General features: G+C 39.4%; 4 protein-coding genes across 4 annotated transcripts; 3 read left to right on the top strand and 1 right to left on the bottom strand.

The window, feature by feature from the left end:
• Positions 1-7499: 7499 nt before the first annotated feature.
• LOC146328574 (mRNA decay activator protein ZFP36L1) lies at positions 7500-10911 on the top strand. Its single transcript, XM_084717610.1, has 2 exons — positions 7500-7696; positions 8522-10911. Exons 1-2 carry the CDS (start codon positions 7643-7645, stop codon positions 9743-9745), a joined length of 1278 nt encoding a protein of 425 aa, XP_084573736.1. The 5' UTR covers positions 7500-7642; the 3' UTR covers positions 9746-10911.
• An 18126-nt stretch (positions 10912-29037) lies between these two features.
• Positions 29038-40256, top strand: LOC146328573 (uncharacterized). The gene is made up of 9 exons (XM_084717609.1): positions 29038-29238; positions 33810-33916; positions 34587-34681; positions 35192-35408; positions 35827-35855; positions 36254-36365; positions 37302-37503; positions 38398-38712; positions 40020-40256. Exons 1-9 carry the CDS (start codon positions 29105-29107, stop codon positions 40138-40140), a joined length of 1332 nt encoding a protein of 443 aa, XP_084573735.1. The 5' UTR covers positions 29038-29104; the 3' UTR covers positions 40141-40256.
• A 22544-nt stretch (positions 40257-62800) lies between these two features.
• myo7aa (myosin VIIAa) lies at positions 62801-101676 on the top strand. Its single transcript, XM_084717608.1, has 49 exons — positions 62801-63214; positions 64805-64918; positions 66038-66190; positions 68603-68787; positions 69163-69284; positions 69816-69958; positions 70198-70311; positions 70828-70896; positions 71008-71092; positions 71326-71402; positions 72044-72163; positions 72519-72661; positions 72803-73013; positions 73209-73344; positions 73438-73544; positions 77023-77160; positions 79102-79260; positions 80606-80698; positions 82503-82597; positions 82694-82778; positions 82880-83098; positions 84036-84143; positions 84567-84776; positions 85001-85207; positions 85437-85613; positions 86717-86806; positions 86908-87035; positions 87165-87291; positions 87504-87623; positions 88320-88493; positions 88758-88985; positions 89112-89279; positions 90526-90643; positions 92415-92541; positions 93092-93261; positions 93427-93617; positions 94397-94521; positions 95882-96039; positions 96167-96320; positions 96874-97029; positions 97307-97412; positions 97520-97633; positions 97915-98002; positions 98616-98722; positions 98861-99046; positions 99330-99446; positions 100439-100522; positions 100740-100859; positions 101302-101676. The coding sequence occupies exons 1-49, from the start codon at positions 63110-63112 to the stop codon at positions 101392-101394; spliced, it is 6624 nt and encodes a 2207-aa protein (XP_084573734.1). The 5' UTR covers positions 62801-63109; the 3' UTR covers positions 101395-101676.
• An 8657-nt stretch (positions 101677-110333) lies between these two features.
• gdpd4a (glycerophosphodiester phosphodiesterase domain containing 4a) lies at positions 110334-137301 on the bottom strand. Its single transcript, XM_084717607.1, has 17 exons — positions 137161-137301; positions 132207-132430; positions 130203-130308; positions 129663-129766; positions 129368-129461; positions 128244-128303; positions 128022-128120; positions 127769-127862; positions 124782-124927; positions 124437-124519; positions 122117-122267; positions 121554-121772; positions 120572-120729; positions 115887-116034; positions 114827-114909; positions 113581-113660; positions 110334-111750 (listed from the first exon to the last, which is right to left on the bottom strand). Exons 2-17 carry the CDS (start codon positions 132266-132268, stop codon positions 111644-111646), a joined length of 1794 nt encoding a protein of 597 aa, XP_084573733.1. The 5' UTR covers positions 132269-132430; positions 137161-137301; the 3' UTR covers positions 110334-111643.
• Positions 137302-144179: the final 6878 nt, after the last annotated feature.

The raw sequence follows: 144179 nt of genomic DNA, 5'->3' as shown, positions 1-144179 counted from the left end.
AACTGCAAATATATGATGATGACAGCAGCAGAATCGGATCAAATTCATACAGCATACAAAAATGTGAACCTTTGTTTAAATCTGCAGGTGTGAAAAGGTGCTGAGTCACCTCTGATGGTGCATCTCAGGAAGAAATATTCCATCACCAGACTAGAAGTTCTGTTGCACTACTACTCCAAGTTGAATATCATGTTTTGTAGAAGCCCCAAAATATATTCTGTTATATTTAAAACTTTTAAATAAAACACAGCACCATAACTGCTGAATTTATGTTGCCAAGGCAAAAAATAATAATAATCACGCAACTGTGGTTTAGGCTCATGGGTAATGTAGCATTTAGCAAATTGATTTTTTTTACTTTTGGCCCTAACATAAACCTATAGGACTGTCTAATTATCACATTTAAATGATAAATTGTTCAAATACAGTTTAGTGCAGTGCAGCCGTGTGAGTGTCGGTGTCCTTCACTGAGCCACAGAGGACAGTTAGATCAGATCTGAGTGCTGGTATTGTCCATAATGCCTCTCTGTGCTGTATATGGGAACATATGGAGGAGCCTCTGGACAATGGAGCTCTTGTCATGCTGGCCTCAACAAAGAGGCCAAGACAGGCTCAGACAGGGGGCCGACAACCATGCTGGGCTCGCTGTGTGTGTGTGTGTGTGTGTGTGTGAGAGAGAGAGAGCGAGAGAGAGAGAGAGAGAGAGAGAGAGAGAGAGAGAGAGAGAGACATTGGTTTTCAGAATGTGTGTGAATGTGACAAAGCAGAGTGAATTCTACAGAAATTTATAATATATTACACAGCAGCTACTTTTTATTGTTACTCAATAACTTCAACACCGAAATGTTTTTTGTTGTTGGGTTTTTTTTGTATGGTTTAGTTCGTGGTTTCACTTCCCTTCCCTGCCTTTCTGTCCAAAAGGATTTGGTGGGAAATTTTGTTCAGACGATGAACAAAATGAGAGTTTACTCCAACAAAGTGGTTCACTCTTATCCTCTGCATGACTAAAGGGAATAGTTTAGTGTTTTAATGTCAGTCTTGTTGACTGACAGACATCCTATATTTGTCTCTGCTGCCATGCAAACGTACCCAGCAGTGTGTTACTGTGCTGTAGCGACCTCTGTTACCCCCGCTCCTCCCTCGTCTCCACCCCAACCACTGTTAACTGACAGAGCCAGTGACATTTCCCAGCCAAAGGTAAAATAAACCACCACCATGATAGGACAACTTTATGCAGACATAAAACGATGGTGGTGATAAAAATGTACCATCTGACCAAAACTGACAAATGCCTCCATATAACAGCTGTGATACAGTTGGTGGTTTGTCTCAGCTGAAGCATGCCAATATATTTTAACATGTTTTTTACTCCTCTCTGTAACTAATTAAAGGCTTTTTCTCACACAGTGTTGCACAAGGAAGGAAGATAATGTGCCATAATGCAGGTCTGGCTTTATTTAGTGGAGCCCATCCAAAGAACATTCAAATACAAAACTTCCTGTGTATTTTATGGGGTTACACATCAGAATTCAAGTTAACAGAGAAATAGTTTGCACCAAAGGTTTGGTCATATTCTTTACCTTGTATACTCATAGAGTGCTACAGGGACAAGCCTCAAAACCCAGATATAAATCACCACATTTGCACCTCTAGCTCTTCATCTCAAAGTCAGTGGATTTTTCTGAATGTGGTTTTGGTTAAATGTCTGAAGTAAGGTCTGTGATTAACACAAGCTGAAGAGATTTTCATGTTTTGTTTTAGAATATAAGATACATCAGTAAATCATCAGTAAATACCCCACTGATGAATTCTGAAGCTTTTACATGTCTACACTTAACTGAGTGTTCACCTGCCATTCCTCCACTCTCTCTCTCCCTTTCCTGTCATATCTTCAGCTGTCCTGTACATGAAAGGCATAAAAGGCCCCCAGAAAATATTTTTAAAAAATGGCAGTTGCCTTCAAGTGGCTAAATGAAACTACAGAGTTTGTCAGACACACTTGTCATGTAGTGGTGTTGACATGAAGTCCTGCAACAGGGGTGTATTTGTTTATAGCCTAATGTTAGCAGTATTAATGCTTCAAAAGACTGAAGAGTGGCGAAGATTATGTTGCTGAACAAAATGTGTCAGTATCAATAAACTTTTTTTTTTCCACAGAGCTTATTTTCTGCACTAATCCAAAAACCAACGGAAAAAATCCCATCCGGATTTTGGCTTGGCCTCTGGTTTGCTCATTTTAAACTGGATTAAGCACTCTCCTATTCAAAATGTTTAGCTTATGTTGTGAATGAGAGGGTAGGATTTAATTAAAGTAGGAAATACAAATAAAGAAATATTTTTATAGAAATATTCTCAAAGTAAGGTGTCATAAAGTTTTTAAATAACCCATATACAGTTTTACTGGCAACTAATTGAACAAGTGTGTCCAACAAGCCTTTTGAATACTTTGTGGATTTCAGTCAGTGAAAATAAAGACAAAATAATAATGACACTACATTACACCAACACACTGTACATATTAAACAAGTACAAAACTACTACACAAGGAAACACCCACATATTCTGCAACCCACCCACCCACTAACACACACACACACACACACACACACATACACACCCCATAGCCACAGACAGTTACACTGGTTATGTAAGAACAGATTCAGTTGCTGTTTTACTCGACCACCAGATCACAGCACAACAACACAGAGAGGGCAGGGGAAGTGAGGGGGGTAACTTATTAATTTGCCTGATCAATCAGTAAAAGTATGACAACACGAGAACAGGGAATGGAGGGGACTGATGGACAAATTTGTCTCGTGCGTTGTTGAGTGGGAAACAGAAAACAAAAGAATGACAGAAAGAAATATAGACAATACAAAAACTGAGTGAAACAAGGAAAGAAAAAAGGAGACAACAAAAGTCTGTTAGCAAACCAACCGACCACAGAGAGGAAACCACACTGGATTACAGTTATTTAACCCTGAACACACACACACACACACACACACCACAGTAACGTATCAGTGAGACGTTGTGATAAGAAATGTTTTACAGTTTGTCTTTGCAGCCTCTTTAAAGTTAACTGTCACTCACGTCTTACAGCCACAAACAAAACAACACATCAACATATACAATATTTTGTAGTTCTACAGCATCTCCTCTCCTCCTCCGCATTGTGATCGGCTGCTTTTATATTAAAATGAGTGATTGCAGACAGAGTTAGGGCAAAGTTTTCTTTTTCATCTACAAGCACCTGACCACGTCTGAGCAGGCTTTCATCATCTCTCGGTTTAGTTTAGGGCCTAAATGGGAGGATAGTGGACAGATTCTTCATCTTGTTCTCTCTCTAAACAAACTTTCTCATTGTACCATTTTGTTGTATTGTTCCAGTATTACCAGCTGAATCCCTGACACAGTAAACACACCGCGGTGTTTACACTTCCTCCTGAACTCCTCCTCTCAACACCACACACCACAACACGAACACTGTCTGAGCTGTCCCCGCAGTGTCCACACAGAGACACAACACAAACAACACATCAATGAAATGCACCGCTGCTCCCACTGTAAATAGTGTCAAATGGTCCAATACACAACAACAGGCTCACACAACATGAGAGTTTCAGTGAGAGTTGGAACTTGAACATAACACAGTTTTTAACAAACAGGCTCTGAATTCTCTGGACAGAGTAAATACACATCCCGGTTTCATTTGAATTTCAAAGTATTTGAGAGACTACACACGCCTCAGTTGCCATGCCTCCACCACCGCTGCACAATTCTTTCAGTTTTATTTATTTCTTTTTTGTCCAAACCTTTTTGGGCAAGTCTAAAACGTACCATACAAGATTTAGGGCACATGAAACAGCTGCACTGATCATTTTTTAAACTTAGAACATATGTTTTGTTATTGTTCATTTCCCTTCCAGGTCTTTCTGTCTAAAAGGATCTGGGAGAAATTGCAAATACAAAGTTCAGACTACAGGAGTGTAGCCCTGGTTTCCAGCTTGCAGACAGTTTTTGGAGCTCGCCGACAGAAACCCCCACATCAGAGGGAAATTGACGGCCCCAGATCAACGCTTGATCACATACATACATACTTTTACCTGGCATTAGACCTGTGACAATTAGAATAATCAATCAGCTAATTTTGAAAAAACATAATCACCATCTATTTTGCAAATTGATTCATCATTTCAGCAGTTTTTCAAGCAAAGATTTGCTGGTTCAAGCTTCGTAAATACTGCCTTCATTTGGGTTTGATGGACTCGTCACTTTGGATTCTAAGAAATTCTGAGGAAAATCTTTCACATTTTTTTGACATTGTAAGACTAAACAATTAATCGATAAGTCGTGAAAATAATCAGGGTTATTTTAAGTTTAATTAAGGTTGTTTGACAGTGGACATCAAACATGACACTGAGGATGATGTGATCTTTATTTGAGAAATCCCCAGCCTTTGCATATCTTTTACAAACTTAAATCCCTCTTTGACTGACTCAAACCAATACCAATATTTGTTTTCTTTTTTTGATCTAAACTTACATTTATTGGAATTTTGCTGTTCATAAATCACAAAATCAACATGTGAACTAAGAATTCCAGTATAATCCCTGTCCTTCCTCTGCTCTTCCCAAGATGACCAAAACAATGACATCAAGCACAAATAAATACATAACAGACACACAAGTGTCTCATATGGAGGAACAGAAATGAGAATGAGCAAAATTTTAAATCTTAATTAATTAAAAACAAAAAACTTTCTCACTCATCCACAAATGAGTTTGTTATTTGGGTTAGGTTGTCGTAGCAGCTCAGAAAAAACCTCCAGACTCATTCACATTTATTTGTGTTTCCATTCGATGTAAATTTTATTTCTTGAAGCTTCATGTAAAACAGTATCTGTCTAAGCCACCTTGTTTGAGTCGGTGGCAGCATGATGTTGTGGTTAACAGTCAGCAGTTGACACGTTTCCACTGTGCCCGCCTTGAACCATCTTCATTAGCCTGAATTTGCATTTCAACACAACAACGAGCTTTGAAATGACAAACCATGACGATGATGGGACATCACTGCTGAGGGAGTGGCTGGATCACTACTGACCCACATGTCAGGACTCGTTCTTATCTCTCATAAATGTGAGGCCATGAATATCAAATATAAACTGAGACGACGGTGAAGTTTTATGTAAAAAAAGTTACAGCAGATAGGAACTAAAGATTTGCGCTTGGAGGGCGTGTTAGCTACTGTAGACAACTTGTGTGTACTGACGACACATTATGACAGTTAATGACAACAGGCCTCGTGATAATAGCCGTCCTTTGCCTCATCATTTATTCAGAGGAATTTAGTTTTCCCAGAGAGCCAATATTGTCTTTATTTCAACCAATGACATCATTTCTGCCTCCAAGGCAACTCTGACTCTGACAAATGATCAAGAAATAAAACTCCACTGAACTGAAGCTGGGTGGGGTCAGACACACCACACACACCATTTACACCTGGGGGCATTTGGGGAGTTTCCAGTCAGCACAAGTTTGGAGATTTTGGTGCTAATGTTAATCAAAAAACATTCTTTCTACTTTGCAGCTGACATGAAAGTGAGTTAAGTGCAGAAACCTTGATTGTGTCCAGTTTTATTTCTCTTAAATGTTTATGAGTTCCTAAAATGTCAGGAATCACCACAACAAGAGATTATTTTATCAATATTGGAGAAACAGTATGGAGAAAACGGCTATAGTGAAAAGTTCCATAGTTAAATAATAGTTTAATTTGATGACGGAAAAAAATGGCATAGCCATTTTCAAAGGGGTTTGGGCAAAAAACATGCAATGCAATTTTAGATGCAAGATAAATGTGTTATTTTTGCCTGTTCTTTTTGAATATTCCTGCATACTTGGGGCCTGAAACAGTATTGGAGTTGCATAAATTGGTATGACAGGAAAGCTGAGACTGAGCCCAATTGTATTCATGTGTGATAGCAGACATTTCATTGAAACCTCACTGTATAAAATGACCTGTTGTGACCTCCGGGATAATCACCCGGATATCAACCGAAAACCTTTTTGCAGCAACTTATGAGACATGATAGAGCACAGGGATGGCCATCCTAAACTTCCATCACAATGTTCAAAGTCCTTAAACACTCTAAACTTTCTAAATTTGAATAGGAGCCTAACTTAACACAATATTTATTACAGATTTTTGACTATAAAAATATGTTGTTCCCCAGCTTTCAGATGATGTATTCCACTTCTGTGAGGCGTGTACTGTTGACCTGATATCTCCCTCTAAGAATGACAAAAGTGGGTTTATGGTAAAGGGAGGGGTGACGAGGTTAGTAATCCAGTTAAAGTCATAGTGGATATCGTGTTAGAATTCAACTCAAATCACTGAATGAAGTGCACTACTGTTAACAGTATGGCTGAACACAATCTTAAAACTGTCAAAAACCCCAAAACCTGTCAAAAAACATTCTTTGTTATTCGCATCTGGTGTGAAAGTAGTCTAACAACAGTTAAAGAAATTGCAACTCAAAAACTTTTAAGGGCAATAAAACATTTCCGCAATAAACCTGAGTTATAATTAATTATGTTTAAGTTAATCCACATGACAAAACATTATCTTAATGGATACTGGAGAAATGATACACCTATAATGGAGAAATTTCAAGAACTGGCAAAAGTACACACATTATTTACTCAAGTAAAAGTACAGATACTAGTGTAGCAAAAGATTCAAAGTACTGATTTAACTTATTTATCAAGTAAAATGAAAAAGTAAAGTATAAACGTGTGTATAAACGTCCTCTAGAAAGTATAGATATTTGTCTTAAAACGTAGGGAGTAAAAGTAAAAAGTTGCCAGAAAAATAAATACTCAACTACAGATACCTGAAAACCTCTCTTTGCAGTACTTAAACTGCACTAATGACAGTAAATGTGTTTGCTGTTTGTGACACTTGTTATTATCTGCTTAGCTGTATCGATGGTGAACAAAGTGAGGGGACAGCCTGTTAAAAAAAAAAGAAGAATGCATCTTTAAGGATTTGGTAATGAATGGGTAGAAAAGTAGCTTCATTCAGTTCCCTCCCCTCTTCTTTCTGTGCCCACCCTGCCCCCCAGCACACCATTACAATGCAAGACCCCCCCCCCCCCCAGCCCTCCTCCCCTCCCTACCCCCAACACACGCACACACATTAACACACATTAACACACACACACACACCCTGCCCTGCCCCCTCAGGAACACAGGCAGGGGGTGGGTGTATATGGGTGGGTTTCCCCAACTATTTAAGCAGATTCCAACAGATGGTCGAGGAACTTTCCTCCTGGGGTCACGTTGCTCTTTCTCAAAATCCCTGTCTCCCACACAACGGACCTGACTTCTCCTTCACTTTTCTCCCCGTCCCTCCTCACAGAACTCCTGGAACAGGCAGTTTCTCTTCCCCCGACCGGCTAAAAACGACCCTCAAAGGCCCCAGACCCTGAAATCTTTTTTTTTTCTGTTGTCTCAGCTCCCCAAAGACCAGACTTTCTCCATCTCTCCTCCTTCTCTCCGGACCAAGAAACTTTTTTGTCCTCCCCAGCCGTCCTCCACTGTGGGATCAGACATCCAGCTCCTTCACTCAGCGGGGACGAATCATGCCCTCCGACTTCCTAACACCTTTCCTGGAACTGGATGAGGAATTCTGCAAGGTGAGAGCAACCAAGGACAAACTTACAAACTTTTATGTGCCACATTAAACTGTCTTCTCTGTGAGCAGCTTGTCTAGAATGCCTGTGACAGACAATACTAGAATAAAGATTTGACAACATTTCTTCATGTGGAAAAACATAATTAGGTGGTGAACAGTTTTAAAACTATAATACACTACCAGATAAAGTGTTTTTCTGTGGATGCATCTCAAATTCATTTCGGGATATGACCTCAATAGTGATGTAATAATTCATTTAAGTGATTTTGGGGGTTGAAACAGTATGTAAATTTCTGCAGCTTTGAGTGTAGAGCTCAAACATTCAGCTTGAAACTTCATAAAATATCAAATCAAGTTTTGCATAGGTTTGTTTTAAAAAGTTTAACATTCAAACATTTAGGTTTTTGCTCATTATACTTATGGAAATGTATACAGAATATTTATGTGATTGCCTCTTTCATAAACTGTTAAGTTAATGAAAGATAAAAAAGTTGTTCTACATATAAAAGTACTTGGTGCAATTTGACTTTAAGTGTAGTTTGACTTTGCGTGCTTATACGACTTTGCGATCCAGTTAAACCCATATTCAATGCAACAATTTTATTCCATTAACCTGAAACTGAAATGGATATGTTACAGTCCAAGGCCCAGTTTAGTATTTTCAAGATAAAATATAGTCCAGCTGATCTAATTGATCAGCCTTGTTGTTTTAGCTGCAGCTTTAAAATCTCCTTTCAGCTTGACTCGCCCTGCCAGTCTCACTCCAGCGCTCCAGGAATGCAGAAAGCTCACATCTATTCTTCTCCTCTCTCCTTTTGTGTGACAGAATTTCCGCGGCCTCGAGGCGACAGATGGCTTGCTCGCCGGCTCGCAGCAGCAGCAGCAACGGCAGCAGCAGAGCCTGAGGGTCCTGGGCTTCCAGCGCCGTCACTCTCTCTGCCCCGTCACCCTCCCCAACTCCAAGTTCAACAGCAGTAGCGGCAGCTCTGAGGTGACCGACTCGTCCTGCTGGGGGCTCAACATGGCCTCCACCCAGCAGTGGAGCCGGGAGGGTCAGCTGCCCCGCTCCTCGCTCAGCCACATCCCCTTCAGGGTCGACCGCTCCGTCAGCATGATCGAGGGCAACGTCAGCAGCCTGGGAGGCCGAGAGGACAAGATGGCGAACGTGTCCCCGCCACTGCTGCTCCCTCCACCAGGCCTCTGCATCAGCAACACCTCCCTCTCCTCTGCTGCCTCCCCCTCTGCCTCCAGACCCCTGGCTCCTTCACCTCACATCTCCACCCGCTACAAGACTGAACTCTGTCGCACCTACGAGGAGAGCGGGACCTGCAAGTACGGCACCAAGTGCCAGTTCGCCCACGGCCTGGACGAGCTGCGTGGCCTCAGCAGGCACCCCAAGTACAAGACGGAGCCCTGCCGCACTTTCCACACCATCGGCTTCTGCCCGTATGGCGCCCGCTGCCACTTCATCCACAACGCCGATGAGCTCAACACCGGCGCCGCTGCACCTCCTCAGAAACAGAAGCTGAGGCCTCCTCTGCTGCGTCACAGCCTCAGCTTTGCTGGCTTCTCCTCGCCGCAGACTTTCCAACCAGTTGAGGAGTCGCAACCTTCCCCTCACCTCTTCACTCGGGCCTCCTCCGTCTCCCCTTCTCCATCCTCCACAGGGAGCCCAGAGCTCCTCTCCCCTCTCTTCCCTGAACCGGGGGCACTCAAGCACTGCCCCTACCCCTTCTCTGGCATCTCCGACCTGACGGGAGATGGCGGCGATTCGGCCCTGCACTTCTATGCGGTGACCGATTCTGTCAGCTCCAGGTGTCCCACCTCCTCTTTCACCTCCAAAAACCTCCCCTACAAACTCCCCCAGCAGCTGCCCGGCTCCCTCAATGCTCCCCCTGGCCTTCAGCGCTGTTCCTCGGCTGATTCCCTCTCTGAGGAGGGCTACACCTCCTCCTGCTCCATCAGCTCTTCCTCCAGTGGCACGGAGTCTCCGAGCTTCGAAGGCCGGCGTCTGCCCATCTTCAGCCGCCTGTCTGTGTCAGACGAGTAGGGAGGGTTTTACCACAGAGCTGAATTTAATCAGGGAGAGACAGTCTAATAGTTTTAAGTCCATGTGACCAAGTTCTGATGTCAGGTTTTTGTGTCCACTCCAGAAACTAAAGAGCAGCTTTGATGCATTTAATTTCCACATAATTCCATTATTAAACTAGACATTTTAAGTTCAGATACGAGTCACAAAGGATTCAAACGTTAGGTCTACAGTTCCTCCCTGAGTCCAGCCGGGTAAACGTACCTAACTTTGTGCATATTGCATTTCTCATCCAAGCAGTTGTAGCACTGCTCAGTGTTCGTCCAGTTTTAGCTGACTTCTCTTTTTGTTTTATTGTTATTTTTGTAAGGTTGTTCTTTTACTGCTGTATACTGTTGTATACCCATTTTTAGAAAATACCTGGAGGGTACTTCACTTAGCTGTTCCTGCTCAGTGGGAAGTTCTGTGTGAGAATTTCCTGTACCCCGGTTTAAGAAGGATTTTTGCCCGACGTGTGACTGGTGTGCTTTTTTTATTTCTTATTTTCCTCCTTTGCAAATAGTTCCAGTGATGCCACCCTGCAGCACTTCTCCAGTCATAGTCAGGGCTCTCCGACTGTATGAAAGCAACCTCTTGTCCATGAGTAAGAGGGTTTTATAACTGTATGCTGTCACCGATTTATTGATTCATTGATTGGTTGTATGGCTGTGGCCACTTGATTGTATTTGTCAGCCAATTTAACTGCCTGGCAAGGATTCAGCTAAAAAAAATAGCACAAGTGTAGACTACCCACTGACTCTCTAGTTACCAAAGTTGATGTTAGATTTGCCCTAACCTCCTAGTACTGTTAACACCTAGCCTAGCCTTTAGCAATGACAGGTAATATACAGTGTTATGATTATTGTTATTATAGCTTAACACTTTTCTAGACTTTTATTTATTGCTTTTTGTATCATTTTTTTGTTGTTTCTGTCAGTTTGATTTGTGACTGTTTGCATTTTTTTAATAATACCAGAGAAATTATGCTTTACTTATGCATCCATGATGTCCATCTGCTTTTATGCTATCCGGTAGCTTTAAGAAGGCTGGTGGAGAGGAGAGGGAAGGAGGAAGAAACACATTTTGGCATTCTACATGTATGTTGCCTTATTGGCTAAAAGGCCTGGCAGAAATCAAGACTCGCTGTGCTTTTCACAACAAAAGCAGATTTGGAATGTCCTCGATCAGTAGCAGGAGCTCCATCCTCTGCTGATGGTGTGAGCAGACAGTGAGTCTACTCTCCTCTCCGCTGAGCCTCACACCTCTGACTGTAATAACCATCTTTCATTGCCTTAGCGTTGTGATCTAAATACAAAGCAAAACTGTGGTGAAAGAGGCGTTCAGCGCTCATTCATGGCCTCAGTGTGAGTCAGCAGCGGTAAATGCAAGTGTGGGTACATTATGACCATCATTTTGGGAGCAACACAACCATCAAAAATGTTTTAATGACAGAAAAGAGTGTTAATATGTGTGACTAATCTGAGTGTCTATATTAGGACTGCTGTATTACTGCATTGTGGTCTTAGTGTGTGGAAAATCCTGCCTGTGTGTTATCTTCTTCTTTTGTGACGTAAGCAAACAGGTGAAAAGGTGACCTTCATTTATAGTTGATTTTTATCTATCAGAGTTGCCTTGATGACAATGTGTTTGTAGGTCGACCTCTGTTGCACGCTAGCTAGCTAGCTAACTCTCTGAGCGGTGGGTGAAATCAAGCGAGTTTGAATTAATTCGGGCAGTTTTTGTTTTGTTTTGTTTTTAATTATTGTTTGTTTTTGTCCTGAAATCGATTCGACCTGCCCTCATGAGCCCAGAGACGCTCGTCATTGCTTGTTGCTGTAGCTTACTGTTAGCTCGACTTGACAGCAAGCCAGTTTTTGTAACTTTTGTTAACTTAAAGTCTTATTTATTTTGTTTTTCAAAGCAAAACCTATATTGTGTTGTTTGATATTGTGTTTTTTGTTTTACATAATTTAAGTGCATTTATTGTTTACATTCCAAGGGGTTATGTTGATATCCTAGCTCTTTATCTTAATATATTTGTCCACCTTTATTTCAAAATAAAAGTCTTCAAAAATAAGAGCTCACATGTCCTGTATCTCTTTACACTTTTGTACCATTTTCCAAGGAGTAATGTTGATATCCTAGTTCAATTTTCTTAATATATTTGTCCATCTTTATTTCAACATAAAAGTCTTTGAAACATCAGAACTCAGATCTCATTACACCTTCGTATCTTTTTTGTTATATCAGACAGGAAATCTGAAGTGATTTTTCCTTGAATTAGGTCATGAATAACTCATGAGTAAACAGACCAAATCTAAGCAAAACCCCATGCAGCATAAACAAAATAATGAATCCAATACCTTACTTTGCAACATAATACTCCAACCTTTTCACTCTTTTTTTCCACATAAACAGCTTTAATTTTGTAGTGGAGTCAGTAGTCCTCACATCCCTGTGTACCCTATGTTTAAGCATATTCTGCCCCTCTGCTCACTCGTCCCTACAAAATCACGTTCCTTAGCTCTTACATTTTTGTTTGGTTTTGTGCTAGATCGTATCTCATGACTCAGGGAAATGATCAGGCCGATAAGCATGAAGACACTTTTACTTTGTGCAGACAAGTTAAATATCTCTGCATTGCATAGTTAGAAGAATATCCAGAATAAGATAGGATGCATGAACATGAGAGGTGTTTTAGCGCTGAATTAAACTCAACTGATTTCAGTGGAAACTTAATTTGTCTTTGTACTTGTTCAGTTCACACTTTTATAAGTAATAACCGGCTCAAACGGATTAAATCAACAGTGTTTTTTGTTTTTCAGTGTAAAAAAAAATAAGTCTTGACTCTTAAATTTCCAATAAAAAGTTAAAGGAAATCTTTGATGGAACAACACAAATGTTCCTTTTTGGCAAATCTTTCCCACGAGCATCACTTTAAAATGCTGCCAGTGCTTCTTTTGCCTTTACGATCATCTGTGTCTCATTGACGCACAAAAGGAACAAAGATTAACTCTTTCTCTTACTTGCGTTTGGGGAATCTCCCGGCCCTCCCCTCCGTGTGTGTGTTTACGTGTGTGTGTGTGTGTTGTGTGTTGTGTGGGAAGAGGAGTGAGTTTTGTTGCAACTCGTCTGAACAGACCAATTTAGAGTGAGTGACACTGAGGAGAATGTTTGGGCAACAGATGCTCGAACAAAGACTCCCCAGCACACAATGGGACACAGAGATACTTGTGACTGATTTCCATCTATTCACACAAAGTGGAGCAGAAGTTGAGTCCTCCCCTCTGTGTGTGTGTGTGTGTGTGTGTGTGTGTGTGTGTGTGTGTGTGTGTGTGTCCTGCATTCAAAATACTACAAATACAAAATACTTTAATACTAAATATATTAAAGTACTCCTGATTAGGATGCTAAAGTGAGGAAATTTTCCCATTGGAATAAACTTGTAAAAACACCAGTGTAAAAGATATTGGGTGATGACATTTAATATCTGTAACATTTAAAGGGCTGACTGTGATCTGTATTATTATTAGATCATGAGCTCTTCCTCTTACTTTGAGCCAAACAAAAGCTTAGATCAGTGTTTCTCAAATGGGAGTACTAGTACCTCTAGGGGTACTTAAAAGTACTGCAGACAAGTGTGATTTTACTTTTTAAAGTCATGCATAATTCCTAAAATAATTCTACAATAATGAGTACAAAGTTTTTCCTTTGTAAGCACTAACTTCTAACAGTGTAGAAGGTTTTCTTGTTTTGTCGAGCCAAAATAGTTGCAGGCAGATCATTGGATCATTGGATTTTGCAGCTTTATATCAGGTTATTCTTTCTACATATTTATCCTGACCTCTGATTTGACCTTTGACCTTATTTTAATGTTTCTGTCTTCTGCTTTTGCATAACATATCAAAAAAATATTCGGTCATACCAAAAGCAAAAGGCCGTAAGTTCCATTTTATCTCACCATTTTAGCTTGAAAAAGCTCTGTAATGACAAATATGATGAAATCCTCAGTCTGATAATGATGTAAAATGAAATTGCACCTTTTACTGTTATTCCTTAGCCTTAGTTTTGACAAATTGGCACCAGTGTTTCTTCTTCTTTGAGATTAATGCCAGCTTGCATCCAATATGCTGCATTACTGCCACCTTGAGTTTTTATACCCCTTAAATATCAATTTAATCCAGTTCAGTCTTCCTTAAAAACCTAAACAACAGTTTCCTCCCTTGAACTCTGTCCCCACACTCCAATATGTTTTCCTGTGTAAACTTCCTGCATGATATGAGCATGTGTTCTACTGTTTCGGCTTCATGCCAACAATCCCAAAAAAACACTTGGGTGTTTTCTCTACTGCCTGCCTTTTATTGTATTATCTAAATGCTGCTGCCAATGCTGATTTACCAAATGAACAATAAACACTTCCAGTTTATAATAGAGTGCTGCAGGAATAAGTCCTACAACATGTGAGTTCTGGTTCTCAAAGTCCATGTTTTTTTTGTTTTTTTCTTTTGTTTGTTTTTTGTTTTTTTGAAATGAGTCTTCATTATTTGCCAGAATTAAGGTCTGAGGTTAACACAAGCTTAAATGATTTTCATGTTTTGTTCTATAACATGAAATATGTCAGTAAATTCACAACTTGTAAGCTTTGTAAAGACATGTAAAAGCTTCAATATTCACTGGTAGCTAAATGAGACTGTAGAGGTTGTTGGGGTCATGAAACAACATCATGCCAGCCTCTTAGCTTTAGCTTTTGGCCTCTGGGGAACCAGAGTGATGCTAACTTCCTGACTGGTCTTTAAAAACTCCTCATCGATGCAGCACTCCAGTGTAACGTCCTCTGTCTGACTGAGTATTGATAAGAAATTAGATTAAGTAATGTAGCCATGTACGCCCAAACACGAGTAACACCAGTGACATCAACAGCAAATCTGCTCCCAATGAAGAACACCCAGTTCTGATTGTTATTATATTACACATCATTATTCTTATTATTATTACTGATGCATCAACATGTAAACAGTATTTCAGTGTTTTAGGTGGCGCTGATTTTGTATTCTGTTAGGCAGTTTAATACACAAAATGAAAAAAGAAATTCCAACATTTCCAACTCTTCATTTATAGGCATATATTTGAATATACCAGTAATGTACTGTATAATGTAAAAAGTACTCTCATGCAGAACATACTGCAACTTCTAAAGTTGTTTGTGTTTATATTAAAAATACATGCACATGTAAAAAAAAAAAAAAAACACTTTTGTGTTTGAGGAATTTGTTCATTTATGTGTGCATCTGTCTCGGTGCACAGGCACAAGAGGCAGTTGGGGTCCTGTGTGTGACAGTGTGTGTGTGCGCATGTGCGTGCAAGCATGCGTGCATGTGTGGGTGCGTGCGTGTGTGTGTGTGTGTGTGCTGGCATTCAGCTGAGGGCCGGCTGAGGATTTCCCCCTGGTGAATGAATAACAGTAGAGTGAAGCAGGCGCAGACTCCCACAACCCCCATTGCTACTTACCATTCAATAACCGTGGTTGTGTGTGTCTGCCTGCCTGTGTGTGTGTGTGCGTGTGTGTGTGTGTGCATGTCTGTAAGACCTTAAAAAGGCCAAGGGCCATCCCTGTGCAGCCCCTCGACCCCTCCCTCCCCTCCTGGTCATGCAGGCCTTTTGTGTGCCCCTGCTTTCCCTTTTCAGTCTAACATCTGTATGCTAATGCTGTTCAGTGGGAATGGACTGGAATCATCCTGGGAGAGAGGGTGAGGGGCGGCTCCCCCATGTGAGTGTGTGGATAGAGAGGGTGAATGAAGTGATTCGGGAGAATTCAGCAGCAGGAAAGGGTTTATGCCGGGCTTAGTGAGAGAGGAGTGAAAAAGAAGAATTATTGATTAACGGGTCGCTCGGGAGGGAACAAACGGGTTTGGGGCGAAGTTTAATGGAGGTGTGTGTATAAGTGGCTGTTTGAGGGTGTGTGTGTGTGTGTGTGTGTGTGTGTGTGTGTGTGTGTGTGTGTGTGGACAGCTCCCTCTGAAATACAAATGTCCCCACAAATAAAACAGCACAGTTGTGTTGAAGCTGAAGTTGAGGGAGAAACTGAAATCAAAATATTCCCTGTCCCATTTCAGCATCCTGCTCAATTACAGCCATGAAACTTACAATACAGTTCATAAACAGACAACATAAAACTATAATAACTTTAGAAGAAGTACTGAGTCTTTTAATACTATATTATATCACTACATGCTCACCAAAAAATGGCAAATGGTCTGCATGTTCAACAACTGTGCAATATTAGTACTTATTTTCAGGTGTAACGTCACTTCATACTGAGCAATACTGCACGCAGGTGAATTTTTAATTCTCAGTGTGCAATATTCAGTACTTCAATTGGTTCTATTATCATCATTTTATGAGCGATATGAGTATGCTGTCTGTGTAACGGTGTAAATTAAACTGCTAAGTCTCCTTATATTGTATATTCTGTTCCTGTTTTTATATTTCCTCTTTCTAGTCTACTGTAAAGGAATATGTTATCGTATCCTGTCTTACCTTAGCTTATGTTGAAAAACTGTGTCCTGAAACTGATTAATGGCAAATATTCAACTTCTGCTACATTAGCATTCTCATTTTGTAACACTCAATATTTTCACACCAGTATATAGTGTATACCAGGTGGAAATGTTGTGCTTAACTGTCTCTTTTCTTACAGATATACTGAATCGGCAAACTTTTCACACACTGTCAAGCTATAAGAAAACAATCCCATGGCCCTTGTTGAAGTGTAAATTCACTGAACTTTTATCAGAATTTGTAACAGTTTTGTAGACAGAAGAAAACAAGTTGAATTCCTGCTGACTTTCATTTAAAATGTATTTTGCTGACTATTTCATTTGGATGATGGAGCTTTTTAAACATTTAGTCTCCCTCCATTCAGAACTGTTCCACTGCTGCCTCGATCAGTTAGTTTCTTTGTTTTATCAGGTGAGGCAGTGAGGTAAAATTATTATTATGTACTATTATATATATAATAACCATTTACGGTCGGTAAAGGCTGTCTGACAGCATTCTAAATACAGTGTACACTTAAACTGATATTGATTTTTAGCAGCACATTGTTTACCTTCCTGCACTGGTACTCTACTGCTTGTCCATACTGCTGCTAATACACTGTCTATGGGTAAGTGCCTGATACAACCCCACTTCAAACAGTATGAACTATCCCTTTAGTAAAGGTTGTTGAGATATTTCAGTCTGGCTCAAAACTTTGGACTAACACAAAAAAAACAAAAGAAGAATGGGTGTGTTGCTATGGAGTTACTAGCTTAGAAAGGTACCTGAATAAAAAAACACCACAATAAAAGCATAATCAAATATTTGGTATATTATCAGGTGTCATCTCAAGTTGGTTACGTCTCAAACAAACTACTGGTAGAGTTAAAGACGAAGAAGTGCTGATTGCGTCCTCTGATATCAACTTAAAACCCACTAAAAGTGCAGTTAACCTTTGTCAAAAGTTGAAATATATTTTTAACTCCCAACCAAAAGAAATGCTGAAGTTGCAGGTGCTGTGACGAACACAGAACTATGTGTCCTCTCCATTGAAAATAACAAGAAAAATATGTCAGTGTACATGCAGCTTCATAACCCCCAGAGTGTCAACAAAGACGTTCACACAGTCAGACAGTCTCCGACTGGGAGCAGAAGCAGTGGAGTCGATTCACTTGTGTTCCTGTTTGCTGTTTGGTTACTGGTGTATTTTGACAGCCCTCCCGTCCTTCACTCCAAACGTCTAGCAGGAGGGATATTTGTGTATTTGGGCAGCTCTTTTAGCCTGTCGCAGATCCTGAAGCTGAGCATCTGCCATGTAGAGATGCAGAGAGGTGACGACATCTAGTGGAGGGTTCAGTGAAGTACACGGGTCTCGGTCTGTCTCAGTCTCTCCGTGTGTGTGTGTGTGTGTGTGTGTGTGTGTGTGTGTGTGTTTACATGGCATTGCAGCAGCACGTTCAAACCCACACAATGTTCTCAGTTCTCTTCTGATTCCTTACAAAAAACAGCCTGTTGTCATGTTTCAGATGTCTGTTATCAGCAGTTCCACCAAAGAGACATTTCTCCTCTAACTTCTCAGATGGTTTCATTTAAATATCTGACCAAACAATCGATATTAAAAAAAATACACACATTTATCATAGCAGTGTGTATGCGCCAACTGTGCATGCAGCCCGTTGCAGTTGCACCTGCTCGTTTTCTTATCTTACAAATTGTGTACATACATACATTACATTTCATATTCATTATTTCTACTTTGTCTCATACTTTCCATTTATTGTTGTTTCTATATTTATATATTTCTGGTATATACTGTAGAATAAGGCATATACTTCTTTTTAATGTATCAATAATAAATACATTAAGAAGTGTGAACGAAATTTTTATATTAGATATATATTGTTAAAAGTGTTGAACTATCACCTGTAATGTGACCAATTTCCCCCTGGGGATCAATAAAGAACTTCTGATACTGATTCTGATCTCAGGACCCCTCAGGTTTGTCTTGTGACCCTTTGGAAGGGTCCAAACCATAGGTTGAGAACCACTGGACTAAACAGGTCACTGTAAATAAAGTAACTAAAACTGACTCCCTGAGCAGCAACAATGGTGAAACACCACTGATCATCATCATCAGCATCATTATTAAAAGCCCACTGCTCCAAAAACACACACTCTGGATTTTGAGCTGAGTGACTGTCTGTCTCACTGTCTGCCAAACTCCATTAAAATATTGTTAGATTTAACCGTTACAAACATCTCCTCCTTCTACAAGGTTATCAGTGATTTCTTATGGCTCATGAACAGACACTTACACATTCAGCAAACATTTGGCATTAATTTTAACTCTAATTTAATAATAATTAACTAATTAATGTGAAAACTGCAAACAATAATGCAATTTATGGGCCAGAATTGAAATTCCAATGGAAGACACCGCAGCTGTACTGTTGCTGTCAGAGAAGCAGGTATTTCAACTTAACATGTTTAAATATTATTATATTTATATATTACAGATTTCTCCTTTAACTATATAAAAATTTAATATCCTTGGATAATAATTTATCAGTCACAGGAGAAGATTTTCTACAGAATCATTACTTTTAATAGTGTTTGCAATAGATTTTGGTACTTTAAATTAATTTACCTGATCATTCTTTTGTATGACTTTTATTTGTTACAGCATTTTAGTCTTATTCTGTGGTACTGGTACACTGTGGTTATTCTGTTAACTTTATTATTCAGTAATCCTGGCTATTATTGGAATGTTTTCTAATGTTTTATTAGTCCAGATGTTTTAGTCAACGTGTAAATTATATTAATACTCAGATAAGACTTTGGACTCACCTGTTGTGAACAGTTGTGTACGTCTCACATCACGTCACGTGACTGAAAAACTGCAATAAAATAAAGTTCTTCAACAAAGGCGAGGGGAAATCTGTTTTTTATGACAAGAAGAAAATGTTAGATGAAACGACTATCTCGGGAGGAATAACTGCTACATCCCTGACGCACACAAAGTAATTATACTCTTCCATCTGATGTGTGTGAGCCCTCCCACTTCTTCCTGCTTCACGACAAAAGTCCAAACCACTGGGGAGCCATTGACTTTCACCGGTGATTTAGGAAGGGGCAGAGGAGCCAACCATTCACCAACAGAAACTGATGTAGTGCCAAACAAACTGAGGTGGTTAGTCTGGAATTCTTACATGAATCTTTATTAAATAAAAGGAAATTTGTGGAAGGGGTGTACTCTTCCTCTCTATGCTTCCTTCTCTAACATTTGTAAAGCTCAATTTTTCATATTTGGAAAGCTGCAGAGGACATCGCGTCATGCACTTCACAGAGCAGAACAGTGAGCAGGGACTCAGCAGGAGGAAGTGGAGGACCTGTTGCCACCATGACCTAAATCTGAGGGCAAACAGACGGATAGAAGAACGTTCACAACACAAAAACATCTCCAATCCAATATATTTTTTTATTACATTTGTTCTCCAAACCGACTCACAACAAGTACATTCAGCCATGTGGATACAACACACAAAAAAACAAAAGAATCATGCAGGTTCATGTTCTTAATCAGACGTGCTGAACTTCTTCAAGTAGCCCTCAAATGTTACACAAATCTGATTTTTCTGATTGGTGTAATCATGACAATCTGATCATTATGTATCGGATTTAGGCTTCATTTACACCATCTGGCGAGAGTGACAGTTTTATGTTGTGCTCACATCAGCCACAGATAAAGAAAGCATTTTAGTAACACAATAAAAACACATTTTCTATTTTTATTGGGGATTCATGATGGAATTCAATACTGATTAGAATTTGCCTCGGTGAGCTCTAAGGCTGGGTATGCTTCACATTTAATACAATACCTGGACTTTGACCCATTGGTACCTTTTTCCAGTACTTTATTCCCTCTCTCTAATAACAAAAATGTAATTTCTGTTGTAAACAAAATATGCCCAAAACTCTTAATTTTAATATAGTTAATTATTCTGAATATTTCATCACTTATTTAGAGCATTTTACACACCACACGAAATAAAATCCCCCCTGCCTTTCTCTTCCTTCTTAAACCTGCAGCCTGTCACCATGGCAACGCTGCTGTTTATGTTGTGAAGGAAACACATGGGATATTCTTCTTGTTATGTTGTTGTCATTAATACTGTAATATTTCTCCTCTAGTAGTCTGCAGCTCATGAATACTAAGGTTTCAGACATACTAATAAATATTACATCCTGTTGCACCAAATATCATGTATCACCTGTATTTGCAGCGTTTTCCTTTTGCATTTGTTTTCTTATATGCATATATATGTACGTAACTTGTTTTTTGTATATGCAGCACGTTTGCCCTTGACGGCCACCGTACCCAACCTTAGTGAGCTCACTTTAAGACACTAAAAGGCAAAATAAAAGTATCCAAACTATCCAACCCATACAACTAATATGAAAGCATAAACCCTTACATACAACACATAGGATCACCATGAATAAAAAACAAATGTCTTAAATACATCTGCTGTAGCCCAAGATTTTTATTACAATATGAAATAAACATGGATATTTAAGTAATTAAGTAACATGGCCATACAGACTAAACAGACTTCACAGTGGGCAGACTGTCAAAATAAATTTCCTCCATAGACAATAAAGAAGGAATCTGAAAACTCAGCTGGTGTCGGCAGAAGAAAGAGACAGAGACGAGCCTTATGGACAGGAAAACCCTCATCTGCCACATCTGACCTTTCCACCTGAGCATGATTTTGTTTACAAATAAAGCATCCGTTATTGTGGCAGAACTTGACCCCTCTTTGTCCCGAGAGGTGAAATGTGACCCTGAAGTTTTCCTCCTGTCCCTCAATAACAGACGGACACGCCCCCCCCCCCACACACATACACACACAGGATGTTGATGTACAGAGGAGGGAGGATATCTATGACGAACATGAACACACAAAACACGAGCTTCCTTCAGATCGGTCACACACTCACGTGTCCCATACCCTATTAAAACAGAATTGGCAGTGATATTGCCAATCACTGTATTTCTTCACATCTGGTGTCCAGGTTGAACTCATCAGACGTCCGCCCCTCATCTCATCGAGATTTTCAGCCATTCCTTCACCAGCACCGCCTGTGTCTAGACTTCTAAGATTCTGCACATTTCTCATCTTGTCAATTAACTGTTATTCTTTCACTGAAAGTGAAGTCTCTCCTGATTGAAATTAAACAAACTGACCAACAGAGTGGACGTGCACCTCTCTTGTTCTGTGACGATAAAATGACTGATTTCGTCTTTTTGAGCAAGGGGTTCGATGTGTATAACCGCAGGTTACTGGAAAAGGTCCTCTGACAGCAAAGTAAAGTGGTAAAAATATTCTAAATATAGAGTACAAAAGATATTGATGTTTTTATACGGGCCTTCTTTTAAATCTTTAAATTAAAAATGAAAATTCAGTCATTATCTACTCACCTTCAGGCTGATTGAAGGATTTTCTTTAGCACAGAGGACTTTAAAGGGATAGTTCACACAAAAGTTAAAATCAAGTCATTATCCACTCACATCTGATTGATGGTCAGTTTTAGTTTTTTAGTCCACAAAACACTGCTGGAGCTTCACAGAAAAACAATGTTGCATCTCCCAAACAAAGTGAATGATGACCAGTTTGTAAATGTAAAAAACAACCGAAAAAAAAACAAGAAAAAGCCTTGACGCTGCTCGTTCAGTGTAATACAAGTCTCCTAAAGGCCCAACATGCCAAGTTGACTTGAAAGACATAATTTACATCATATTTTTAGCCTGAATCTTCACTGTAGGTCCTTAGCTTGGAGCCACATTCACGCATGCGTGCACACCATCTGAACTGGGTGTGTGTGGTGTGACGGTGTGTGCACACAAGTGAACAGCATGTCAAGGCTATAGGAAACTATGGGGATTTTTTCAGTTGTTTTTTTCCTTTGGTCACCATTCACTTCTTCACATACATCAAAAGGCTTCGATGTTGATTACAGCCTGGGTGTCAGAATTATAGTACCAGGGTTAATGTTAGCACAGAAAAAGATTCATGCTTTTGCACAAATTAAGTGCACACAATCACATGAACACACCACCACTCCAGACAATTACTATTTCACCATGGAGAAACTCACCATACAACTCCCATCCACGGCAACATAACTTTCATCAACTAACTAAAACAATTTGCTCATATAAAAAGCATTAATTTACAACTTGAGAATGTAGATGATAGATGGAATTGCTTTGTTCTCTGCGTTCTGCAGCTGTCATTGCTGTGCTGTCTGTCACTTACTTTTTTCCAAGAGGGGGACTACACACTGGGACTGGCACCTAGAACTGTTTGCATAATGAACACGAGGGATGTTTTGCATAACAAGAGATACATGGAATCATATAGGTCACAGGTGCAGCCACAGGTTGGATGCTGTGGTCACCTACAGGCTGCAGCTGCTGCGGCAACTTGTGCTGTCTGCAAGAGGTGCAAACTGTGCTGGAAACAGAGCTGTTGTCTTTTAAATCACAACAGAAAACTCATATTTTTAAAGGAAGGAAGAAGAAGCTTTATTAATCCCTTATTGCATTGCATAATTTCAATCTGTTGTAAATTTGTATGCACACACAGGCCCAAAACACACACATATGCACAAACAGGACCTATAGACATGCACAATAGCGAGGGAGCTGAACACTTACACACGTATACATATAGTCAGGCACCCGGCACAGTTAAGCAGCACCCAGGAGGTGAACTGGCACATCTCCAGCTACCAGTCCAGTCCAGACTCTGTACTTTAGTTTGTGCTGGTCTTCAACCGCTGACCCTTCAGTTCCCAAGCCAAGTTCTTACAGACTGAGCTGCTGCCCCCCTCCAACTAGCTTTTTCTGGAGCTTCTTCATGTGTCTGCAGTGAATGTGCTCTACGTACCTGTATTGTCACTCTTTGTTATCATCATTATTGTATCGTTTTCTTTCTTATGTGTCGACAGTCTCTCTGTAAAGTGTCATTTGGTGTCCTGAAAGGTGCATATAAATAAAATGTATTATTATTATTATTATTGTTTAATTCTTATTCTTTTTCACTGTTTGGTTATTGTCCTTTTTGTATATCAAAGTACAATGGGGCTTCAAGGGGTTGAGCCTTGGTCATGATACCTAAATCTCAAAAGTGTTTAAGTACGACAGATGCATTATGCATGAATATTGCTTCCCATATGTTTGTGCTCACTTCCTCTTTTTCTAATTTCTTATTTGATTTACCCTGCAGCCTCATCTGCATTCTATCTGGTCAAAGCAGGCTTCATCAATATCTCATCTCTCCTGCACAGGCCATCTCACTTCTGCATCTAGACTGGAAATTATACTGAAACAGGAGGGGCCACAACCATTTGCACCTGGTAAATGTTCCATCATTCTGGACACATCTCAGTAGTTCTCTTTTTAAGACATAAGCATCAACGCCAGCATCTCAAGACTTCCTGAGAGGTTTTGCCAAGTGCCACATCAGCCAACAGCTACTGCAGTGTTGATGGGCTGAATTAAAAAATGATCCAGCAGGGTGACATTGTATTCATGATGGGGGGTTTGAAAACAGCTTTTAATTTTGATACTCACCTCTTGGGTCTTTAAAATTTTACTTTTTAGTCATAGTAACTTCGTAGCTTCCTTTTTTTTCCCTACTTCAGTCTCACGGTTTAAAGTCAGACAGTATTTTGCATTCACAGCAGAATGAAGCAGAACTGAAAAACTATGTTTAACACCAGAGGCTGCACATCATACTGTACACTAATGCTTAGTTAACCTCTTTGCATCTGGAACTACTTCGTCATAAAGGAGACAAGTAGCTGTGACTCATATAATTCAATAATAATATTTTTTAAATATTGTTCTATAATTTCTAAAGCCATAGGCTACACGCCAGTAACAAGCTCATAATTATAAATTTTAAATAATAAAAATGAAGATTTGCAGACTTGTGTTCATGCATTAGTTAATTTAAATTCTGATTCTACCTTGGAGCAGATGTTTTGCTTACAAAAAGCATGCAGCCGTCTTACTGTAGGCTATATTTCACTCACAGTTTTAGATCAGACTTCCTCCTCCTCCTCTTCCTCCTCGACTGCCTACATCCTGTTCATCAGTGTGGTCAGCTGCTCGCAGAGTTCAGGCAGATACGCACAGTGACTTTTAGCCTAATGAACGAAAGTTGTGTTAATTTTAAACAGATTTGGTGCAACGCAGCGCTCTGGGTCAGTTTGACGTCCTAACTCTACTTCAGGAAATAATTCATCCTTTTGCAGGGATGGGAAAATCCAGACATCTGATTTTAACATGCACCCCTGCATGAGAATGGTAAGTCACGTCCTCATTCTTACAGCATGAATTACTTTAAATCATGTTAACAAGTTCAGTAAAATCAAGTTGTCAAATATTTTATACAATGTGTTAATGATGTGTTACTATGATGATCCAGTTTTGGGGAAGTTACTTTGAAAGCTTTGCAAACTACCACGACCACCATTACTGCTGTTACTGTTAGTTCCTGTCATTAAGGACAAGCTGGTGAAGTGAATACCATGGATAATTATAGATCTATTGTCCTTGTCTGTATTCTTTCTAAAGCGCTGGAATTCTGTTAACAAGGTTATAAATATTCATTCTCACCACTGATAATCAGTTTGGCTTTAAAAAAAAAAAAAAACATGTAACCGACGTTTATTTATACCCTTCAAGCAATAGTTCACCCAAAAATGAAATTTCTATTCCCCCCTGTGCTAATGTGAGGATGGGTGAAGATCTCCAGTTCACAAAACACTCCCGGAATCCATATCAGTGCTGGGCTGCAGCAATTATTAAAGGCAAAGATTATGACACTAAATATAATGCCAAACAGAGTTAAGACATGATTGTCAGAATCACAATGAGTCTCATTTACATTTGTACTCTGCAAACAAACTTAGAACTGCTTCAGAGCATGCATGCGCACAATGATGACACAATGATGACACAGCTTTTAACTAAATGTAAAGAATATCAAAACTGCATTTATTAAAAAAGCTTTAATAAAAGTCTTGGAGATGTTTTTTTGAATGGTTGATTTACGGTCTAAACTATAATGGTCTTTCTTTATATACACTCCGCTTCGGTGCCTTCTCAGGCTTCCCTTTCAGGTACGGGCAGTGCAGCGGTGTGTCTGTAGTACGGCACTCAGCACTGGACAGAAGCTGGTAAACCAGAGAAATATAACTGATTTCCTGATTAATTGGCAGTGGTTAAGCTCTAAACACAAATTAACTCCCTACACACTACAGCGACACCCGATCAGCCTAAATATGAAGTTACAACAACTTGACCACTTCATGTATGATACTTTTCTATGCAAAAATATCTCCTTATATAGAGAAAATAGGATGGCTCAGTATGCAGATTGCAGAACCAACTTGTCTGGTGCATGGGTCATGACAGTGACTTTGCATGGGAACTTTATTTTGTGTGCACACTTGTGTTTCACTTGTGTTAACTTCCTCTCATGACATACAAGTAAATGAAATACCATGGCCAGTTTCACGCTGAATATTTGAATTACTAATGTAGTACCCGTTCAGAGCATGCCTGTTTCAAACAGATCAATTGTTTTGGCTTCTGGTGTTGCTGCTTGCAGCTTTCTGGAGAACTGCTCATCGAAACCAGACACATAGATGAATTTAATCACTGCACGTCAGATCAGCCCTTTCCCTGAACTGAAGAAACAGCAGCCGTTGACTCAAAGACTTAAAAATGTTATGACCTGAATTTAGTAATTCACTGGAGTGATATGGAGACAGATGCACTGGCAAATGCATTTTTGCATGTGTGGGGAAAGGAAAATAAAGTATTTGTAGTCTGTAATATCGGTCTGTAATATTAGTTTAAGCTGTTTTCTCTCTCATACATGGCCTTTACAGTAAACAGAAAATATAAAATAACCAAATTGATGTTAAACGATGCATGGTGTTAAATTTTGTTAACAGCACCAGTGCAGAAATTATTTTCAACAGGCGGTGAAGAAATTATAAGTGACTACAGCTAACAGAAACATGTTCAGCGTGTCAATAATCCTGATATTTCATGCTTGAACTGTAGTTTGTTCTCTGGAGGAGACAAGTATGTTTTGACTGGATGCAGCTATGCTGGCAATGTGTCGGTGTCGTAATCAATGAAGTCAGTATGTCAATTCATCGCATTACTGAATGTGTCACATCTCCGACTTGCACCAGATTCAACACTGCATCAGAAACACATGAGCCAAATTTGAAGTAGATCAGATGAGTAGTTCTCAAGATAGGTGAGTTACATCCATACACACATACACACACTGCCTGGGCAAAAGAAAAGCCACCACCGGGACTTAACTAAGCAAATAGTTAAGATCTTTCCATTGGATAATTACTGCAATGATTAATATGTTTCAGCTGCAACAAGTTCTTTAACCCTGACTGATGCAGTGAGGAGCTTCTCATTTCTTAAACCCTTTTACAACTGTACTTACTTGTTTTGCAACGAAAGAACAAACAGTGAAGTCTCTACTGTGAAGTGACGCCTGTCCCACACATGACATGCACTATACATGAAGTGGCTTCCTCTGGCCTCCAGCAATGATATATTTGATATATTTAGAGTTTCATTCAGTTTCGTTCTTATCAACCTCATTTCCTGCAACATTCAGCTTTTAAACCCACTGCACGCTGCTGCACCACACAGCAGATGGTGGTTGGGTCTCAAAACAGAGTTAAAAGCAGAGTGAATATGAGCAGAAGCACCACTCCAAATTAGTAACAATGACAAACCCTTTCTGTCTGCTGTAAGCAGGCACGTGCAGAGGGGGGGGCAGAGGATGCTGGAGCACCTGCCCTTTTGACCCTTGATGCCCAAAGTGCCCTTTTATCAAAGTGTTTTTTTATTTGTTTGTTTTTTGTAAGTGTGTGCGTAAAAGCCTGTCTGTGTGGCCCAAAATAATAAATAAAACAAAATAATAATAATTCAGATCTACCCTCGGTTGGTCACATGATCCACGTAGATGTGCCCTCACTGCCCAGATGTGCCCTGTAGCTAAGCGCTGCTAAGCAACGCATCGTCCTCTACAGTTCGGCACGTGTGTGATCCGCGGACCACATGTGAGCATCATAGTTTTACTGTCACTGTTACTTTTGTATAAGTTATAATATGCGAAATCTCAATGCAGAGTTGGAGTGAACAGACAGGACAGACACTGCTGTGTGCAGCTTATCTGTGTGAAGAGCGACGTCACATCGCCTTGAGTGAAATCCAAACCATAACTTTTTTCACTGATGTAACTCTGCTATCACCAAAGAAACAGATCATAAAACTGTGATGTTCATTGACACTTTGATGATATCAGCTGTCTTAACTTCTACACAGCTCCTCTCTGCTCAGCGCTGCAGCTCTGTCTCGCCCCGTCTGTGACACAGTGTGTCTGCTGATTGATCATGACTTCTAACCAATCCGATGTGCTGCTGTAGGCAGGACATTGAGCCAGACTACAGAGCGTAGTTGTGTATTATACTGTACAGTGTATAATGATCTAATATATGTGTAGTATATACATAGTACAGCACTGTATAAGTTTGAAGTTTTTAATATTATTACCATTATCATTACTATTATCATTATTATTACATTACATAACTATGGTGATAATTACAGACAGGCAAAGATCAAAGACAAGTGCATTTTTAAAATAATTTAACCCTAATCCCACTTTTTTATTTTTTGCTGATCCGAAAAATTATCCGATCCGTGACTCAAAACCGTGATACGATCCATGAGCATCCTGTGTGTGTGTGTGTGTGTGTGTGTGTGTGTGTGTGTGTGTGTGTGTGTGTGTGTGTGTGTGTGTGTGTGTGTGTGTGTGTCTCACTCTGCACACACCTCTCATAAGTTATAGCCGCTAGTTAACCACACACAGTGTGCTGAGAGGAAAAAGTATGTCAGGCCTCTTTTTGTTTCTATATGTTTCTTTTGTGGTGGGCAAAGTGCATTAGAGAGATGTATCATTTTACTGTCAAGTTAGTTTCAGTGTTTTTCCTCTGTTTCTAGAGGCAATGAGGCATTATTTCACTAAAACTATGCAATGTACATGCATAGTCACATAATTTTGGACTATTACAGTATAAATACAACAACAATAACAATAATAATTAGAAGAATTTGAATTGTGATTTTCTCAACCTCTCATTTAAACATATCAGTACTTGTTTATAGCATTTGTATATATACACACAAATTCAATATAATATGCATAAATATAAAATATATAACTTTTATAACCTTGCTGTCTTGTGCAAAGTGGATAGTCAAACTGAATAAAAGCACAAATACATTTAAATACATGATTTCTATATCATATTTATTTATTATTAGCACTACGAATAATAAAGGGCAGATTATGAACCAGCACCATGGAGCAAATTCGTGGCCCCCTTTTAACTTTGAGCACCTGCCCCTCTAAAGGTCTCTGCACGGCCCTGGCTGTAAGGTGTTGGTTCTGTCCATCACTTTGAAGGCACTGAATGCTGGAGTCTCTGCAGGCCATGAGCAAGACTTCAGCATCAGGGTTTTGGAGACGATGCATGCTTTGATTGTCTAATTATTTCTCTATCCAGTGAGTCTTCAGCTTCATGTAACTGAGTCGCTGGAGTTGAAGCTTCTTACCCCTTACCTTTGCTTGTCCAGGTTCAGGCAGACGTATGTGAGCCGACATCAGTGAAAACTGAAGCAAAATGTTTGTGAAGGGTCACAAACATCGCCATCATCATCGGTATCAGCTTCATCTTCTGAAGAAGTTCAGATGGTTGATGTATGTCAGTCCTGCCCTGACCATCTTCTCTCTCACCCTGCTGATCTGGACCTACAGGTGGGTGAAATCAGTCTGGTAAAACCTTTTTGTCCCTTTAAAAACAGTTGACAGTTCCAGTGAAGAATGGAAAAGGCTTTTTCTATTTTAATAGCATGTTCTCACTCCCAACTCATCAAATATGGAGGACTTCTCCTGACTTTCCTACATTTTCCTAGTTGAGTAAGTGGTTGTCAGTTTGATGGTCTGTAGTTTTATTTCCCAGTATGATTATCTAAATGGTGTTCTGCCAGAATGAAAATAATATTTTGGAAGGAAATGCTCAAATCATGTACGTGCAGTTATGTCACGTATATGTTGGTGTGTTCTGCGTGAGCCGTTCGGGTTTGAAAGTGATACTCCCTCATCATTTTTAAAAAGTGAGCAAAACTGAAACAGAGTTATGGCATCCTGTGAAAAGGACATTTTTTTTCTTTCTATTTCTAAGACTGTGTCACTATTTCCTTTATTCATGCTGGAATACACATGAAAATGAAAACTTTTCATTGACATTCTGATACCATTGACACCATCATGGTCCACTGCTCCGAGATAAACCTTAGAGGCTGGAAACCAGATGAATATTACTGCATTGTCTATTTCTTCAGCTCAAGTGTTTTCACATGTTTTAGTGCACTCTTTAGCTGTAATTTTGTGAAAGTTTGACACCAGGCTGCTATTTTATTCCTGGTTGAAAATCGACCAAGCACTGCCCGAACTTGCACGTGTCACTCAGTGCATAGAGGTATGTTGGTCCATGCCTGCCGATAACAACCCTTAGAGATTCCAAACTAATTGTGGTTAGTTTTAGGAAAAGATCAGGGCTTAGGTTAAAATATGTATGCTAGTTACGGAAGTTAACATATGTAACGTAATTTATGTAAGCTATGTAATGTAATGTACATCACGTGAGTTAAAAAGAAGTCAACAATGACTTTTGGTTTCACGCGGGACAAAATTTCAGTCTCCTGGGAGAAAGTCAACCAACCATCCACCCACCCTCCTGCATACCTGGACTTTCTCGCTCTTTACGTCACCTGACTTTGATGGAACATAAAAACATAACACCTGAGGTTTGCCTCCAGAAATTATGCTAGAGTTGTACCTACAGCATCATAGTTTGAACTGCAGGGGCACTGACCAAGCTGCCATATTTGATGAGTTGGGTTGGCTATCACTCCTCGCAAGAAAATCTGGTGCAACTAATGAAGTTTGATTTTAAACAAAGACCTGTGTTCATTCTAATTTTCTGATTCATTTATATCCAATAGATTGAGCGGTAATGGTTTTTAGCAAAATGCATTACCTGTGACCAGTTTTAACACATTCAAATGATGCTATTCTGCTAACCAGACGATTACTGATGCAGTGGCAGGAAAGGAGAAACTGTCAAATGCAAAATCATTTGGGTGTGTTGACTTTGTGGTTTGAGCCACAGAAGCATTTTGTCACATTTGATCAACTTTAAGTGATGTTTTTTTTATCAGATGTTGTGCTCCACTTCATTCGGACTTATTTAGGCCCCCATGTGCACTGTAGGCCTGTTGAGTAACCCTGATTTTTCAAACTTAGAATGATTGATAGCTGTTTCACATTTGCTTTTTTGGCTGGGTTTTATCAGCACACACCAGCTGAAGATAAGCAGTCATTGCAAGCTGTGTTCATGTATTTGTCTCCTCAGTGTCCTTTATTTGACTGAAACATAAAATGCAATGTACAGATTTCAGTGTTTCTGTTCCATATTGAGCAAGTTTGTAATACATTTATGTGTCATTTCTGTATTTGTAATATACAGAACTGCTTACACGAACTAAAAGGTTACTTTATGGTCAGCTTTACATGTGCATTTATTATGATTACATTACATATGATCACAAACTATCAGCTCATACAGCTCATCTTATTGACAAGTCCAACAGTAAGAAGCCCAGGTCAGCATCTGTCTGTCCATCAACCGCTAATTTCGCAAAGCTCTCATAAATGACTAAAGGACATTTGCTCTCATCCGGTGGCCTCTTGCTCAATCATTCTCTGTTCTTCTCTTCTTAGCTTCCTCCATCAGCATTGTCTTTTACCACAATGCCTGTTAAGGTTGCTGAGATCATTTACACTGTCTGCTCACCTGGTCCCGGTGCCTATTTCAGCTGCTTTTCACATTCAGTCCATTAGCTGGTGGTGTGCAACCAGCTCCTAATATTTATGTGATAGTAGTGGACAAATATGTAAATTTGCTTTTTTTTTTTTTTTTTTTTTTTGCAGATTTTGTGGAAATTAATTTCAAATCTAACTAATTAAATGTCACACTGCTTCCTCTTTCATACAAAAGTCATAAGTCACAATTAATTAATTAGTTAATTAATTAATAAAATGTTTTCACAAGACGCCCCCCTCGTCAACTGGACATTCACTTGTTGTCTACACAATTTCCATGTCACAATTATGAGTTCTGTTTGAAGGCAGCAAATTTTTATTGTTGCTCAAGCTTGTACCAGTGTTTTTTTTTTTTTTTAATAAACCGGTTGAAGAAGGTACAGGGATGCAACATCATCAGCACACTTTGATTCTGCACCAGCCCACATCCTCCTCCTAAGCCCACCACATAACAAATGCAGATGCAGAGAAATTCAAAGGTTGAAAGGCCTGCAGCAGTCTAGTTACAGCTGCTAACTATGACTTAAGACGGGGCTTAACAAAGAGTCAACTGTTTATATGTTTATGACAGAACAGCATTTTTATCCAAACAGTTGCTGACCTTGGCTTTCACAGTACACACATCACTGATGAGCTGATATTGAGCCTCTCTCTCCATCCACACATTGTCAAACCTTTGCAACATTTTAGGTTTGTTAGCCTTCTATGGGCTTGGTGAAAAAAGATCGGAAATAGAAGGCATAATTGTTGGGTTGTCATTCCAAGATGACAGAGCGAGCTCGTACAAATCTTAACCATCTGTTAATCTTAGTTTCTCAAAATCTTGCACAATTTTCTGCTGACCAAGTCCTTCTCTGAATTTTAGCAGCTGAAAACATCAGCACCACGGCATGACTTTCCAGGAGCTATGCACCTTTTGCAATCGTGTGTAGAAGGGAACTCTTGAATTGCAAAACTTTTGCAAAATTGGTATCTGTTGTTTCTGGTAAAATAATCAAACTTGCGTCATCTTTCATGGGTCTAAGGTGCCTTGCCTTGGTCTTGACACTGCCTTCTCTCTTATAGTTTCAACACATTCAAATGATTCTGTTGCACTGATTCAGTGGCAGGAAATGAGAAGCTGCCTTATGCAAATTAATTTGTGTGTGTTGACTTTGTGGTTTGAGCCACAGAAGCATCATTGTTAATCAAGTCACTTTTTGAACTACTTTTATAGATTCTTCTTCTCAGATTTTGCGCTGCACAGACTCAGAGAGGAGAGACGCTGCAGCCATGTGATAATAAATTACATTAAACCTTAAATGAGTTAAACAGTGTGCTGTATAGTTGTACGGATTTAAATGAGGCCTTTTAGTATTTTAGTCATTTTAGTAATCAAATTACTCGAGGAATCGTTTCAGCTGTACTACTCAGTGTGGAATTCATTCTGTTGTTTACATCCGAGTGCCTCCAAAATGACTGTATATCTGGGTTACTGACCAAACAATGACATGGTGCAAACACTCCATAGGCTTCATAATCAGCCTCCTTCTCTCTTAACTCTGGAATTCTTCTTTAAACTTCAGTTTAAAATTCTTCTTCTGTCAAGTTAAAACCACTATAAGGCACTTGTATTAGTTCCTGTAGAAAATAGTAGTGTAAGCTATTTTATAAAGTTATGTGAGTGAAAGTGGATGAAAATTCAAATTTTAAAATTAAGTTACCCTTTGATAAGCAATGCATAGCCTTAATCTGTGGCTCTTATTATGAAAGGCCACCAGAAGTGGTTGTTCTTTATGTGCTGCAGTTGACGCTGCAAAAGTTAAGCCGTCAACTCCACTCTATGGAGCCACCATGTTTCTTTTTTTATAGCTTCATAAGCGCAGCATAAACCCTTTGTTAAATTGGCGGCAGCGGTGGGGTCTCTCCCGTGCTGTCTCTCTGGTCGCAGAGGTCCCCCTAGTTGAGTCTCACTCCTGGTGCACATGGACACGTTTCTCCTGGGCCGTGACAAATGCAACATACATGACCATTGGCTAATAGGCCTGGCCCTTCAGCTGAATGGATACTGCAGCTGACTGTCTTACGAGAAGACCCCGGTTTCAATTTCAATCTTGAAGTTTCGTCCTTTGGCTCTTTGGGGTTGGCTCTAACCAAGCTCAGATGTTACAGTAATGTTTCCACCATAATAACCACAAAATATAACATCAAAACTTATCTAAATAAATCTCTCTTCCTGCTTCTGTCTAACTGTAACTCTCCCTGGTCAAATTTAAACACAGGCTTGTTTCATCTGATTTCTGACCTGGTGGCAGACATTAAGAATAATTACTCAGAAATGCCTTATGTAGGTCATATAGAGGCATCAGTAATAAGCTGAGACTGTTTCACGACCATTTAAAAACTGCTCATGGTAGCTTTAAATACTGACATGAATTAAATCACTTGCTGTGAATGTGCAGGTCTGAACCGGCCCTCCAGTTCTGGACCCAGTACCACAGAGCAACCAGTGAGCCTGAGATCACGGTGGAACAAATAGTGCCTCCACACTGTGGTCCAGGACGAGTAGGTAATCTAACTGTTACTGAACGCTGCTGATTGTTTAAGGTTTTTGGAAATGTTAAATATCTGCTGACATTTTTCCTCTTTCCTCTTGCTGTTCTCCTCAGCTGATGTTTCTTATCTAACTTCCTATTTCCTGTTCCTGAACAGTCTCATTATCATTGTTGAGTCACCATAATGGCATTCACTGTATGATGTGAGAAATAACATTGTTTGCATTTACTTCAAAGTTTACCTGAATGTAGGATTTACACTGTGATAACAGAATATTACATGAATCTGAGTCAGAATGAAAAAAGTGGGCAAACTTCTGGCATTAAAAAAACGGCATGGTGAATTTCCAGGTTGTGTTATATAGACAGCTATAAATCACAATACAAAATAAATACAAAAGTTGGGTGAACGTCCTGTGGAAGCCCAGTATTCATGCTGAATAATGTTTTGACATAACTGTTAACACTGTAGATCAGCAAAAAAAGACTTTCAGGGGGTGTCTACTAGTTCCTTTTAAATGTATGGATCTGCCAAGTTGCAAAATTTCCATTATCTGCAGAAAAGTCATTGACTTCAGTGGACAATATCTACTCACAGCAACAATTGTTTTTATCATTAACTATTTTTTGATAATGTCAAGCACGTTGGCACAGGTTGGTTTAACATTTTTTCCACTCATGCAGCTCCTCAGGGACAAAAGGTCTCTCTAGAGGTGGTCGACAGGACAAAGACTGTGCTGGTATCAGCCTATCAGGAGCACCGTTCAGAACGAAAGAAGGTCAGTGAAGAGAGCAGGACAGCAACTCTGCCAAGTTTTACCCCTTCTGCTGCTCAGTGATTGCAACATGGTTGATACAAGTGTGTTCAGTGTCCGCAGACGGCACTGAACATTCATTTAAAGCAAGATCATGATGACCTAAAACAGTGAGCCTCATGCAAGACCCGCCCATACAAACAGATTTGTTCTTAAGTGGTGTATATGAGTGATTTAGGAGAATTTTCTAATATTTTGAACTTTCTTTTACATACAAACACAATTCATGAGTGGCTCAGACCCGCCATAGGAGTCATTTTCAGTTAGTCTGCTGTTATCCAAACCAAAGTTTTTCACTAACGACTGTAGCTTTCATCACTCTGGGAACATTTTGAGTTTGAAAAATAAATTGCACGTCATAATTACTTAATTAAAGAGCTACTTCAATAATTTCAAGACAAAAAGCTAGATTTAAAGTTTACATACCTCCCATTATCTTATAATACCGTCCTTGTTTTTGTCTCCTGGTGGCAGGTTCGTGTTATTGCAGTGGTGCTCAGGAATGAGACAGTTGCCTACCGCTGCCTCCTCTGTTGTCAGGGGCAGCTGAGGATCTCTGAAGGCGTCAGCAGCATCCACGACGATCACTTTGGCTTCGCATATGGGACAGCAGATATCATGTGTCCGCTCCCCTCATCCTGTGAGGCCCCATCTCATATCGCTGTGACCTCTGCTGCAGTCGACTCTGGAGGTACTGAAGGCTTCTGCATGTAACATGTAATTGGATACATTTCAAAGAAGCAATATGTAAGAATTGTGAGATTTTGGTCACCTGTCAAATTCATACTCCAAACAAATAGGGGCCAGCACATCACCAGAGAAACCCCTAACTTCTGTTAACTGTAGCTGCCGTTAGCTCAGTTAGGTACGAAGTGGTCTTACAAGGCAGGAGGGGTTGGGGCTAGCTGCTTAGCATGCTAAAGTAAAATTATTTGCTGTATTTCAGTGAATGTCTGCAGTGTTTGATCATCAGACACATTCGGGATCTTCCCTGGTAGTGACTCTGTTCAGGTGTTCTCCTCTGATCTCTGATTTGATGGAACCGCACTTTATACAGTAAAGAAATACGACTGTCAAAATGTTTTTGTTTTTTTTCTGTGATCACTTAGATAAACTTGACAACTTGATGTTTTTGGAGGTGAGAAACCAGAGGGTAAAATTTGACCCCTTTCCTTACAACTTCACAGTCTGCATCTCCACCATGTTTGATTTCACCAATGTGCTGCAGGTAACGTCAAGTAACGCTGATTTTATTTTACTTAATTTATGAAAACCCAGATTGAGAAATAAGACTTGTTTTCTAAAGTATCTTGACCAAGACAGAGATACTTGAGAAAACAGAAATTACACAAACCAAAATATACACTTATTATTTTCAGACCCAGCAACTTCCCATCATACTGTACATTACAGTTTCTCTAATGCTTCTTACCACTATTTGCCTTTAATAATGGAGAGACCCAGGGTTTTTTCTGACAGTCATCCAGTTTTTATGCCTCTGGAGTGTGTCAGCTAACTACCTGTGTCTTATGGTAGCTAGTCCAGAGTTTGGAGATGCTGCAGTTACTGGGGGTGAACAGAGTTGTCATCTATAAGACCAGCTGCAGTCCTGATACACAGCGCGTACTGGACTACTACACACACAAAGGTGGAGTATGAACATCATGAACAGACAAATATGCATTGACTTCCTTCCTTCCATCAGCTCCCAGGAGGAGTTGGAGGAAGTTTATAGATTATCTGTGTTGGGGCGAAAACCTGTTCCAATGTTCCATGGGACAAAAATAAGTATATGGTGCTTTCCAAACCCAGGACGGCGGTGTGTTTCCTCAACAGCTGGAAACTACTTCATGACGCTCTGCATGCCTCTGGAGCACCACCTTTCCATGTGCAGGGCTCCGCAGTTGAGTTAGCAATAATAAATATGCAACATCCGGTTAAAGTTCAAAAATAAAGCTTCCTGAGACGTGGTTGATGTTGTGCAACAGTCATAAAATAAGTATGTTAGTTACGCAAGTTTGGTCTTGTAGGGGACTGCCTAAAAACATGGTGCCTTATGTCCTGCATCACACAGAGGGTTGTGTTCCTGATGCATGCTCTCGTCAACTCACTTTGTTACCTAAAAAGTTGCTTATAACCTAATCTTTGCCTTTTGCCCAAGATTAAACAAAGAAGAGACCTCACACCTAACAGTAACTGTAAACAGAGATTTTTTTTTTTTTAGTTTTTGTGATCCTCAGTTTTTGAAGATATACTAACATTAGACTGACCTGCAGATTTTCAAATGACTTGTGACTATGTGACTGTAGATGAATTCTTTACTATACTGAGAAATCTAACTGAATAATACAAAAAAATATTGCCTAGGTGGACCAAATTGTGCCCCCCCCCCCCCCCCCCCCCCCCCAAAAAAAAAAAAAAGAAAAAAGCCAAGAACTTTCTCCTGCAGCTCTTCACCCAGCAGCTCACTGTGGCTGCTTCAGTCAAAAGTCAAATCATTTCCCAGAACATAACTGCAAAATTAAAGCCTCTTGGCTGCTAATGAAACCCTTTTAATGTGATTTTTCCAATGTCTCCTTCTCAGGTTTAGTGGAGGTGATTTCCTGGTCTCTGTCCAGATTTCTGAATGTATCTCGAGGCTGGCTGCCTGAACACGGTCCGGGTGACCTCCACTACTTCGGACAGATTCCTGCTCTCAATGACTGTCTTTACAGATACATGTACCAGTCCAGATACATAGCGCTGCACGATATAGACGAGCTTATACTGCCACAGTCGGTCAACAGGTAGCATTTTCTTCATGAAATGAGGCATATGTCTTTTGATAAATTTACCTTTAGCCCTGGGAAATGACGCTTGGTGTCAAATTAAGTTCCTTATTGAGTTGTTACAGTACACTGTCTGAAATCACACACTGCTAGTGCAGCTACTATTGTGGATCATTGTAGATTTAGTTTGGCATTAGCGCTGAATGTGCATTATGGCCTCCTTTCTATGCAGCTATCGTGGTTCACAGATGTATTACGAAAGACGGTCCTGTTAGCTGACTCCTCCCAGACAGCAAACACGGCCACACAAGAACTTAGCACAGCCTCCACAACTAACAGAGACCAGTTTGACGAAGGGGGATCCAGGGGAGCTGTGTTTAGTCCTGGTCTGGCCGTCTTCCTGGGACACTGTTGTTCCCGGTTCTGTTGCTTGCTAACAGCAGGTTACAGTTAGCAGCAGTTGGCAGTTAGCTACTTTAGCAGCAAGTAAAGTTACCTGTCAATCAGGAAACCGTAAATCACTGAGAGTTGAAGATTTTGCAGCCAGGGGACATCAGAGACATAATTTTCCAGGAAATTACAAACTCTAGAATTCATTCAGAATACCTGAGAAACCTAAGACTAATACAGAATTATTTTTTTGTCATTGCTGGGCCAGATACTCGTTTAAAGGTGACATAAGCGTGTTTAAAATGGTTACTTTAATACTACTTAAAATATAGTGTATGGTAATTATCTTATAGTTATTTATCATGTTTATACAACAGTTATTGTTGCTTTACATATAGTCATAAAGTGTCCTATTGTGTTGTAAAGCAGTTATTAATTGTTTATATGCTGCATATCAGTGTAAATGGCTGGTCTTTGAAAATGTTACCAAACATTTTTTTTTTTTGATTATTCTGTTACCAGTTGGTTGGAGCTGTTGCCGCTGCTGGAAGAAACGTATGGTGCTGACCAGTGTTACATGTTTGAGAACAACGTGTTCCCCAACACAGCCACTCTCTCCCCGCAGAGCCCACGCTGCCCCGGGTGGCGGCGTGTGCCCGGGGTGAACATCCTCGATCACCTGTACCATGAGCCCATCATCACAGAGACTCTTTACAGCAACTTCAAGATCATCGTCAACCCCCGAGCTGTGTTCATCGTGACCGTCCATGGACTGCTGGACTCACTGTATGAGTGCTCCTGGGTTGACCGGGACATAGCACGGATGTACCACACGAGGTAGACTGTCCTAATCAAATCATATGTGTGAGAGAATGTGAATGTCATTGGTTAAGGTAGAAAAAAACAAGTTAACATTCTCTTTTAAGAGTAACTGTGTTTATTAAACACTATTTTATTTTAGATTATATATTTTAGTGTCTTCAAGGTGCTCTCCTTATTTCTTATGCATTTAAGTGAGGACCATGCAAAAACAGGAAGACAAATTTTAACTGAAGGTTTATCATTTGAATTCACTAAGGTGTCACAAGCTGAAACGGTCCGTGCAAATTGGATTTTCACAGCCAGAGGAGATGCAATTTATCTTTACCACCAAAATATCCAGAGCTGCACCCCAAATGTTCTCTTCAGAGAAGTTCTGATTTATCCCTTCCTTCTTTACCCAGGAGGCTGCTCTGTTTCTATGAGGATTAATATTAAAGGAAGTGTCTCAAATTCAAATTTAATACATTTTATTTTTCAATTGCTAACAAGCACCAGTCAATACTGGGGCCACTTTTTCAAAACTTTACCAACATGCATCTTAGCCAAACAAGTAAACTTGCCACCAAAACACTTCATGAAGGTCTCAAAATAAGCTTGTAGACCAAAACACTGATAACTATTCTCACTCAGAAAGCAGACACTCATAATGCACTGACTAAACACACTAAGAACGGGAAGAATTTCATAAATGATGAACTTTAATCTTTGAAGTTTGAATGATTTATCACATAAATTAGTTTTTAATTATAGAGCAAGAACAACCTTTATCAACTGTAATAAAGTATTTGTAACAAGATATTCGATAGCCTCTGTTTTTCTATATCATCACTAATAGTTTCTGCACGTAATTTACTTGTGAAAAAATAGAAAGTTGACAAAAACAATCAACAAATCCTGAAATTCCAGGGCTGTACAGTACTGTGTATTGTCCCTGCACACTACAACAAATAGGACATCTGAGTGGGTTTTCAGCTGAGGTTGCAATCACATGTGTTTGAATTATTATTATTATTTAATATTTTTGTAAATATTCTGCTAAGGTTTTGTATCTGTTTAAATATGGTTGCTCCAGATATGCATGCAATTTGCCATAATCCTGTGTTGAATGTGTTATTTTGAGAACAGTGTGTTAGCAGTTCAAAAAATGTGCTGCCAATATACAGGGTTTTGCAGTTGGTGGGGTACGAATGAGAAAACTGAATGCATGTTGTGTGAAAACAATGAAAAATGATTCCCAGTTTGATCCACACAGACCGCTGTGAAACCAGCAGCTCTCACTTCAGTTTGGATATAAATGTCACGCCCCTTCTTTCTGTCTGCAGAGCTCCGAAACAAACCGAGCTGACACCGGACCAGCTGGTTTATGATGGCCGACTGCTGAACTACAACGCCTCCCTCACTCGGACTGTCAATACTGTGCTCGCAGAGAGTGGACTTCTATGAGAGGACAGCATGCAGTAGTGTGTATGTCATACAGGACAGACCTTTTTCAAGTATTTGGTGCAGTCTGCAGTTATGTCAAACAGCAATATTTGGCAAACCTGGCTCTATTGTTGAGCGCATGTCTGTGGGATAAAACAATATAATCAGGGTCCAACAGGCATCCAGGAATTGAATGAATGGAAATTCTTTTCAAGCTTTGTCTGGGGGGAGGCTCCTAGTCTCAAACCGCCTTATTGACACAGATTTGAGACATATGAAGGATCATGTGTCATATGTTTGCTGACAATAAAACAAATAATAATAAAAATAAAGAGACAGGAGGCAGAAATATAAAGTTTGACTTGAAACTGTTGCTGCATTTTTGAACATTAGTTGAACTTCTGTTCATTAAGTTATTGTATAATTTCACTGCCTGAAGCAAATCCTTCTGTATTTGTAATAAAAGTTTTTGACTGAAAGCCAGGTACACTTTAGCTCTCTTTTTTAATAAACGGATATCAGTTTGACAGACATTAAACTCATTTATCTGTTTTCACGGAGAGAGAGATGGACACAAGGGTTGTAGGAAACATGACAACCAGACAGCACTTAAAGTGTCGTGTTCACATCAGTCATCGCTTGAGGTGTCCATTCACCACTGACCACAGGACAGTAATGTGCTGCTGAGGAAACATGGTGGCTGAGAGAGGAAAACAATGTACTGACACATGGAAATTGTGGAGGTAAAAGCATCCTCCATGTTGCAGATTATTTCCTTGCCTTTCCATCTCAAAACATCTTGTAAGCACACAGATCTCTTCACATGCACATCAAAATAAAAATGGCTGATTCACAACAATGTTCTTTTTCAGTGCAGGGTCGTCCTTATGAGCCATCATGACAATTTTGGCAATGTATTTTTTGTGCCTGCCTGCTGCATATGCATTCCAGGTTGGTATTTGTACAGATACTAATACCTACTTACCTGTACCTACATATAATAAAAAGAGGAATCACGAAATAATTTCATCAGTATTTATCTTCATTTGTTTTTATCTTACATTGTTTCAGTTTGTTCAGTTTGACTTAAAATTGACTTAAAAGTATCAGGTGGACGTATTAGCAACTGAAACCACTCCTGCCTACCTGAACTCCCTCATCCAGGTCTACGCTCCACTCCGATCACTACATTCTGCCAGTGAAAGACATCTGATTCAACCATCACAACAGGCCCAAAGTCGCAAGCTAGACTCTTCCATTTTGTGGCTTCCCAGTGGTGGAGTTAGCTACCAAACCATGTTCGAGTCCCTCTCAGTCTTTAAGAGAAGACTGAGGACCCAGTTCTTTTGTGAACACCTTTGCAGTCGATTAACTGCACAACAAAAATCCAGTGCATCTTATGCACCCTCTGCACATTGCCACTGGCACTGCCTGTAGGCACCTACAGCCGATCAGACTTGAACTTTGCTCCATGGCACTGACTGTTCCTGACTAGATCCTGTGTTGTGTTGTATCAGCTAGTATCAGATGTACGTATGTGTATTAGTTTTATCATGTCTAACTTGAAATGTTACTGATGTAGTTTCTTGTTCTGACCACTAGATGGCAGCAAACACTCAGGATTCTACATGAAACCATGAGCTCTTGAAGCAGACATGGTCTCATATCTCCAGACCAAAAAACTGCACTTAAAATGTTTTTTTAAACTTACAGATTTAGTTATGTTATTTATAAAAACCATATTAGTAAAGAGTAAGGAACTGTATATAAATAAGAATAATAATTATGACAATTACAGTGACATTTATACTGTAGATCATAAATATATTGCAGTGTTGCAGTACCACAATCTGACCACTGGATGGCAGTGAACGCTCATGTTTTTAAGTGTCAGCCCCACTGGTTACATGACAGAAACAATACCATACCACCATACTGCATGAAATGTCAAAGTAAAACAATCAAAAGTGACAGGGGGTTTTGTAGTTTGTTTCAAAAGTTCTGTCCACTGTCAAATATATAAATAATGGTTAAAAAAAAAACTTTCTATTTACTGCAGGAATTGTTTTTAATATATTGGACAGTGCAGGAGACTAACAAATGGAAGTTTAATTTCTCAAATGTTAAACTATTTTCTGTAATAGAAGAGTAAAATGAAATGAGCGAGGTCGTCAAAGGTTGGCATGAGCTGTGGAAAAAAGAGAGCTGAATACTGTTTTAACCTACCCGCATTGAATACTGGTGCCAATCCAACTAAAAATATCTTTAGAGCAAGCTGATATCTGCCAAAAAGCTTGAACACATTGCAATGGAAGAGTGATTGAAATCACCAGCACACTGCTACAACAAACATTTTGTTGCCCTGAGGGGGTGCAACCAGATATTAGGGAAGAGTACCTTTAATGCTTTCAGGTAATATTTTATATTTATTCTTTGAAATTGCTACATCTAAATTGAAAAGGAATGTCCTTTTAGACATCAGTCTGATGATACAAAGTTGGTAACTTTCCATTTACTTCTGAAAATACTGTACAAGTTACACACAAAAATCCAAGGATGCAAACGCTGAACTGTATGAATGAGAGTTTATCTCCTGAAACCAACTTTTGTGATACCAGTGTGAAAGTCAGTGTTCTGCCCACTATAGTTCAAATGTGTTACACCTGTGAGCGCAACCAGACTCTGTCACCATCAGTAGATTTTCAGAATATGGATTTTTTTTTTTCAATATAAAATGTTTTTTGTTTTTTGTTGTTTTGTTTTTTTGGACAGTATATTTGGACTGGTTGTTGATTGATCAACATTCCCTAATTTGTACTTCTGTCGTTGATAAATTCTTACATTGTGTTCAAATTCAACATTTTAAATTTTCAGTGTGCAGAAGTTCTCACTCTCCTTTGGCATTGCTTCATTCTCCTGCACCTGTCTGCCAGATGTGTGTTACACAACATTCACTTCAAGCCTTTCCACTTCCATTTGAATGGTTACATGAAGATTTAAGCATAAACGTGTTGACACTGACATGATATCCTCAGCGGGGCAGTCTAGTGGCTGGCATTTATCAGGATAATCGGCTGGTGGTTCCTCTGCAAGCTCTTTTTTATTATTTATCCAGGGTCTTACCTTCTGGTTGCACAGGATTCTTTTGCCTTTCAAATCAGCAAAGTAGGTCCTCTTAGGTCTTTTTTTTCCCCTTTCGCGACTCTTCAACCTTTTTATTGAGTCATTCTATCTACATATTCAGCTATTCTCTGCAACTGCTTCTCCATCTTTTTATAAATTTCAAGATTTGTATCTTCCAAAAATTCCTGGAATAATTGCAGAACCAATATTACTTAAATTATGTTGTGATGGTGCAGAAGTTCTCTCTCCCATCCAGTGGAGAAAACTTGATTCAGTGCCATATAGGCTGCACAACATGCTAGAAAATTAGTTGGCCTCTAAACATTTAAATAGTCAATGGTCCCCTGTGTGTTTTTATTACAGAGGTGTAGTAGCTGTTGTTCTTTAATTCACGTAATAATACAATTTTAATGTAAACCAGGGAATGGAACGGTTTTACCACAAATGCATCACAACATGTAGCATGCTTGTGCCCCAACACATACAGCTGGTGCCTTTTACCCATGTTTACATCCAAACATGGATGTAAACATGGGTCCAGTTAAATGATAATGTTGCTCTGTGACTGCTGGACGTGTAAAAAGGCAACTAGTTGCTGACAAGGTCTCCATATCAACATAAAGGTGATCATATATCAGTGTATATCTGCTGCCCTGCAGGTCAATGATGTCTCTCAACTTGTAATGTTTCAGGATGTATGTTGTTTTGCTGTGAACCTAAGAAAGTGTGTGTGTGTGTGTGTGTGTGTGTGTGTGTGTGTGTGTGTGTGTGTGTGTGTGTGTGTGTGTGTGTCTGTGTGTGTGTGTGTGTGTGTGTGTGTGTGTGTGTGTGTGTGTCTAATTACAACCTTCTCTGTACCTCATCACCCCCCACTGACTCTCTCTCTCTGGCTGTAACAGGGATCAGTGGCGGTGAATGAGCAGTTTGCCGTGTCACCGTTAATACCAACAAGAAAGAGGGAGGGAGGAGGAGGAGGGAGTCATTCACTTCCTATACCTCCTGTATACCTTCACATGAAAGAGAGCAGAGAAGAGGGAGGTTGGGGAGAAAGGAGGCAGAAAAAGGAGAAAAGGTCTGTGGTGAAAATGAAGAGTTCAGTCTTTGTCTTCCAGCTTTTTCTGCTGTGGGATTAACAGGTTTCTCTACAACTTTTCTCTTGAAAAGAGACTTCACCGTCCCATACTCATCTCCTGTTCTTCATCCCTCTGTCCACCAAAGAGGACATCTGTGGCAGGACCAAACCTGGAAGAAAGGAGGGAGAAACAGGAGAGAGAGAAACAGAAGAACATACAGAGGACGAGAAGAGTTCAGATCACGCAAAAGGGTAAGGACAAACAGTCAGTAGGCTTATAGAGGCATGCCGGCTTTATGCTTAATCTCCTTACACTGTGTGTAAGTGTGTGTGTGTGTGTGTGTGTGTGTGTGTGTCCATGGTGTGCTTTGTGATCCAGTCTTTCTTAATTCTTCAAATATCAGTTGAATATAAGAAGTTGCATGTTTCTCAACGTATAGAAATATGTCACCAATTACAGAACACACAGACAAAACACACATTAAACTGTTTACTGTTGGTGATTCAACATTTCAGCTTTTTGTCAATGCAGCATTTATAGCGTAGTATAGTGTTAGTGGTAGAAGTTACCATTATTGGGACAAGTGTCTCTCCACATAATGTAAACACCTGTCATCAGTCTGTAGCTTTAAGATTATGACTGGGTTTTTCGATGGGTATCATATTCTACAGGGCTAATAATTCATGCATCAACTGCTACCAGTTTGTCATAAGGTAGACAACAGGTAATGTTGTTATTATACGTACTGTAGAGCTTTGGTTTCCACCTGAGGATCATCAGTATGAGCGATTGTGAAGTGATTAAAGCAATAGTTCAGATTTTTTAAAGTATGGTTGTATGAGGTACTCATAGTCAATTTATTTTCCACAGTGGATGCACGAAAATATACTGACATGTTGAGAGTCTTCAGCATTTCATTTTAGATATTAAAAACTGCCTGATGCTCTTAACTAAAACTATTTAGAAAGACTGACCAGTTTATGTGGGAATTAAATTTGTATCCCTCACTGTAACGGTGTTATTATACTGTCGTGAAACTGTGTTGTTCATCCTGATCTTGGACACAAATCTTTGTCATGAGTTTGCATGCATGCAGATGGTGGTCAGCACACCCCTGTTTTGGAGAAGCAGCAGGAGTACTGGTGAAGGAAGATAACCAATGTACTGCTGTGGACAGAGTCAGCAGCAACATGCATTTTAGCCACATAAAAAAATCTGTATCTGTTTAACAAGCACATAGTACATTGCGTAGCTTCCTACACTGGTACTCCTGCTGCTTCTCCAAAATGGGGGCTTCTCAACCGCCATTATACAACCCCACAAACCCAAACTATCCCTTTAAATTACTCACCAAAATCTGATTTTATTTGCAAGCTCTGAATTTGATTCGATTGTGCACAAGGTTGAGTTTGACTCCTGGTCCCTCCCTCTGTACTCACAAAGCTTTTATACTCTTATCTTGATGTTATACATTACGATATCATTTTCTGACCTGGGTGTAGCTGAGGTCATGTCAACATTCCTTTTTCATCAGTCAGCTGATGCAGCCACACAAACCACAAATACCCGCACGCAGACGCAGTAACATCAGCATAGAATCTAACAGACACTATACCCAATAAACCACAATATTGAAAAAAGCAAGAGGCTGTGACAGTCTGAAAGTACTGTTGATGATTACAGCAGGAGGGGCTTGGTGTTGAACACTGAAATTATTTCATTAGTCTATCAGTCAGTTGTCTTTCAGAGGAGATCAGGGACAAAGCGTTCAGTCTGTGTGTCATCAGTGATACCGTCATGTTACATAGGTCTGGTAAGCTCACTTGTTTCTAACTTCACACCCACAGATTATTTTTCATTTTCAAACTTGTCTTCAGACCCAACTGACATTTAAACTTTTCTTCAAATATGCAGCAACAGCTAGTATAAACCCACCGCGACATCACCCACTGTTTTGTGGACTGTTGTCTTGAAGCCTTGAGTTTGGCATCAGGAGCACCACTGTCTTGTCTGGAGGACCTTGGAGCCAGAAGTGACCATATTTTGATGAGAGTGTAGAGCTGGAGAGGATATGCATTGCTACATCTCTGTCCTGAGTGGACCTGACTGAGACACACTTTGGTAGAGACTTGTCAATCACAAGGTAGCCCTGCCTGAAAGCATACCCTGCTTTATTGTCTGTTTTAATCTAAATGGGGCCATAATTTACAAAATGAACATAATGCTGTGTAGAGGATTTGAAACTAGCAATTGAGGCCATAATTTCCTTAGGAAACTGTTTAGAGAGGTTATAAATCAAGTGAGAAGTAGGGTTGTTTTCCCATAGGTGTACATACAATTGGACTTATTTTTGCAACCAGTGGAGTCGTCCCTTACTGGCCATTAAAAGAAAATGCAGGTTTAGGGCACTTCTGCATTAGCTTTACTTTTCTAACCCAGAAGCTCTGTCCACTATTTATACTATCTATGAATAATAACTGTTGTTGTGATGTCTCTCTTCAGTGCATAAAAAGTTGCTTTTTGCATTTGCCGCTATTCCAGAAACACAACAAAACAGCTTAACTCTTACCTCTTTCTATATGTTTCATACATCCAAACCTCCTTTGCACATTGAAAGCCCTTCATCCCATCATTGCCCCAGAAAGTTACCCACGATCAATTGTCTTTTGGGTTCCATATCAGTCCACAGTGTCCCATTAAAGGGTTTTACTCTGCCAGTCTGCCTCTCTCAGTGGGGAGTCGGTCGTCTGTCCCTCAGGCCCATCAGTAGGCAGTGAAGGGTGGACGGGAGTTAGATTTGTGCACACAGATTGCAACATGCAGTACGGAACAGATTGTTCAGGCTGAGTAGACGACATTGGCTTTGCTCTTAAAGGCACCCAGGACTCTCAGATGAGGCCTCTGGAGCTGCCAGTATGCTTCAACAGAACTTTCACACCCAGTTCAGGCTGCAGTTGGCCAGGTGTGCAGAGACCTGATCTGCCACCTCTGAAATGTGCAGCACTACAGACGCCTTCCAGCAAAGAGCTTCTGAAAATGTGTGCCATGGTCCTCTTAGTTAAAGTGGGTATAATCGATATATTACTTGTAATCATGTGGCACTCAGGAGTCATTGTAATGAGATGACAGAAAATCATCTAAATCTGCAGATCCTCTTGAGTTTTTTGAGCTTTATAGTTTCAGCTCATTATTGAGCTGTCTGGCCTACAACTTTACTGTTGTTTTGCTGTAAAAAAAAAAAAAAAAAAAAAAGCTCTAAAAATCCACCGTACACAACTTGCTGGACACCAAACAGCACACAGGGACAGTTAGAGACTCGCTGGTGAACACAGTGGAGCATTTAGCAGCTAAAGAACCAGATATTTCCCTCAGGAGCTGGTAGAGTTCTCGGTTTTTCGTCTATTCCTGCTTTGTCTTTTCACCTTGTTGTTCCTCTGTTCTTGCTTTTCTTCTGTTCTAACTTTTAACCATCCATTTCTCTGTTTTATTCCTTCCCTTCTCCTCTCATGTTTCATCTCTAAATATTCTCTCTGCTGGAGGATGTTTTACTTTCGCTGTGTTGCTCACCTTTTGCTAATGTGTCTTAATATACAGGTATAAAATCTGATACGTTCAGACAGCACACACACACACACACTAACAGGCCACGGCTGCACACAACCTTTGTTCCAGACCTCAGCTGGGGTAATTAGTACTGAAATATTGATAGGGAGTGTGTGTTTGTGTGTGAGTGTGTGTGAGACAAGGAGAGAGAGAGAGAGAGAGAGAGAGAGAGAGAGAGAGAGAGAGAGAGAGAGAGAGAGAGAGAGGCACACTTTTTCATTTCATGCATGAACTTCATGTTTATATTCGTGTGCATGTGGTGGTGTAACAACTCATTACATTGGACCACTTTTATGACATTTGTGTCATTAGAGTCAGCAAAGGTCAGTCAGGGAGAGAGACAAAGAGACAGAGAGAGAAGGTTAAATGCAGCAGGAGGTTTCAAGATGAAATTAAACTCTTCTTGATTTACACACTGTCTGTTTGTTGTGGTCTGTCTATAGCTGCTTGGGAGTTCCCGCAAACCAGGTCTGCATGGCTTCTCTGAACATTAGTTCAGTTCAGCTGACTTCTTTTGCCCTTCTCTAACCTTGACCAAATTATCAAGACTCTGCAGTCCATTTCATATATTAGCGACATAAGAAGTCGGGTAAAGCAACGGGAAAGAGTCTTTGTTTGTCTCTTATTAGCTAGCAAGTGGGTAACATGATACAGGAAATGCAAAAACTTGAGCAGTTAACTCCAATAAACAGCTAGGCTATGCAATCTAATCTCATGGGATGACTTAAATAGTCACTTTTAAGGACATTTTGCATGTGATGCCTGCGCATTTAAATTGTTTTGCAGGTCATTTAATGCCGTTTAGTCTGATTTATCTTATTAATTTTGGACATGATACCAACAGTCTAAAGAAGACTATGTCGTCTGCGTAAAATGACTTGCCATTTCTGCATAAGTCAGTCCAGACTATATGGTGTGAAATGACACTCAAAAAGTTATGAAGGCAATGTGGTAACATGCAAAATGACTGAAGACATTGGCGTGTTATTCATACACCACTGGATGAGACCAGGCTGAATAAACAGCAGGGCTGTCGCTGTATGCTGACACGCACACCAGGAGAGTCTCTCGTAATACAGCTGCAAGCTCAGCTACAGTTCAGGTACCCACACATTAAACAGAACAGTCTCCTGTGTCTTGAAACCATTTTGACCTAAAAAAAATAAAATAAAATTGGGGAATCTGCACTTCTTCTCATTTGCATCCACTGATTACAACAAAGCAGAGAAAGTTTGAATAAAACCTTCTGTCACAGAGACGATCAAACCAAACCTGATATTTAAATAGAAGCGCTGCCATTTGTATGGTGATTGAGTAGTGAGGAAAAAGTTCCAGCGTCTGTCTGAACAAGAAAACTTTTGAAAGTGAGCAAGACGACCCCACCACCCACCCCACCACCCCCTGAAAGGCAGCTGTCACTGCTGTCTGGTGTCAAAGGTCAAATGATCCAAATAAAGCTGGATAATGACAGAATGAATAATTTACTGTGGTTAATTCTCATGAACGCACAGGTTTGCAACACAAGTGTTCATTAGAGAGATGCTTCCATCTAAACATCAGAGAAGGTTTTGGGATTCAGTCCTTAAGAATCAAAGACCAATGGCTTCTTCTAGAGCCACCATTGTTTTGGAGTAACTCAACTCATTTTCAACCAAAGTTAACTTTCCCTACAGAAGTAATATAGTTGAAGAGTACTGTAAACTGTCTGATCTGATGGCATAAAAGTAGTCTCTCAGCAGACCAACATTATTTGTCTGAGCCTTCCAAAACACCTTCTGATTTCCCTTGATTTTTGTCCCACACTCAATATTCCTTCTAAACTTAAATTTGACTAATTTCACCCGTATAAGAAATACTGTACACCAATAAAGTAAATTCCATACTTTTGTCACAAAACTACTTGCAGAATATCACAGATGAAATGTCATGGTAGAGGAGATCAAAAGGAGGATTTCAGCTTTAAACCTTGACCGACTCTGTTTCATTCCTCAGGTGTAACTCTGACTCACTCCTCAAAGAGAGGCCAAACAAAATGTCTAATGAGGTCGACGTGTCACGGCTGCCATGTGTCAATAAGTCAAAGGATCAAACTAAAGCTTCATTAAGGGACGCTGAATAATTTACTAGGACTAATACACATCCACACACACACACACACAAATATAGCAGCAATTACTCTGTCGAGCTTATGCACACATTCAAGCAAGTCTAAGTCTGTTCTTAATGAATAACACATGATGCACATCTACCTGCAAACACACACACACACACAAACACACACACACAACAACAACTACACACCAATATTCTACAACAACAAAAGAGGTAATTGGGTTTGTTAAGTGTCATGTGACACAGTCAGTGAGGTGGAGTCAGTCACAGGTCACATGTGAGTGTGATCAGTTTGACCTATAAAGTGTCTCCTTTAATCAGTCCTGGATCTCAAATGAAAAGTATCAAAAGAGGAAGTGAGAAAGAGACGAGCGGCCCTTGTGAAGAAAACTAATAAATACACAAAACAGCATTGCTCGTGTTGCTTTGTTTCTCTTCTACGTGTAAAAAGTCAGTTTTGCTGACAAAATTGCGTTACTGACTTTAAAAGTCACTGTTGTGCTTACAGCTTGTTTCTGCTGCCCCATGTTGGCTTACTTTTGGTCAATGATTACTTTATAACATTCATATTATAACAGGACTTGCCTCCTCAGCTGGTCCTGTTTTGTCAGCAGGCTACCATTCAGATTTATAGACGGAGGACAACAATTTTGAAATCGGGTAACTCATCTCCACCCTCTCCAGCACCTGCAGGTTGCATTATCATAGCTTTATAAGGGCAGTGCAGCAGTGTTTTTTAAAGGTTAAGCTACCCAAAGTGTAATTTGCCAGTCTGCCTTTATTTGCACGTCTGCTTTTTCCACATTCGGCTTCTTCACACTTTCTTTGGCCAGAATTGTTGCCATTTCTTTTCTGCTCCTTTAATTTTTTTAAGTTTATTATCTCCGTGTACCATAGATTTTAAAATAATGCAAACATATGATGATCTTATATAATATGATGCCTATCTGTACTGTAACTACCTAACAGTATATAAAGTAGCACCACCATAAACCATCTGCAGCAGTAAAGTGTAACATAAACATTAACGCAGCAGTAATATTAATCCACCAACAGTAAAACACTGACAGTAGAGCTTTGGCAACATGAACAAAATTGAATATTCCAATATTTTTGACCAAATACCTCAATATTGCAACAATATTGTAGTGTGTAGTGTAGTGATATTACTGCATATCATTACATAGTTTGGGCTGCTGTTCACATACATACAGTTAGTAGCTCTCTGTGTCTCATTGCAACGGTTTTCTTCTACTTTTTCTCTCTTTCACTCTCTCATTCTGTTACTGTTGTGTATGTCTTCTGTGTGTGTGTGTGTGTGTGTGTGGGTGTGGGTGTGTGTGTGTGTGTGGGTGTGCGTGTGTGTGTGTGTGTGTGTGTGTGTGTGTGTGTGTGTGTGTGTGTGCGTATGTGTGTTACCTGTAGCATTTTTATGGATCCCATTAGCAGACTCGTCTCTGCTGTTTCATTTAACAGAGTTAAAACCCAAGAGAATTTTAACAAGCATGTTTTTATGTGTCTGCTGCTCCTTTGATCGTGTTAATAGGTGAAACAATACGTGTGTGTGTGTGTGTGTGTGTGTGTGTGTGTGTGTGTGTGTGTGTGTGTGTGTGTGTGTGTGTGTGTGTGTGGAGCTGATCTGCACACTGAGGACTGATCATCCCTACTTTTTTCTTTTCTTTTGTTATTGTTGTATTCTTTTTCACTGGTTATGTAAGAGACTCACTTTGATAATTTACTCTATGAAGTTATTCTTAATGCCTACCACTTGGTCAGGTTCTCTGTGAAATCAGATGAAACAAGCCTGTGGTTACATTTTCCCAGGTAAAGTTACAGCAAGTAGTGTGTTACTCAGTTAAAAAGAAGCAGTTAACGTTATATTTTGTAGATTATTATGGCGGCAACACCACCACTTCTGTCTACAACATTATTTATATATTTTTTGCACATGTGATATCTTACTATATGTATTTTACATAATGTAAACCACAGTTTACTTTTAATGAAATGAGCTCTATATAATGGCCGTACTTTCTGTAGGAACAGACAGTAAATAATTAATGTCTGTTTTTCTCAGGGACTACAGGTGACTGCTGATGTCCAGTCATCAGGACAACAACCAGAGCCATGGTCATTCTACAGCAGGTAAATACTCTCACACACACAGAGGGACTTACACACACACACAACTGAGCTTTTGCAGTAAAATAGATTTTTTTCTGCTTTGTGTGTGTGTGTGCATCTGCAGCTTGTTGCAGTGAAGGTACAGCAACACTCATTAAGGATCAGCGACTCATTACGCTGCATTGTTTCCACTGAAAACTCTTCGTAGTCAAACACACACATCAGACAAGATGCTGGAGGCATTTGTGTGTCTGTGTGTGTGTCTGTGTTCATGCCTCAGTGTCGGTGTGTTTGATACTCAGTTAATGCATTGCTGAACTCGTCAGCCTTTCTGATCGACTAATCAGCTCTGACAGTGTCCCCCGCCATGGAGGCCCAAATGGGATGAGCCAATAAAACACACACACACACACACACACACACACACAGATCAGCCTTCACCCCTCTCTGTGGATGTTTGTCTCTTCACACACAAACTGACCTCCATTCAAACTGTACAGGTATAATCAAACTGTGCAGGACAGGAAGTGTGTGTGACTTAAAACTCTGCTGCCGCTGGATCACACACACGACTCTTTTTTTTTTACATGGGAGAAGAAAAACGGTGGATGATATTTAATATTTCATCACCAGTTTGAAGGAACTTTTGGATATCACTGCTGAATTTGTAAGAGGAGAAAAATTTTATTAAATTTTCAGAAAAACTTTTTTTTGGGGGGGAAAAAAATTCTTGTGATGACATTTTTGTAAATATTTGCCGCTCACATGGAATTTGCTTTGAAATGTGAATAATTTTTTACAGCCTAAAAAAATTTTATAGTTTGCTTTTCATTTAGATTCTTTACCACCAAACCAAAGACATCTTGCATTGGAAGTCTGATATAATTTGGGATGTCTCTGGATCTTTTTTTTTTTAAACATAAATAACAACTGTGCAACTGTGGCTTTTGTCACCGGTTTATAAAATAATATCAACCAATCGACACATCAGAACAAGAAGGAGGCATTTTTGCGGCCCCTTTCACGCTCAGAATGGCATACAGATCTTAACAAAACGTGGTAACCATGGAAATGAAAATGGACAGGAGGGGATCTGATTGTTCGACAGAGGGCTGGAACGTGACTGTACGGCGTCTCAGCTACAGATGCACCGCCCTCATCCAGGTAAACTCTGGCTTCAGGTCAAGGACACAGTGATTCTTCACAAACAGTTTAGCTGATTTAAAATTTAAAACCTTATAAAAGGTTTCTGGTCTCTCGGGTAGCTTTAGACTCTGAGTTGACCCCATGCTAATGTAAATTATAAAATTTTACTTGAAGGGGTGTGTACAAGACTGACATGACACTGTCATAACCATTACATGACACTTCAGTTATGTATTTTATTGACACAAAGTCGCCATTGTTTGAGATGTCTTGGTTATGACAGCTTGACATTAACCAAGACAACATAACCTGTCATAAACATTTCATACCAGGCCTAGTTATCAAAATTAATAGTACCATTTACCGTTATGTGTTGTTGGTTTTGACATTAGCTGAGAACATTATCATTTACAACAAAGTTGTATGACAAGATTTTGATCCAGTTCCATCTTAAATATAATTGTATTGACCTGTGGCACAATTTGGACTTTTCATTAAGATGTGAGTAAATGAAATAAGACCAGTTTGGTCACAGGAAATACAGTGCCAGGGTGATTTATGACATTTCCTCCCAATTACTGTTTGCTAAAGCAACCTCACACTACTGCTAACAGTTAGCTCGGTTAGCCGTACAGCTAGAGGTCCTATTAGTTGACTCAGCCCTGGTGCCAAGAGCCAAACCTGTCAAGAAAACCACCTCAGTACTGTATTCCCTGGTGTCAAACTGGCCCCCGGTTGTCTTGTCTTGTTTTTGGTCCTGGTCCAGCCATGTTGTCTCAGATAATGTCAGGACGTCTCAAACAATGTCAGCTTTGCAAAAGTCATAAATATTCATGAAGACTCCTTCAAGTTCATGACAGGTGTCATATCTGTCTTGTGAACACAACTTAACAAATTAAGTGTTTCTATGTAGATTATGTTTTATGCATCATCAAAAAAAAAAAAAAAATACAGTTACTAATCAAAATGTTGATGATTACAAATGTGTTACATATGAATATAATTTTTTGGATTGCCTGGCAGAGATCTGCACTCACAGTGACCTCTTGTTGTTTTGTTTCCTGGTTGTTTTCTGTCTCTGCTGTGTTCAGTGGCACGTTTAATTCCACTGTGATGGACAGCTGGTATTCATCCACTCATTCAGCAGCGCTCTCATTTACTGGACGACCACAATGAGGACAAGACAGGGGTGGTGTGTGTGTGAGAGAGAGAGAGTGTGTCTACATTTAGTTAAGTACTGTTCTTAGCACAATTCAGAGGTACTTGCACTTTCCTCTAACTTGTGATGAAGAGTTTCTTGAACACCAGCAGAGGGCAGACTCACGCCTGAAGACGTCCTCTCACCTGCAGACAGATGTTGTGCACTCTGCAGTGCTGATCTGGTGGTCAGTGTGCTTGATTTGTTCCTTTGCCGTCTTTGTGGAGGCAGAATGGAGACAAAATGTTAATGTTAATTGTCCTCTGAAGCAGAAAGGAGAGCCGGCCTGTCTGTGTTTTTATGGACGAGTTTATTCAGAGACACAATTAGCTTGTCACTATATCTCACCCTGTGACCTTTGACTTATCTAAATGATCAATCTAAATGCAAATGAGGTACACTGGAAGTGCCTTTGTCAATCATATGGCCTTTTAATATCTGTCTGCTTTAAAAAGCTCCCAACAGTAATTGGATTCATCTGAGTTTCAGCAGAGTCTCAGCATCCTCTGATAGTCTACTCTAAATGTTCTCTCAGAGGCTGTTTCATTCTCATAGGAACAAAATATTGGGAAACGCAAAAAAAGTGTAACTGTAAAGCACTGTGACTGGTGATAAGCACCAGCAGAGGGCAGACCTGTACCTGAGGAAGATGTCTCACCTGCAGACAGATAACATACAGTCTGCAGTAGTGAGCTGTGGTCTGTAGTGTACAGTAACAAACTGTGGAGAGAGCCTCTATAACTAGTAGTAAGCTTAGTGCACATTAGGGTAACAGTGTCCTACAAAGCTGTAGTTACAGCTTGGGACGAGCCTTTAAAGCCCATTTATTTCCCCTGACATACAAAAATAGATACGTCAAAGACAAAGAAGTGAAAAGTCTCTGACAGTAACGAACATAGTGATGCTGGAGAAGGGTTATAATAATAATCCTCTTAAGAAAGTGGTAAAAGCAAAGGCAGCACTGTAGCTTGTGATGGCCTGTGCAGCCATTAAATTCATCTTATCATCGTGTCCTGTGAGTCTCTCACTTGACCTATTGGCTACAGTGCTCCACTGCCACCATGACTAGCTTGGAACAGCTTCATTTTATCCATAATCATACACTGTCAGAAAATGTGCACGAATGCAGATTAAATGAGTGCAAAATATGAGCAGAAGGCTCCATTTGTATGTTTCTTAAAAGCCTGCTGGGACATTTGTTACAAAGCCCTCCAAGTCCTGAAAAATAATCTTGTGCACACACAAAAGATAAAACATAACTTGTGTAGTATCCTGATATGATAAAATATTGCTTAATCTTTTAAGTGGCTTTAATCAATAAAGTCATACATTAACAACAGATCACATGACCATGTCTCTTTGTAGCTTTAGAGCCATGTATGCATCTGTTTACCTTTGTGTTAAATTTGGTGTAATACACTTTTAATACACTGTGAGGCAATTGGCTATAATGGGACTGTAGTTAGACAGAAAGGGTAATGCAGCCAGGTGTGTTGCATGCCAGGTGAGGTGTACAGTTTGTTGACTGTGGCCATGGCGGCTGCACATTGTGTAGCAGTGGCTCAAATTCAGTTAATGTGGTTGTGATTGATGATGTGCTACTCGCATTCAAGAAACTTTCTAAATCTTTATGTAGTACATGAAACAGCATCTTTGTAATTGGTTTGAGGCCACAGCTGATACCTACAAGACATCAGTTAAGTTCAGCAACATGCAGCACCTCAGTGACTTATTGGAAAGGAAATATAATTTTCAGCTCATTGTTTTGGTTTCCCAGCACATAACTTACATGTTTTTGTTCACTCTTGCTGTCTCATGACACTGTTTTCAGCTACAGCAGGCAGGGTTTCAGAGGAAATGCTCTAAAAACCACCTGCTCGGTCCCAAATAGCAGAAAGATACATAGAGACCAGATGGTGAACACAGTGGACCAAAATAGAGCTCTATTTAGAGTTGATGGATACAATTAAGTAGAGTTCTAATAATCAATACTGTCACATTTTAGAGGCCTCCTGAACTTCATTCATCTGTAAACTCAGTGCTGTAAAACACGTTCTTTTAAAGGGAAAAAAAAAACGTCATACACAGGCAGTGATCAATTTCAAGTCTCCACTTTATTTAGAAGAAACAGATGAAAAAAATGTGTATTTAGAAAGAACTAAACTACCGGTGCTTCCTGAATGCTCCACCTGTCCTCTGTGTAGTTTGTTAACTTTCCACACAGGAGTGACATTAGCAGGCGTAAGTGAATACCCAGCTCATGTCGGCCTGAATTATTTACCTGAAGAAAGAGATGATGAGAACACACACCCATCCACCGCAGGCGGCATGGACATTACATCACTGCTGTCTGGTTATTACAGCAGCACCGTGGTCAGTCTCTATCACGTTTGTTTGAAACATAGTGTGTGTGAGATTATAGCAGTAGTCATGTAGTCAGTAGTCAAATTAAAAGTTTCAATATACTGTGGGTCATGGAGATTATTAAACAGGCTCAGGTTGATTCTCTGTTATAACATCAGAAAACTGCAAGGCCTGATTGTAACTCACTAAATACAAAATGAAGTGCTAGAGGAGTCTTAGAGAAGGAACCTGAATTATTACTTTTCTGTATCTGAATAATAAAGGTACATGTATGAAAATGCATTAGTGGAATAGACTAAGTACATTTACTCAAACACCACTAAGTACAAATTTGAGCTACTTGTATTTTATTTGAGTGTTTCCATTTTATGTAATTATATACTTCTAATACACGACATCTCAGAGGCAAATATGTGTGGTATTACAACTTTTACTTACCTGCTTTGCAGGGATGTACCTGATTATTTGACTAGTCGATTAAACATTGCTATGCTCACAACAGGAGTACTTATCACTTAAACTAATTATTCATATTTTATTACAATATTTTATAAAGCTGGTTAATTATTGTATTTAAGATGTTATGCAGACATCCACCAGTAGCTGGAGCTGCAGCCCTGGTAGGCAGCAGCCTCCCCTCCTCCGATGTAAACCAACATGATGCAAAGTGGGACAAAAATTATGTCTCATAAAACCAGTGTAGTTTTCACAGTATCTTGATCAAGAAAATGGAAATGAGGTTGTATGAAGTCTGGCAGAGTTGGGCAACCAAGTTGGCATATGACAATGACATCGTTGGTTTTGAGGGGAGGATGGGGTTTAGCTGTCCAACAACAGAAAAGCTGACTTGCTCCCCAGCTCACAACTCTAGTCGGCGCCGCTTCCCGCTGCAGCTCTGAAGGCGGCCTCCACCTGCCACACTCAGCCAAGAAAACTCTTCAGTGAAGGGAGCAGGCAGATCGGCTCTCACATTTCTGTGTCAGGTTTAAAAGGGCCTTCATGCCGTCCTAGTTGTGTTCAGCTTGAATGAAAGTTAGTCAGCGAGCTACACTGATGAAGCTAAGCTATAAAAACAACAGCAGCACAACTGAAAGACGCACACAGAAAAGAAACACCACTGTCACCAATTTAACAGAGTTTCTTGTTCACCTAACCGGGCAGGTTTAGAATAATAAATGGGACATGGAGGTGTATAACGTTGTGCAATGACCAGCAGCTACAGCTTTTTTTCCCTCTTCAACTAATCAAACACAGAACAAAACAGCCGCCCTACGGCAACTCTGAGGGGACATATTACCTCATATACAGAAGGCTTTTAGGTCACGATGATGCAGTGGTAAAGGGCTCAGTGGTCAGTGACTGTTTGGCACCCTGTCTGGCACATAACCACTTCACTGAAGCAATGCAAAATATCATTCAGTACATAAAATCAATTTCAACTGTTTTCCAAGTGTTTTCTCACTTTTAGACCTGTAAGATAGACTAAAGTTAAATTTCTGTTTAATCCACGGGGACACTGGTCATTAGAAACATCCCTAATTTCCAGTTGCATTACTCTTAATTTACCAGCAGTCATTAAAAGACTTCATTAGTGGTTTTCAAAGCAAATCATTTGAAGGAGAAATAATGAGGATTTACATTTTTGTTGCAACTTCACACAATTCTGTGTTACTCAGTTTATTTTTTAGAAAGTGTGTCTGCTTGATTTAAACTGAACCTTGTTGGTAAAACAGAGGTTCTCAGCAGAAAGTTAAAAGCCTCGGCCTGGAAAAGATCTAATAATGATGATCTGGATTTCCTGGCTGCTCTGACGTTATTGGAAGTAGAAGATGAGCAGAAGAAGATTGTTGTCGATTTCTAACACACACTGTTAAGCCTGCATGCTGAAAATCAATCTGATTTCTCTGACTGTCAGTGTGTCATGAACTAACACAGTTGTGTCCATTTGCTGTGCCGTCTGGTTAGTCGCCCTGGAGGCTTCATCGATCTTTAAACGACTTCTGTAAAAAGCCTCTAAAGGCCTGTGAGTTAAAACAAATCTCTGTCAATGAGAGACTGATGGTTGTGATGTTAGAAACATGACAGACACTCACAGCTTAATGACTGTTTGAGGCAAATTCGGGTCAGCCAACTTTTTAAAGTTTAGTTTATTTTTATAGGGATTCACCAATCCATTCTTTTTATTTTCACTTGTTCTTTTAACATTTGTGATTTATACACCAGATTAAAAATAGGCCAAAAGTCATCTGTCAGACCAAAATGAACACAGTTAGAACTACATGAGCTTTACGATGGAAATCTACAATAATATTGTGAATATTGTGCCTTTAACAGATCATGAAATATCCCACACTGAAGTTTCCTCTTACTTCACATAACATATGATTGTTTCACTAAACTTCAGCCTGCAGGATGGAACTTTGGCAGTGAGAGTAATTACAGACACTGTGGATGTGTCCCCATGACGTATGTCTGCAGTTTCCCGCCGTCCTGCAGCCTTCTCTGTCACTATGGTTACGCCCTCCTTTAGCTTTGGCAAACCAATCATTGCTGGTTGACATAAAAACCATCATCACAACTGATGCACCAGTGCGAGAATGTTACCACAGATAACGGACTTAAAACCGCTGGTAAACTAAAAAACACAGAGAGACTAACCAGCTGGTGGGTTAATCAGCACATTGTAAAAATTAAAAAGTTGAGAAAACTTAAAAATTCAACTGAGCCCAACTCAGATTCTTATGTTTTGAAAAAAAATTTACCGACTACTGATCTGTTGCTGAGATCATTTACTTTTCTTCTTTAGATAAACTTAAAGCTTTGAATTTTAGAAACTCCAAACATTGATTTTTTAAAATATTGAGAAAATTAATTGAAGTAGACGTAAATGTTAAAATGTTTATATTTTCTATTAAAACAATTTAATTTTTCAGGCACTAAAAAAGACATAGTGGGGTTCCCAGCTCTCTGTTATTTTTGATTTATTTAATTTATTCATTTATTTTTTATTTTTTTGAGTTTCTAAAAACTCACTCAAAGATTCAAGTTTATCTAAAGGAGAAAAGTAAATTATCTCAACTAAAGATTATGGGTCAGCAAAACCTTTTAAAGTTTATTTCAAAACTTAAGAGTCTGAGCTGGGCTCAGAACTCAAGAATTGAAATTTTAAGTTGTTTCAACTTTTTTTTTTACAGTACATTGTGTGAATTCATTTGGCAAGGGCTTGAAATTTACCACACATTCATTTATATACAAAAGTCCCATACTTTAATTAATTCTATTGCAGATATATTTTTGTTTTTCTTCACAGAAATAGTTTCTAGTTAAGTAGCAACTTTTTGATAAGAGATGAAATTTTAAAAAGGAGAGGATGATGGGAAGAAGAAAGCTAAAGAAAGACAGATGCAAAGAAGAAGAAAAATAGAAGAGAAGACAAAAAGACAGACACCAAACAGATCCTGTCTGTTAAATAATTCAAAATGTGGTTTCTGATGTTGCTGTTGGCTTACTCCCTCACTGTGTGTGTGTTTGTGTGTGTGTGTGTGTGTGTGTGTGTGTGTGTGTGTGTGTGTGTGTGTGTGTGTGTGTGTGTGACAGGTGCTTGGTGGTGTAATGTTCAGGTGGCTCAGTTTGCCAGACGGAGTATTTACTTGATTAAACTGACATGTATGTAACACACACTCACACAGCCATTCATCACACACGCACACACACACACACACAAACCCAGAGTCACCATCTCACACCTCATGCTACACACCATTAGCATTCTTTCAATGTTTCTGTCGTCTTACAGAGGAGGAAGAAAGGAAACAAAGAACAAGACAGACCTAAAGCCAAATGCTAACATCCTCATAATGACGATACCAGACCATGCAGACATTCTCATCACAGGACGTCAAACATTGGCGCTGCTCTGTCATGCTCCTTCAGATAGGCAAGGTTCCATTTAGCTTCTGTATGCAACGTTTCTGTCAGGAAGCCTTTCTACCAAAGAAACATTTGCAGTTTGTTCAAGTTTAAACACCAGAACTACCTGGTTAGGTTTGGGAAAAGGTCATGGTATGATTTACAATAAGAACACTACATTAGGTAAGTCATGTGATGTCAGTGAAGTAAGTCATGTGATGCACGTAGGTTTATGTAACCTGTGGAAAATCCTGTGTGTGTCTGACCCGTATATCCAAATCATCACCTCCATACAGACTTTCTCTCTTTATAATGCTGATGTTTACCATGGTAGCATGAGGCTGATGGGAATGTCAAGAGTTTTGCAGGTAGTTTGTCAAAAAACAAAATATGGGACAAAATAAAATTTTGGCCGGATGATGGTGACAGAGCAGGTTGTAGCTTAAAACAGAGGAACTGGACAGCAAGATGGAATAGTAGCATTTCCAACAGTGTCATAAACATTGTTTATTGTCCCAGACCAGACAAACAAACTTTGAAGCTGATGGTGTCTTTTCACTGCTGGTAAAGAGGTGTGTAACTTAGGGAACTCAGATACCTGTAAATTTATCTCCTGTATCATTTCCATGCATGAGAGCAGCTCCCTCCCTCTCCTTGCTGCTGCCGCGGACTTCAGCGCTTCACTTCCTGTCAGAGAAGTACAATGTTGTCCTGCCAGTGACAGCACCACACCATAAAGCACTCATATGGGTCGTGTTGGAAGGCAATGATAGAAAATATGTTTTCACAACTAACATACAACTATTAACCCTAACCTAAAGTGTCAGTATTTGACTACTTGGAAATAAAAAAAATAGAATTGCACATGCAGAGAGGCAAATTGCTGCACTAAATGAAACAAGCTGCTAAGCTAAATTTAGCATTTGACTTATCTTAGCTTGTAAATTATACACACATTTACAAATCTCGTAACCCCATACATCTGCTGACATTTCACCATGTGTTGTGTTTGCTGGTGAGATCATGGTGTGTTTTTAATGTTGTGTTACAGAGTTTGAGGAACTTTTCTTCCATCACTGTTTCCCTCCTCTGATTGAATGTGTCACTTCTGGCTACAGTGTCCCTAATTGGTATCTCATTGGTTGTGCTTCAAAAAGTCAGTGGCAGACAAGGTCAAAGTTAAAATGATTTGAATCTTGAGTGCAGCATATTTAACTTAATTTATTTAATGAATCATCATTTTTTATTAATTGTATTTTTCCTCTTTCTCTAATATCATCATTGTATTGAACTAATTTGTACATTTGTTTTTAATGTATCATTAACACTTAATACATTAACGATTGACGACATTTAACACATTTTTGTGTACCTTACTGTAAAGAGTTGCCATTATTTTTAGTTTTTATGATTATTATCAGAATCAGAAATTATTTATTGATCCCAGGGGGGAATTGTTGATGGTACACGTGCTTCTGTTCAAGAATAGTAAATACATGTATAAGGATAGAGAATTATAAGAATAGAAAATAAGAAGTATGTAATATCAATAATAACAAATATACCATAAGAAGCATTTAAAGGTGCATGTGCCTCATCTACAACATTCTGCACAATCTGCAGAATGTATATTGCAGTAAGAAGCTGTAGTGTATTTATCTACAGAAATCCAACACCATAGGACACACCTGAGGAGGAAGTGGCATCTTGTTGCCATGGGCGACAGGGGAGGTTGTGGGGGGGGTTAACAAAGTGTCAGTGTGACAGAGAGACAGGGAGAGAGAGCAGGAGGATTGTCCCAAAATGTTCCTGCAGGGAAACTTCACAGTGATCTGAAAGTTAGCAGAAGACTGGATTTTGGACTTTTAACTTCTAAACTGATTCCTCAAAGAGGACAAGAAATACACAGAGAGACAGGACAGAACAGGATGTTTGACCCTGTTAGACTCTAAGGCGTCTGATCTTGGACCTGATTTTCTTGATATATTTTTTTTTGCCACCACTTAAAGGACATTTCAGCTTTTTTTTTTTTTTTTTTTTTTTTTTTTAGATGAGCACACAGAAGAAAAACAGAGGTGACATGTGACTGTGATCTGCTGGAATTGAACCTGTTCAACCATGAAGATTTTAAACATTTCAGTGTTTTCATGACAGTTTTCTGCACACGTGTTGCCCTTTGGGCCTCACCTGTGTCTTAGTTTGATATTTGGATATTTGGACCACTCGTTTGTGTCAGGATCAAACACAAACAGATCAATTTGTGTTGAGTGGAATACACAACTGCTACCTTTGGATATCATTATCAGAGTTTGTGTGAGTTTGTAGTCGGCACGCAAAGATGTACAAACGCCGGGACTACGTGGAACTCTATGAGAAGGATCTGGCCAAATGGGCTCTGCTACGGAACGTCAACACTGTCATGAAACACACCACACTGCTGCCGGTACGAAAGTGTGTGTATGTGAGAGAGAGAGAGAGAGAGAGAGAGAGAGAGAGAGAGAGAGAGAGAGAGAGAGAGAGAGTGTGTTTTAAGTGACATGAGTCATGATTGTAAGTCTTTATTCTGTGGTTTTGTGTTGCGTAGGAGATGTGCATGTGTCCCTTTGTTTGATGCATCAGATATTAATTATATTTGTTTGTAGACTTGATGTAATATTTCTGTGTGCGAGAGAGAGACAGAGAGAGTTTTGTTATCTAATATTACATAACTGTTAGTTAAAATAATTATACACAAATCACAAGAACGTGGTTTTCTGTTATGAGTCATGAATCATAATTGTATATCTGAAATCTGTGTTTATAACATACCTTAGTGCGTGTGTGTGTGTGTGTGTGTGTGTGTGTGTGTGTGTGTGTGTGTGTGTGTGTGTGTGTGTGTGCCCTGCATGTTATTACAAACAGTTGTACAAAAGCAACAATTTGTGGCTGTGTTTGTGAGCAACCAAAGACATCTTCAGTACAGCAGTTACAGTAACTCTGGTATTTTTAATCCAGGGCCCAGTTTTATTATATATTTTGGGGTCTAAATGACTAATAGGTACAAAAAAAACTTGGCCCGATAGTGGCCTGAAAAGTAGGCCGCCCCGAAAAGTGCTGCAGTGGCAACAACATAATTACCTTGCGAGGCAGTTGGATCTGGATTTGTGAGATCACGTGAGGATCCATCTTGCCAGGATTCAAGTTATCTGTATCAGTTGGCACCAAGAGTGATGCAGCCAATCAGCTTCCTAGGAGGGACAGGCGTGGTTTTAGGTGTGATGACAGTGAGAAGCGTCCACTGTCTGGTGTGGTTAGTTTGTTAGTATTATTTTGTGAGCCGATGGAAGTAAGTAAGGAGTGAGGCCAATCACGTCCTTCTCACCTCCTCATTTTCAAACACTTACAAGGTGAAAATGTGACACTTAAAAGTTTGAAAGGAAACTCTTCATGTAAATGCATCTGCTAATGGCATTCATTCACCTCCCCTGTACTGACCTTTCTTTCCTCTCCTACATATTGACTGTCTGCTGGTTAGATGTCCTCCCCGTCCACCTCGACAAATTCCTGGTAGACACATTTTATGTTTTGCCTTTTCCAGACGCTTCCAGTCCAGGCTGGACTGTCTGCTTAGACCAGAAGATCATCTGGGGTTCATTTTACCTTTTTCACACTGCACCATTTATTAAAAGTAAGATTATATGGAGATTTATTTAACCCAAAGTCTGACAGTGTTGGGTTAAAAAGGGTCACATATCTCCAGACTGCATTAAGTCTGGTCAAAGTGCAGCGTGAAAACAGTTATGATTCAATGATTTAAACAATCCAATCATGGGTTCTGATCATCTTACCAATATAAACTCCAAATGGTAAACTTATCAATCACATTTATGGATCCTAATGAAGGCGTGATTCTCCTCTGGTTCTGATTCCTGCGATCATCCTTATTGTTGTCATTCTGATTTAAAAGTTTGATTCTTTCTCTGACTTAAAAATGATTAATTCTGATCCCAAATCCTAATCCTGGAGTTGGTTTTAATTCTCAGTTTCTTTCCAGGGCGACTATGTCTGGTTGGACCTGAAGTCCGGTCGGGAGTTTGAGGTGCCGATCGGTGCAGTGGTCAAACTGTGTGACTCAGGACAGATCCAGGTGGTGGACGATGAAGGAAATGTAAGTGCTGTCTGCTACATACTTAAGGTCTTTTATGTTGTGGGGAGCACGTTAGACATACCTCGTGTTGCACTTTAATTAACCTTTGCCATTTTATTTGACTTACTGAATCATGACAAACTATATTAGTGTTGTAAAAAAAAAAACAGAATGAGACAAAAGAGTAGTGTCTGTGGCATGTATGCTGTTTATTCATGGTCCAGTAGGGTTGTGACTCGGTTGACTATGGTTCACTCTTTTGCTCAACTATCAAGAGCATTTTGGGGTTCTTGTCTAAGAACACTGTAACCACTTATCCATCCACATGGGAACTGTTCTAGTTTGGTCCACGCACCTAATTTTGAACCCGTTTGGAGCATTTTGACCAAAAGTAAACGTGTTCAGAACCCAAAAAGTTCCAGCTACACCAAAATATAGCAAGTTTTCCTTAACCTGAAGTGCAAAACGAAGTGGGTGTGTCATATTCCACTGGTCGTCAACCTCCATCAATCCTGCATCCTTGATTACAATGGCTCGGCTCAAAACTGGCGAAAATCTCACCAGATGGTTTAAAAGTTCCAAGGATCTTGAAATGAACTGGTTCAGGAACCAGACCTACTTTTGGTGGAAAAGGGGTACTTGATAGGTGGAAAGGAATAGCAAGGGACTGAACCACCAACCCTGCATTTAGACAAAGCCGATTGTCAGACCAGCACTTTGCATGGTGGCTCGCTGCAATCAGTGTTTGAGAGTGTGTGTGAATGGGTGAACAAGAAGGAAATTGTAAAGCACTATTCAAATGCTGTCCAGTTAGAGTTAGAGTTGTATTATTGTCTGCAGCTGTCAGTCATGACACAAAATCTCAGTTTACTGCTGTCTGTACCATAAGCTGTGGGTTATCTATGTAGAGGGGGCAATAAAAATGTGTTGTTGTTTGCAAGCTAACTAATGAACCTTTGCCTTTTAAAGTTGAAGATGGATTTACATTCTGTCAGCAGTTCATGTGATCCAACATAAATGCAAAGTGGATATAGGAATAATAAAACTGTTGTGTTATTTCACACTTTGTTTAAAAACTCAGGTAAGTGTGATTCTTTTTTCCTCTACAACCCACCATCATGTCCCCTCTTCCTCCTCCAGGAGCACTGGATCTCCCCCCAGAATGCCACCAACATTAAGCCAATGCATCCCACCTCCATCCATGGTGTGGAGGACATGATCCGGCTGGGAGACCTCAATGAAGCCGGCATCCTCCGCAACCTGCTCATCAGATACAGAGAAAAACTTATATATGTGAGTACTGCTGCAACACTGATACTGCACAACTACAACCTGCCTGGCAGACTGCTTCTTACTAGTAGATCTCATAATGATTGATGACCTCTCAACTTGTTGGATGAATATTTTTCTTTAAAATTTGTCAGAATTGTACAGATTGCTAGATTTGTTAATACCAGGTGTCATACAGCTCATATAGCTAAAATTAGTACCACTAATGTGGAGAAAAATCTTTCATTGAGAAAACAGTATTAAATCTAAACATTATAAGTTTTATTTCCCATACTGTGGGATTATGTATGTGCTCTCTCTCCTACAAATCCTGCTCTTTCTGTCCAGCCCTGTCCTGCCTGCTAGAAGTTATGTTTCTAATGAACAACAACAGATTTTCTTTTAACATAATGAAAAATGTTGTTAATTAACATAACGGGCAAGTCTTTTCCTAACTCACATCCTAACTGTAATAACGTCCAAGATTGGTATCTATATCAGCATGAATGTGCACCCGAAAGCAAGCAGCTGACAGGGGAAAGTGCTCACTATCATCAGAGTGTTTTTGTTGCCAAAACCCAAAAAGATCTTTACCAAACCCGACCCTAAAGTCCTGCACTTTAAATACCTGCCTTCCACCGCAAAAGAATCCGGTGTACTTTATAAATGTATTGTTTCAAAGAAATGTTGTCTGTGAACGTACCCAACACAGACAAGGACAATCATTCTGTTGACATTATGACAGTAAAAATGGAAAACCTGCTAGATTGCTAACTTTGGAATGGTTCATAAACACTGGTGCTACATTAACTGCCTCTTTAAGGACTATTAGAGCTTTGAAATTTATTCAGGGCTTGAATGGTCCTTACTATCACTCTTTCAGTATTATCTCACAAATCCAACCTCATAAGTCTGGTGTTGGCTTTTTTTCTGCCCTCATCTTCATTTTTTGCTTCTTTACTCTCTTTATTGCCCTACTCGCTGTCCTCCTTCCTTCCCGCTCTCCTCCCTCACCCTGTTTCCTCTGAAGACAAATTGTGGTGGCAGGGTAAGTCAGCTCCTGCACGTCAAGCATGGCTGAAGAGCGATCTGACCTCAGCTAGAAATGATGCACACCTTTAATGCAACCCCTGCACGGCCTGGAAAACAGCGGGATGCAGTATATTTCCTTTTCAACTTTAACTGTAAACTGCACCAATGTTGCATGTTTTGAATGTTTCGTGTTAGCAAGTAAATTTCTAACTAGCAAATTTCTAACTAAAACTCATTTTTCTTTTTATTTTGCTCTGCACAAACATTGCATGTTTTTGTCATAAATGGCTGCTATCAGTGAGTGTGACACTTCCTGAGTATGTCATAACTCAAAGGCCTGGAGGGGAAAAGAACAACTTTGGAGGTGTCATGTTTCTGCAGGACAAGTCAAAATGCTTTACAGGACTGATTCACTTAGCTGTAACCAAGCTGCAGCCTGGGCGCATGTTGATTTGTTTCCAACATGGCCGTCTGTTCTAGCGTTGCAAACACCGATACGTTCTCATTGTCATCCTTCACCATGTGAGCTACGAGACCCGCGTCACCTCATCTCCCCTCCGCCGGCCCCAGCTCGCCGCTCTCTCCGGTGACGCTGCTGCGTGAGCAGACGGCACAGAATCTGATGTGTTTAACCAGCACAGCCTCATGCCAACGTGTGTAACAGACCTGCGGATCCACTGGAGGATACCGTGTCAGTGTCACGTTTTGTCTCACCTAGGTGTGAAAAGTACACATGTGTATGAAGGTGCAGCACCAGCAGGGGGTGATAAGGACGACCGTATAGGACGTATGAAGTATAAAGAGCAAGAAAGTCGACAGGCAGAGGCAGATATTACGTCTGGAAATAACCAAATTATTTTGTCGTGTGTTTTCTAACATTAGTGTATTTACCGAGTTGTAAGGTTTATTTTCCTTCCTGACTGTCAAAAGCCATGTTTCTATCAATGTATTTTTCTGCACTTTTTGAAGTAGTGCATTAGGAAAGGTTGACGGAAACAGTGAAATTTGGAGGGAAAAGTTTTTACACTCACTTGAGGTTTGTTTTTGCCTTTTTCAAAGAAGAGAAGAGACAGAGATGGAAATATAAGACAACAGACTCAGAAGGCAGAGCAGTTCAAAAGAAGTTTTGCACAAAACTCAAAAGCTTATGGAGAGTAGGCAGGCACTGACTGGCAACTTATTTTGCAAAAAGAAAAAACACATCAGACACCATTTGCTCCTTGCAGAGCATTTTATATTGTTTAAAAGTTGACTGGAGATCTGAATATTTCTACCATCCCTGTCTAACTGATTATTTGCATGAACCTGTTCAAACTGGCTCAAACCTTCAGGCTAACAGCCCCAGTACGAATCAATCATCATCATAGCCTTAGAAACCTCTAAACCCTCTTCCTCTGTGTGCAGACATACACTGGCTCCATCCTGGTGGCCGTCAACCCGTACCAGCTGCTGCCCATCTACACGGCCGACCAGATCCGCCTCTACACCAACAAGAAGATCGGTGAAATGCCTCCTCACATCTTTGCCATCGCCGACAACTGTTACTTCAACATGCAGAGGAACAACCGTGACCAGTGCTGCATCATCAGGTGGGAAAGAGCTCAGACTGCACTCGCCAAAACTGTATGTGACGAAGATCTCAGGTTTAGTAACTACTGAAAACTATTATACGGGTAAGAGGGCAGTTTGGTACAGATGGTCAAAGTCTTTTTGAGATTTTGTGATCCTCAAACTTTTTATCTTGCACCATCATCAGGTCGAACTTTTAATTTGTCAGATGCTTTGGTTTATGATCAAGTACCTACAAAACTAAAATGGATTGATTATAAGCGTAAGCACACACATTTATGTCTTATTTCCACTGCAGAAACTTTCCGCAGGGAACTTTAGATGGAACTATTGACAAAAGTACAGGTATTGATCTCTGACAGTTTTGTCAAAAACTTATGTGTGTGTCTTTATAGCGGTGAGTCCGGAGCAGGGAAGACAGAAAGCACCAAACTGATCCTTCAGTTCCTGGCAGCCATCAGTGGTCAGCACTCCTGGATAGAACAGCAGGTCCTGGAGGCCAACCCTATACTAGAAGGTAGGAACACACACAATCTCACACACACACACACACACACACACACACACAAATGTGAATTTAGATTTTCATGCCTTTCTGAGTTATGAATGCATCCTGAGTTATGTGTTGGTTCTCAAATACTGCAGCCATTAGGGTGACAGAGTTTACAGAGAATATATTAAGGTTTTCTTAAAAATACTCTCACATGGGTGCCCCTATAGCTCAGTCGGTAGGGCGGGCGCACCATGTATTGAGGCTATTAGCCCTCTGCAGCGGCCACTGATTCGAATCCCGCCTGCGGCTCATTTGCTGCATGTCATCCCCTGTCTCTTCACCCCCCTTTCCTGTCATACCTTCAGCTGTCACTGTCAATAAAGGCAAAAAAATGCCAAAAAATTAACCTTTAAAAAAAAAAAAAAAAATACTCTCACATGTCAAACTTAATAAAAACACACAAATATGCACAAACACGCACCGCTGGTTTATACACATCTATCTATGAATCCATATGACATCATTCATCGCTGGTTTCTATTGTTCCTCTTCCAGCCTTTGGAAACGCTAAAACAATCCGCAATGACAACTCGTCTCGTTTTGGGAAATACATCGACATCCATTTCAACAAGAGAGGAGCCATCGAGGGAGCCAAGATAGAGCAGTACCTGCTGGAGAAATCCAGAGTCTGTCGACAGGTACACGGCACCGAAACATCACGCCTGTTCACCTGCTCAGACTCTAAACTCTGAGCAGGGATTTTCTCAGCAATTACTGTGACTAAAAAACTACGATCTAGTTTGTTGTGTGGCATTTAAGTAACCCACAAATTCTGACAAAATAGCAAAATGAAAAAAATTTTCATTGAAATATGAGTATAATATTTATCAGCCTGTCTCTGTGCTGCTGTAACATGATGTAACGTCTCTCTCTGCAGGCCTTCGATGAGAGGAACTACCACATCTTCTACTGCATGCTGAAGGGCATGACTGCAGATGAGAAGAAGAAACTGGGGCTGAGCAAAGCCACCGACTACACCTACCTGACCATAGTGAGTCTTCCTCATGTTAACTGTGTCAGTCATGTCATCATCAACCTGTCAGCTGTTCCTACAGTTTAGACTTTTACCTTTGCAGCAGGTGAACAACAGTGTCAGCAGCAACATGTTACGGTGGCCTGGTAGCTCAGGCTGTGAGTCCTCTGCAGCGCCTATGTGTTCGACTCCCACCTCATATAAACATAATCCCTCTAAATCATCACTTGTGACCCACTAGGAGTGTGTGCTTGTGTCTGTATCTGCAGAGAAACTGCCCTGCATTGGTGTGTAGCCCCCAGCCAATACAATGCATGCACAGATTTTGAGGTCAGAACTTTATAAAAAAAAACATAGTGAGCAGGAGGAGCAAAGTAGTAGATTCCAGCTTTTAAATAAATAATAAAGTACAAAATACTCTTATAAAGTATTGGCCTTGACAAAGTGATGATATTTCATATTTGACTGCCCAATGTGTTTTTTTTTCTTCTAAATCTGAGTCCATTTCCCATCCACCCCTCTGTTTGTGTGCAGGGTAACTGTACAGTGTGTGATGGCCGAGACGACATGAAGGAGTACTCCAACATCCGCTCTGCAATGAAGGTACTGATTAAAACCTCGCACTGATTATAGTGCAGCAAAAAGATACCAGCTCCAGGTGTGTGTAACTTTATCACATCTTTATTTATCTTGTCTTGTCCTCCTGTCCTGCAGGTACTGATGTTCACAGACAAGGAGAACTGGGAGATTTCTAAGCTGCTTGCTGCTATTTTACACATGGGAAACCTCAGATATGAAGGTAAAGTTTAAAGAAAAACATTTTTCAAGATATTTTACAACTCGGTTTAGCAGTTCAGAGTGCATGGAGAAATTCAAACTCACCAGGAAGAAAACATGAACACTATTCTGTCCTTTTTAGAACATGTGGTGCACCTCATCCTCTAGTGGCCAAAATTAAGTATTACAACAACAAACACTGATCCTAACGGGGGAAAAAGTTTCATTACACTCTGTTGACCTTTGACCCTGCAGCTCGTACCTATGACAACCTGGATGCCTGTGAGGTCGTCCGCAGCCCTCATCTTACTACTGCTGCTACACTGCTGGAGGTGACACACACACACACACACACACACACACACACACACACACACACACACACAGCTGTTCATCCACAGGAGCTGAAGTATAATAATGCACAGATTATGACACAATGAGCCCTGATGGACACAGAAGCATGAAAGGTTCCAGCTGTTCCAGCTCTGTTGGTCTAAAACTGGACCTGAACTTCCTGTAAATCCAGCACAATCCACACCGACACTCCTCGTCATTTGTCCTCCTCATTATAGCAAACTGTGATCCAACTCAGGCTGTAGTTTATTACAGTAGAACTCAGCTCTCTGTGTTATGAAGAGACAAATAAACTAAAATAAATATCGATGTCGGGCTCTCAAAAGGACGTTGATCATTTTAGATTTTTCACTTCAAACAGAGGCTCAGATTCAGCAGCCTCTGGGCCTGGACCTTTGGTTATCCATTAATTCCTGTGATCGTTGTAAATCTAAACCTTGAGCAGGATTCAGGTCAGGTATTTTGACAGCTAACCTTTCAATAAAAGCAATATATTTGCAATAATCAATAACCTGAAATTATATTTTTAATTCTCTGAAATTACTCTGTGTGTGTGTGTGTGTGTGTGTGTGTGTGTGTGTGTGTGTGTGTGTGTGTGTGTGTATGTGTGTGTGTTCAGGTGGACGGTAAAGATCTGATGAACTGTCTGACCAGCAGAACTCTGATCACCAGAGGAGAGACCGTCTCCACGCCGCTCAGCATGGAACAAGCTCTGGATGTACGGGACGCTTTTGTTAAGGTACAACACTTCATTATCAAAACTGTCTTTTATTAACCTCTGTCAGTCAACACAGTGTCATGTACGACCTTAAATATCAGCAAAAACTGACTAGAGACTAGAGATATGTTGTATGTTTTGTTGAGTTGTGTGTTTTGATTATCCCAAATGTCTCTAACGATGTTCAAACCCAGAAAAATCTGCTGTTTATTCAAGGTAACAGTCTGTTTCATTTGGTTGCCTGTCAGTGAGGTCAGTCAGTGAACATCACTAAATGTAACATGAATAAAATTTCATAACGTGTGTGTGTGTGTGTGTGTGTGTGTGTGTGTGTGTGTGTGTGTGTGTGTGTGTGTGTGTGTGTGTGTGTGTACAGGGAATTTACGGCCGTTTGTTTGTGTGGATCGTGGAGAAGATCAACGCAGCCATTTACAAGCCGGTGACCTCACAGCTCAAAGCCATGAGACGCTCCATCGGACTGTTGGACATTTTCGGCTTCGAGAACTTCACTGTCAACAGGTGCAGCACACACACACTCACACACATATGCATCATTGTGTTTATCGCTCACTGACCTGATGAAGATCCACCTCACACACCGGAACTTGTTAAGAGTGAAATCCTTTTTGTCCTGCTCGCCTCTCGCCCTCCGTCCTGCAGCTTTGAGCAGCTGTGCATCAACTTCGCCAACGAGAACCTGCAGCAGTTCTTCGTGCGTCACGTCTTCAAGCTGGAACAGGAGGAGTACAACCTGGAGAACATCAACTGGCAGCACATCGAGTTCACCGACAACCAGGACGCTCTGGACATGATCGCCATCAAACCCATGAACATCATCTCGCTCATCGACGAGGAGAGCAAGTTCCCCAAGGTACACACACACACACACACACACACACACTAATCATAAAAGTTTATAGGAAACAACATTGCTCAGTTTCATAGTCCAAACAAGGGTTTCCAGTAAATTATGTAACTGGTTTAAGATTTAAGGCCAAGATTCCAGGAGGTTTAAATAAATAAATATGTGTGTGTTTGTTTCTGTGTGTGTTTGTGTGTCCTGCAGGGCACAGACACCACCATGCTCAACAAGCTGAACTTTCAGCACAAACTCAACACAAACTACATCCCTCCGAAGAACCAGCATGAGACTCAGTTTGGCATCCAGCACTTTGCCGGAGTGGTTTTCTACGAGACGAGAGGTCAGAGTCGCTTCAGAGAGAAGTGAAAAAATTGTCCCTCTGTACGGACGTGTGAGGTCAAAAGTGTTTAATGTGTCTCCGTCTGTCCTGCAGGCTTCCTGGAGAAGAACAGAGACACGTTGTATGGTGACATCATTCAGCTGGTTCACTCCTCCAAGAACAAGTTCATCAAACAGATCTTCCAGGCTGATGTCGCTATGGTGACAGACACACACACACACACACAGACACACACACATTTACATATACATATATAGTATTAGTGTTTTGATAAAGGCACAATATTCATATCAATATTTACATGCATACTGCTATAGTTATATTAACATTTTGTTTAAAAAGGCCTGAGGATCTGAGGCCTGCAGAATTGATGATATCTTTTTAAACCGCTTCTCAAAACTGACCTTATTTTAACAAAGCGTTTTATTAATCCTAGCAAACTGTTTTATATCTTACCTATTTTATTATTAATGTTAATATACATGTATAAGATGTATGTGAATGATATAAGTTTCTTGTGTTTTCTTAACAGTTTGAATTTATTTTGACTGGAAATCTTGTTGTCATGTTGAACTTGACTCGTCTTGATGTAGTTTCTCACTGTGACCACAGGAGGGCAGTAAACACTCATCATTCTGAATACACTCATACACCTGTAGTCACATTATTAAAACAGACAGGATTGTTTTCTAATATTCTGTCCACTGTCTCACATGTAAATAGAAAAAGACAAAACAATCACAACTGGAACATTTCATTTTTATCATTATTATTATCATTATTATTATTATTATTATTATTATTATTATTATTATTATTATTATTATCTGGAGTAGGAGTCTTTAACTTTTACTGCGTATCTTAGCAGGAAAATTTAGCATTGACACTGTTTGACAGACAGCTCGTGAACAGAGTCAGTATCATAAACTTCATCATCATATTTTGAGCATATAACGTCAAACAGTTGAGACTGAGACTTGAAATGTTCACAGCAGTTAAACTGTCAGCTCATGTTAGCTCAACCAGCTACAGAGAGTTAAGTAAGGCTGGTAAAATTATCATTTGCTACAGCTTGTTAATATATTGTAAAGTGCTGTTAAAATCATAGCTCGTGATGTGAAGTGAGGATTAATCATGTTAATATCTGGTTGATTGGTCACGTTTATTTTGAAACCGGAAACGTGTACATTGGTGTCATGTTATCATGTCTAACCTGACGTGCTACGTTGATGTAGTTCCTCGTTGTGACCACGAGAGGGCGGTAAATATTCGTAATTCTACAAGGAATCATGTCAACAGTCCAGGCAGACATGAAGCACAGTCTCCACACCAGAAAATGATTTATAAGATCTCGTTACTAATTAATCTTACTAATACTGGTGCTACTGGTGACATTTTTAGTAACTACACCTATACTGACTGGCACGTATTCATGTCAATTGCAGTTTCTCATTGTAACCACAAGAGGGCAGTAAATACTCGTTGATTCTAAAAGGAGTCACACTCCCCCACCCGAAAACTGTATATTCTCTTTATTTATTAATTATTTTTTGTTACTAATACTGATGTTACTGATGACATTTGGAATTAAACTAACAGTGTCTTGTACATGTTCATATCAATAGCGATTATTTATATCGAACGAAGTTATTTTAGCATTGCAGTTCTTTACTTTACTTTGACCACTGGAGGGCATTAAAGACGTGTCAGTCCGTTTCCTCCCAGTGTAAAGATAGACACAACAACGCACAATTGTTTCCGGCGAAAACTTTCACAATAAAACAATCGAGCTTGCCAGTGGGTCCGTTTATTCAAATTTCTTACATGGTGCAGATGTTCATGCCATGAAATGAGTTGAATTTTCTATAGTGAGAGAGAAGGGAAAATCGTTAAGTACTGAGATAGACCATTGACTTGACATTTGTGTGTAATAATGTCGGCTAGCTAGCTAACCTAGCTAGTTGTATACGTCCTCACCGCCGAAGATACATTCTGAGATTCAGTCCCTGAGGAATAAATTCGTCTTGACAAAATCCATTTGGGGTTAGTATTTGTTTTTATTTTATTTTATTACCTTTTTGTATTTATTTTTTTTTAGGTTAGGATACGTTTAACATCGCAGAGATGGTTGGTTGAAGTCAGGGTATGATAAGAGGAAACGCTAATCGAGTCACAAAATTAGCCGGTAACAGAATACGGTGGAACACCAACACCTTCAACTGTGAGGAGCGGATTTGTGACATGAAGCTAACTAGCGGTCTTCGGCTCAGTTGTTGTTGGTCACTACATCACTTCAGTACGCAAGTTAACCGCTCGCCAAACGAAATGTCCTCTTTTCTATTTCTCGGCGTGTTAAATACACACAAATATGATGTAAATAAGGCAGCTTTCATCGGACAGGAAGCTAACATTAGCTAACGTTAGCCTCCTGTGCTGAAGAACAACGTGACAGCGTCTCATGTGACTCCAGGTAAGATCAGCGAATTTCACCTCCGGTTCAGTGAATGTTTGTAAAACCATCGTAATGTGATATGAACCAAAATCTCTTCTTTGCTTCTGTCAGTCCAGATACTATCACAGCGGTGCAGAAACTTTAAATACAGACAGATGGCTCCTTTGGTTATTTATGCCGCGCTGTTATTTTCTGAATTAATCAATCGTTTTGTTTGTAAAATGTCAGAAATTGAGATCGTTTGTTTTATTTGACCGTCACTCCAAAGCCCAAAGATCAGTGGTGTTTACTCAAGGACTGTACTTGTATTTAACCTGAGTATTCCCATTAAATGAATTTTAACATCAGGGCTGCAACTGACAATTATATTGACAACTGTAGTTTTCTTTAGATCACCTGATTGATTAGTTGTTGCAGCTCTGCTGTGTACTGCTAACCAACACATCTCAGAGGTAAACAGTGAGCTGTACATTACATGAGAGATTAGATTACAACTTTTTGTACCCTGTTGATGCTGAACTGAAGGAATAATTGTTCCTTTTTTGTTTTTTTTGGTTGACAAAATTCTCTTTGAAGAAAACTCTTTAAATACTTTCTTGGATTAACTGAAAACTGCTCGTAGTCACATAGCTGAAAAAACAGGACAGGACAGTTAAACCACACATATATGCTGATATACAATATGATGCACTGCTGTAGATTAAACTACCAAACAGCATATAAACTACTGACTACTTTTTCATTCTTTAAGTACATTTTGTTCCTAATACTTATGTACTTGTACTTAATATTCAAATGAATTAGTCATTTTACTGAAGTGAAGGATCTAAATACTAATGTTATCAGTCATGATGAAGAAAAACATTAAATTGTCACATTTAAAAGCTTCAACTTGCAAAAAGTTTGATATTTTTGCTTTAAAAATAGTCACATTTTCTGTTTATTGACTAAGTGACTAATAATTGCAGCTCCATCCTCTCTGTTGACACTTTAAACCGACATTTACCTCTGAACCTGCCACACAAAGACTTTTATATTTAGAGACAGAGAGGGAGGAAAAAGGTTAGTGTCAGAGCTCAGGAAGAGAAAACAGACAGTTCTCATTGTTTCTGACCCTGACACTTTCTACCCTGTCTCGCTTTGTTTGTGTGCATGTGACTCTGTGTGTGTGTGTGTGTGTGTGTGTGTGTGTGTGTGTGTGTGTGTGTGTGTGTGTGTGTTTTCAGGGGGCAGAGACCAGGAAGCGGTCGCCCACTCTCAGCAGTCAGTTTAAGAGATCACTGGAGCTGCTGATGAGAACTCTGAGCGTCTGTCAGCCGTTCTTCGTCCGCTGCATCAAACCCAATGAATACAAGAAACCCATGGTGAGTCTCTGCAGTCTGTGTGTACATAGAATAGAAACATTTAGTTTTCAGGGATTTATTTGACAAGCAGTGTAACAGAGGTTAAAACCACTCGGCTACCAGCAGGATCACAACTAAGGATTGATTTCAGTTTAAAGTTCAGTTGACAAGAACTTTATTATCATGAGAAAGAAACGTTGATTTTGCCAAAGCAAACGTGAGAAAACATAAAACAACAAGATAAAAGTACATTGGCAAAGTAAGTGTGAAATATAAAAAAAAAAAACACAAAAATGAACATAAGTAGAAGAAATGTAGTTTTGTTCTTACAAGTACATTTATTTATACAAATGAGCACAAAAATGGTTCAAAAGATGCTTCATGATGAACATAAAGTCCATTCAGTGTGTGAGATGTTTGGTCGGTTCCAGTGTGTTTTACAGATCAAAAAAAACTCGGAGATTCTTCATTTACAAAACAGAATATCCTCACATTTAAGACAATGAAATGTTTGATATTTTCTGCCTGAAAATTGACTGAAACAATTTATTAATTGCCAAAATATGTTGGCAATAAATTTCCTTTTGAGTGAGAAGTTGATTAATCAACTAATCTTTCTGATTTTACAAGTAGACAGATTCTGCAAACAAGACGTTTCTCAGTAGGTTCAGTTAATAACTACGGTGAAAATAAATTATGTGACAGGCAAGATAATGTAAACACATATGAAACTGCAAAATTGTGAAATAAGTTAATGCACAGTGACAGAGGGGTCGTATTGGGTTGAAAGCCGACTCACAGCAGTTAAAAATGAGTCACATATATCAATTATTAATTTCTATGTCAAGACAAACAGAAAGTCTCAACGACACACTGTCAGCAAAACACAGTCAATAAAAAGTCATAAAATGAAGCTAACTAACTGGGATTGAAGTGGCTGAAAAATGTTAAACATAATCTGTCACACGTTTATGTTAAAGGTTTTTTTTTTCCTTCCACACGCTGCACGTCTCTGTTATTTTGTCCGACCCTGCAGATAGATGGAAAAATGACCGTCTGTTTTTCACAGGCAGCAACGTCACCTAACGATGTACAAGGTTTTAATTTTATGTAACTTGCAAGTGGATAATCAGGATTTATAGTTTTGTCAAATTCATGGAAAGTTTAATGTGCTTTTTCTCTTGTTTTCCTCTATGAAAACTAAAAGCATTATTGCAATAAATACTGTCCAGTTTTGGTACATTTTTAAGCATAAATCTTTCTGACTTTTCTCTGTGATTAATCCAAAAGTGTAAAACTAAAGACAAATGTGCCACAAATAGTGTTTTGTTTTTTTTTATCACCAATAACTACTTCTTCTTCACACTGTTTATTAATAATAATATAAACTACAAACTCAGTATGAACAGGAATTAAAACAAACAGTCTGTTGATCAGGGCTGCAATTAAAGATTATTTTTATTGTCAATTAATCTGTCAATTATTATCAATTAGTTGTTTGCTCTATGAAATGTCAGAAAAGTTTGATCAGTGTTCCCCAAGTCCAAAATGACGTCCTCAAATGTCTTCTTTTGTCCACCATTCAAAAATATTCAGTTTACTGTCAGAGAGAAGTAAAGAAACCAGAAATTATTCACATGTAAGAAGCTGAAATCAGAATTTTGTCTTTTCTTGAAAAATTACATAAACAGATTAGTTGATTATCAGAATAGTCAGTCAGTCAAGTTAATAGTTAACAGCTAATTAAGCAGCTCTACTGTTGATCATGTTGTTTTTAATGTAATCAGAGTGAAGATGGAGGGTCAATCAGTACTGAGATACATGAAAAATAAAAAGTGAAGAAAGCTTTCTGTACTCAGAAGGTCAGTTAACAACAAACTTTAGCACTTTAACCTGAACCGTGTGTGTGTGTGTGTGTGTGTGTGTGTGTGTGTGTGTGTGTGTGTGTGTGTGTGTGTGTAGTTGTTTGACAGGGAGCTGTGTGTGCGTCAGCTGAGGTACTCTGGGATGATGGAGACCATTCGGATCCGCCGCGCAGGATATCCAATCCGCTACACCTTCGTGGAGTTCGTTGACCGCTACCGGGTGCTCATGCCAGGAGTCAAACCAGCGTACAAACAGGTAGAGTGTTCCTACAGGTGTATGTGTTGTGTGTGTGTGTGTGTGTGTGTGTGTGTGTGTGTGTGTGTTTTAGGTGTGAACACTTATTTAATTATTTTATTAAACCAAATGTAAGCAAATGTTTTTTGCCTGGAAATTATGATTGAAAAAATAACATATTCACAACATCATCTGTTTGTAGCTTTTTGTTGCTAGGCTCGCAAGTTTTTTCCAATCAATCAAACTTAATTTGTATGGCACCATCCATACAGGTCTACACAGGTTAGTTTAGATTTAAAAGTAACTTTAATAATAGTCATTATAATATAAAATAATAATAGATTAGAGCAAATAAAGCCTAGAATAAAATAGATTAAGACAAAATAATAAAATAACAGTAAAATTGATGTCCAGAATGAGGAAATATATTAATAAAATATCAAATAAAGTCAAATAGAGTAAAGTTTAAACAAAAGTAAAAATAAGTAAATAAAATAAATGACTATATGTAATTCTTAGTCAAAAGTCAGTCTGACAAGTGAAAGTTTTAAATCAGTTTAAAGTCTTTGAAAGTTATTCAGCACTTAAGGTTCTTTGTTGTCCCAGTTAAGTTTGTGAGGATTCATGTGTCTTTCATGAGTAAAAATAAATCCAAAGTTTCTCCAAACATCGACAACAGAAACAAACTGTGGACTGAATTAACTGTCAATCAGCCAAGAATCAACGTCACTGACGATGAAAGAAGAAAGTGCTGAATCAGGGTCGTCTTATATTCTGATCAATACAGAATTATCTATTATCAATACAGAGCTGTGATTTAGGATTTATCACTGGACACCAGTAACATACAGTGTGTGTCTGTGTGTGCACCTGTCATCATGATTCAGTGTTTTCTGATGACTGAAACCACGCAGTTTTTCCCATAATCCAGCAGCAGTCTGTTTTCCTTGGATCCCAGCATGTTACGGTTTCCTCTGCTGCTCTGTGTGTCGTGAGATTAGACTCATGATTTAGTTCATGTTTGTTCTTTTACTAAGTTGTGCCTGTGACTAAAATTAATTTTGCATTTGCGCACAGTCGCACATTATTTTTTGAAATTGTTCTCACAAAACCCAAAGTATTAAATTTATAAAGAAATTTATCCAGATATTCATGTTCCTCTCGTTCTCCAAAGACATTTCACCTCCACCACCGTTCTGTGGTGAATGCGGCAGCACACACACGTGAACACACACACACGCGCGCGTGAACACACACACACACACACACACACACACACACACACACACACACACACACACACGCTGTTTGTAAGATGAAGTCACAACATGTTGACATCTCTGTTGTCGTGTCTCCATCCCATCAGGAGGACCTGCGAGGAACCTGTCAGAGGATCGCTGAGGCCGTCCTCGGCAGAGACGATGACTGGCAGATGGGAAAGACCAAGATCTTCCTCAAGGTACTCCTGCGTTAAAGGGCAGTTCTGCTCAATTGGTGATGTGGTGAACGATCAGAGGATACAGCAGCCTGAGGAGAACATTTAATAAGTCAAACAGCTTTCATGAATATCAGTCATCTGTTTGCAGTTTATTCATCCCCAGTTCTGCTCTGTAGATTTCCTTCACTAGTGACTATAAGAAAATTGGATCAAATCTGACCTTTAATTTCTAAAAGAAACTTTACTGTGTCAGATATTATCACACAGAAGGAGTAAATCCCTCACACATCCTCTGGGACTTCATTAACCTTCAAATCTGTCATTCATGACAACAGCAAATAAATCTTTGTTATCTTGACTGCTGATATTCAGTCACAGACAATTTCTTCTGATTCTGCTTCATGTAGAAATGATAACATGTTGTTGAACCTCAGGAAGCCAGCAGACGTCATGACATTAGGTAATGGAGATTTTAATAAACTAACGGCATCACACAGGATTGTCGGCTGTTGAACACATTACACAGAGGAGGAGCCAGTTCATCCCAGTTGTGAGAATCTGATGTGATTTTTTCAGTTGACAAGTCAGCTGACAGGAAAGACTGTGTTTTGGTTTCCCGCTCTGTGTGACTGTGTGTGTGTGTGTGTGTGTGTGTGTGTGTGTGTGTGTGTGTGAGAGTGTGCGTGTGCGTGTGCGTGTGCGTGTGCGTGTGTGTGTGTGTGCAAGAGAAAATGACCAAAGGAGTTTGAGTTCCCATCAGGTGGACATATGTTTGTCAGTTTGTGTAAATTTTTAAAACTTGATATGAGCTGCATGTGTGTGTTTTTGTTCTCTGTCCACTGAGGACAGATGTTGTCCAGAGGTTAAAAGTCACTTGTAAGGTGCATCCGTTAGCTGGTTGCCACGGTGACACTGTCACTTCTTTCCCTAGAGGTTAAATGAAAATATCAGCTCATGATGATTTCGGCTCAGCTGTTTGTTTTCACAGTGTGACTCCTGCACAGCGTCGCCTGTTGAAACACCGACGCTCCTTTTGTTTATATTCTGATGGAGCAATGACGTGTTTGCACACACAGTGGATCTAAATGTCATTGGACAATTCTCCAGCTCATCTCTCTCATTCCATTTGTGTTTGCCGTGACTTGGGCTAATAAGGCTAATCAGACTAGCATGCTGCAGCTGATACACAACATCTCTTGACTCCTCTGTTTTGAAGGCTGACCTCAGGCCTTTTTCTGTTCGGTTGGACAGGAAGCTGAACAGGAAGTAGAGAGTGCAGGGGGGTGAGGGCAGGGCAGTGCCCACACTTCCCTGACAGGATAGACAGATCACAGGGGGAAGAGACAGAATGAAGTTAAAGGTCTTAATGTTCTTTTAGATGTCATGTTGGCAAACTGGAAAGATTAAAGCTTGGCGGGGAAAATGTGACAAACACGTGACCAAGTTCACTTTCCACATGTTGGGACGGCAGATATTCTGTGTCAGTGTGCAACTTCACATTTCAAATGAAGATGAAAGTACTATGACATTTTGTACAGACAGTGGTGGTTTCCATGGTAATTAGAAAATGTTGTCATGCTGAAATGCTGAAGCTAAGCTTGTGAACTTAAACCTTATACCTTCTAAACATCAATTCATTAGCACTATGAGCATGTTAGCATTCTGATGTTAGCACTCAGCTCAAACCACTGCTATGCCAGTTCAGCCTCACAGAGCAGCCAGCTGACTGTAGACTGTTTGATTTTAGAGTCTCAAATGAACAAGTAAAGAAAAAGTGCAGTTTTTGTTTGTTTGTTATTTATTCGTTGTCTCTCCTGGTGTGCAGGATCACCACGACATGCTGCTGGAGATCGAGAGAGACAAGGCCATCACAGACAAGGTCATCCTCATCCAGAAGGTGGTTCGAGGTTTTAAAGACAGGTAGGCCTTAAAAACCTGGTTTCAGTCTGCAGCTTTCTTTGTTGGTGATAAAATGTTTTGCCGTGTAGATTCAGGAAAACTTTTTCCTGCCATCAGATCCAACTTCCTGAAGATGAGGAAGTCGGCTGTGTTGATCCAGAAGACTTGGAGAGGGTATCAGTGCAGGAAGAACTACGGAGCTGTGAGGAGCATCTCTGTGTTTCCCCTCTAATTCAACGTGATCAGAAAATAAATCTTCCTCTACTCTTGACATGTTCTTTTTGTTTCTCTGTGTCTCGTCAGATGCGAGCGGGCTTCTCTCGCCTTCAGGCTTTGGTTCGTTCCAGGAAGTTGTGTGCGTCGTATCACGTGGCCCGTCAGAGAATCACGTCCTTCCAGGGTCGCTGTCGGGGTTTCTTGGTACGGCGGGCATTCAGACACCGGCTGTGGGCCGTCATCACCATCCAGGCCTACACCAGAGGCATGATCGCCCGCCGGCTGTACAAGAGGCTGAAGGGAGAGGTAGACACACACACACACAAACATGTTTCCTTAACTAAAAAGTCTTCAGATAAAAGCTAGATCTCGAATAGTGGCCAGCGTCGGGTTGGAAAAAAAAAATGGCTCCCAAATATAGGCTATAGCATTTCCATCTCTTTAAGTTAATAAATTCAACAATATAATCATGCTGTTTTCATTTGGTTGTTCTGGATTAATTATATATTATATATATTTAAAGTATTACTGTCCACTTTCAGCCACTGCAGGTGTTTGTGTGTTTGTGTCTCAGCCAAACTGTATTTTGCACTAAAACACAAATACCACAAGATTTCAGTAGCTGTGAATGGGAACCACACAAGTCAGTGACTTTTCCACGACCTGCACCTGTTTCACAATAAAAGCCTGAAATGAAGAGATGCTAAGGGGCTTTTAATTTGAAACAAATGCGGAGAGTAATGAGTTTGTCTTAACAGCATAAAATAGGAGTGGATCCAAAAAAAAGGCTTGACATATCAATAAAATATGGCAAACTACACTTATCAAACAAAGGGGAATTAGAAATAAATCTCTAATACAAGCCAGCTTCAAATAAAAGCCTGGTTTCGTCTGCAGTTGAGGTAATTAAAGGTCCAGATCATTGTTTGAGGAAATATGGTACAACAATTGATCAGTTTATAAAATATACTGAATTGTGACTGATTGAACCGACTAACAGTAGATAAATCTGTGAAATGAGAACAAAGACTTGTAATGAATTCAGTCTATGTATATGTACATATATTAGGTAATTAATTACTAATTACTTGATTAATTTTCTCAAATGAATGTGATCACCATTATTCCATTTGTCATTTGTCGCTGTCCTCTCAGCTGTTTACTTGGATTTGACACAGTTTCAGTCAGATTTTGAACTGAGATGTTAACGATACAAATTGGACTGTTTTCTCTGCCCCTTCAGTACCGCAGGCGGCTGGAGGCGGAGAAGATGCGTCTGGCTGAAGAGGCCAAACTGAGGAATCAGATGTCAGCGAAGAGAGCGAAGGCAGAGGCTGAACGCAAACATCAGGTGGGAGTTCAACAACACTTTGAAAAGCTCAGTTTATGTATCATCCTAAAGAGTGTAAGGCCATATTCAGATTCAGAAGATCTTCAGTTTCTTTTCTCGAATATACCCCTGGTTCTATTCATTATGTTTACATGAACTCAGGAAACCAGATTATCAATCAGCATGTCTTTATTTTAATTTGTCATGTGCTTGTGGCTTATTACATCTCACTTGCAATAATGAGGAGTATAATATTTACTTGTTTCATTACAATAACTCTCAGGAAATCTGTGTTCACATTATTATGGAAACCATTTTTTCTCGCTTATATGAGGCTATGACTTTTTGTAAAATTTAGCGCCCATAATGTGTAATAGATTACTATTAATTAGAATTATTATTGCCCCATCATTTCAAAACCACTATGATGTTTTGATTTTCTAGGAGCGTCTGGCCCAGCTGGCTAAAGAGGACGCTGAGCGGGAGAAGAAGGAGAAGGAGGAGGCTCGGAAGAAGAAGGAGCTGGTGGAGCAGATGGAAAAGGCTCGAATGGAGCCCGTCAACGACTCCGACATGGTGGACAAGATGTTCGGCTTCCTGGGGACAACGGGCTCCTTCCCGGGCCAGGAGGGACAAGCACCCGCCGGGTTTGAGGTGAGTTGACAAAAGGTTTTTGTCCCTCTGTATGAGATGAAAAATAACTGTTTGTCTTGGGTTTAAGAGCCACAACATACAAAATACATACTGTCTGTGAGGGTTTTGAGAGGCTGAAAGAGGTCAGACAGTTGTTATCACTTACTTCTTAAAAAACATTTTTAAAAAGCCACCGAAGTTTCAGTCTGGAGATTTTCACCTGACCTGCCCGGTCTCTTCTGCAGGACCTGGAGCGAACCCATCAGGAGCTGGAGGAGGAGGATCTGGATGAAGCTCTTCCTCTGCCCGAGGATGACGAAGAGGAGGATTTATCAGAGTACAAGTTTGCAAAGTTTGCCGCCACCTATTTCCAGGGCACCACCACACACACCTACGTCCGACGGCCTCTCAAACAGCCTCTGCTGTTCCATGACGACGAGGGAGACCAGCTGGTAGGTCACCTTTCACCTCTGACCCCACAGCAGTCTAGTTTTGATACAGCTGTGCAGGAACACAAACTAACTAACCAGTTAGTTTACAAGTAATTAGGTTACAAATCCTTTGGAGAGCAGTGATTTTTAAAGTCCTCTCTAAGATGCAACGAGCAAAACATCTTTTCTGTAGATAACATTTCACATTATGAACTTCATAAACAGATATTTATTTTATGTCCCGGCCCAGGCTGCTCTGGCGGTGTGGATCACGGTGCTGAGGTTCATGGGAGATCTGCCCGAGCCGAAGTACCACACGGCCATCAGCGACGGCAGCGAGAAGATCCCCGTCATGACCAAAATCTACGAGACGCTGGGAAAGAAGACGTACAAGAGGGAGCTGCAGGCGCTGCAGGGGGAGGGGGAGGTGAGGAGAAGAAGAGGAGGATACAATTTATTAGTTTGAGTTTATAAATGATTAATTTCGAGCTGCTCTGTAATGTGCTGCTGTCATTACACTATCAGCCGTGTTTCCTGACAAACGTCTGCTTAGATTGACAAGCAATAAAAACACAGAGATGAGATTTATTTTCAACCACATGAAATCCTTGTACATTTTCATGTTGTCCTACAGGTTAAATCTAATTTTTAACATTATTACATAGTTCATAGACTTTCCAAAGATATTCAGTAAGAGGCTGCAGGTAATTTATAAACTTTCCTCTTATTTCAAGAACAGCGTCTAACCTGGAGATATTTAAAACTGTTCATGTGATAGTCAGAAGTGATTCTTTTTTTCACTGATTAACTGCTTAAATATGCATTCTTTCTTTTGACAGCCTTTGATTTGGAGTAAAATGTGGGTCTAATTTTTCTCCAGACTCACCCTGTTCATTACACATTGATTTTCTGTTGTTCCCAATCGTTTATTAATCTGTGGGTGGCATATTAACTAATCTCCATCTCATTTGTGACTCGTTATTGATCCGTACTCGAAATACTTTGCATTTGAGGAGCATAATCATAATGTTTTTAAGGATTTGACTGCTGAAAAGTGAGACTTGAACCTCTCTCTTGTGTAATTCAACTCCTAAACGGCGTGGAGCAGGCTCTCTTATATGGCAGATTTAGTGGTGTTGATCATGCAGGTGATCACATTTTATGAATGTGCATCTCCTCTTGAACTGGTGACATTCAACAGGCTGAAACAAACTTTTAAGAAAAGTCTGTGCAGTCAAAAGAGTTTGATTAATCTGAAATGAAACACTTGTGTGAGCAAACCACATAAAAGTGAAAGAAATTTCAGATACAAGTATAGAAATGTCCTCACAAGAAGCCCAGAGTGTTCTCACCATGAGCTGTAACTTTAATTAGGGACGAAGGAAAAGGAATAGTTTTCTAGGTGATCCTGAAGTCTTTTACTGTACCTCTGCTGGGTCTCGGACCTTTGTTGTTATCTATTGTGTGTTGCTATCAGGAGCTGATGTCTAATCAGTGTATGAGCTGTTCACTGTCTTGTCCCGCTTCCAGACGCCTCACTCCGACAGCCACAAGAAGAACAGCGTCCGACACAAACTGGTGTCCCTCACCCTGAAGAAGAAATCCAAGATCACAGAGGAGGTGTGAGAGAGAGAGGCAGATTATAAAAAGCTCGATTACCTTCCTGATAGTTTCATCTTTAGGTTGCAGAATTAGAAAAGTTACACCGTGATGCGTTTCAGGTCACCAAGCGCCTTAACGATGGTGAGTACAGTCTCCACGGCAACAGCATGCTGGAGGACCGGCCAACGTCCAACCTGGAGAAACTTCACTTCATCATCGGTAACGGGATCCTGAGGCCAACACTGAGGTACACACACACACAAAATGTATCAGTCAAGTCAGTATAGCATTAATATAAGCTGTCTAACCGAGTGTGTGTGTGTGTGTGTGTGTGTGTGTGTGTGTGTGTGTGTGTGTGTGTGCGTGCGTGTTTTAGGGATGAGATTTATTGTCAGATCTGTAAGCAGCTGAGTCAGAACCCGTCTAAGAGTTCTCACGCTCGGGGCTGGATCCTCATCTCTCTGTGTGTCGGCTGCTTCGCCCCCTCAGACAAATTTGTCAAGGTCAGAACACCCAGAATTCTTTGATTTTTGTGAACTTTTTTTTTTTTTTTTACAGGATGAATTCAAGGAGTCTTTTTGTTTTTGTGTTAGAAAGCAATATATTTAAAGTCTATCTCTGTTGTCACGTGACAGTAAATTACTTTTTTGTTTTGTTATCTGCTGCCTGCATATCTGGAACTTACACCTGTTTTGTTGAATTTGTTTACCTTCAGTACCTGAGGAACTTTATCAGCAGCGGGCCGCCGGGTTACGCTCCGTACTGTGAAGAGAGACTGAGACGAACATTTGTCAACGGGACGAGGACACAACCTCCTTCCTGGCTGGAGCTGCAGGTACAAACACAAACACAGATCTGATTGAGACTAGAAAAATAATCACAGGTTCTCTTGTGTTTAATATTAGTTTAAAGTTGATGCAGCATTTTTGGTCTTTTCCCACTGAATGCTTCAGTGTGCATACTTTTTATCCTGTATATAATCAGTGGTAGTAAACTTGATGTCGGTGTCTCACACATAAGAAATTGTTGTGTGCATAATATTTGGGTTGATTACAGCAGCAATTTGGCCTCGTTGTTTTTAAAAGTAGGACTAAACTCATGCTACTGTATTTGCAGATTTCCAAGTTCACTGTAAGAAAACCAGACGAATGTTGTGTTTAGGCCTTGTTGTAAAATAACATCTCAGTAGAGGGAAAGACGTTTATTGTCTTGAGAAGATTGAGTGGAGTCAATGAGCAGTGAGCGTGACAGTCTGAGAGAAAAGCACCTTCAATGCACTTTATTATCATATGCTGGCTACTGCAAACAAATGGAAATAAGAGTGAAACTATGTTCCATACATAAAAACTGCAATATCATTTGCATATCAAGAAACACGTCAGAAACAGCAGATAAATAAAAGTACTTTAAGATAAGAAAGTTAACAGTAAGTCAAAGATGAGTGTGGAAGACAGAGGACAGAGGAACACTTGATGTGAGCAGCAGGGAGCGCTTAAAGCAACTCGACTAAAGCTCTGAAATCTCCATCCAGGCCACCAAGTCGAAGAAACCCATCATGCTGCCGGTGACGTTCATGGACGGCACGACTAAAACGCTGCTGACGGACTCAGCCACCACAGCCAAGGAGCTCTGCAGCGCCCTGTCTGATAAAATCAACCTGCGGGACCGATTCGGGTTCTCACTCTACATTGCACTGTTTGACAAGGTGGACACACACACACACATTTACATTACTACATAAACCATGAGGAGGATCATTGGTGCTGTCCAGCCCCTAACCTTAACCTAAACTGATTTGTAATCTGAACCTGAGTGATCCTCAAACAGCCTGAAGAAGTGGGGACCAGATAAAATGTTCTCACTTTTCACGGTGCAGTTTACAAACTGCCAGTTTAAATCTTCAGCATGAGTGAAAGAAATTAAATCAAAGTAACAGAAGCAGCAGTAAACGTGTCTTCTCCTCCCACAGGTGTCGTCTTTAGGCAGCGGGAACGATCACGTGATGGACGCTGTGTCGCAGTGCGAGCAGTACGCGAAGGAGCAGGGAGCCCAGGAGAGGAACGCCCCCTGGAGGCTGTTCTTCAGGAAGGAGATCTTCACGCCCTGGCACAGCCCCGCCGACGACCAGGTCGCCACCAACCTCATCTACCAGCAAACCGTCAGGGGCGTCAAGTTCGGAGAATACCGCTGTGACAGGGTCTGTTCTTCTTTATGTTCATTCTCTTGTCCTTCATTTCCCTCGCCTGTTTGTTTTTTGCACCCCCAATGTAAGAACACGACGCCACGTGAACTCTTATCAGCATGTGTCTCTCTGTGTCCCCAGGATGACCTGGCAGAACTGGCTTCTCAGCAGTATTACGTTGACTACGGTTCAGAGATCCTTCTGGAGCGCCTGCTCAGCCTCATCCCCTCCTACATCCCCGACAGAGAGATCAACACCTCCAGGACGGTGGAGAAGTGGGCTCATTTCATCATGGCTGCACACAAAAAGGTGCTCGTCTTTTATAACTTCCTTTCTGTGAATTTATCGAGAAGCAACCCTGCGGTTTTTAGTCAAGAATGTAGGGATGACAGTCTGTCCACCACTTTGATCCAGACTGATATAAATCAAAGAATATTGCATGGATTGCCATGAAAGTTTGTACAGACATTCTTGGTACTCAGAAGATGAATTGTTGAAAATGACTTTTGATCAAGTCAAAATTTTAAATGATCCAGTACTTTGGTTTATGACCAAATACCTGTGAAACCATCATCAGCTGAACTTTTGGTTTACAGCTAATTATCCAATCTTAGCATGCTAACAAGCTAAACTAAGGTGGTGAACATGGTAAACCTCAGTGACAGGAGGCCAACCTCACCACGTCTTGTCATAAACAGAATGTATTGTTAGTTTTGTGCACAGGATGTTATCACATTGAGGAAAAACAGACACTGTGAGAAGAGGCTGTTTGGTGATAGATGCATACAGATGATATAGTGAATGTAATGAAATGTTGAAATGCCTTTCTGTATATTTTAAAATGTCTCTATAAACATTTTCAACTAAATGCACGAAGCTTAATTATCAGGTTGGATTTTGCATTATGCAAACATTCCTCTGAGGGACCAATTATCTGACTGGCTGAGTGAACCCTCAGTTGGTGCGTTTTTTTTGGCTCTGACCTTGATTTTGATCAGATTTAAATCTGGTTGAAAAAGTAGAAAAGGTAGAAGCTAATGAAATGAAGGCATGCACGTTATGCTGACTGAAAATGAATGTAGTAATACTGAAAAATCTAGTTAATAATGAGCAGACAAGAGTGGGAAGCAGCTCATGTCGGCCTCAGAGGTGATAGATATGATGATTTTCTGACAGCTGCAGTGAATCAGAGTAAGGGAACTAATGAAGTGTCTACAAACTGGTGGCAATTACATCTAAATATATTTAATATTAACTCAGTCAATTCAGTTTGCCATCTAAACTCGCCTAAACTGCAATAATCAATCAATCGTGCCCTGAAGCCTGATGATTTTTAATATTCTGTGAGCCGTATTTGATGGGCTTTAAATCTACAGAGGATGTTATGCTTGCTTGCATTTACATTCTTATTCAAGGGCAGGAATTATTTAAAAAATTAGCATATATTTGCATACATACATTGACTGTATGTAACACCATCTGCCACAAAGACACCTCATAGTGATTTCTCTTTTCGCACATAAAAATAATAAAATGTCTGTGTCGGTGTGCTCAGGGCATCTACACCCAGAAGAGGTTTGACCCTCAGAAGGTGAAGGAGGAAGTGGTGGACTTCGCTCGCCACAAGTGGCCTCTGCTCTTCTCTCGTTTCTACGAAGCCTTTAAGTTTTCAGGTGAGCATCGATGACGTCTCATACACCTGAACATGTGATCAGAGGATCAGTGCTCAATCAGGACCGTGTACTGGACGAGGTGGGACGGAGGTTAATACATTAAAGCCAATCAGCCTGACACATTTGTATTAAGTATGATGGTGTGTTCAAAGCATGGACTCCATGGAGAAATTAAAACTCACCTGTAAGAAGACATGAATGCTTTTAGTCCTATTTAGAATGTGGAGTAGAAATGCATTTCAGCCTCTTGTGGCTGAAATTAGTACCGCAACAACAAAAACGTACGGATGAGAGCAATCCATCCAGATACTTTGCTCCTGCGTCATGCCCCCACCCTTTTTTTGGTGAAAATAGCCACTCTGATTGGATTGGTGATCAATACAAACTCTGTGGCCAGTTTAAACATAAAATAAGAAAACCGCATAACTGTTAATCTATTAGGAGGCCAGATCTTCTGACCAGGCAGCAAGAAGTTATGTTGTCTTTTGTAATACACAGAAAAAACAGAATAATGGTCTTCCAGTCTGCCTCCATCAAAGTAGACGACCCTGACATAAAACTACTTCACTGAATCTTCAGGTGATGTATTTCAGACATCTATCACTTTTTATATCATCGAGACACTTTATTTAGCTGTTCTGATGCTGTTGAACCAAACTTCATTCAAAAATCAGATGTTCTACAGACATTTTTTGTATGAAGAAAAGAAGGTCACACTCAAAGACAGTATGATTTCACAAGCTTTTAATTTAATGATGTCTGGCAGGAAACACACAAAACATTTTCAGCCGTCTGACCTTCATCAGTGTGTGTGCGTACAAGTCCTCATTCACTTAGTTAGTGATTGAAGACTTGTATGTGCACACACTCCATCTGTCTGGAGCAAAGGACACAGTGAGGCGTCAGAGCCTTTGACGTCATAATTAACTAACTACTTAACTAATTAACTACTTTCATTCCAAGTAGTTATTTTAACCCAAACTGTGATCTTTCCCAAACACTAAACTTTATTTTTTGTGTGCACATACAAGTCCTCAGTCACTCAGTTAGTGACTGAGGACTTGAATGTGCACACACTGGCAGGAAAAACTGTGTCTGTCGACCTGCCAGACATGATTAAGTAAAAGCTTGTGAAATTATGTTGCCCCTGAGTGCGACCCTCTTTTCTTCATACGTGGATATATGCATTTAGAATAATGTACTGGATGGCCAGAGCGCAGTGGTAACCATGCAGACAGAGCTGTGAACATATTTTATGACAGTAAAAACAACGTCATTAGACTCTTTTCTGATTCTACAGCCATAATCAGCACGCCATTAACTCAGGAACATCATACACTAACCATGATGAAGAGCTGGTCACAGTCACACAGGCTGACTGGCTGCTTTTATGATGCTTGTCTCGTGGGACGTGACACATGGCTGCTCTTCACCTGCCAAAACATTTTTTCCCACCGGCTTCACAGATGGAAAAAACAAGGAACTTTTAAAGATTATTCTGTCAAACATTTTCACCTGTTAAGAAAAAACAGCTTTGATCAGTTAGAAAATGGATCACCAGATTTTGTTTTTCCACATTTGCATCTCAGGACTTCTGTACTTTTTGCTCCTGCTGTCATATACAAATTTTGTATTTATGTTATTTGTATCAGCTACATTCTGTGATGGCCTAACCTCACAATGGATCTATGATCTGTATTAAGTCCAGGTGTTTTATCTTATAAACTCTGACACGTGTCTGACCTGTCCTCTGTCTCTCTCTGCCTGCCAGGTCCGTGTCTGCCTAAAAATGACCTGATAGTTGCCGTCAACTGGACCGGGGTTTATTTTGTGGACGAGCAGGAGCAGGTCCTCTTAGAGCTCTCTTTCCCAGAAATCACTGCAGTTTCCAGCAGCAGGTGAGGCATGCTGGGAGCTGTAGTCATGTGACAATTAAGGTCCTCCTCCCTCTATCTCTCCCGATCCTTTATTTCATTCCCCCTTCATCTACTTCTTGCATCCTTCTGCACTTCTGACTCTGTTATTTGCCTGTTTCTAGTCATACATTTTTTTATTTCTTTCCTTTTTTCACTTTTCAAGCTGCCTCTTAGAGCACATCATTCCCTTCACAATTCTCATTCTTTTGAAATTGTCCTTCCAAGAAAAACATTATGAAATTATACAGTTATTTAAGAAAATGCAATAATGATAATTATTTTCATTCATGTGTGAAGCTCCTTTGAGCTGTGTGAATTAAAACTCCATCTGTCTGAGCAAAAGATGAAGTGAAGCGAGGTGTCAGAGCCTTTGACGTTATAATTGAAAGAAACCAAGTAGTTATTTTAAGCCAAACCAGGATCTTTCCTAAACTTTTTTTTTTTGTAACAGTGATCTGTAGTGACATTCTAGAGATCAGTGACAGTCAGTCAGTATATTTTGTTGTTTAATTTGGAGAAATTGTTCTTTCAGGGGAGGAAAGTTGCAGAGTCAGAGTTTCACTTTGGCGACCATCAAAGGAGATGAGTACACCTTCACCTCCAACAACGCCGAGGACATCCGAGACCTGGTGGTGACCTTCCTGGAGGGCCTGAGGAAGAGGTCCAAGTTTGTGGTCGCGCTGCAGGACAACCCCAACCCCAGTAAGTCCCGAACAGTCATGGTGCCATTTTAATTTTATTTCAGATTTTTTGTTTCCTCAAAATCCGAGAAATGAAAAGGAAAAGAGATTCAATTCTGAAGAAGAAGTTTTTTTTATCTCGAGATAAATAAATCATCTCACTTCAGTATGACTCCTCCTTCCACAGCTGGAGAAGAGTCAACGTTCCTGAGCTTCATGAAGGGAGACCTGATCATATTGGACCAGGACACTGGCGAGCAGGTCCTCAACTCAGGCTGGGCGCACGGCGTAAACGAACGAACCAATCAGAGGGGAGATTTCCCAGCCGACTGCGTCTATGTCCTGCCCACAATGACCCGACCTCAGCAAGACATAGTGGTGAGAGTTAAAAAGCTTTCGGGACATGAACTACTGACTGAGTTCCTCCTCTTGTTGTTTTTAATGGAGTGGAAGCTGTTTCATGTTATTGGCAGTACTGACAGCAGTGTCTGCTCACCACTCGCTCTGCTGAAACTTAAGTAATTTTAAAAGTATTTTTAGTTAAAGCAACAATATGAATTGTTTTCATCTTTTTTTTTTTAAAGATTTGGTGCCCTGACAGTTTCAGTGTGCAATTCACTTATATAACGCAGGCATGAATATGGACAGCTGTACTCATGCATTTATTATGTTTGCTAACAGCCAAACATGAAGCAAGTGCAACAGCACAGAACACAGCAAGCCAGTCTGTCTGTCCATCAGCCTTTTATTACACAAAACTTCTTGCCAATGACTAAAAACCAGTCCAGCATTTACTCTTTTCTCCTTCACTCGGTCTTTTTCCTCTTCAGTCTCTTCACTGCTGCCATAATGCCCATAGAGACTGCTGAGCCTCGTCTCGCTCCCTGACAGCGTTCCCTGCTGCTAGTTACATAATGTTGCTCTATGTAGATTTCTCTGCATCCAGCAAATCACAGATGGAAACCCACCAGAGGCTCCAATTAACTTTTCTGTATGTAATTAAAACAGTTTAAATGGAGTGTTACTTACTCTGAGCTGTGTTTTGCACACTGAAACTTCATCATGTTAATATTAAAAACTTGTTAACGTGTTGCTGTCACTTTGAACAAAAGCATCTGTCAAATGAATGTTATGTAATCTGATGTACAACCAATCAGGCGCTGGTAACCATGACACCGGACCAGCGTCAGGAGTCGGTTCGTGTTTCGCAGCTCGTCATGCCAGAGAGTGACGGCAGGATGAAACCCTACACGCTGGAGGAGTTCTCCTATGACTACTTCAGGTACAAACACACTCAGGTGCACAGAAGCACAGTCATGTAGCAGTTCAGTTTCTTAATTGGTTTCATATTCAGTGTGAAATCCTCCTCAAGTCATCTCAGTTATGGAGAAGCTCAGGGATCAGTCCTCAGCCCTTTATTGTCCACTTACCTTTAAAGGGTAACTTTAGTATTTTTCACCTTGGACCATATTTTTCCATGTCTTTGTATCTAAGTGACTAACAGGCACAACAAATTTTGAAACTGGTTGAGTTTTGAGTGAGACCAAAAGGATCCCTACAGAGTAAGGTCCTTTTTGTTTAACTGGAAACAGACAATTCATCGCTCTCATCCACCATCTCATCCATTCTTCTCTCCTTGGTTCGTCTTTCCACTGCTCCAACAGTCACCAACTCTGATTTGGTAGAAATAAACTCTTAATTCTCCCCACCCCGATGACGAGATATTCTGTCAATTGCTGTTTTCACTGCCATGCTGTAGGGGACACTGTGACAGATAATCTGACAAAAAATTGTCTCTCAGAGAAGAAGAGGACCAAACTAGAATTCAGCAGCAGCCCCTGGGACTCGCGGCCCAGCTGGGACAGAGAGCACTCCAGCCTCCCGGAGTCTTTCCGGCGGGGGGCGGGACACACACACAGCTAACGTTAGCCGCACCGGTGACAGTGATGTCAAACACATCAAATAAAATGATAAAAAAAAAACAAAAATTAAAAACGTGAAGTCAATATTCCGCTTAAAAGTATCTCTTTCATAAAGACGCTATTTTCTCAGTTTTTGTCTAAAAAGTGGATTTTTTGATGCAACCAACCAACATTCAAGAGCTTATAAAAAAAGAATGAATGAAGCTCAAACAAAAGCTTTTTTTTTGTGTGACTGACACTATCAGATCTGTTCTTTCTTTTGATTTATTCATTGTTAACATATTCTTAGAACTGAATATTCTGAGAGTGTTGAAAAATCTGTGAATTTTGTCAAAAGTACTGGCGCTGGCTATCAACTTTTTTTTAAATAAACACTGATGGGGGAAGAATTAATTCACAGAGATAGGTGTGAAAATATTTTGACTGTACACACAGTTTCTCCCCGCTCCTCCTCCCTCTCACTTCTCTACCAAACTTTTTACGTCTGACTCAGTGAGTTAAGAGTTTATTTCAACCAAACAAGAGTTGGTGATTGTTGGAAAAGCAGAAAGACGAGCCAAGACCTTTTAGGAGAGAAGGACTCTAACACCTCATATGGTCTTAACTCGATGTATATTTTTGTTTTATCTCTGTCTTTGACGTGGCTCACAAGTAAAAACACACAGAGTAATAACAAATGACCTTTTATTTTTTTCCTGATGTGCCACCTGCTCCCTCCAGGCCTCCTCCCAAACACACCCTGAGCAGGGTGATGGTCACTAAGAATCGTGGGAAGGACAAGATGTGGAGCTGCACCAGAGAGCCACTCAAGCTGCCGCTGCTGAAGAAGGTCGTCAACCATGAGGAACTGGCTCAGGACGCCTGCATGTCCTTCATAGATATCCTTTAATCACCTGATGAATATATATGATATTTACTGAAAAAACACTGTTTGACATCCAGATATTCATGTCATGTACATTTGTTTTCAAGCTAATCAGTTTGATTCTTTGACGTCTCTCCCACCTATGATGAAGTACATGGGCGACTACCCGTCCAAAAGGACGCGCTCTGTCAATGAGTTGACAGACCAGATCTTTGAAGGAGCGCTGAAAGCTGAACCGCTGAAAGATGAGATCTACTGTCAGATCATCAAACAGCTCACTGACAACCACGTCAAGTGTGTAAACTGACACCATCACTCGAATCACTGCTCTTCAACACAAATATCTAAATGCTAATTCACACTTTTCATTTAGAGTTAAATCTTTCTTTTCCACAAAATCAGACCAGAGGACCAACCCAATCTAAACACAAATATTATAACATTTTCTTAAATTACTCTTTTGATTCAAAAGGCAAATCTATGAACTTTATATAAAACTGTAGGGCTTTTGCATCATTGGAAACAAAATTTTACATTTTTGCCCGTATGTACAATAGAGCTGCAACAATTAATCAAATGATCTTTTATTAATCAATTATTAAATTGTTCATAAAGTATTTTGATAATTGATTGACCAATTTGAGGTTTTTTTTTTAAGGAAAAGAAGGTCAAAATTCTCTTATTAAGGCTTCTTAAATGCAAAAAATTTCTGCTTTCTTTACTCCTTTCTGACAGTAAACTGAATATCTTTGGGTTCTGGGCAAAACAAGATATTTAAGGACGTAACTTTGAGCTATTTTACGAAGATATGTACAATATTCTGAACGTGAGTTTTGTGCTGCTGCAGGTACAGTGAGGAGAAAGGCTGGGAGCTGCTGTGGTTGTGTACTGGTCTGTATCCTCCCAGTAACGTACTGCTGCCGCACATCCAGCGTTTCCTCCAGTCCAAGAGACACCACCCGCTCTCTGGAGACTGCATGCAGAGGCTGCACAAAGCTCTACGGTAAAACTTAAAGGGACTGTTCAGAGTATTTGAAGTGGGGTTACAGGAAACAGCCGTTACTCTCTCTTTTGGCAAAAACGAGTAGTTTCACTCGAGTTGCACGTTTTCCCATCACCTCGATCAGTTAGTTTGTTATTGTGTAACTTTGGTGAATCTGAACTAACCCTCTAAAACATTTTAAAATAAGCTCTCAGCTTTTTATTTTTTTCTGACACACAACACAACTGGACTGACCTTTCATTTTGCTGCCTTTTTGTCATTGCTGTCATGGCGACAGTAACGGATCCAGGAAGTATCCTCCTCATTTGGTGGAAGTGGAAGCCATTCAACATAAGACAACCCAGATCTTCCACAAAGTCTACTTTCCTGATGATACAGACGAAGTATGAAACGCACACATCAGCATGTAAACATCCACTCATCAACAAAGAAACTCAGTTGTTTGATAGTTCAGTTTGTTTGTTTGTTTGTTTGTCTGTCAACCCTGCAGGCGTTTGAGGTGGAGTCCAGCACCAAAGCTAAGGACTTCTGCCAAAACATCTCAACCAGGCTGCTGCTCAAATCTCCTGAGGGCTTCAGCCTCTTCGTCAAGATCTCAGACAAGGTCGGTGTTCGAGCTTCAGAATAAAATGTTCGCCCAGGTCAGGATATTGGAATGACTGAGGGAGATGTTCTTATCTGACAACCTTCTACTTGATTAATCTGTTTCAACCCAAAGATTTTGTTTTGGAGGTTATTTTAAGAAACTTAAAATTTCAACTGGAAGATTTACTGCTATTTCTGTAGTATTAGAAATAATAGTAAAATATAAATATGTAACATTTTCATGGTTGGTTGAGGCCCCATATTTTTTTCACAATAAATGTGTGTGTGTTTGTTCTGCAGGTGATCAGTGTGCCAGAGGGAGATTTCTTCTTTGACTTTGTCAGACATTTGACAGACTGGATCAAGAAATCTCGACCAGCTAAAGACGGTTCGTACATGTATCTGTTTTACCTCTGTGGAAGTTAAAATACTGCCAGATCTACTTTAAGTTTCAATGTTGTACTTTCGTGAAAATTAAAGAGTGGAATATGGATGAGTAACGTTCCTGTCAGCTGACAGGAGGTCTTTACAGTTATTAATGAGTCCATCAGGATCAAACTAAAAGCCAACTAAAGAGCTCTGAGATTGTATTTTACAAAGAAGTAGAATAAAAGAGAAATATCTGACTGAGAAACAGACACACACCTCTGGGATAATTCATATTCTGCATTTCTTTGTCTGTATATCAGTTATTACAGTTATGGAACATGCCTGTCTTATTACAGCTTACAGATTTATGGAACATACCTTTCTAAGTTATTCTTTCCTCTTGAACTAAAGCTATAGCTTTAGTTTATTTCAACCAAACCAGAGCTATAGCTAAAACTAATTCAGTCCAGTAATAAATCAAACCATTGTGAAGCTTATAATGTTCAGTTTTGGTTGAAACTGTTAATTTATTCAAGGCTGTAGGATTTCTGAAATATTATCACTTCAATGATGGAGGCTGGATAAACTAACATTAAAATTTCACCCTCTTTTGTTTTCTTCGACTCTTGCAGGAATCGTTCCATCTCTGACCTATCAGGTGTTCTTCATGAAGAAGTTGTGGACCAACACAGTTCCAGGGAAGGACTCTTTTGCCGACTCCATCTTTCACTACTATCAGGTCAGTAAATGGGATTTATACTGAGAAAAAGAACTTTACAGCAATGCTCTCCTTCACTTCTGACACAGTTATGATTTATTTATACAAGAATTGTACCTTTGTGTATATAAATACTTCTTATTGTTTTCTTTTAATCAGGAGCTGCCTAAATACTTGCGTGGCTACCATAAGTGTTCACGAGAAGAGGTTTTCCAACTTGCAGCGCTCATCTACCGTGTCAAGTTTGAGGACGACAAATCCCACTTTCCTACAATTCCCAAGATGCTTCGGGAGCTGGTTCCCCAGGATCTCATTCGTCAGATGTCGCCAGATGACTGGAAAAGGGTAAACCTGCAAAACTCCACTTATAAAACGTTTTTTTCTGCAGTCACGCTAATATCGAGTATTCATTTTTTAATTTGCCTCGCTATACCCAAGAGTAAAATTCTATGTGTAATTTTTTAAATATGTTGGCTATTTTGGTGGATGGGAGGACTGTGGGATAAGCAGTTCCAAACATAACGGGCATGTTGATAAATTACTCAATGTACAGTCTGGCAGCTAAAAATTAAAGTTTGTCAACATTTTGATGATCTAAACAGATTCATTATTTCTTGTCTGATTACAGTCTGTGGTTGCGTACTTCAACAAGCAGGCTGGTAAATCACGGGAAGAGGCCAAACTGATGTTTCTGAAGATCATCTACAAATGGCCAACCTTTGGTTCCGCCTTCTTCGAGGTCAAGGTAAACACACCTGAACCTGTCATTTCCTGTCTTTAGCTCTTTCTGGGAGCTCATCATTTATGTCCTTGTTTTCCTCACTTGCATCTTTTCCTAGTGCCTCATGAGAAATCCACACAGAAAGCATTTTTGATGTCCGTCATGCATCTGTCCCACACAACAAATGCACTTTCATTTTATGAAGTGGAGCAAAGAACCCCTGATGTCACCACAAGCTCAGTCTTTTTTCACTTGCTCTCTTCTGGTGTTCTTTGTGGAGCACCATCATCTCCACAGGGAGCTCTGAAAATCACACCGTCACACTGTTGTGAACTTATTAATGGCATCAGTATTATGTTGCTGTGAGCTTGTTGGTGTTACTTAAAGCATTACTCAGGGGAAATAAAATCAGTCATTCAAATTAAAACAGTCCTTTTTTCCCTCTGACGGAGAGGTGCAGGGAAAATATGCAAGGAAACGAGAAGGAATGGCAACTGATAAGATTTTATTTGATAGCAGTGCTATTATCGATTCTGGTTATCATTGTGTTTCTTTATCGATATCCTTTGATTCTCATTCAGTTTTCTGTGTGGAAAAAAGTAGGACTACACAGGTTTTCAGCATCAGTGCAACTGTTTTATTATTTCTGAGTGTGAATACGGTGTAGAAACAGACAACTGATTATCTTTAAACATGTAAAATAGATGAATAAGAGAATATTTGTCCAGCATTCATTTTCATTTAGATTTCTTAAACAAAGATAAAAATCACTAAGCCTGCCTGCATGGTGTCAAATACATGGCATTCCTGGAATCCCATATTGTGTACACAGATGTTTCCACCCTGACTTGAAATGATCATTTTACAGCCATTAGAACGAGCACTGCTGTGATCCATCTTTGTGAAATGAAGCCAAACTTTAGACCATTTCTGCTGTGCATGGAAAAATTATAAAATATAATAGATGGTTGATGAATATCTTCATCATCGCATTAGTGTCTGTCTTTTGTCTTTAGCAAACCACAGAGCCCAACTTCCCAGAGATCCTGCTGATCGCCATCAACAAGCATGGAGTCAGTCTCATCGACCCAAAGACGAAGGTTTGTGTATAGAAATAGTCATAGTTCTCCTCTTCACCAGTATGATGTTCAAGGATTTATTTTAATGCTCAGACACACGGTCAACACATTCATCTGCCAGCAGTCGGGGCTCCCGTCGCTGTGTTTCTTGGATTTTCCATTGAATACTAAATTGTAGCCTGTCAGTCAGAGGCTCTGAGGGTAATTGAGACTTACCCCTCTCTGTGTGTTCGGGCAGGACATCCTGACCACCCACCCCTTCACCAAGATCTCCAACTGGAGCAGTGGGAACACCTATTTCCACATCACCATTGGCAACCTGGTCCGAGGAAGCAAACTGCTGTGTGAGACTTCGCTGGTGGGTGGCAGCAAAACAAACAAACACACACAGAGAGACACACACTAGATGGGGGGGGGGGTAAAAACTACGACAAAGAGATTTTGGTAAATTTAGATTTTCTTTAATCAACATTTAGTGTTCAATGACATTGGTTATCTTTGTATTAGTAGTGGAAATAAGTTTGTTGACAAAAAATATTTTGTCATAGTTTTTGTTAAAGAAATTAACACTGTTTGAAAATGTCAAAGCTCTGAAAAAAATTTTTTTTTTTTAATTAAACTTTCAATCATGATTATAAGACGACTATCAAAATGAGCACAAATCTGAGCCACACTGCTGTTGACATTAATTATGCAATCATGATAACGAAACAAGAGCTAAAAACAAAACTTACATCATTAGACTGAGAGTATCAGATGTCTTTTCAAGCTGATTCTGTGTGTGTCCATCTCACCTGCAGGGCTACAAGATGGACGACCTGCTGACCTCTTACATCAGCCAGATGCTGACCACCATGAACAAGCAGCGCTCTGGGCGGGGCCACAGCAAGTGAACTTCTTACTGGCAGGAGGCCGCTGAGCTCATCCGGCTCTTGCGCCCTATTGGCCAGCACTGCAGCTGGGGGCGGACCTTTGCCCACCAGCTGTGGTGGATGAGCCGCAGCCATTCTGCTAGCTCAGAGGGGTCGAAGCTCACCGGGGAGAGTTCGGCTACTAGCAGCGACCCCGGCGAAGGCCCCAGCAATTCTTACCACTACAGCTACAACTTTGATGAGGATGAGCCATCCAGTGAGGATGACTACCTCTGAAACCTCCAAACTCTCCGTCCAACAGGTCAGTCCAACAGTCGGACCTGCTTGTACACAAACAGTGTTCAGTCAGTGCTGCTTTCACATTAACCTTTGGCTTATTCAGATCAAACTGAGGTGGCAGTTGGTGTTTATGGCCTTAATGTGTGACATTTTTAAGGACTTTGTTACCTAAAAAATAGTGTAATGTTCCTGTGACATCAGTAAAGTTTAACAGGCTGTCATGGGATATTTTACATCTATAAACTCCAGTAGCTAGGAAGCCCTTTGCCTCATAGTGGGCTAATGTCAAGTTAAGTTGTCAATCCATCCGTTAATCAGTCCATCTATTTCATGTTTCTTATCTGTGTTCAGGGGCCGGTTTCACAAAGACAGACTTTGACTATGGCTTAGATATAAAAGATGGTCAGACTTCCGATACTCGGCTAAATTCATCCGTTGCACAAAGCAGTGTAGTTCTTGACTATCTTAAGTAAGATTATGGCACAATGAATTCTGGGTAAATTAAGATCTTTTTCAAAATAATAAAAACAGCTGAGTATGAGACCTCATCCAACCCCAGTAGAAAATATGCCTCTCTTGTAGAAATTCAACAGTTACAAGGACATTTTACTTGGAAAGTTTGAGTGTAACGATACACACAAAAAAACATCTGATAAGGAAAAAAATGTGTTGACAGTAAACTGTTTTAATCCCACTGTTAAGAGGAGCATCAAGATGTTCAAAAAAAGATTTTAAAAAAATATATGGTACAAGACTCAAAGATATCTTTGCTCTCCATAACAATGGAAATTATAAGCCATAAGCAGTTTTCCTGTTTTTTGTTGGTGGTACTGATTGTTACCAATGGTAACATTGGTCTTCAGCCTTAGCCTGGAAGGAACGTGTCTAATTTGTGGCTTATAGTTTGTCAATCTTTACTCATAGATTGGTCTATTGGACTATTTCACAAAAGTAAAATTAAGACTAGTCTAAGATATCTTTGTGAAACCGACCTCAGGTCACATTAATTGATTAATTATATTGGGAAGTACTGAGATATAAATATATTGATATAAATATCAATTAATATGTGCTCTTAATAAACAATTGCAGGCTATAGAGCCTGTTTACACCTGGTTCAAACCACATTCAGAGGTGATCTGGACCACATGTTATCACATGCTTTCAACAGTACATGAACGTCACCACATTGAAGTCCTCGTGTCCTGTAAGTCTGTATGAAATAGGTGTCTGGTTTCTATTTGGTTTGATGAGATGCAGAGTACATGTTTGGGCTCCCTTACCTGCCAAGATAAGCAGTGGATGTTTGTGAACACACTGGGGATGTTGCAGTTAATAGTTCAGCGATGCAATCAGATGAAGTAAACAGGCTCCCTTAAAAAAAAAATGCACAGTATTGAGTGAAGAGAAACTAAATGAACTTTGCTAAACAGTTACTGCACATTCCTAATCATTCGTGCCTTCTTGGAAATTTAGCATTAAATGTACCACATTAAGTTGTTTATTTCCTTGTAAAGAAAATAAAACATTCTGTCATTTTGTCGCAGCATCATTGCACTGGTGGCTACTCATTATCTGAAGTGCATCTACCAGCCAACATTTAGCCACTGTTTGAACACACTGTTTCAACTGATTTCACCACGTACACTAAATTTATCTAAGAAGACAGCATCTTATTGATGGTAAACATGTCAAATTTTACTAGTACAGTACAGTAAATAGTAACCAATATATGCTGCTTCACTACAAAAAAAATGGCAATCTAAAAAAAAATAATAATTCTTGTCAATTCAGTAAATGTTATACAGGAAGTAATTTCTTTGTTGAAAAAATCCATTTGTCTCAACATGTCAGCTACTACTGTTGGACTGGCAGTTAAAAATATTTGCTCTTTGCATGATGTAACTACATGCTTATGTGCATATAGAGCAGGAATGTGAAAATTGATCACAAGTAGTCCCTTGAAACATTTGTGGAAACTGACATATTTACATAAGAGCTGTAAAGATGCATGTTAATGCCAGGTGCAAACAGGCTCTTATTGTCCCTACTAGTCTTATATTGATCTTTGACCGGTATGGTTGTCAAAAAGGTAATAAATTTGAACACACTGAACACTATAGAAACCCTCCAAGAGCTAATAAGGATTCAGCTGAAAGCTCAGCTTAGACATTAAGTCACCCCGAGTCTGACAAAAAGAGTCTTAACATTTTTAAGTCATAATATGACCTTCCTTGTGGCTCCAGTATGAAGTGAGACTTTTTTTTTGTTTTACCAGTAATAAGGATCTAAAATTATCAAATTTTTTATCCATCCATAATTTGGGTTGTTTGTGTGTGTGTGTGTAATGAGCATTAGAGCATCACAAGTTATATATAAACATTAAGTCTGTTTCTTTCTTCTCTACTGCCTCTTCAAATACTGTCAAAGTCAAAAAGTTGTTGAGTTTACATCCTTTCTTAGACACAGCGATGGCTGTAAAACTGTGTTTTATGTTCTTTCTGTCTTGACAGGTACCTTCTAGTTTTAAGAATTAATCTTTTCATCACTTTGAATAATTTTCACAAAGATTCCTTCTTGTTTGGGTTTAGAAAAACACATATGTATTTCTCTGGCCTTGGAACCAAACATTGAACAGTGAAGTGATGTTAAAGGACCTGATCTAATTTATTTAAAACTCTATGATTATTGTGTGACAGAACACAAACAGACCTGTTATGTGTTTTGGGTCAGCGCCTATAAATCTGCTATTTATGGTCTGTGTGTAACAGTTTAATATGGGCGTTTGTTTTTTTAATACTTAATTCATGGTTTATGTTTACACCTCTTTTGTTTAATGTTGTAGATGAGTATCAGCTGTTTAGTTTTACATGTAATGCCTTAATGGTTTCTCTCTTTTTGTTAAGACTGCATTACCCAGCATTCCTGTTGAGTGCAGCTACTTTTCCTATGAGGATTTTGTAGCATTCCTATAGTTTGACAAAATAATATTAACTAAAGGTCCATTTACAAGCTCTTTCTTTAACTTATAGTTGCATCTTAGGGATGTTGATGTCATGAAAAAAATAGGTCATTATATTGACTCAAAATTATAATAGTATTTCAAAATAATGACTTAGTATCATAAGTCATTATTTTGAGATACCAAGTCAAATTTAAGAAAGTTTCTCATCTTAATGACTTAACGGATCTTTGGTTTTCATCACATTGGCAGAAACAGCCTTCCATACAATCTTAGTCTTTATTAGAGGAAGGAGTTTGTACATTTGTCAAAGTGATTCCGAGTGACTCGGAACTTTGGTCATGTGATTAATAGGTGATCATAAATCAAGAAAGCCATTCACATTTAACAAAAAAAAAATGAAAATGTGATGAAAACTGAGAGATGCAGTTCAGGAAGAAGCTCATATTGGACCTCTTGTTAAGACTATTTAGTCAAACTAATATCAAGCACATTAGTCCTGTAGTTTTTTGTTTGTTTGTTTTTTGTTTGTTTTTTTACTGTTGTTACAAATGTTTTTGTCTTAATATGTGCTGAAATGTGCAGATGCAGACTGTGCAGTTATAACTCTGAGGTCTAAATTTTCCATCATTGTGTTAAGCAGTTGCTTAATATTCCCCTAGTTACTAAGAAACTGACATGTCAAGGTGTTAGCAAATCATCACAAGTAAAAGTGACTTCACGGATCTCCCAAGACTATAATTCTAGTGCATTAAAATAACTTGAAAAGAATAGAAGTACTAAGCGAGCACGTACCTCCACACCGAGGCCAAGATGGAAATGTTTTTTTTAATCAGCGTCTGGACCTGCATCAAAACACATATGGTGGTAATGAACAATCATGACATTCAAATCGAAAGAAGAGTTAAATCCCTAAAGAATCTAGACCAGTATGTGAAAAGCTGTTCAGAATAAAATGGTATTAAAATGGTTTTAGAAGTCTTTTTCATTCGCTCTGACAGCTTTTACACATACAGGCCCTGGTCTATAATTTTGTTTAAAGTTTCTGAGATTTAACACAAAATAACTAACCTTAGTTAAATAGAAAAAGTAAGACACTCACCTGGAAAAGTAAGTCGTTTTTCCCAGAAGACAGAATACCTTCTGTAAAATCAGATAAACATTTCACAAACATTGAATATACTTAAATACACTCACCCAGTGTCTCTCCACCAGTGGCCTTACCTCCACTAAAGATATATTACTCATACATTACTACTACTACTACTAAATGTTATGAACCATTCACCCATTAACTTGCACTGCTTTTGTCTTGTTTGTATGATGAACAAATACACTGGTATTGTAACAGTGCCAACCATTCCATTTGATACCTGTATTTTGTTAAGTTTGTTTTTCTTCTTTGTGTACTAAATGTGTTTTTTCCTGTTGTGTTTGTTGGCTTTTGTTTTCTCAGTCACTAACTCTTGACTTCCTGTAGTGATTTCATGGTCTGTATAATGTGTGTTCTGGTCTCACTTTTGTATAAAACATTAAATTGTTTTGAGTTTACTGATATAAGCGAATCAATAACTTAAGTTCACAGTGTATTTAGCATTAGTCATATTGGTAGCAGGCTGCTGGTATCGTGCTCATCAGTATACTGGTACTGCAACATGTTTGTATGACGAGTATAAGAAAAGGTGGGAAAAGGTTTTGCAAGATAACTTTTCAAAGTTACTTTTTTTCTTATCTGTGAAAGCAAAAACAAAAGGTTTTCCAGTGTTTGTAGTACTTACTTTTGGCCACAAGAGGCTGAAGTGCTCAACTGCCACATCTTCTAAATAGTAAAAAGTCCATAAATCAAAACTTGCCTGGAAGAAAACATAAATGCTTTTAGTCCTGTCATGTCTTTCTTTTGGCTAGAAATCTATTCTAATTTGCATTAAAATACATTTCTAGCCAAAAAGCATTTAAGGAACTTGAAGATAGTATCCTGAGAAAATTTTTTTTCACCTGTTGTTAGGTCATAATAAACAGGAGAGAAAATGGATCAAAATTTTTTTCTCGCTTGCCTCTCAGGGCTTCTGTAGTTTTGACACAGTTTCCAATTTAAAATTTGTTCTCAGTATTCCCCTGAAATAACTAACAAAGGCAGGTGCTGTAGCTGAAGTTCAGTCCACAGCCTTTCAGAGCCTCGTCACTGACTTTCAGATTGTCTGCACACTTTAGGTATTAAAAAAAAAACTTAAAATGACAGGCCAAGCCAGCAACAACCGAACCTTCTTTTTCTCATGTTTTAATACCAGATGACAGTAGCATTTACAATCAGAGAAAAGTTACAGTAAAAAAAGAAACCAAAAATTGGGAACGCTTCTATAAAATAAAATAAAAATAGCCGTTCAATACAGCACAACATGTAAAATGCTACAGAGATTTAACCATTTAAAAGAATGGCATGTAGAATATAATACCCATATAACACTATCCCATTATACCTTAGGTTATTTTCCCTCAGCACCAAGCCCTGCAGTGCATTATTCAAAGACAGTGTCAAGCTTTTATACACTTCTTGTGCACTTCACATAATTTCTGAGATGTTAACAGGTGACACTTGCACTCATCATTTCAGTGTGATTTTATAATTCAGATGATCTGATTTTAAAGGATCCAATATTTTACTTGGTCTGAACCAACACACCATTGATGGAGCCAAATCTAAACACAGCTTTGATATAGAGAACTCCATTACATGGACAATGACTTCGAACACGTCCTGTAAAAAATTAATCTATATCTACAGCACACTACAGGCTTCAAGACAGCAAAGTATGTTGTACTGATGATGACTGTGTCTGTGAAAATGAGAAGCCTTAAGTTTTGCCAAGAACCAAGAGAATGTTATCATTTCTACAGTAGATTTGTTCACCATTCTGGAGTGAAGGCAGCTAAGATTAAAGAATCACCAGTAGGTGAGCCTGACGATGTGTACCTGGTGTCATTAAGATCCATTTCCTCTGAGTATCACCAATGGTCATTTTTTTCTCTACTATAGATCTTCATGGTTTGAGCGCACTAATTTACATTTGTTTGCATTATCTTTACTGAAATAACATGCAGAGCAGCATGCAAGCATCACCTGCATGTGAAAACAATATAATACAGCCATAATAACTTAACTGGATGTGTGTGTTAGATAGAAACTTTAAAGCAAAAAACAAAGCCTGAAGTTAAACCTCTGCTGTCAGAGATAAGTTTGCAAAAATATGTTTCTTGCTTGATTGAGTTGCAGGTACCAAGCAAATGTGTATGTCTGCTAGATAACTTCACGTTGAGATAAAAGTAAGCGTTTCTTTTCTGCAGTCATGTTGTCCATTTCTATGCTGTTCATCTGCATGCTCAGGATGTGTCAAACTCTTTTTGTCAAACTACGACAAACACATCTTCTATGTTATTGTGTTAAACTTCACCCACAATTTAGCCAGATTTGGGTAAAAATATGTAACACAGAAAGTACAATTGGATAGTGGAGAAGTGTATTATACTGCAGTGGTTTGAGTTAAGAAATTTCTGTGCATTCATAGGAGGTGCACTGCTCCCACGCTGAACATTAGTTCACTGCTCTGCCTTAAAATAGCAGTCTGTTTCTCAAAAATTGAAGTCAGCGCTCCAGAGGTCAAAAACAGCAAAAGAAATACCTCATTTTGCCTTTTTACCTGACCCATGTTTCAGGAAATATAGTTTCTATGGATGTTAGAGTATTTTTTTTAACTGAAAACTTGTCACCACTTGAATTACCATTGGAAAACTCTTAACAGGCACCATTTCAGCCTACATGAACTGAAAGTTTGACACTAACAAGGTAGATTTTGGTCGCAGTATCACTTTAAGAAAGCATCCATAAAACAAAAGTTGGATAAATCCAACACATGCAAAGGTCAAAATGCAAAGCATTTCCAAAGAAAATCCAACGCGGTTCTGCATTGTCACCAGACTCATTAAAATGAACAGTCTTATGGTGAAAAACATCATATTCAATAGAATAAATATGGCTGTGCAGTGTGCAGTGATTGATAGCTGAAGCTAAAATGCTTAGCCTACCCAACAGATCAGCTACTACTATATTCTCAACAGGAACACAATTACAGTTAAGCTAAGTGCTAACCACTTATTCATATTACAATACAATACAGTACATTAAATTGCTTTGTTGCGTTTGCAGTCTCAGACAGTCATGTGATTCTGCACTGTAATGACATTACTTTAGTTCTAGATCATAAAAGCAATGTTTCATTTTGACTTCAGGACTGAGAGGTACATTGACACCAATGTCATTCGGGGGTCTTGTGTTGCCCTAAAGTTATGCTGGGGCCTCATTTATAAAACAGACTTTGCACCAATTTTGGTCTCAAGTATGACTTAAGCAGAAAACCACATATAAAGTAGTTATTTATAAAATCTTACTGGTGATGATCTCATCTCTGAGCAAAGTCTAGACTCGACTTTAGACTTCAAATTCCTCCACCATCACCATGATCTCATGATCCAGAAGCTTTTCCTCTTTTGGTACATGTCTATTCCAACACCAAATCTTCATTTGTACTGCATCATACAAGGAGAAACTGCTGACTGTATGGTAGGCATTGTCAATTTAAAATTAATCTGAGATTTATAGATCTCCATATCTTTGAATAATTAACAAAGGTGTGCTCACGTTGGATTCATTAAAGACTTTTAAATAAATCTCAGGACATTTTTATAAATGAGGCCAGGCCTGTGTGAGTCCACCACAAGACTGAAGGATGGTACAAGACACACGAAGACAGAGACAGTGCAACCTCAAGTCCTAAACTTGAAAAGTTCAATATTTATCCAAGTCCAGAATGTGGTATTAAATGTTAAATGAAACACTAGTTGGGTAAAATCGTGCATATGGATTCAGTCTGCAGGTTAAATGTAATGAACCATGTTAGACTGATTCCTTGCAATAAATACCTCCAAAGATGTGCATCCAAGGAGAACTGTCATAAACTATTATACTTTCTGAATAAATCCCTGCACATTTTCTGTGCTGGATGGATAAACTCTTCTAAACAATGAAAACAAAGCCAGAGGCTTTTTTTATGGCACTTACTGCAGCATGTCCTGCTTCATCTCCAACACTGTCCAGCAAACTGGCAAAACCCCTCAGATAATCAAGGCCCCTAACCTCATGGATTTCACACCTGAAAAGTTGAGACAGAACACTCTGGGTTTCACTTATGACAATATTGCACAGATGAACTATATATTCAGACTTCCAGAAAGTACTGTGTGCGTATATCTGAGGAGAAAGCAGATGCTGTACTTTAAAAGGTCCAGTGTGTAAGATTTACAGGTATTTATATGGCAGAAATGAATATAATATTCATCAGTATTTGTGTATAATCACCTGAAAGTCAGAATTGTTGTTTTTTCACTACCTTAGAATGAACCATTTAAATCTACAGAAGGAGCAGGTCCTCTTCCACGGAGGCAGCCATGTTGCTTCACCATGTTTCTACAGTAGCCAAAAACGGATAAACCAAACACTGGCTCCAGAGAGGGCTTTATGCATTTTGTCTGAGTTTCACAGCAAAGTTCTCCTGCACACTTGGAAGGAGATAGTAAGACAGGGTGATTGCAATCTGCAATCTCACCATTAGATGCCACTAAATCCTACACACTGGTCCTTTAAGCCTCGTAAAAAGAGTACAAGGTCTGGTTTCTCAAAAGCATCTTTATCTTTATTTAGAGCAGCTGATACATTTGGCACAAATCTGTAGCCAAACTGAGTGACTTCCAGCCAAGACATTCCTCATATGCTTTTGAGAAACACTTAATACATTCACTTTAGTACAAAACATAAATATAGTAACTATCAATACCTTCTCAAGCCTCAGGTTTACATTCATTCTGTCAGTCCAACAGTGTTCAGTTCATACATCCAACAACTCACAGACACGCAGATTATATTTTAAGACATGTTTTAAGGTTTGGTCTAATGCTCCCGATATCTGTACAGCTGAAAATGAAAAAGTAAAGCTCCTACAGATGATACTCCAAGTCAGATTTATCAGTGTCCAGATGTCTCCTGCTGCAAATTTACAGTTTTCATCACTATCAGCTTTCACTCATTCAGAGCTTCACCACCACTCTGCCGCTCTTAACTAGAAACACAAGACAGACAGAGTGAAAGACAGCTGTATCACTCCAGCAGTCTATATTCATTGTTTTCCTGTTTCTTTTGTGAGGTTTAGTTTCTTGAACATCTTGTGTTGTTGATCTCAGCTGGTGGTGTTGAATGACCAGAGAAGAGAATGAAAATGTCCTCAAGCATGTCAGCGTCCTGGCTAGTGTACAAATGTCCTCACTGCCTGGGCATTTTAACAGTATCTATGAGATGACAGTGTGGAAATGAACACTGGCGGCGCTCCCGGGCTCATGTCCAGAGTCTCTCTGCTCCGTCCCTGATGGCAGATCAGTGAATGAGGTTTGGTTCAGCAGTTCAGTTCCTGCAGGCAGTCGGCCCACAGACTGAGAGGATGAGAGAGACGAGAGAGTCTGCTATCTCTGACTTTGCCTCAGTATTTTTTTTTATGTCCTGATTTTGAAACGTTTCCAAAAATCTGCTAATTTTTCTTCTCTTACTTGAAGACTCATTATTTTTTCTCTTTTATTTAAAGGCCCTAAGGAGATATTTACTCAGTTGGTAGGTCCTCCACAAACTCGCAATTTTCTGAAGAGATAAAACAGTTTTGGTTATTTCACATGAGCAATTTACACACTTTTGGGTTTCTCTGAGCTTTTCTCCAAGTTTGTTTGTTTACCTGTATGTTGCCAGCACTTTCAGTCAAATCAGAATTGATTGTTGCTTATTTAGTCATGAATATTTAATGTTACCTAGAAATACTTCAGACATAAAAGAAAGATTTCAGGGGCTTTAACACTCGCTCTCTCTCTAAAGCACTTTTTCCATCTCTCATTATCTGACTCTTCTAGCTTTCCTCTCTTTCTCCGTCTGTCCTCCAGTCACTCCTCTGTGATGGTGGGCAGGTGAGGGTTACTGGGTGAACTGGGCGTGCTCTGTAGGTCAGCCCGGACATGGACGCTGGAGATGGACCATACATCACTCAGCTCTGCAAAGGAGGGCAAAAGGTCAAATAAAAAAGGTTTATACCTTTAACGTGTCATGGCTGTACTCGGGGAAACATATATGAGGAGCTACATGGGTGGGTAAGTCCTGGCCAAGCACAGGTAATGTGAGAACTTAAGGTACACATAAATTCAACCAGGTCCAAGACATCTAGAAATGCAAAGATGAGATGATGAAAAAAGAATCAACATGCAAACTGCTAAGTTTGGTGCATCATGCAAGGACTAGTGTTGACAACTAAATCTATTTTTTGAGGGTGATTCTGAACATTTGAAATGCTTTCAATGCTTATTTTCTGCAGTACTGATACACTGGTGTCAGCTGCACTTTTATAGTGGGTTGACACACCACTGCAGTGCCTGAATACCCCCCCTCCCTCTCACTCACTCACAGTGCTGTTTTCTTCTCACCCTCGTCTCATCTGCTCCAGTTGAATGCAAGTATTTTATGCAGTCGTTCACAACGGGATTTGATATATTTCGGGTTTAGATATGGTGTTAAATCATTAAAGATGGCAAGTGCAGAGCCTCCACAACTACTACTTTGATCATGGTCAGAAGTAAATTAACCTAGATGCTGTTGTGCTCAGCATGCAGTCCTAATAACTACGATGAATGTTATTTTTTATAGAGAAAATGGCTAGTTTTTTTGTCGCCATTTTATAGCCCTATTATATTCAACTTTTATTAAAAAGTCTATAGTCTAATTTAAGGATCCCTGTGGTATCGAAAATGGTACTAAATATCAATATCTTCCAAGGTACTGAATTGAAAGTACAAATTTAAAGGACAAAAAGTACAACAGCATTTTTTGAGGTGTTTCTGGAGCATTTGAGGCATCTGTCATGCACTCTCTCTAGATTAACTGTGTGCTTTTACTTGTATTAATGTATTAATCCACACTGCCACCAAAATGCATGCATCAGTGCATGGAATCCTCTTTTTTTTACATTACGTATTATTTTGCTGTTGCTTGCGTAGTGAAGTTTAGTCCCCACAGTCATTAAAATCACACAAATCTTTCTTGGTAGTTTTTCTACAGGAAACATAAAAGCTTGTACAGTTCAGAGTTCAGGGTTCATACAAGGTTCCTGAAGGGCTGACATGCAGGGCTGACATGCAGGGGGTCATGGGTTGAAGACCAAGGGAAGGGAGATGAGGGCTCCAGCAGGGGGGTCAGGGTGGAGGGGGCTCCAGCGAATACAGATGACCTCTAAAGAGTCTGATACACAGAAGCACAACACATGGACACACATGCACACAAAACAGACACACACAGCAGGTGATGAGTGCATGCAAAGATGGTATTCACAAATTGATGTCTCTTCGAACTACACCTTGAGCTAAGCTACATTACTAAATGAATACTCTGATATTTTTGAAATAAGAACAATGGGCAGTCCCTGATTTCAACAAACAAAAGTATTTCCAAAAATAGTATTCCTGCATCAAACTGGCCAAGACACTCTTTGTGACTCCCCAAAATCTACATTTGTCGATTCTAAAAAAAAAAAAAAAAATGTTTTAAGATTTACCTGCTTTACCTTTTGTTCATAAAGAAAGAGAGAAATCTAAACAAAGACTAATATTATGGTGGGTTCCCTAATTAGTGATGACGGCATTCTCTTGTCTTTTACTGTTTTCTCACTAAAGCAATGAGAAAAGAGATCCTATCCTGTGGTAAACTGCTTCTTCAGTTCAGACCCCGAATCACAGTGAACATGGAGACAAGGTATTAGACTCTCTTCTCTCCACAGTGACACTGTGTAGAGACACACACCTCAGAGACTGAAGAGAATAAAATGTTCTCATACCCGTCCTGAACTTGCTGTACGGTCCGTTCTCGTGAGTCTGACGGCTGCCAGACAAGAAGGGCAGGCCTCTCTCTCTCCACCTGTCACACAGTTACACACCAAGGAGAGAGATGAGAGCAGCAGAGAACAACCAGGTGTGTTTATCTATTTACCAGAGTGCTTTGAGACTGTGCGTGTACTGCTTTGATGTGCACACTGAGTATGCATGTGGATGTGTGCGTGCCTATGTGCATGTGAGAGGGTCCAGGTGAATGCTGACTAAAGTATAAAAGGGAGAAGAGAGGGGCTGAAGATGAAAGAGATGAACAACAACTAAAGTAAAAATAGAACCACATCCAGCCTTTTGTGGTGACGGGTCTCATCTGGCTGACAGGGAGGGATGAACTTCACTCACACTCTTTTAACATCCTCAGTCTAATGGCTGGGTTATGTTCAAATAGAGCCTGTTTGTACAACTAGTCATCCAATCACGTTGGAAGGCAAAAGTTTATATAGTTGTTCTGACCGGTTACACTTAAAAAGCCCGCTGTGACAGAAAGAGGCGAGATGTAATAATCATTTGAATGTGGAGGGAAAAGGGCACATTTTTCAGAGAGTCTCTCCAGGAAGACGTGTGTACACTATGAGTGTACACACTCATAGATGTGTGTGAGAATGTCAAATTCCAACATTGGAAAAGTGTGAGGAGGGAAAGGAGTTTTCAAAAGCTGTTCAACCATAAAACAAGCACTTCTGCTGAAGCATACTGGCTGCATAAGAGAGTTTTATATGCACAATGATGGGAGACATTTGATGTTTGTTTAAGTTCTTATTCTGCCAAAGTTAATAACAAAATGTCTGCTGTGCAAGTAGTCCATTAAACTTGCAAAACAAATGTAACTGATATAAATGATGGCTACTGCTACATCACTATGTACTAGGTTGAGAAATAAATAAGAATATGTAGAGATAGCATTTTTGTGTTGTCTTGTCTTTCTGTGTCATCTCTGCAGTCATACTTCACCTACAAACATTCTCCATCTTGACACTGATAAAAACACATCTGTCTTCACATTATTTGGCCACAGTAACAGCTCACATTACATATTAATAATAACCCTCATCAGCAGCCAGGATGACTCAACCCTGCACAGCCTCACCAACCCAACACGATACAAGAAACAGGAGAGGATAATAGTGTGTGTGTGTGTGTGTGTGTGTGTGTGTGTGTGTGTGTGTGTGTGTGTGTGTGTGTGTGTATACGCACCAATGGAATGTGAAAATTGCAATGATAAGGAAGGCAGACACAGCATCAGTCAGAATCCACATCAAATTATATTCCTCTGGAGACTAGAGAGACACACAGATAGAAAGCATTGATTACATTTGCTGAAACAAACGCTCCTCAGGTTTGTTTGAACTGAGACAGAACAGTGTGAACATGAATATCATTATTTCATTTTGCTACCATAAAGTACCATACTTGGACTTGAACGCTTTTAATAAAAATGTAATCACACTAATTTGACGCAGACATGTAGGTGGTGACTAAGAGAGAATGTTTATGTAATCAAAAGGTCACAGGCTCAATCTTCAAACACCCACAATACCTGCTGAAGAGATTTTTAAACTGATACAGAACCTCCTACCTGCCTAAAGTCACAAAGGATAAAGAGCAAAAAATGTACAAGTCTGGATACATATTCACAAAACATCCTAAGAATAAAAGTAGCTCTTAAATAAGGGCCCTGGCCAAAAAACACACATCCAATATGTACACAAAGCTAATTCTGGACTAGGAAGATAAGACTACGACCGAACAATTATGAAAAAATATCTAATTGCAATTATTTTGACTGATACTGCAAGTGCAATATTTTCACGATATTAGAGAGATTGATCATTTAACATCATAACATAATAAAGATGAAGAATATGATGTTATTGTGAAAAGCTCTGAAGAGTAAACCCTTGGTGTTTTCACTGGAATATTCTGAGCCTTCCATCAGGATCACAGTAGCAGTTTTTCTGTAAACTTAGATCACAACTGAACACAGCCCATTGAGTTCACTGAAAAAAAAGATAATTTCTTTTATGGAGCATGAAATATGATGAGGAAATAATGGTGCTTGTAGCTAAAAATTGCAAAATTTCACACCCCATTTGATCAGTTTAAACATTTTCTTTCTTTTCTTCATTTCTTTTATTTTTTCTAAGTGTAATATAGACTCAGATCTCAGGTTATGTAGCCACATCAGTGCAATCACAGACAGAGCTACATGCAGCCGAACTAAACTAACATTTAAGAAATAAATGAATCTGCTCACCATGAGGAAGAGCGGCTTGTGGATGTTGGACAGGATGTGGATGGAGTTGGTGGTTATAGACTGAGCTCCAGCACACCAGGCCAGAGTGTAGAGCCACGGCTGGCTGATCACATACAGGTTAGTGCTGATGTTCTCTGACTGGTACTTACTGTAGAGAGAAAGGTGTAAAGGAGGGAGGCGAGATGAGAAAAAAAAAGAAGAGAAAGTTATGTCACCACCTTGTTTTAAATATCCAAGAGTAACACATTAAAGAGTCTCCTCAGTCACCTGGTCCTGAGACTCAACACCCTGTACAATTACAAAAACTGAGAAGCATCAAACAACATCACATCCAACCCAAATACTCAATTAAAAAATTCAAAAACTCTAAAAATGCACATCCTTTTAGTCCCTGCACCCTTTTCTCAAGAGGGTCATGCCTTTTACCAGGACACAACTGTAAATAAGAATTTATTCTTAAATGACAGTGCACTACCATGTACACCAATTATGCAATATTAGAACTTATTTTCAGGTGTAACGTCATTTCATACTGTGCAATACTTCACACAGGTGAATTTTTAATTCCAATGTGCAATAATAAGGTGAAATATGAATGTTCCCTCCATGCAATGGTGTGAATTCTTCAACTGTTGAGTCTCCTCATATTATAGATAAATTTCTATTTTCATATTTCCACTTTTTATATGTCCTATTTTTTTAAATTTACCTGTTTGTTTAAATTGTTAATACCTTTTAAATTACATCTTGTTTATATTTTTATATTTCATGCTTCTTAATATTTTTGCTATACCCTCTGCTGCTGTCACACCGTAAATTTCCCCATTGTGGGTTTAATAAAGAAATATCATATTTTATCTCTTTCCTGGTTAAATAAGGTAAAATAAAATAAATGAAAAATGGAAAGCTTCACTACCTCAATGTTGGCACAAAATATACAGACCTACAAGAAGCCTTCCTTCAGAAAGTTTGCATCTTATGTCCAGAAATCACCACAATAGACAAGAGTAATATTGTATTTATCTGCTTTCTATATGACCAGAGAGAGAAAACACACAATTGTCCTCCTTTTTCCCATTTGTTCTACCTTAATTTGTTGATCTATATGCATGCTAAAGGCTGCAATTTAAAACTGCCAATAGTGTAATGACATTCATGCCATTAAAGCTCAGTTGATTTGATGTGACTTGAGAGAAAGGAAAAAGAAGGATGAATACATTAGAAGAGCGGAGTGAAAGATGGAGGGGAGGTGAGAGGAAGGAAGATATGAAAGATGGAGCTCGTGGTTGCAAGACAGAGTGAGAAGAATTAAAGGAGGTTAATGAGAGGATGGAAAGAAAGGATATACAGAGAGTGAGGGTTTGGATTAGAAAGGAAGGAGAAAGAGTGGCATAATTTATCACAATGATGCGCACACACACACAGTCCCAGACTCTTTGTTGGGATGAAAGTATCCTTTGAAAGTCTAATGATCATCTGCTGAGGTAAACAGGCTGAGAGGGATGGAAAAAACAGAGAGAGAGAGAGAGAGAGAGAGAGAGAGAGAGAGAGAGAGAATGACTTGCTATGATGAGGAGATCAGAGCTGAGATGAAATTATTTTTTGCCAGGTTATACAACCTAGAGTTGTATAACCTCCAGGAGTTGTATAATCTCATTATTACTTCTGGTTGTGACATCACACTGAGGGTCAGTTCAAGGCAGTTTGTTCAAATAGTGAAAAAGTTGTTCAACATTGAGGAGGTGCTTCATACTTAACTTACTCAGCACTTAAATAACACCACAATTCACCCTGAGTGTTATCTTAAAGTCTTACTGCTTGATTCCAGCGGGCACAACTCTATGATCTATTAAAGCCCATCAAGAGTGCTTCAGAAGTGGATCGTTTCTCCAGCCCAATTTTGGACATTTTTCCTTGATTTTTGTTCTTCTACCATGGACAAGTGCTCTACATAGTTAAATAGCTTCTTTTTAACCTGCTTTTATGTTTTCAAAGTCTGCACAGCACGTTTTATTTAGAAAATTGACTAGATGCTCTATTCCACTCCTGTGTCCAACTTCTGGCTAGGGTCAATCTGCTCTGTGCAGCTTGAATTGGCTTCTGTCCAAATAGACTCAGTGCGCATTTGAAGTGGAGCAGAGCAGAGAGAAGATTCTGGGATGTGCTCACACACTTCTGGTGGAATCACAAGCACCCTAATCAGCGCTGGCGGCCATGTCGCAACCAGAACGCAACACAGCCATGCCCAGTGAAATTGTTGCCTCACACAATTTTTAAGGTTAAACAACAGAAACAAACAGATTGGAAAATAGACACTCACATTTTACTGTAGCTACTTATTTAAGCTAGTGGTTTTGAACTCTTGTTAACTCTTTTACTATCCATTTAAACAGACTGCTACAAAAAGTTAAATGAAAATGATATTAGCTGCTGGATTATGATAAACAGAAGAGTATACAAATGAACCTTGAAAAATATGGTGTCTCCCTGCATTTAAAGTAGTCTCAAAAATGGTAAGATGTGTTTTAATAAAGGCACTAACTCCAAAATGGGGGAGACATCATGAGGGTTTAAAAAAAAAAAAACACAGCATATATACTGTAGTGTCAGCTAAATTTCAGGATTCAGGAAATTTTCAGGAAAAAAACAAACATTTAAATTATTGATCCAAATATCTAACTTTTTCTTCATGATACTGAGGTACCAAGTATCTATTTGCTACCAGTGCTGTATGTTTTCCATAGTCAAAATCTATATGCCTCACTGTGTGAAACTTACTGTGATTATGTTTATGTAATATGAGGCCTGAGTTTACTGTTACTAAGAACTGTGTCGGTGCCTTATAACTCATAGTGGAAACATTGAATCTTATCATGACATTGACAAAGATACAGTATATAATGTAGATTGGTTATGTCATAGCCTGATTACAGTAATCACACACAATGTGTCTTCTGAGTACAGCTCTGAGACAACTGTTACCACACAATGTAAAAATATGATTCATCCAGCTGACAAATACGGTGCAATCAAAGCTGATATTTCCATGTTTCAATGAGATATTACAGCGAAGATGAATCAACATTACCAAGGGGAAACTATTTCAGTGGACTGTGTGAGTTGTGTTAAAAAATCATCAATGTGTGAGTCACTCAGCCATCTTTCTATCACTTTTCCTCACCAGATTGTTCTCCCACAGCTTCTGTTTATGAACAAGTACCTCCCACTCATGTCTCTTGTACCACTCATCAACCTCTCATATCCTCTTCTCCTCTCATTTTAACTCCCATCTCCAACTTGTCTGTACCTCCTCCACTGCTTCTCCTCATCTCTTTTATATCGCTCCAACTAATTCTCCCCTCTTCTGAAAAAGTTCTTCCATACTAAGGTTTTCCTGTCCTCCCTTTCTGTCCTGTCTGTCTCTCTTCTCACTCCTGCCATGAACTTCTCACCCACCTACCCTTTAACTCCCCCTCTCTCTGCCGCCCCCTTCCACCTCTCACATCCCTGAGGCTGTTCTACAAGCGACTACAGGGAGTCACTGAGGTCCTGGTGGCCATCTGTACCTTCAGTTACATAACTTCACACACGCACACACACGCATACACACAGGAGACAGTTTCAAAATGTCACATCTCTCCCAGTAGATATAGACAGAGGTGTTTTATGGGTAGATGGATAGATTGCATAACTGTGTGCTTGAATTTCCTGTATTTTTACATTTAAGAGTCATTGTTTTTTTTTGTTTTTTTTAAACTCTGTATTCTGTAAATCTGAATTCATCAGGCTTTATTTTGGAAAATCAAACATGTTTAAATTACATTTTAGAAAATACATTTTGAAGTACAAATATGCAAAAAAAGTTATTTAACTTTTTTTTTTCATTATTAGGAGAACATCATTTTGTGTTTCTGGGTCGTGTTCATTGCAAGAGGACTTTGTTTCCTGTACACTGCTGGAAGTAGCATCAGCCGATATCAATCACAGGGTCTATTTGAATCCTTATCGTGTAACTACCCTTGACAACATTGTATATTACCTTTAATTATAATACAACCTGAAATTGATCACATAGGTACTTGGGGACCTGTTGTACAAGAATATGGTTGAGTTTGCTGATAAGATTTTTTTTTAATTAATCTTTACAAATATGCAAACTGCATATGTAGAAATGATGAGCAAATATAATGCCAACATTTAATTATTGAAATGCTGCAATGAAAGAACGATAAAGTAACAAAAAGATATAGCCCTATTACTTTTAAAAAACAGAAAATTTCTCATTATAAACAACTATTGTGGTCATTTACATGGTGCAGCTGAATGAACCATGAAGTCCCTTTTGGCATCCACACTCACTGTCATAGAAAACAACTTGGATTTCAGAGTTTACACGGTGCATCTGAATGCACCAGGAAGTCCCTGGCCCAGTGTGTGTCACACAGACAGAGGACAGAAGCAGCGTGCTTGACAACATTATATAGTATAGTTTTTTCATTAAATTGCTATTTTGAAATAATATTGTAAAATAAATATTTACATGCCAGTGTGGCACATACGCTTCTGAGATTTACTCCCCATCATAAAACTTAGATGAAAATCATTTCAAATCAATAAATGATTATGTGTGTGTGTGTGTGTGTGTGTGTGTGTGTGTGTGTGTGTGTGTGTGTGTGTGTGTGTACCTGATCTGCTGTTGTGACATAGTGCTGTAGTGCAGGTTCAGTGTGGTGATGTGGCTGTCTGTCAGTTCCTGAATAGAAGCCTTTTCTCCAGAGGTCTGCTGCAGCTCTGGGTCCAAAGCCTGGACCAGTTCCCTGTCCTCAGATGGCAGCCACAGCACCTATACACACACACAAGTAGAATGAACACATGCACATAAACATACACAAACACACATATACGATTGCATAAAATACATCATCACCACTTGTAACAACCCTAAAGATCTGTACTGGGGCTGATCCTGGCACATTTTACCAGTAGCATTTGCTAAAATAAAGAAATCCCCCTCCTCCTCTACTGTTTTTGTCCACTTCTCTCTCCAAGTGTTGCAGTGCTGCTTTCCTGTCCTTTGAGAAAACTTTAAGTGGGTAAACATGACAACTTATTTGGGTGCACCAGTGTCCAGTCCAAGTTGGCAAAAAACATGGATTCCCTGAACTCCAATTCCAGCTCTCTCTTTGTCATTAACAAAGAGCAGTGTACAAAACATTCAGGTAACAGCTTCTCATTTCACAAACATTGCCAGCAGCAGCTCATATTAATGTTAATTCCAGTGTAACTTAACAAAAGGCCAAAATGAAACTTGGCTGTTGTCAGCCATAGATCCTTGGTGAGAGAAGAATTTTCACTTGTAAAATCACTTTACAATTAGAGTGGATTGAGTGTTTCTGTATTTCCAAAAACATCAACACAGAGACACAATGTCGCTCCTGCAGGTCATGTCAGAATAAAATAAACTTTCATTCACATCATATTAACCATTAAATTTGCTAGTTTTGGATCAAAAAGCTTCAGTGTTGCACATTCTACTGCTATGTTTTGTATTAGATTTGACCCCATTATTAAAGGACTCTGATTGGGTATTGGGTCCAAAAACCTTGATTGGTCCACCTCTAATTAAAGTGACTGAATGTGCTGCATATATTCACCCCATATAGTTACCTGTGAGGAGTTGATGTGGGCCTGCACCACTTGAAGAGTGATGTTGATGTATGACTGATTGTAGGGATGTCCGTATGGTGGCCTGCGCAGGTCAAATAGCACTAGTCTGCCGCTACGGGCTGCAACCTCCAGGAACTGGGCCAGTGAGGGAATAGACTGGTTTTGGGCCTGGGAGCAGTCCGCCTCAGACAACAATGACACAGTACCAAATGGATCCCTCTGTGAGAGAGGGTGTGTTCAGTTATTCATAGAAAAGGAAAAATGCTAAATGTAGCATAGAATACCTAGAATATTATATAGCATTTCTGCCATATTCCTCAAATAAATCCCCATAAATCTTAACACTGGACCTTTTGTTCAGGAGTGAAAAAGCCTCACAAACCAAACAGCTATTCAGGCTTTCATGTTTTTAGGTTACGATGTGTCATTCTAGCTCCACTGTGAATTTCAAACTTCAGTGAAAAAAAAATAGTATTGCACTTGCAAACCAAGCCACATCTACAAGTGTGTGTGTGTGTGTGTGTGTGTGTGTGTGTGTGTGTGTGTGTGTATGCTAGTCTCACCGATAAGAACCAGTCCCCTGCATTCAGCTGCTGTAGTTCAGCCCAGGTGAACATAGAGGCATCGAGATGTGTTCGATTGGGGAAAACCTCAGCGACGTTAGTGGTTCTCCTCAGAGTGGAGTCATGCATGAGGAAGGGAACACCATCATAACTACAGAGAGAGGTGGAAATATTTAGAATGTCAGAGTGAGAATGTAAGCAGGGAAAGTGCAAGACACAAAAATGAGCAGTAATTGGAGGTGACAAGTGAATATGAATGAAAGGAGAGGAGAGCAGGGAAGGAGGAGTAAAAAAGGAAAGGAAAGGAAAAGAAACAAGAAGAGGAGAGGAAATGAGTGCATGATTTAAGTTATGAATAAGCATTTAAAAGGAATCAAAATCAAAATCAAAAATACATATTTTTCCTCTTAGAAGTGCCATTTATCCATCTACACTGTTTTTGAGTGAGTTGCCAAGTTTTACAGATATCAGCCAAAGAGATGTCAGCCATATAATGTAATGGGACAAATGGGACCTTGTTGTGAGCAGTTTCATGTAGGAACTATTTTTCTTGCAGAAAAAAGCAGAAGATTCTACTTTAGAAAGAAAATAGTTCCTACATGATTCTGCTCACAACAAGGTCTGTGGATTATCTTGAGTAACTTGGTCACGATTTCCAGAAAGACACGTTGTTGTTGAGTTTTTAAAATGTATTTTTTGTAGCTCACACCACAACACCACATGCCAAAAGCTATTTAGTCCCATTATATTGGAAAGGAAGCTGGCAGCTCTAAGGCTGATATCTCTAAAACTCGGGAACTCACACCAAAAAAATCTACATGGATGAAAAATACTACATGTATGAGGAAAAATATGTATTTTTCATTTGGAGCTGAACTGTCCCCTTAAGTCTCACAAGCTCTGTTCACTGCTCAAAACACCAGCAATAAAATTCACACAAAAAGTGACACAAGCAATCTGAGGGCCTTAATTAATCAGATGAGTGATATCAGTTATGTCCATGCCCACACATACACACACACGCACATACACACACACATACACACTAATAGATTGCCTCACAAAACCCTTGACAGTTTAATTATACAGGAACTGCTTAGTAGTCACAATCATTCATGCAGACCACACACACACAAGCACACACACACAAACAATACACACACACAAGCGCACACACACACACACACACACACACAGACTGACTGGGGTCACCAGCAGCATGGGATTAAGCTAACTCGCTAACACTGAGTCATGCCATGTTGCTAATCCCCCTGTTTTCAGGCTGTAAATTTGTGTGCTCACCCACCAGCCGAGGGCTAATAGAAGGGCTAACAGCTAAATGGATTAGCATGGCAGTAATCACCTTAGCACTGAGGGTAGCACGCTAGCATCTGATCTGTACAATTAGCATCAAAGCACAGACTCTGGATCAGTTCATTATTGATTGACTCCTCCACTGATAATTTAAGCAGCAAGAAAACATGTTGTAATGTTTAATGACTTAATAATTTCACTTTTGGTGAAACATAATTGGGAACTGAAAAAACTGGAAATGTACATTTTAGCATCTGTTCAATCAATCAGGCAGTTGCTGAAGACCACATCAATTTCAATTATTAGTTTAAAACTCTTATCTGAGTTTGACTCTTACCAGTGAACAGTTCTCTTATTATTAGCTGTTTGGCTTTTAAGGTGTTTGTTGCTTAAGGAGCACATGAAATATATTTCATGATCATTAGAACAAAAAAGTGATATTAAAAGTTATTGGTTAAAGTAATTTAAGTAAATGAAGGAGCTATCAGTCATGAAAAATGGTATTTTCTTCCAAGTGGCCAGGATGATGCATTTTAATATAATATTTTACCATACGTTTTTTATTTAACTGATGACAACTTCATGTCTGATGGTTTTTACAATCATCGAAAAGGCACCCTCTTGAGTTTTCGTGTTACACTGACAATCAGTGCTTTCACCAAAACAGTGTACAAATAAAATTTGAAGTTGCTCAGCAAAACAGAACACCTTTAAATTAACGAAAGTATTTAGTTTGTTTTTTCCCCTCCTCCTACAAGAAACAAGATATGATCTGGAAACCTGAGAAAGAAGTTCGAATGTGCTTATCCTGCAAAACAAATGAATAAGCTACAATGGACACTGCTGAAATGACAGTGTATGACTGCTGCAGAAAAAATGCACAGACAGATAAAGTGGAGAAGATGCACAAACACACCATTATACTATCATTTATTACTATTTTGTATTACAAGAATACATGTTCTACAAACACATACACACACACACAGTAGTTAGCCGTTAATACCTGATGGTGACGTCAGTCTCCAGTCCTTTTCCTCCAGCTTCCACCGCCTTCTCAAAGGACATCAAAGTATTCTCTGGAGCCAGCTACAGAGACACAGAGGCAGGCACACACACATGCATGCATGCACGCGCACACACACACACACACACACACACACACACACACACACACACACACACACACACACACACACACACACACACACACACACACACACACACACACACACACACACAAATAAATATACACACTTTGACATCTCCAGATCTGATCAGTGAAGTTGGTGACTAAAGTATTATCATAACTAACACACTTTAAACAGAATTACGGCAGATGCAGTCTTACCATTGGAGCCCCTCTGTGTCCGATGAGCGATGGGGCAGGTCCCAGTGTTCCCACCTCTTTGATGCAGGGTGAGTACATTCCCAGAGGAACCAGGTAGAGAGAGAACAGCAAGGACAGGTAGAGACCCAAGACAACCACCTGACGTACTGAATGACACACAAAAACAAATGTACACTGGTTGAAAAACATATTTATCTTTAAAACACAATATGGTTGGCTTTTTTCAATTCAAGACATTTTACCTCTTACTGATAATGAATTCAAATAGATTGGGTTTATTGTGTGTTTTTGAATATAGTTCACCAGATTTTTAAAGTGACAGACATTTATATTAAGAACATATTATGTTGCATATATCAAATATATCAAAACAAAAGAAAAAAGCAATAACTATCTAAATCACTATACTATAAACTATGTTTCACAATAATGTTTAATGTTAAAATAATGTGATATAATATTAAATAATTGTTAAAACCAAAAAGAATCTGTGTACAGTGCTGTATATGCATATTATATTGGGGGCTGGGTAGCTCCATTGAAGAGGTGCCACGGTCTAAAAAAGTTTGGAAACCACTGCAGTACATTTTATGTCGTGACCCACAGCCAGCACCACTAGCACTGGTGAGTCTCTGCTTATAGGTTAGTTAGTATAGTGTCATTTCTGAGATACCAGTCCCACGTCCACTTACAGTCCACTGTGCCACGTACACTCAAATAAATCCAGAAACAAAAAGACACACCATTGAGCCACTAAATATGGCTCAATTAAGGGTTATGGGAGTGTGCTGGTGTAGGAATTGGAACTTAATCAGGATTAAATACAGTAAATCTTTCTTGATAGGATCAACATGGTGGTCTGGTGCTGAACAGCAGCCATATGGGCAAAAGGCAGAATGACGGCCATCTGATCAGGAAGCAAATCCTCCTGGTAACACTGACCAAACAATGTCTTTCACAGAATTATCTTGAACAAAATTACTGGTAGATAATAAAACAACTGACGACATATTCTTATAAAAGTTAAATTTTAATTCAGTAATTCATTTTGTAAAATGGCTTTGGTTTATCCAATCATCAGGCAGAAAATCTGTTTCACTGTCCTTACTCCGTTTCCTCTGCAAGCACACCCAACAGTGATGTCATGGTGTCAAACTACAGAAATAACCCATCACCCCCATGCTTGGGTGGGTGGTTCATCTTAGTCCCACAATACCAAACAATCGGGCAATCTCACTGCCTAACAATCCTCTGGGAATTTCTAAATGCAAACAACAACAATGCAAACGACAATCTCCCCCCACTCCTCTCAGTAGAAAGCATATGATGTCACCACACCAATATGAAGGGCCGGCCTAAAGACTTTGGATTGGTTTGGCAATGGAGTTTTTATATATTTTTTTCAACTCTCTGATTGTTTCATCACAGTTTTGGGAACAAAAGCTGTGAGATTGTCCTCGGTGTCTATTGACTCTATTGAATCTCTGTGCATCTCAATACAGCTGAACAGGAGAGAGTTATATTACACCCTGTGCTTTGGTAAGTCTCTCTCTTCCTTATCGTCTGCCATGAAAGACCCCCGACATGACTCAGCATCACTCTACTCGCTGAATCACCATGGCAACCAGGGACAGTACCCATGGAGACCAAAGAGAGAAAAGCGCAGAGAGACTTGGAGGTCAAAGCCATTCAGTGGAGAGGAAAAGGCAATCAGACACAATGTAAGACAGACAGACAGACAGAGTGCAAAAAAGAAACAGAACAGCAAAAGAGGCAGAGCAGATAAGAAAAGACATCAGAATTATCAAGAGGCATTCTGACGTCAAAACACAGAGTCAATGAAAGTAAGCAGAAAGCATCAGAAAGATAAAGACGAATAAAATCGAGTAGGAAAATGAGACATTGATTTTCTGTTAAGAGGAAGTGGAGAGGGAGAAAGAGGGGTAGCAGGGAGATCTCTGGTTGTGTAATCCATGCCAGACAAGTGCGTCATATTGCTGAGGGGTACGTTTGATTTCAGAATAGCTTCATTCCTGGCGGGTGGGGTAGCTCAGTACTTCTTATAACTGAAGCTTTTAAAACAGAAACTCCTCACCATCCACCAGCAATCAGCCAGTACGTCATTTCAACAAGGTCCCTCTTTCCTTTCATCCCTCTAGTTAATGCTGCTATCAGTAATGTCAGAGAGAGGTTGGTTGCTCTTGTCACCAGATTTCTATTCTGTCTCTCTTTCTCAATAACATTCCCAAAATATCAACTACTTTCACATACAAATGGCCCTGAAGAGCCTGGCTCAGCTGTTTGGGGGTTTGGATTGAGGTAAAAGAGTGAATTAAATTCATCAGTTAAAAATACCCTCCAACACTCTAAAAAGGTTTTAGGTAATAATACATCTCCACAGCCAGATACCGTGTTCTGGTCCATCTCTGCTGGGACAGTCATTATGGCTGAAATGACTGTTCCATGAAGGAAGAAGGAAGGAAAGGAAAAGTACACAAAGTTATGGTGGAAGTGGAAGTTGTGTGCTCAAAAAAAGGATGGAAAGCATTCACTTTGCCATTGGACAGTGACTGCAGAGACCCCACTGTAACATCGCTATCCCAAGTCTCTTAGGATTGCAGGGTCCAGGACCTGGCAGAGGACGCAGAACAAGGGAGCCTCTGCCTCTGCCTCCCAAGAAAGTATGTGTGGGAAAAGCAATAATCCGATTATATCTAATTGTTTATATTACAATAACTAAGCAACAGCTGACTAAGCATGTACAAACTGTTCACATGTTGTCCTGTTTTGTTTCGATACAGATCTACATATTTACAGTTACTACCCAGTGGCACTGCAATTATTTACATACCTAAACAGAGTAAATGTTTGATAAGATACACCTACAACTGGTATGGCTAGACATTCTTACAGAGAGCAAAAGACCCACTTCTCTTCCAATTTTAGCTTTGAAGCTGACAAAGATAAATACCCATCAGTCTGCTTACCTCTCTTATTCATGCGGAAGAAGTGCAATGCTAATGGCCAAGAAAGAATGGCCATAAGTGAGACGGCAGCCACATGGAGGTAAGGTGCTGTCACCTAAAAAATTAAATGAGGAAGAGATAGGCAGAGAAAGACAAGGGTTTGGCCAAAATGTCTCAAACATTTCACTCAAACATAAAGCACAGATTACAGTCTGTGTAAGTGCAATATTTAGAGCCATAGTATTAACTGGCTGGTGTGTCATGACAGACTAACTTGCAGGGAGAGAAGTAGAGTCTTCCATTCTTTGCTCCAGAGATCAGACAGGATGGCTGTGGCTGTGACTGAGAATACCAATGTCACCACAATGCCAGTCTGAAACAAACACAGGAGGACATGAAAAAACAACTTATGATGACTTATAACAAAGGGGAACACAAAAACACAAAGAGCTATATTTTAGTGTTTGTGTTTATTTACTGTGTGTGTGTGTGATACCTTGTGGCTCCAGTGAAGGTACAGCCTCTGACCCTCAGAAAGCAGACATACTGCCAGCACCTGAAAGATGTTTCAGGACACTACTTCAAAGACCACTCTCCTGCAAGTCCTTTGCTTCTTTTGAAACTTTATTTTTTTTAAAGTTAACATATAAAGCATATCAGTTTTGACTTGTCCAAAATCAAAAATCCATATTTTTTCCCCTGTCCTGTTGTGACATTTCTCTGACTAGATTCTTTTGAGCTCTGGAGATATCAGCCCAGAGATATCTGCTTTCTCTCCAATATAATGAAATGAAATAACACTCAGCTTGTGGTGCTCAAAGAACCAAAAGAACATATTTGAAAAATACAAAACCAGTGTCTCTTTCCAGTAATTATGACCCGGTTATTCAAGACAATCTGCAGACCATGTTGTGAGAAGTTTCATGTAGGAACTACTTTCTTTCTGCAGTAGAATCTACGGGAACTATTTTAGAATCAATGGAACTATTTTCTTTCTACTAAAAAGAAAACTCATTACATGAAACTGTCTGCGGATTATCTTAAGTAACCAGGTCATGATCACCACAGGTCACCATAAGTGGTGAAGTGCCAGGGCTGAAATCTCTGCAACACCAAAAAAATGCAACTAAATAAATCTAGATGGATAAATACCTCTACAGGCCAGGGGAAAGATATGCATTTTTGATTTTGAGATGACATGTGCCTTTAACTTACAATTTATTAAATCCTTGTCTTTGTAAGTTAATCAAAGGGAAATTTGAAATAGAAATCTTCTCTTGTCACTCCTGACAATATTGTCAAAGTTGGCAAGCTGACAAACTCCCAAATGTCACAAAGTGCTGGGAGGGGGCTAATCTGCACTTACACCTAATGAAACACATTGTTTAAAGTTGTCTTGTTTAGTGAGAAACCAACCAAGTTGTGTCCTATCAGGTTCTGGCTGACAAAATTCTATTATTAGTAATCTGTGGTTAGAACAGAGGCAGTAAGGTCAAGCACGTCTATAGAGCTGCAAAGCTGCAAAGACTTAATCAGACCTCTCTGATCATGTTAGAGATTGTATATTTTATCATGCAAGTGCTCAATATAGGCAGGCTGAAATAACATCAGCATGCATACCAATAGTAGGGCGATGTATGTGAAGAGAGCAGCAGCAACAACCAGCAGGACCAGAGACCAGGGAAACCAGAAACCCAGAGTCCCAAAGTTAAACCTGAAGAAGCACATTAAAAACAGACAACAGCTGTCACATACAGTGTTCTTCAAGCTATGAATCAAGTGTAAGTTAAGGGTTTGGTTCCTTTTATTTGTTTAAGATAACTTATCCTAACTGCATCATGATGACAACAATTGACCTTCAAATCACAACAAACATGCCAACATGTATGCACTGTATGTGCTGTGCATGACCCACCAGTCAAAGTCGTTGTAGTCATTCTGAGCTTCACTCCAGAAATAAAGGAATAAAAAACTCAGGAAGAAGGTGAGGATCAGGAGGCCAAAACTGCCACACTCCACCTGTAACATATGCATTATTTCAATGATTAACTACTAAATCTTTAAAGTGCACTTTGAGCAAATGTTTTGTTTTTTCATACAAAAATACACCACTTAAGGGAAAACCAGAACCCCCTGATACTACACAATTTGGCAGATAAAGAGGAAGTCTGTGATATTAGTGAGTGCATATGGAAGCAGTATATTTTGATACAAGCTGACAGAGTATGATGAGCTGATATTTTTTTAGAGAAAAGCAGTAACTGACTCCTGGAGTCAGCAGGCTGGACGAAGGGGAACTGGCTGGGGAATCAATACTCCCTGCACGATCAGCAAACTAACCAAACTCAACGCACTGCTGATAGATGGAGCTGTGTCTGTGTGTGTGTGTGTGTGTGTGTGTGTGTGTGTGTGTGTGTGTGTGTGTGTGTGTGTGTGTATGTGAGTGTGTGTTTACCTTGCTGCAGCAGCACTCTCCTGGCTGCGCCCGGGCTCTTTGGTATCGTCTCCATTGGCAACCATAGAGACCGGCCAGGCAGGAGACAAATGGCTGGTGTTCATACCTGGTAGAGTCAATTAGGAATTAACCAACAAAGTAAACATCAGTTAACTGAATGAAACATTGAAACATTTATGTTAATCAACTAAAACCTTCGCCCACAACGCTATAATATATTGAAAACAGATATTTTAAGCAAAAGTATACTGGAAAACAACTGTCTTCTGGTGGAGCCTTGTGTACTAGCTGGAGTGGAGCACTGGGGCAATTATTTCAAAATTATAGATCAGAATTATCTAAATTTTGTTAACCCTTTTTGTGATCCCAGATTTCCGATTGGATCATTCTAATCCAGATACCAGATCAGGATTATGTGCCAAAGCAGGTAAGTTAATATGAATAATATGCAAACCGTTTTGCTCTTCATTCTCAACATTTCTTACATTGTCACATGTCCGTGTTAATGAAGTGTTACTTTGACCAACAGAAGAAGGCCTATCCAACGACTACAAATCTGGATGCAAAATACATAGGCCAGAATTGCAGAATTTGCTGGGGCTGGTTATAACCATGTCTGTGGTCTACCACTGTATTTATTATTACTATTTTGGGCTTATGAAAAGTGCTATGTAAAGGTTGTTAAATTTTGAACAGATATTGTTTTCGGTCTATCAATAATTTGATAATTAAATGTTTAAAGTGTGTCCTATGTCTCTATATCCACTGAATGAATCCATGCTGGATCCACCCTTCCAGATTATCCTAAATTTTTGCATTAAAACGACATTTGATTTGGATTCTAGTTAGAATTTGATTACCAAATCTATATCCCAAGTCTGTAAGATCAGATCACATAACCTGGTTTTGAAATACCTAATTTTGACATTTAATCCTATCTGTATAATTCTGATCTAGATTAAAGGTTTTGAAACACTGGCACCTTGAGACTTTAAACTGCAATCAAATTAAGCTATCTTTGGTGTAAAATTTGTCTTCTGATAGGCTCCATTTTGGATGTGGTATGAGGTTCATAAAATACCCATATTCACAAAGCTCTGAGGGTAACAAATCTTTTATCAAACTTTTATCCTTCCACTATGTATTTATGATGTGCAAAACAGTCAGGTGGCAGCAGAGTTTTTTTTTGTTCTGACTGTCAGACATCACCAATGTGTGTGAAATATGTGGGCTGTCCACATTAATTAGACTGTATTTATGTCTTTCAAGACAACAAAATGTACAGCTCTCAGTTGAATCTTTGAGTCATAATCATTTTACTTAAATTACAAAAGGTTAATCTGATTAAGGGGTCCAAAACCGGTCAGTTTCAATAATTAGATGCTGATGTGTCTTATATGCATACAGTAGTTGTGCGAATCTGTCACAAATTAGAAATAAATAAGAAAATAGATGCATTCAGACTACCTCTTTATAGAAAGAGGCACTGTGACTCATCATTCTGTGCAGACACAGACAGAAGGCTGTCGTTACATCAGAATAAGCAATTCGCCATGAACAGGGTACACTGTGAAGTTTGTAGATCGCTCTGAGTTACCGAGACACTGTTTGGAAAGAGATATTGTTGCTGTTTTTGTTTTTTCAATATAACATTGTATTAGGGTGGTACCAAATGATCTCAAAAGGTCACAAACCCAAATGTAAATCTGTAAAGCTAGACACCACTGGTAGCCTAGTTTTATTTTGTGATGGGAGATCACTCCACACATTAGTCCATCTTAATTAAGTCACAACTACAAGTGCTGTCTTCAGATGTATACAAAAAAAATCTCAATAATAGTTTTTGCAATAGTCCAATTCCATAGCAACCAATAATGTGAGCAAAGTCATTCAGAATGATGGTCATCAGACAGAGATCAACCTATATGTCAAAAAATAAACCATTTTCATATTGAGGAGTAAGTGTCATCACTGGACACTGCTGATGAAGATGCTGTTCTGTACCTTTGCAGCAGCTGCCGCCGCACCACCTTTAGCTTCCCCAGCTTCAGTCTGGACACGGGCATACACTCAGCCACAGCCCAGCATCACAGAGACAGAAAAGAGAGAGAGGGAAGGAGACAGAGACAAGGAAACAGAGAGGAGGAGGAGGATGATGAAGAAGGGACAGGAAAGAGAGAGGACAGAGGAAAAAAAGGCAGGACTGTTGGCCACCACGCTACCTTAACCTAGAGGGACAGAAGAGAATTTGGATCAATTTAAAATGTCAGCAGGACTGCGTGTGCGTGCATGTTTCTTTGTGTGTGTGCATGTAGGCCTGGTTTTATTCCTGTGACCTGTTTAAAGTAACCCAGAAGACACACAGAAATAAACACTGACCTACATCTGATATAACATGTGTCTGCTCTGCTCAGCTGATTTATCACTGTTTTACATAGATTAACACACAGTTGTTTATGCTAATCTATTATTCAATATCCACAGCGACTGACCTTTGATTGACTCCAGTAATACCATAATTAGACCATTCAGTAAAAAAACTTAAACCCTGAAGCAGGTCAGTCACTTATCCAACCAGCAACAAAGCAACAAAGTCCTTGACTCCACACTGAAACTGAAACAATTAGCTGAATAAATAAGAAAATCAATGAGTGATGTAATCTATTAATCGTTTGATTATTTTTGTCTAGTAATGATTAAGCCATATAAATATAACTGAAGTTTGGAATATTGGTTGGATAAAACAAGCAATGTGGATGATATTATGGGCCATCATAAACTGTGATGGATATTTGTCACTCTCATTTGACATATTTTGGACCAAATGATGAATCAATTTACTTAGAAACTAAATGGCAGATTGATCAACCTACAGGTCATATAAGGATGGTGCAGGTCAGAGATGCGCCCAGGCACCTGCAGGGTTCTGTATGTGAAAACGAGAACCTTAAAATAAATCCTAAACTTGACAGGAAGCCTACTACAATGGGTGTGATGTGAGTCAACTTGTCCTGCTGGACCTGTTCAAAAGCATTGCAGCAGCATTCAATTAGCCTGCCAATCAAGTCAATCCATCAATCACCTTCTTCATACAGCTTGTTTTGTCTGTCCAACAGTCCAAACCCCTAAGATATTCCATTAACAATTAAATAAAACAGAAGGCAAAACAGCAACAAATCTTTACATTTGAGAAGTAAGCACTCCTGGCATTTTTACTTGATAAGTGACTAAATGATTAACTGATTAATTGTTTTAGCTCTAACATTTAATTGTTGCTTTCTCTCATATCACAGAGCAGACCGAGCAAACCACTGAGCTTCCTCATTTCTGTAGTTCTACTAATGTATGTGTTCCAGACCCAGATAGGTGGCCTAAATCTGCTTAATGTAGGTCCAGCAACAGCCTCTCACAGTGTGTCTGAGTTAAGAACAAAGAGGTCAGTTTAACAGCTTAACACACTCTCCCCATTATAAGTACTCTATTGGCCAGAGTGTGAACTGTTGGGTCATGAGATACAGGATGCATGTTTTCGGTACAGGCAAGCAGATTAGTAGTTATGGTGAAGTGTTTGGTAACATTAGTGTTACTTCATCGTAAGAGAGTGCGAGTGCGTGTGTGTGTGTGTGTGTGTGTGTGTGTGTGTGTGTGTGTGTGTGTGTGTGTGTGTGTAACAGGATAGCTGTAAGAGTGAACCTGGTGTTTGATGCTGACAGATGGTAAGTACACTGTTGTGTTGATCCCAGATATACTGACTGTGTTGCTCCAGCACAACTGGACTGAATAATAAATGCTGATGTCTGGAGCTGCATGTTGTTTGTCTCTTCAATAAGCAACAGCCTGTCAGTTTACATCCTTACAGGTGTGTTTACAATAGAAATGTTTCCGTGAACACAATACATACAAAATGACAGACCTGTGAAGATACTCACAGTAAGTGCATGAAATTCTCTTTTTGGATCACCTTACAAAAAGGCAGAAGACAAACAAATTGATTCCTTCATCTGATATCTTTTTTTCTTTATTTCTTAAGATGAAGTTCCTGTTTTTTGCAAATTTAACTTCAAGTTTTAAACAGAAATATTTTAATGCAACAGTAAAAATAAATTAATATGTGCAAAGTGCTCTTCTACCACCACACCACGTAATTACTGCTAATCTTCAGGATCTAATATGTCATATCATTTGGCCAGCTGGGATTGTCTGTGTTTTGATCCCTTTCTTTTTTTTATGTATTGGTTCTTGGTACAGGTAACAAGCAACAGTCACAGCTCTTATTCACAGGTCTTAGACCTATAGTGTAAAACATTATATGAGGAGACATGGTGGTTTCAATATAAATATTTCAATTAAATTCTAATCTGTGCTACATAGTCCACAGGAACTGCTCTCTATTCTATTGTAATATATTCTGTACAATTAATTCTTATTCAAGTTAGCTCTAGTTGGTCTCTGTGACTGAAGTCAGCCACCAGACGATCAGGCCCATTCAGGGAGCCAAGTCATCACACAGCTGCCATGGCAACTGTGACATCAGATCTGTTATTATTACTGCTGTGAAGGATGAAGGGAGGTGGGGTAAACAAGAAAGAACCAGATGGAGTAATAAAAAAGGGAGAGTGAAAAAACGTAGTGAGAAATTATCATAGGGAGTCATAAAAGTTGTTATGTACTAGGCACAAAACAGTCATATTCTACAGGGTGAGACACAGTGCTCTCTGTACAACACTCTGTGTCCCACATACTCATAGTGGATTTAAGAGTTTGCATACAAGCAGCATAAAGCAACATGCAAGTCATAAAATACAGAAAGAGAGAAACACACCAAAAAAGTAGTAAAAGATATTTGGTGACTGAGCTCAGCAACTACACACTGACATTTGAGGAAAATGTGTGACAGCTACAGTCTCTTGTGAGGAAAATTTCACAGAACTCAAGGTAACATATTCAAATTGATAGTTTTAATTGGTGAACAGTAAAAAAAAAATATGAAGATATTCTATTTAATATCAATATATAAATATATCTGAATATATGAATGACAAAGTATCAAGACCTCACATTTAAGAACTATCCACTTGAACCAGTCTTTGCCATTTGTGCTTGAAACAGGGAAAACAATTCAATCAGAAATAACTGCAAATACCAATTCATTCATAATTTAAGCAGTATTTCACCTGCCATTGCCTTAGGGGGGATGATAAAGACTTGTTGGGGGACTCGTTTTAGTATGTTATTATGATAATAATAATAATAATAATAATAATAATAATAATAATAATAATAATAATAATAATAATAATAATAATAATAATAATAATAATAATAACAACAACAACAACACCACAAATAATACTACTAATAATTAAATACTAATAAAACTTTAATTCACTTAAAACCTCCATCATAGTCTATACATTCATCTTCTACCTACTCCCTCTGACCATTTATTAAGTGGAGCAAAGTCAGCAATAAAAGTGACCTTGGAGAAAGTTGTTTACCTGCTTTTAAATCTTGACAGCTGTTTTATCACTGAGCAGAAGCAGGTGTCAACAAGTGTATAGATGAAGTTATTTAAAAAAGGACAAGTCATCTGAGGTCAGCTCAGGCCATAACTCAAATCAGAGAAGAAATATACATATTGTTTCCCTGCATGTTTTAATGTTCACTTTCTGGACAAAATGGCCTTCTGAAATACACATGTAAGTTCATCGGCTCTAAAACTCTTTATTGTTTATGGTGATAATGGTGGTATCTGTTGTAAATGTATACCTTCATCCTGCCGCCAGTTTCTTTTTAAAGGCATATACAAAAGACCCAATCTGTGTTTTACCACAAACCTCAAGTATCTCTCAACTCACTCACCAGACCTCTTCTGATGAGAATGTTTTTTTTTTCCATTAATACTAGTGTACCCTTTTAGCTTCACTGCTTAATAAACTATGGCTCTAGACCCAAAATGGGTCAGATATATGACAGGTGGTGACATGAAGAGAGCAGTGACACACTTCAAGAATTCTCTGAGGTCCTGGGGTAAATGGAGATTACATTTCTTAAATATAGGCAGAGAAAATCTCAAAACCCCTGCTGTGCATGAAGTGAGGACACAGACAAAGATAGCACAGAAAGGAAGGATGGAGGGAAGGCAGGAATGAAGAAATCGAGGAAAATAACACCAAAAAAGAGAGAGAAGTTGTAGAAGTTGCTGTTTAAAATCTGCTATAATGCTTCAGTAGATAGTCTATTTTTATTTTTTCTCTGTCTTCTCTCTCTCTCTCTCTCTCTCTCTCAACTAATTGTCCTAACCCCAGTTTTCTTTTGTCCTGTCTCCTCCCTCCCCTGTCCATCTGTCAGTGCTCCTCTTTCTCTCTGCCGGTGGACACTGGCCAGTTCTTAAGCAGCTTGACATCAAACTACATGACTAGACAGCACTTTATTCAGCCAGCTCTTTAAAAAAAGGAAGCCAAAGTCAGCTAAGGTCATCTCTCCGTAAACTTTTTATCTTTATATTTGTGTATTTATAGGAAACACTGAGCATTAACAACATGTTCAACTAAAACAATTAATTTACACCAGAAGTCAAACACAAACCTGTAAGCTCAGCTATTCATAAAGTACAGTACCTTTATAGTACATTTTCAGCCTATTGAATTGTCTACATGTCTTCCTACTGCAATGTAATGTTTCTAGTTTTATTGGCTATGGCGAAAACTACTGCAGCAGATTTTTGTCAGCAGCTCTTGCAGCTGTATTTCACTACTGCTGTGCTGTGTGGGTGTATGTTCTGACTGACATATGATTCAAATCTTTAAAACATGACAAAAATCAATTGAAACAGAATGTGCAGTCGTCTACAATGTGATGGATTACCTAACCAAGGTTTAGAATTTTGATTTTCTTATTGTAATGAAATGAATGAAGAAGGGTTCATAAAGGGAAAGGAAAAAAACTGATGTGGTACCTGCACTAGAGGAGCCAAGTTTCAGACCTCCATCTGGCAAACTTCCAGCCTGGTGAAATGTCCTTGATCGAGACAGCGAGTCCCTACCAGCTCCTGCACTGCTGCTCTGCACTGTGACCTCTGGCTTCCATGGAAATATGAATACCTGTTGACAGACATGAACAAAGCACCATCTCTTTTTATCAATGTTTTCTTATTCCCAGTGATTGGGGGACTGCAACCTTACCCACTACGCACTGATAGCATGGCAAGAAAACAACACATCCATGTTATCAACACGTCCTGACTGTGTGACCACAATGTCCATGTCTGCAGAGAGACAGTGTTTCATGGTTTATTGAGACAACAAATCGAGATTGTGCAGCCCTGTAAAGTGAATTTGTAATTAGGCAATTAGGACTATATAAATAAAATTTGCCTCAACTTGACCTGATTATTCATGATGTGGAGGAAGAAACACAAAAACCTAGATCTGAAGGTAGCTGCCTCCGCGTTTCATTTTCTCACAGGAGCACCAAGTGCAAACTACAACCCTGCAAACATGGAAGATCATAACATGGTTCCTTCCTAGAAATTGGTCAAAGTGTCCTTTTTTGGGCTTTGAAGCCTCAGCAGCAATTATCCCCAACAGCAATTTAGTAAATTCTATCTAAATTTAACTCAGAGACTCATGTAAACCATATGTCCAGTTGTCAGTCAAACTTAAAAGTAACCTCACACTGATGTTTGCAGTCAGACATGAATCCTACTCATACAACTCCACCTCACTGAGATTGATCGAGTCGGCTGCCTCTACTTCTCCTAACTCCTACAAACTCTGAATGTTTTCTTTTTCCCAATACTGCAACATGCTGCTCTGATGAACTGCAAAGTAAAGTTACAAGGTGCTTGACAATTCACTGTAATCTGCTAAACTGCCTGTCTGACAGATCCGGATGCATTTTATCTTGTGGTCAGTTTGGTAACTAGATTGCCTCACTGTTAAAGTATGTCACCATTCCTATGCAATGTAACAACTCTGCTCTTTCCTCTGTGAAGGTCAATATCACATTGTGTAAAAAGGTAATCATCTATTTTAAAGTTAGTGGTGACAGTCTTTACTTCAGATAAGGCCACCTGCCTCTGTTATAATACACTGTGGGAAAAACTGCACAAAATAATAAATACAGACAATTACATTCATACCTATGTTCACACCTACATAAAACCCAACCAAACACACAGCACAAGACACATAATGTAGAACTCCAGGTCCTTGAAGCTGTGAGCCAACAGCTGTAACCACTGAACCACTGCAGCACCACAGGAGCGACATGACACAGGTAAGAGTCAGTGTCTGACACAGAGTCAGACAGGCAGCACTGCTCTGATCACGGTGTGGGATGTCCTCTGGTACATCACATCGACAGGGAAACAGACAGAAGGAGAGGTGGCAACCCTGCCACATGTGCCTCTTTCTGAGGGATACTGTGTGTGTCTCTAAACAAGAGTGAACACACATCCAATTACATGAAGTTAATAACCTAAGGTACCGGCACAGATGCAGGCACACGCACCTATGCTTAGACAACAAACAAAGAAACATGGTTGTTGTCATGGTATCAGGGCTGTCATCATGATGCCTTTAACAACATTTCCAGTGCCTCTCAGTCTCTATTTCATCTGTAATGTGGAGGAATTAAATGATGAGAGTTGGTGTTCACACCACCTCCTGTGCTAGGCACCCTCTCCCACAAACACAGTGGGTTGTTCTGTAAAATTCTCAAACAATACAACCAATATTTCACAAACAAACACCTTACATTTTATTCTGCAATATATAGGTCTAAATTGTCTGCTATTGACCCAGGAAAACAAGAACAGGGTGTTTTTCATGACTGCTCCAGTTTCCAAAAGCCTTGTTCTAGTTTTCCAAAAGGGCCGATTGTTGAGAAAGTGTTCAGTGAACAAAGTCTGTCTGTCTCCTCTGCTGAGACCATGGACTTGACAATATTTAGGTCAAATACAAAAAAAAAACCCTCTTCAAAAAAATCTTAACTATCCTTTTAATTCTGGAGAACATGATTTGTAGGCCAGGGCATCTCTGTAGCACCACAATGCTTAATTTGTAATGGTAGTTTATACTGTGACACATTTTACTCAGCAGCTCTGTCTATTTATCTGATGATCATTGATAAATACATGGTACTTAGTTGTATTCCTAACGGAAAACCTGTACTTGGTGGTATCTGGATTCAGTATGGAGAATTTAATATAATATTATAGGTGGCTCTGTCTAATGTCCACAGCATCTCTGCAGACTGCATGCATGAGGCTGCATGATGGGTTAAAAAAATGATATTCCGATTATTCTGACAGATATTTCAATCGCAATATGATTCTCAATTAGTGCGTTAATCATTTTTGCATTGCAATTTTCATATTCACTGAAAACTATTAAAATCTTGATGGTGCATAACTTGTTAGAGTCTGTACCAAAAAAAAAAACCTGGAGAGAAAGATTTGTAAACCAGCGCATTTCTGCAGCACCAAGGTACATTATAACGTTGTTTTGCCACACATTTTACATTTATCAAAAAATTTGCTGCTTCTGTGATTTGGGTATTGCACTTGGCAATATTTTAATAATATTATGATTAATTATGCAGCCCAAGAGAGCAAAGCCTGCTACAACCTGCAAAAAAAGGTTTGTTGACACAAGGTGCAAGTAATGAGACTTATAAGGTTCCTTCAGGTAAACAGAGCACTGACGTCTGAGACTCCTGAATCATTATCTAAACACACACACAAATGTCAGACAGTAGCTTAACAAACCGTTTCACTGCAGCAGTTAAGGGGAATTCATCATTAAATAAGAAACCATTCAGCCTTTCACAGACCTGATTTATCAGTATTTCAATTCAGTCTTAAAAGTTTTTTGTTTTTTTGTTTTTTTAATGTTGAAACTTAATCAAGTGCCTGCCTATATTTTAACATTAGAAGCAGCTTTCTGGCTCTAGACAGCTCACTTAGCAGTTCAAAAACTGCAATGCAGCAACAGCAAGCTGGACTAACCACACAGACTACCAAAAACCCATAAAAAGTCAGTTTTTCATATTTTATCTTGTAAATGGTAGGCCTATCTATTGCAATACTGCTGCACCAAGACAACTCTGCTATTGTAGGTTTGAACATGGCTTTAGCCCCAGATGTGCCATCAAAACGTCACTGTAGCTGGCTGTCTTACATCTTCATCTCTGGGTGATGTGGGGAACCGAGGCAGCTTGGGAGAGAACAGGTTAGCAATCTGTCATGTTTCACTTGCCTGCTCAGCTCCATTACATCTGACAGGATCGCCGAGTGCCTCGTGTCCCCGCCAAGAATTAAATTATAGCCAAACAGGACTGAGTACAAATGAAAATATGGCCCCTACTCACTTGAACAGTTCTCCTACAGCACCCAGGGAACCAAGAGGCTAATGTAGAGCCAGACTATTGTAATAGTGACACAAAAAGCTCTTAAGCTCAAGCTCATAAAACAAGTATCTGATAATCTTGCACAAATGTATACAGACACAAACCTGAATTACCAGATTCCTTTACGCGCTAGCTGGTGAGGTGCAATGCTGTGAAAATTTAAACACGGCAACTCTGTTTCAACTACCATTGTCAACCTCAACAGATACAAAACCTCAAACCAATCCACATTTAAGACAAACTCCACCATAGTTAATGTGCCACCACACAGGTAGATATGGGGCTAATTGATTTAAACACAATATACAGTGCCGTGAAAAAGTATTTCCCCCCTTATGTATTTCTTCTGTTTTTGTTTCTTTGTCTGACTTACATGTTTCAGATCATCAAACAAATTTTCACATCAGACAAAGATAACCTGAGTAAATACAAAATGCAGTTTTTAAATGATGATTTCATTTATTAGGGGAAAAAAGCTATCCAAACCAACCTGGCCCCATGTGAAAAAGTAAATGCCCCCCCTTGTTGAATCATGAATTAAATGTTTCAATTTCACTTGCCACACCCAGGCCTGATTACTGCCAGACCTATAGAATCAAGAAATCACTTAAATCGAACCTGTCTGACAACATGAAGTAGGCTAAAAGACTGTAGATTTTACTTGTCCTCTAGGTTTAACAAAGTATTTAAAGTTGTTTTCAACTTAAATAAATGCAAAACTGATAGAGATGTAATGCTTGAGAGCACAAGTGTGTGTGTCTGTCAATTTAATTGGCCAATGTGGAATAAATTACAGTTACTGACAATGACATTGCTCGTGTCTTCAGTTATGTGTATTCATGTGCCTGTGTCTGTGAGTAATGTTGTAACAATACCCATCTAATGTGTTTATCCCAGTCTCACTCCCACTGCAGTCATCTCAGGACAAGAAGGGAAAATAATAACAATGTGGAAACAACAAAAGGTAAATCCAGCAAACAAGATTAACTTGGCAGTGGACTGACAGAAAACGTCTGCTGTAAAGAACATATCACGGTTCGTCAGCTAACTGGCACTTCTACAATTTTTGTTTGGTCTGTAAACCATGTTCTCTTTCCAACAGTGACAGCAGCAGCTTGTTACTGTAGGAACATGGGTTTGAATCCCCATCCAGTTTGAGGAGTGCCCTTTAAACCAGGCACTTAATCCCCGCTGCTCCTGTGGAGCTACAAGACTGTGGTTTCTGGATGTGATTATACAAGATTAGATTAAACTTTAACAACCCCTTTGGGTATTGGTATTAGATTTACAAATGTGAAGCAAGCCAGTACCAAGAAAGAAATATGTCAGTGTCAAAAAAAATGTTAGATATTTTGATTAGTAACAAGGAGGTTCTGACATGCTAGTGGGACTAGAGGATAAATAAACACAAGAGAGCTCATCAGCTTCATTGGTTTGCATGTGAAATGACACAAGCTACTGTAGATGTAAATAAACAATGAGATACTGTGGTCCCAGCATGCAGCACCAGAATGTGACTGGTCCCAGACTGCTCGGGTGAAACTAGGAGAGGGTTGGTGGTGACGAAAAAAGCAATCACAGTGCTGAATACTAAATACACAGTGGTGAAGGCTGCCTATACAGTGCAACTGTGAGTGAGTCAGTGTAAAAATGATGCAGCAAAATGCACAACATTAGAGGAGAAAACATTTTGCAACTGAATGTGCAGACAAGAGATGGATAGACGGCAGGACAGATAGCTCATATAAAACAATACAGTCCTCTGTGTCCAGACTGTCCAGACAAATCACACCATAGCTAACAACATCAACCCATATGGTCATGCAAAGTTCTGTAGCATACTAATTCCTTGTGTGCAAATGGTGACAAAAACAATGTAAACTCAATTTAAGGTAGAAAGCACTAATTAAAAACTACTTATCTCAAGCAAGTCTGCAGAACCCACTAAATTTCTTCTTATTAGAAAAAGGTGTACATCCAGTGGACATGCATCATGTCTGACACAAACTACAACCACAATCTTTTCACAACAACAACCACATACTTTCAATTTTCCTAAACATGATTTATCACACAGTAAGTTGCCATGACACTGTGCTCTTTTGAAAAATCAATGGCAACATTGCTTTAATTATTTCCACAGATTCAGCAAACATTCTCAGTGAATTCAGGATTTTGCAGATTCAATCATTATTAACATTCTGTCTCACAAGTGAGTTGCAAAATTACCACCAAGACACATGTTATTAGATATGAAAGTAACCATAAACATCCTAAACTCTTTTGGAAAACAATGAATGATTATTAAGAAATGCATATTACTTTCCATTTTGCTTTGCCAATATTCTGTAAATTCAATTACAATTTGCACTATATGGTTGTGGATGACAAGGGTATGCTCTGCAAACAGAAATGTATTAGGCTTATACTATAATACTGGCATCAAGTGAACAGGAAAAAGACTTTTAAATGTGTAAATGCAATTATTTGTATGACAATTAATCCTCAACTAAAACTTCATGGTCGAGACAGACAGGTCATTTGCCCTCTGACTTCACATTGGAACCATGGGGGCTACTGCTTACCTTCTATATCTTAACATACACATGACAGCCAAAAACCCAACTAAAACAGACCTGACACACAAATCCAATCCAAACCCAAATATTTTCTCTTTTACAGTCCAGTCAAAAATTCTCAGTAATGAGCAGTGTGTCCTTTCCTAGCGTCAGTTTTTCGATGTCTGAACATAAACCAGGCAGCAGAGACCCCACACACACGTTATGAAAAAGCATCAGCAATGATGTTAATGAGTCATGGCAGATTAATGATAAGCCAACCAACATATTGATTTATTCATTAAACTGCTTGTTGCATGTTGTCATCATCACAACCTCAGTGCAAAGGAAATAACCCATATCAGATGATGATTTAATTGCTTTTTACTGCTAGACTGGGATTTCTGTCAGCCTGTGGGAATATTCATTCACGGTAATAAAACCAATTTAATTAACTTGTACAGAGAATTTAAATAAGGCTAAGTAAGCACCTTATAAAAGCAGTCCACATGAGAATTCTGATTCTGAGGACTTTTAATTCCAACAGCATGGCTCAAAAGCTGCCTATAATTAGTGTGGTTTGCAAGATTTGATTTTATACCATTTTTGGGAAAACCACAATAAAAATAAAAAACATACTACTAAACATTTGTAGACTTGTCAGTAGCTGAAAGGTCATAGAGATGGTTGGTCCTGGAGGGAGGTCGATTTGATTCCCCAGACATGCTGGGAACTATGTGGTGCCTTTAGACAAAACAATCAACTTAAGTTGCAGAGACAGAGCCCTTACCAAGGCAATAAAACCAAAGCTGGGTAACTTTGCCCAAACAACAACAGCACAGAAACAACGCTAGTTATTTCTCCAGCAATATTTCAGATCTAAAGAAAAAAGCTGCTACAACTATGATTTAAAAACAGTTTTGAGTTGATAACACAACACAAAGCCAATGATATCCAAGTGATTTAAAAGAAGAGAACAATTCTGTTGATTCAACAGATACAGTTC

Source organism: Lutjanus erythropterus, chromosome 4 (genome assembly GCF_056507025.1).
Source record: "Lutjanus erythropterus isolate fLutEry1 chromosome 4, fLutEry1.hap2, whole genome shotgun sequence".
NCBI classification, from domain to species: domain Eukaryota; kingdom Metazoa; phylum Chordata; class Actinopteri; order Lutjaniformes; family Lutjanidae; genus Lutjanus; species Lutjanus erythropterus.
This window is presented reverse-complemented; position numbering and strand designations above follow the sequence as displayed.

Excerpts from the sequence above, each read along its gene's own strand:
- LOC146328574 (XM_084717610.1), top strand. The coding sequence starts at position 7,643 with ATGCCCTCCGACTTCCTAACACCTTTCCTGGAACTGGATGAGGAATTC. Across the intron at positions 7,697-8,521 it reads TGGATGAGGAATTCTGCAAG|AATTTCCGCGGCCTCGAGGC; the intron begins GTGAGAGCAACC and ends TTTGTGTGACAG.
- LOC146328573 (XM_084717609.1), top strand. The coding sequence starts at position 29,105 with ATGTTTGTGAAGGGTCACAAACATCGCCATCATCATCGGTATCAGCTT. Across the intron at positions 36,366-37,301 it reads GGACTACTACACACACAAAG|GTTTAGTGGAGGTGATTTCC; the intron begins GTGGAGTATGAA and ends TCTCCTTCTCAG. Across the intron at positions 37,504-38,397 it reads CTGCCACAGTCGGTCAACAG|TTGGTTGGAGCTGTTGCCGC; the intron begins GTAGCATTTTCT and ends TTCTGTTACCAG.
- myo7aa (XM_084717608.1), top strand. The coding sequence starts at position 63,110 with ATGTACAAACGCCGGGACTACGTGGAACTCTATGAGAAGGATCTGGCC. Across the intron at positions 68,788-69,162 it reads GACCAGTGCTGCATCATCAG|CGGTGAGTCCGGAGCAGGGA; the intron begins GTGGGAAAGAGC and ends GTGTCTTTATAG. Across the intron at positions 100,860-101,301 it reads TGCTGTGTGAGACTTCGCTG|GGCTACAAGATGGACGACCT; the intron begins GTGGGTGGCAGC and ends TCTCACCTGCAG.
- gdpd4a (XM_084717607.1), bottom strand. The coding sequence starts at position 132,268 with ATGCCCGTGTCCAGACTGAAGCTGGGGAAGCTAAAGGTGGTGCGGCGG. Across the intron at positions 121,773-122,116 it reads CAGGGGACTGGTTCTTATCG|AGGGATCCATTTGGTACTGT; the intron begins GTGAGACTAGCA and ends CCTCTCTCACAG. Across the intron at positions 113,661-114,826 it reads GCAATTTTCACATTCCATTG|GTGGAGAGAGAGAGGCCTGC; the intron begins GTGCGTATACAC and ends ACTGTGTGACAG.